Source organism: Atractosteus spatula, chromosome 10 (assembly GCF_055471065.1).
Source record: "Atractosteus spatula isolate fAtrSpa1 chromosome 10, fAtrSpa1.hap1, whole genome shotgun sequence".
Lineage (NCBI taxonomy): Eukaryota > Metazoa > Chordata > Actinopteri > Semionotiformes > Lepisosteidae > Atractosteus > Atractosteus spatula.
In genome coordinates this window covers 1,507,423-1,649,816 of record NC_142715.1, presented here as the reverse complement: position 1 = coordinate 1,649,816, position 142,394 = coordinate 1,507,423, and the positions used below count along the sequence as shown (strand labels likewise).

Here is a 142,394-nt window from a genome sequence, read left to right as displayed (position 1 = left end):
GAGTTAAAGAGTTTAAGAGTCTGCTCCTTTCTTCCTGGTATAGAAATAACATGTTCCATGTTTACAACCACCACTATAAATTATTTGTTCAGCTCTAACTCCTGTCTGCGTTGACAAGGCATCTCAAAATGACATATTAAATAAGAACACGATCCTTCCGGTTACCATTCCTGTGGTTGGAGCGTTGTTTCGCCCTTTTTCGTTCTTCTACAATATTTACAGACAGGGCTTTATCACTGGAGTTGTACAGAAGAAGTGTGCATCGGTCCATGAAAATCATCAGTACTGCTGTTGTTCTATGCGTAGTTTAACCGAGAGCACTTAAAAGATGCAAAAAGCTTTCAAAGAAAACAGAATTGAAAGACAGTAGAGTAAGGAGGTAAAAAAGCACTCCCCCGTCGAGGAATTAACCACCGTCGCCCGTGTGACTGGATATAAAAATAACTGATTCGTTTTTGCCCAGTCTCTGGAAGCTTCAATGCGATTATTTTTCCTTCCTTATTTCTTCATTCCCATGAATTTACTCTGTAGTAGAGGAAACACGAAAGTGGGAAATTGCAGGCATTCTCCATTAGCACACACCACTGGGGATGTAGCTCAGTGGTAGAGTGCATGCTTCGCATGTATGAGGTCCTGGGTTCAATCCCTGGCATCTCCACGTGCTTTATATTATTGTGCTCACATTGCAATCTTCTGTTGAGTGAGAACTCTTTGTTGGTGTTCATAGAGAGCCAGGTTTACACAATTAAGTTCAGTCACACACGAAGTGCTACAGTGTTGCTCTGCTGTTTTAGATGTACCTCCAAAGCATTTAGTTCTGTTAACTACAACAAATTATTTGAACTAATTTAACGTCATATTCAGGAAATCCAGAGAACGTCTCCACACTTGTCGTGGCTGTTGAAGAAATCACCTGTTAAATCTCACCCGGGATTTCTTGAGAAATCATTCAGCGAGCGAGTCCTCCCCTGGACTCCGCACTAAACTGAAAGCTGCGCGAATTCCTCACTGCGTGTCCTGTACTGTTACAGGTGCTCTCGTGTAGATGTGGAGCACAGCCATAAGGACACTTTGAACTTTTTCCATATGTGAAGGAAAAGGCAAAAGAGCATGAATAGTATTAATCGTATAAAATATCCATGGTACAACTCGAGAAAGTACTGAAGGACTAAACAACGACTTTTGATGATTACAAGAGATTCAAGAAACACAACCGTCCGCACACGGGCTTGGATCCTGAACGCTTTAATTAAGACAAAGCGAAGGATACGAACTGTAAACTCTCTTCACGTCTTACAGTTTGTGAAATAAAACAATTTCTAACTTTCTTAATAATTTCTTACTGCTGATAGACGATTTATTGCATTTTAACAAAATCACAATTACAAACATTTTGGGTTAAACTGTTATTCACACACTCTAACGAAGATAAACGTTAGTGTCTTCCGGTGTGTGAGCCCATTTCTAATAATAAAAAATATATAAATTGTTATATAAATTGAATTGTTCTACTTTTTATACTTACATAGTCTTATTAATATTTCAGCTAAATATTTTCTTCTGTAGTAATACTAGTCTCGATTTACAATTTTTGGACATGGTGCATCTTAAATAATTTTGTTATTAGTTTCGGTTTCGGAAAATCACGCCCAGAAGCTACCTAAACTGCTAATGTTCACAAGATGTGTAATGCAATAGCAGCCTTCTGGGTGGAAAACAAAAAGTATTTCTTGGTATGAATCCTAGCTCATTTATAGGCGGCATTCTAGGACTTCTCGCTTCAGAAATCCTGTCAATGCATCGTACGTTTCTACTCCATCAATATCAGCAGTGTTATCACTACCAAACGCTAAGAATAGATCCTGGCAATACTTCATGAGATCTTCGTTGGAAAATTGTTAATTTTATTTTTAAAAAATATTTTCAATACCATCCAAAAAGTCAAGTTTCAATTGCATGCAACTGATGAGATCTCTCTTCGATGGAAGTTATAAGTACATCCAAAACACGTTTCTTGTGGATCCAGAAGAGGATCATTATGAGGCTCAAAACATGCCTGTCTCTTCTTTTTTTGAGGACGAATTGATTATTGAGGTGTAATCATTGGTTCAAAACCCAAATCATCTGGTATCGCTGTTGTTTCTTTGACAGTTTCTTCAAATCCTTCAATTGATCTTCGATATCGAGGGATAATATCATACAAGTTGTGGTTTTCTTTTAATCACCAATTTTATTAAAATTTCACCTTCTTTTACAGATGTCTTGCATGTATCACAAGATATAACAGTCCCCTTGCATCCTCAGGTAAAATGTTTTAAGAAGTACAACAAAAGTACAATATACTGAACAGCATTTATGCTTACATGTATATTAAAATGAAGGTACATATACCAAGATATTAAAATACAATTGTACAGATTTGTGAAGTTTTCCACCAAATCTGCAGTGTAATTTTGAAGTATTATAGCTGAGAATGCAAGGTGAGTATGAAGATCAAATTCAATGAGTGAAAATGATTGGCCGATGTTGGTCATTATTGATCATTCCAGGTGATATTGACTTAGGTACTCAAATGTTTACTTGTTGTAGCTTGAAATGTGCAAAACACTCACATTTCTTTCAAATATGAAGATGTTTTACTGTATCTAGTGCTCTGTACTGGTCAATCTGGGTGCTATAAAATACCTATGGTTTGAGGTGCAGTATAAAGTGAATATTGGGGTGTCTCTAGTGCTGTGGGATGCTGCGTTTTAAATTGAGCAGCTCCTGAAGGCAGGACAAGGAGTCTTAGATAGATAGATGCAATTTCTTCTCATGGGATCAATAAAGTATCTATCTTAACCTTTTGATTTGAAGGGAATGTAAATAACAGCCAGGTTGTCTCTTTGGTTGTGTTGTATCTGGCTCTGTCGACAGTGCCTTTTGTTCCTTGTGTGGATTAAATCATACTTATGAATTGATCACAAACATTTAGGCATTCTCTCCTTCTGGGGTTGATTTTATCATTGTATGTAGCCAAAGGTTCCTTATATATTTAATTAAAAGTCTTTAATTGTACAAAATTAAGAAATTACAAATGAATGACAAAATGGTTTTAAAAAGTTTATTTTTAAAAAGGAAACGTTAAGAAAATGTCTATACATTTCTGCACATCAGAAATGTTACATTCAGAATTCTATATCAATTAATAGTTTTATTTCAGAAACATATCATATTGTACAAGAAAAAAGACTGAATGGAATAGGGAACTTTAAGGTCTCCCTGTTTTAAAACACAAACTGCAGGTCCTGTAGACAAAGTCAATGAGGACAGTGACTCACTGGTCAGAGCTCTCAGGTGACAGACAGTGTCAGTGTGGAAGCAGTGGAGTGAAGTGGACTCAGGTCACAGACAGTCTCAGTGCTCAGAACTGTTGTAAGACTGTGTGACTCTGTTGGTGAAGCTCTTCTGTGTCTAGACCTGCTGGAGGAGGTTCTCCCAGACAGCTCTGTCAGTCTCACAGCGCCCATCCTCTCCCTGAGAGTCATCCCCAACATCATCGTAGTCAGTCCTGTCAGGGGCAGGGGCTCCTTCTTCAGAGGGCAGTGTGGGCAGGACCCTGTCCACTCCAGGGCCAGGCTGGAGGACACCTGACAGAGAGACAGACTCATGATTTGTCAAATGAGCCAGTTATTGAAATAATATTGTTACATATTAGGATTATGAAAATTGTGAATATCAAAAATGACTGAGTAGATAAATTAAAAAATAAATTAATCATAACCCCCAACTTTTAAAGATTTTGCCAAGAATATACCCAAGCATTTGGTATAGTTAAAGGCACATAAGAGATTTGTTCTTTGGAACAGCTTTATTGAAAAAAAGTAATAGTTGAGACAATTAGTTAAATATTTGTTAACAACACTACACACAACATAAACATACAACACGCAATTACAAATTTGCTAACAAGGTGTTTTAGACACCTACATCCTAAACACCCAGAAAATCCTCAAACTGCTACCAAGTATTCAGCTTTTACAGAACACCTACATAAAAGAAAGAGATAAACCAAACCTTCTAAACCAAAGACATTACAACCTACAGTTAAATCTCTTTCTTTGTGAACCCAATTGCTACAAAATGAATGGGAACCTATCTCGCTGTTCTAAAGATGCTCCCACTAGCCAGGAGAGGCACTTTTTAACTAAGGGATTATATAAAAAAAAAAAAAAAGTTTCTAAAAACAACAGAAAGGCAAGCTCTCTTTATGAGGTTCAAAGACTAAACTCCAGTCTGGTCTTTCCAGTTGATCTGGACAAGTAGTAGAAGCAAGAAGTAGCTCTCGCCTTCTATCATACCTGGACAGTTGATTGACAATCATTTACCCAGAACTTTATGGTTGCTTTGATCTCTGAATCTCACACCTCAGCATCTCAGCAAACATCTCCTTGCTTTGCAGCCACTAGCCATGTACTGTAATTGGAATTGGAATTGATGACATTACCCGGGTGTACCTAGATTTTTTAAAACACTTACATAGTCACAATAGTGTAGTGAATGGGGATTTTAATTTTCTGTAACAATAAGAAATTATAGCAGTATATTTTGAGAGTACTTGTAGACTTTTAGAAACTAATCAAACATAATAATCTATAGTCTCACACATGTATTCTAACCAGACAATATACAATTTATTGATATAATCATAATTTGCATAACAAACAATAAGCATAATAGAACATACTGTATCTGAGAAGTACTCTGCTTTGATATCAATGGCTATTAGTGGACTAACAGTTATAGTATACAGAATAGATGTAACAATATTGTACTCAATAGCGTTTAATAGGTTTTTTTAATTAAATTGTATCTTTTTGGAAGAATTGATGATTCAGTGTAGAATTCACTTATACTTATGAAGTATCAATGCTCTAAAACCACAGTGAGGAAGACCTAGTAATTTCTGAGCCTAGTAATTCTCTCTGCAGTCAGAGAACAGAATTCCTGGTCTTGGGGAATCTAAAGCTTTGTTCTGCCCAGACCTCATTCACTCATCATTAATCAGCTGCTGATCAATTTAAATCAATTTAAATCTGATTGGCTAGGTGTGTCAGTAGGTGGGTTTCAGTGACACTGTGATCTTTGTGATCTAACTTTGTACAATTCAGGTCACTCAGTCTTTATTGGCTGTTATTGATCCTTGTAGGACATGATAGAGTGAAGCTACCGCTACTGCAAAATGCCTGATTCCCCCCTGTCTTGGATGACAGTGCAACAGAGATGGATTACTGGAGGTTTTCTTTCCCATCCCTGAACTACCTAACGCACACTGAGCCCCCTGGCTGTAGCCCCTTTTACCTGAAGTGGGGTCTTCCTCACTGCTGAACACATCACTGTACCCAGAGGGTGTCTCATCAGAGAGGAGTCTCCCTGTGAACAGAAGAGCAGGTCAGTAATGGCTCTGTCTTTCTGACACAGACTGGCCTGTCAGAGACCTTTTCTCTTCTAGGTAGTGTTTATTTGCAGATATGAAATTAGGTTGAGACTAATTTCTAATGACAAAGGCTACTGTGGGCTGGTACAGGGGGTACTCCTTAGTCTTATTTATAATAACTCACCTGACACAGTGTCTGGACTCTGGGGCACAGTGATGGCATCATCATAGTACTCAGGGGCCTCTTCTTTCACAGAGGACATCAGCTTTCCTAAAGCACACAGAGCACAGCTTCACTGTCACACATCAGCACACTGAGTTATCTAGAGCACAGGACTGCTGGAGCTCCTCAGAACACACTGATTAACTGAACATCACACAGGATCTAAAACTCCAGGCTCTAAGTACAGGAGATCAGGTGGAACCTGATTTCCAGTCCTATTCACAACTGTAATAAATGTAAAACAATTCCTAGATTTTCAAATAAGATGTTGAAGGAAAACAGGGCAGAGAAAGTTTGGCTGTATTTGGACAGAGAGGGTGATGATGTGAACCCTTTGAGATACCGAAGAGGAGCCGGACACTGGCAGCAGTGACCCAGACTGAGTGTGCAGGGCTGAGATCACAGAGAGAGAGTCAGATTCATGTAACTGGTACAGAATAGTACAGACTCTGTATTCAGAGGCTGAGATCCAAGAAAGAGTAGAGAGATTCAGACTCTGTGGGATTGGTGCAGAGTTTCCCCATGTGATTGGACTGAAATAACCCACCTGACAAGGCATCTGGACTCTGAGGTACAGTTACAGCATCATCATAGTACTCTGGGATCTCTTCTTTCAGAGAGGTTATCGAGTCTCCTGAACCACACAGAGAGACAGAGAATTTACACTTCAGGACTCAGACTTACTTTGACCATAGAGCTGCAAAGTAATTGGAAAGTGTGATTTTAAATGTTTTGTGGTGTATAGTTAAGCCAAAACTCTAGGGTCGCTGATTAATCTGATCTGAAAGGCCGTTTTTACAGCATGCTGTTCCGCAGTCTCCTTTTCTATCAAAACCAATGAGAGCACCCCAGTATTGACCAGGTCTAGTTTTGCTCGGCATCTATGATTTGCTGAGATAAGGCTAGTGTGAGGCAACACTGAAGAAACACGTGTGGTTATATTTATATAATTCAGGATTTTCTACATAAGTTCTCTAAATGTCAGCCTGGTTTGAGGTGAGAGTGAGTACTGGACTGAAGACCTCCTCACTCCCACACTGAGCCCCCTGACTCCATCTCCCCTCACCTGGTACTGGGTCTCCCTCACTGTCCTCCACATCATCGTATCCAGAGGGCAGCTCGTCAGAGAGGAATCTCCCTGTGAACAGGAGGACAGATCAATATTACCTGCAGTCAGACAGCAGACTCATTGTCTTCAACTGGCTGTGGAAGAAGCCAGGGTGTGAACAGTATCTCAGAGTTTGTGTGTATAAGGCAGATCAGGAACTGTGAACTGTGGTGTCAGTTACTTTGACACCAGTTGAGAAAAAAAATTCCTACAGTCAGTCAGCACTGTCTCTTACTGGGAGAGAAGCCAGGTTGTCAACAGAAACACAGAGTTTATGATGCTTTTCTTCACTTACTTTGACAGCAGTTGAGAAATAAAACTCTACAGATTTTAAAACCAGTATGGTGAGATTTTCTACAAGTGTTAAGTCCTCAGATCTTCCTCAGAAGATGGAGACTAATCACTCCTGAAGACTCTCTCCACTCACCTCTCCTGGGGGCGCTGTAGGTTCCCTCTCTGGCCAGTTTGTACTCTATTTCCTCGTAAACGGCATCATGATAGGGGGCAAGTGCTCCTTTAGATAGGGCTGTGTGAGGAAAAGGTAATTATATAAATATCAACTCCATGTGAGTGACAGAAATGACCACTAGAGGTCACTATGTGGATGGAGAGTTCCCTCCCTACCTTTCCTCAGATTCCTGTTCTGGATCAGCTGCCCCACTAACAGGGCCAGCACCACGAAGAGCAGAGCCCCCAGAAGCAGGAGGACCAGGGGCGAGGCAGACAGGCCTCCCAGTGGCTGTGTCTGGGTTGTTGTCCTGGTTCTGCCTGAGAGAGGGGGAGACAATGGATGAACAGGGATCAGGAGAGGTGCTCTTGGGCTCATATACACTTCGACACATGTCCTGTTCTCCTCCTGTTCCGATATGTGGCTATCATGGCTTCAGGGTGAACCCAAGATCAATGAAGAATAGTTAAGGATTCCCAATCTAACCCATCAGGACTGTCACTAAATCAGTGAGGAAAGAGAGGACACTAGCACAAGATCTACACTGGAAATCTGAAAACACTGATCTTCACTCTGAGAGGAGAGGAGACACTACAACAACACTGGGAATCTGAAGAGACACTGATCTTCACACTTAAGGAGGAGAGGAGACACTACAGCTACACTGGGAATCTGAAGAGACAGAAAGACAGGAGTTATCAATGACAAGGAAGATTTCTGTTCACCTGTAGCTGTTGCTGGACTGGCTGTTGTCTCTGACAAACCTGTAAAAGAGATAGGAGAACTGTCATTATTTTGCCTTTGGTTTTACAGCAGGTTGAATCCACAGTGGTCTTAAAAAGAAAATCTTTATATTTGTTCCTTGAGGTCAAATCTAGGATTGCTGGATGAATGGTGTCTTGTTCGGAATTAAAGCCTAGTGTTGTTCACATAACTTTTGTCTGTTCTAAATATGGCAAAACACTAATTTACAGAGCATTACTCTTCCCTCTGTACCTGAGCAGGTGATGTTAGCCACTTCTCGGTCTGTGCAGTCATTCTGACCCCAGGGGGGGAGGGACACTGCCACAGGGTGGAGTCGTGTTTGCGACAGGAGACAAAGTCCAGCCATCTGGGATCAGGGCTCAGCCTGGAGTTTGTCTCTCTGACGGTGCCCTTGTCTCCACAGCCCAGCTGTTTACAGACCACTGCAGCTGTGATGTCTGTCATGCTGTTGGCACAGATGCTGCCCCAGGTGCCATTGTAGTAAACCTCTGCCTGTCCTGAACAGCCTGCAGACAGTCTCAGGAGAGTGTGATCTGTCAAGACAGCAGGGAAAGTCAAAGGAAACAAACCCTGACAAGACAGCCCAACGTTTCAATCTGAACTGGTAAGAAACAACCAGCAAACAATGTGAACAGCAACCAGTCTCATTTCCTGTACTAATCCAGTTATAACTGACTCACGTAATGAAACAAGGACAGCTGTACAATAACACAGCTGACATGAAGGTGACAGGAGTGTGTGGTTCTGTTCATTCAGAACCTGGACAGTGCATCACACAGAGCTTTAAAATCCCATTACATGATCAGGTTCTGACCCAAAATGTAATTCTGATCAGCATGGCTATTCAGCAGCAGCACAACTAAGAGACTGAGGCATGAAAGTAGAATGCGTGGCTCATGGTGAGCAGTGCAGCACTGTGAGTGGAGAAAACGAGGCTCAGGGTGACATTTAACACCAAGTGGTTCATCAGGATCCGACCAGAAGCCATTCTTGGAACAAATCAAAATGAAACATTTGAGGCAGAAAATCATGAAAGATCATGGCCAAGACAAATACACCCAAACAGACAACAGGTCTTATTGATGTGAGAAGTTTAAAGTTTGGACCCTAGATTTTACTGGAGGACTGAGATTAATATATACCCATTAAAGTGGAGGGGAATTTATCTTGAGTTTCTTTCTCTCTTTATTTATTTTTGCTGGGATGTGAATATGTGCATTCACAACTGTATCATAAATATAAATATTTATTTTAAAATTAATTCTGCATCCAGCTCAGTCTTTTCCTCAACAAGATGTATTTAAGCACTCCAGATGCAAACCATATCCACAACGTGGAATTTAAGAATATGGATTATTTTACTTAACTAACTTACTGAACACAAGATTCTCACATCCTCACAAGTCAAACATATTTAGGCACTCTAGATGCAAGCCACATCCACAATGTGGGATTAAATTATCTGAATCATTGTAATTTTAATTATCTCCCCTACCTGAACACAGGATTCTCACATCCTCCTTGCGTCCACAGTCGTGCTGTCCCCACCATGCTGAGGGACACTCCCCCAGGGACGACTCATTCCCCAGACAGCCCACCTCGTCCAGCCAGATGGGTCCAGTTCCCTGGCTGAAGGAGGCTGGCACTGGGGCACTGAGGGCTCCGGGTGCCGATAGGAACACCAACACAGCCAACCGACATCCTCAAAAACAACAAGCTCCTATGTCTACTGTGCCAGGTCCAGGTCATATACTGTAAGTTCCAGCTAACAAATCATGTTTTAAATTAAGTCTGGTGTGTGGGGTGTGTGCTTGGGACCCTGCCTAGAACCTGCCGATTGCATGCTGCCCCACTCGACACTCCTCAGGAGATCACCCACTCTCCACAGGAGATCACAGTCTATAACAGAGATCACCCAATCACAATATGTATAATTTATGACTCTATAACGATTCTTTCCATGAGTGAAAACAGTGTGACAATCTTACCTGTACAAGTCAGACCCACAGCTCTGTTCTGGGAGCAACTCTGCTCTGGCCTGGCTGCAGTGGGGCAGTGCTGTAGCTTGGACTCTTGTCCTCTACACTGGAACTGCTCTGACCCGATTGGACCCTGGCCCTGTCCGAAATGAGCCCCTCTGTGTATCACTGAAGGAGCCCCACAGTCCAGGTCACGACAGACAACCTCTGCATCCTGCCAGTCAAAGTCAGAGTCGCACACTGAGGTCCAGGTGTTCTTGAGATTCACCTCCACTCTCCCGGAGCAGAGACTGTGTCTGTTCACCAGCCTCAGGAAACCTGCAATACAGGATTACAGGCTGTCAGTCTGAGCAGGTAATCTCTCATAGTGCAGCTCATTGCTCACTGTCACTGAACCTGGTGTCTGTGAAAATTAAACTTACTACCCTATGAAAATAAATTAACTTCATGTGGAAAAACAGATATCATAGATTATCAATTTAAATCTTGACTTCCTATTGTTTCATTCATAAATATATTTACACCTATAATTAGGCATAGAAAATTACATTTTAGAAATACATACACTATTACAATCAATTGTACAATAATACAGAGTGCTTTCAATAAGAATATAGATAATAGGATAGATATAGATAAGAAAGTAGATAATAGGACATAAATAAAAATTAAATGAAAGAGAGGAGAGTCGGAAGAAAATCTGAAAGGTCAACGTCAAAAAGTTTAACCATAAAATATATTTGGGGCTCTGTGCTCTAGCATTTGCCTCTAAAGAAGGTGTTCAGTGCATTATTATCTGTACACTGGGGCAAATACAAGATACAAAAATCAGATACAAAAATCAGAGACACTAAATTTATCAGTTTGTGGAATATTACAAATCAAACTATCAGCATCATTCCAGCTGTTCCACATGTTCATAGCAATAACCACAGTGCTGAAGATGCCACCTGTGGAACACAATCGGCTGTGGAATAAGTAAAAATAGAAACTGATCACAAATCCATCCATCCATTTTCTAACTGCTTCTTCCAATTCATGGTTCCCAGTGTATCTAGGGCTGTAGAATTAATAAATACAGAAGGAAAAACTGATCCTTATCACCAAATTCACAGAAGCAGAACGACATGTCGTAGACTCAAAGAAAAGATTCCCTATAGCCTGGCGCTGCTGAAACAGGACTGTCTGACCTGAACACTGACACACACTCTGGACAGGACCAGCACTGTCACAGCCTGGCATTACTAGAGCAGGACTGTCTGACCTGGGCACTGACAGACACTCTGGACACATCCAGGGTTGTGCTTCTCCACATGAAAGCAGATCTCAGAGAATGACACACTCTCATGGAGTTCAGCACTAATTACACACACTCTACCACCAAGGATCAGCCCCTTGGACAGCTGGTAGTGCAGCTGAACTCCACGACAGCACTGAGCTCCAACATACCCTTAAAACACACCTGAGACTGACCAGATCCACTGACACTGACACCAACATACCATTTAAACACACCTGAGACTGACCAGATCCACTGACACTAACACCAACATACCATTAAAACACACCTGAGACTGACCAGATCCACTGACGCTGACACCAACATACCATTTAAACACACCTGAGACTGACCAGATCCACTGACACTGGCACCAACATACCATTAAAACACACCTGAGACTGACCAGATCCACTGACACTGACACCAACATACCATTAAAACACACCTGAGAGTGACCAGATCCACTGACACTGGCACCAACATACCATTAAAACACACCTGAGACTGACCAGATCCACTGACACTGACACCAAAATACCATTAAAACACACCTGAGACTGATCAGATCCACTGACACTGACACCAACATACCATTAAAACACACCTGAAACTGACCAGATCCACTGACACTGGCACCAACATACCATTAAAACACACCTGAGACTGACCAGATCCACTGACACTGACACTAACATACCATTAAAACACACCTGAGACTGACCAGATCCACTGACACTGACACCAACATACCATTAAAACACACCTGAGACTGACCAGATCCACTGACACTGGCACCAACATACCATTAAAACACACCTGAGACTGACCAGATCCACTGACACTGACACCAACATACCATTAAAACACACCTGAGAGTGACCAGATCCACTGACACTGGCACCAACATACCATTAAAACACACCTGAGACTGACCAGATCCACTGACAATGACACCAACATACCATTAAAATGAAAATGAAAAGGCATTTCACCCAACAGCACAGTGGAACCACAGTAGATTGTCACTTCACCAGTGCTAAAACAGTAAAGACGCAGTGAAGTACAGATGCAGCCATTCAAAATGCGCGGGCGATACCGCATTATTTTCCGGTATGCTGTACGCAGTCTACCGCAAGTTACCGGTAAATACCGCAAGTTACCGGTAAATACCGCTAGCAAAATAATAGTATCCGGAATTTCCGCAAGGTGGAGCTAATAAAGCTCAACCTCTCATGTTTGAGCTGTAGCCATCAAAGTCTTTAACGAAGATATTAATAATAGTATTAATAATAAATGACCTTGGACAAGCTGTAAACTCAAAGTATTGCCCTGGTCCACATTCTTTTTTTCATTGACCGTCTTTGTAAAAGTAACACCACAGCATTTCGCAATCACGCATTTTTTTCCAATCATGCAAAGTACAGTAATTTTTGAGAATCGATTCACCATGCCTTACACATGCTCATAAAAGAGATTGATTTAGGAACATAAACATATTGCCGTATGCAAACTGTACTGTATACAGTATGTATATGTATATTTAATGTCTTAACTGTGCCCGTTTAAGTATTGACTATTCATATCTAATTTTACCACTGAAGGGAAATCTTAGTAGCTGAGCATAAAAAGAATAGGAGCATACTCCTATTATGTGAAGGCCATAAACGATATTAATTTTGGAACATAAACATACAGTATATGGCTGGTCTCGGTACTTTAAAGAAAACATACACGAAACATGGTTTCATTATGACCAGAATCTGTCTTGAGATATTTTTAACTTGATTTACAGTATTTGAGAGGTATGTCTTAACACCGATACTACAGTGCTTAAGTACTGCTCACGTATATGTTTCTAGGTTTATATTATGCATTTCATACGGTCAAATTACTTTTGAGCAACTAATAAGAAGCGCGAAACGGTATGCGTTTTAGTTTCGTTTCGTGCTGGGACTGTGCTGTTAGTTTCCTGACTCCCATGTCACATGGTCTGTGATTGAAACCTGTAATACCGGTTTAATTCGTCACAGCCAGCACTCCGGTTGTAAAGTAGAAGCAGGCGAGATTTCCAGCGAAAAACACCTCCCCCTTCTTCAGGTGTGAGGGTCTTCTGCTCAGAACGAAACGCTAAAATGTAATGTAGGCTCTGAATGGGTTCAGTTGTGATTTGGGCTTGATTAAGGTCGCTGCCTTTCATCTAAAACCCTACTTGAATCCTTCTAAACTAAAAATCAGTGTTTGTGAGTTCTAAATAAAGAGGTATCCAGGTAACAGTGAAACGGGCGGACAGTCTGGGGAGATCGCCCGTTTTCCATGTAAATAGTTCTCTGGTTCCACACCCCTTGGTGTTTCTCTCGCTCTCTCTCCGGTCACCTGATCATTAGCTCGAAAGATTTGAGTGCTTTGTGTATATTCTAATGGTAGTGGGGGCAGGGTGTGTGGGAACAGGTTTGGTTGAAATTGCATTGGAGATCTATGTTCTTCACACCTGAAACATTTTCTCTGAAAGCATTTTCTTCGCAGTTTAACCGATCTTGTTACAGCATGTTACAGTTTACTATTATTAACCATATTCATTTTAAGTGCTTAATGTAAAATCTTGTAAAAATATATTTTCATTGTTCAAATATACATTAAGTCTGACTATCATATAATAAGTTAAATACAAAACTAAAGAAAAAATAGGGTTAAATATAATTCAAAATATTTTGCTAACAATGTTAACTGTTTATGAATAATAAAATGTATTAGCTAAGGAGTAGGATGGCACAGTTGTTAGTATGTTTTTTGTTTTGTTTCTTTTTCATAAATACAACAGTAGTACCTGATGTCTCAGTGGCTTTCAAAATTAAATTATGCATGCAAACCTGTGAACTAGAAAGATAACTAAGATATCCATCCATTTATAATGGTGGCAAAGTGGTTAGCATTGCTATCTTGCAGCACTGGGGTCCTAGGTTCAATTCCTGCCATCCTGTGTGTGTGGGGTTTACGTGTTCTCTCTGGGTTACATGGTTTTTCTCCATATGTGTGATATGACTCCCTCTCGCACTCCAAAACATACTGGTAAGTTAATTGGTTTATGGGAAAACTGGCCCTGGTGTGTGTGTGTTTGTGTCTGTCTGTCCTGTGATGGACTGGCGCTATGTCCAGGGTGTATTCTGCCTTGTGTCCGTTGCTTACTGGGATAGGCTCCAAATCCTCTGTACTGGATAAAGAGATTAGAAATGGAAGTAAAGGCACTGTGTGGATGGAACTATACACAGTGTTAGAAACCCACTATGAAATGGCAGCATCTCACTGAGAATAAAATATTTTATACTGCTGGCTTAAGGAAACAGCCTTTCCACCTCTCTTGCACATCAGTATCCATACCTAGTTATTTAAACAACTTGCCTCTAATTATAAACATCTTAATATGCTGGCTCTGTGGATCCGCATCAGCTATGTTTGCCCATTCCTTCAATTCATGTGCATCCAACACACAGTTCAATGCCAGCAACTACACATAATCTAAAATACAATCCTTATTTCAGTATCTATGTAAACATATAGTCTGTTAACTTCATCATCTTCATCAAAAGTATGCCTAACCCCATTAGGAAGTGTTCTTGTTATAAGTGTATTCCTCAGCTTTCCCCAAACTATCTTCTTCTTGCCAACATCTCTAGTCTTTTATCCTGCAATAACTCAGCCAACACTTAAATCTCCAAAAGCTGCTTGTGTTAATTTCTTTAAATCACAAATATCATGTGTAAATACTGGCCATGTAATACTCTGCATTGTGGAATAATAGTTTATTTTAAAGGGAACTAGAGAAACTAAGAACTAGAGAAATCTAGTTTTTTTCTAGAATTAATAAATGCACATCCTGTTCACTGGGGAAATTAAATCCACACTGAGCAATCTTCAATATGTTCAGAATATGACAGCAAGAATCCTATCAGGGATGCATTACACCTGTTTTCAAGTCCTTGCACTGGTTGCCTATCAGATTTCGAGTCAACTTCAAAATCCTTATCCTCCTTATATACTGTCCTACAACTGTTATTATTGATCTCCGAATTATTGTACTTGACATGACTTCATTCAGCCTTTCCTGAACGTCTATGACAGGCAGAGAGAGTGCTGTTTCTGGTGCGATCTTTTACAGCTGACATTTCACTGTTTTAAACGAACAAGAAATTAGATTGCTCATAAATCACTTATTCTACATAAACACAGCGTAATTGCCCTCCGAAAATTTTCTTTTTCTTGTTCATTTTAGAGACCTTGATCGAAACTGATTTTAGATGTCAGAAAGGATTTATTTTCTCTGTATTTCCTACATTGCTTTGTCGAGATTTTAACTTTATATCTAACTTTATATCTAGGCTCAGATTTCAACTATAAATCGTACAGTAATTAATAGCAGTAAATACTGATGTTTATACATAAAAAAGTCATGCCTTGGAGTATAGACCCCCAAAGGAATGCCATAGACTCAAACTGCAAAATAAACACATACAGAAAGAAAGTATTTGTATTGTAATTGCAAATCCTGGTACTGTATGAGTGATTGGTATGACTTTCCTCATTACAAATCTCTTATTAGAATTTAAATTTCTCTGTAACTCCAGGTCAGAACAGAGAAAATGTAACTGCCTTAAGGAGTTTACGATTATGAAAAATAGAAGGATAAGCATGATACGTATGTCTTCTGTCATTTTCTAAGTCATGTTACTGAGCACCAAATCTTATTGAGAATATGAATCCATTTAAGGTTTATACCGTTAAAGTAACGGTTTATTCCATGCTGAAAATGTTTGTACCAGACTTTTTTGAGGCCTGTTTAATTGTGTCTGAAGTCTGATGTTGTAAATTTTATTGTTAAAAAGATCCATGAAAATGTCACTACTAAAGTTAGCTGGTACTGTTGGTACTGTAAGTGGCAAGTAGAGCTCATATTTTAGATTTTGTGTAGTTGCTAGCGTTGAACTGTGTGTTGGATGCACATGAATTGAAGGAATGGGCAAACATAGCTGATGCGGATCCACAGAGCCAGCATATTAAGATGTTTATAATTAGAGGCAATTTGTTTAAATAACTAGGTATGGATACTGATGTGCAAGAGAGGTGGAAAGGCTGTTTCCTTAAGCCAGCCCTATAAAATGTTTTATTCTCAGTGAGATGCTGCCATTTCATTGTGGGTTTCTAACACTGTGTATAGTTCCATCCACACAGTGCCTTTACTTCCATCCATTTCTAATCTCTTTATCCAGTACAGAGGATTTGGAGCCTATCCCAGTAAGCGACGGACACAAGGCAGAATACACCCTGGACATAGCGCCAGTCCATCACAGGACAGACAGGCACAAACACACACACACCAAGGCCAGTTTAAATTTAACCTCAGAACCTTTCTTTTCAGAAGACTTAGTGTCTGTATCTGCTTCATTTTCTAATTTTGGTAGCACCTCTAACTGCTTGTCTTTCTTATATGCATTTACTTTGTAATCTGTGGTCCTTTTATCTGTTTTTACATCTAGTGTATTGCTTTGAGATGCCACCTTTAATGGTGATATATCAAATAAAGTTTTTTATTATTGTTATAGGGAAACATGATCAGATTGTCCCTGGTTCAGAAAAAAAGATCTAAAGTATACTAGTTTGTCACTCTTCTAATTCCCTTTGCTAAATGACTTTTCATACTAATCTGATCAATCTAACTGCCAGTTTTCTGTGCTTTCTCTATCCTGCTAGATTTGCAATTATTCTGAAAATTTTCATCTTGAAATAACTCATTTCTAAATACCTTTTTCACTGTTAACATCTTGCAGCAACTCTGCGACAAAATATACACTCTGACAGTTCATCCTGCTACCAACATTAAATAGAACAAATCTTAAGATTTCTATATTTATGTCTTTATTTAGTGGTTTCATTAGCGACAAAGGCTAAACTTTCTTGGAAAAATGTCTTTTATGTGTTGTGGAAAAAACTGACTTGCTTTAACAAAATAGTTAGAAATTATGGAACGCTCTGTTAAAAGCAAGGGAGTTTTTATGTCCGTTGCAGTTCTTTTGCAACATGAATATAATTATATCGTTATTAATTTCTTGAGATACGCGATTCCATATTATATTCCCTTTTAATCAAATTCTAAAAGTATGCTTGTTGACTCCGGTATCGTGTTAGTTAAAGACTTCGATGCTTAAAATGTTTAGGGAGAAATGGAATACTGGTGTGTATTTTTTTCTTTAAAGTACCAAGACCAGCCATATACTGTATGTTTATGTTCCAAAATTAATATCGTTTATGGCCTTCACAAGCGTTGCAGTATGCTCCTATTCTTTTTATGCTCAGGCACTAAGTAAAAGGAGATGCTTCATATTGCTTGACTAATTTTAAAAACTAAGTTAGAAATGCAGACGCTCCCTCGGTGCGCTGCTCTGGTGCGCCGGCTCTTACACAGTGCCTATCTGCCGTAAGCGTTACAATATACATACCCAACACTGCTTGTACCCATCTGTCATGCAAATAAAACACCTTGAATTGAATTGAATTGAGGGGAGAAGGGGGGGATACTAAAGCCAATACTGGCTCAATGGGCTTTGACGTGCTAATGCGTTGGTTTAACAGTCCGGGTGTGGCAGGCTTCCAATGTCAACTCGACTCGATTGGAAGACAATGAACGTATTTTAGCCCTAAATGAATTAATAGCAAACATGGTTTACATAAAATACATTTTTCCAAGAAAGTTTATAATAATACGATCTATAGTTGAAATCTGAGCCTACTTTAAAAATAAAGGAAAAGCATTTTCAGAGAGCAATCACGCTGTGTTTATGTAGAAAAAGCGATTAGGTTTATGAGCAATCTAATTACCTAATCGCTTAAAACGCTATATAAAATAAAGTTTATTTAGAGATGAATGATCAATGTGGTAGTTTAAATAATGTGAGTCAGGAAACTAACACAGCGCCACCGGATTTAATAACGCAATAAAAACACTATAAAATAATGTGACACAGTACAGCACAGTACAATAATACTGACCATGACTTTAGAAGCATAAATTACCTTACACTCAATTTAAACACAAGCTGTCTTTCTGTATGAACCTCTAAGCTGGTTCATACAGAAAATGTAGAAATGCATTAGCCTGATTATGATTAAAAACACATAATTAAACACGCGTTTGCGATTTAAATCAGAACACGATTTAAATCAATATAAATGTTTATATTGTAACGCATACTGTCCAGCCGCCATTTCTCTATAAAAATTTACTGTTGCACACACACACACAATAGAAGCAGGAACCGCTGTCAGAAGGGAAGATATGTTCAAAATATCGCAAATATCGATCATGTTGCGATATTTTGAAATATAAAAGTCAACTGATTGTCCATAATATCGCTTACCTATTTTTTCGAAGAAATGTTTGTTAAAATAAGAGTTCAGCACCAGCTGGATTCGAACACACAACCTGCCAGTTGGTAGTCACGCACCTAGACCAGTAGGCTACAAGAGAGCTCGCATGAGCTGGCAGGCGAAACAGCCCTACACAGCCCTGCCGCAGTACACGGATATAATCATACCGTTATTAAATTCTTTAGATACGCGATTCCATATTATATTCCCTTTTAATCAAATTCTAAAAGTATGCTTGTTGACTCCGGTATCACGTTAGTTAAAGACCGGTGTGTATTTTTTTCTTTAAAGTACCAAGACCAGCTATATACTGTATGTTTACGTTCCAAAATTAATATCGTTTATGGCCTTCACACGCGTTACAGTATGCTCCTATTCTTTTTATGCTCAGCTACTAAGATTTCCCTTCAGTGGTAAAATTCAATATCTACAACGGGCACAGTAAAGACGTTTACAGTAAGTCTTTCTACGACAGACCAATGGACCACGAGTGCCCCTGTCGGTCAACCAATCACGCACCGCGGTATCCCGTGTCATCATACCTGCGGTATCTGTACCGCGGTGTCTGTACCGCGCAGTTTGAATGGCTGCATCTGTATATGGTTAGAGGTCTGTTATACGGATAACTTTAGAGGTCTATTATACGTATATGGGTAGAGGTCTATTATACATCAAAGATAGGTTTTACAGGTGTAGAAACTAGTAAATCAAGCCAATGATTTGGTTTAGAAATTTATTCTGAAAATACACATTCACACCTGAAAAATATGTATTTCAAATTATACATTGTATACAATCAATCAACAATCAACATACGGGCAATAATCATAAAAAACACAACTAGCTACAAATTCTGGTAACATGGCAATATACAGTATAGTAATGACAAACACAAACTAATTACATTAACACACTAACTCAAAACCACATTGATTCAAATATAAATTTTAAAATGTACAACTTCTATATTTCCAAGAAAAAAAATATTACAATGGAAGTTAAGACGATTTTTGTCCACTATTTGCAAACCCTGTCTAATTGTCCTAACAGTTAGAACCAGAAACCTATTATTTTCAGTGTCCAGATCTCCTGGCCCCCTGCCTTGCATATGCATTCTTCAAGTAACACATTGCGTGCTCCTTTATTTCTTTTTCTGTTGATGTAGGGTGGGACTTCAGCACTGCAGCTAGGAGAAAATTATATATTACTTCCCAAATAAATGATGATTAATATCTTCTTTAGTATAATCTAAAAAGTGAACGGTTTACTAAGCTCAAAGCTGAAATAAATGTATAAAATTTGGCTTGCATCATAGCAGTTGAGCAATAAAGTCTGTCCTAATTAAAGAGTACCCAAAGTTTGAAAGTACAACATAGAATAGGAATAATTAGAGAAACGGCAAAACGATGTTGTGTCATCTTCCCCATTCACACTATTTTTATGTGCCATTTTTTGCTTATTCACGTACTATTTTAATCAAAATAATATTAAGAAAGATCTATATGTATTCAGATAGTATTATTATTATTCATACTTACTCTTCAAAAGAGGATTGCTCAGATATTTGCGGATAAATACTAGCAATGGATTGTGGTATATAACCGGAAAATATGCTGGGTTAGATATTTTCTCAACATATGCGTTTATTAATGTTGTCGATATTATGGTTGAAGTTTAACATTGATGATACATCGCGGCTATGTTCCCCCTGCTATGTGCTGATGTGCAATTTTAACGCATGCAGTTAGTAAGGATCGGTCACTGTTGTATGGTATAATATATAATGACATTATGGAATAGGATGGGGACAGGCCTGGCATCACGGGGGAGGGAGGAGTGTCGCCCCTTCAGTTTTGGGCAAAAAGATTTACCTAACTTAATTTGCGCCCTAAAAAAATAGTTGTACTTTGTCAATGGTCAGACAACACTAAATGACACTAACTGTCACTCGGACTGTTTGATGTGCAGGAGGGCTCTCCATCCAGGAATGGCACATATCAGTGTCGTTAGTGAGTGTTAACATTACGATCCTGTTTGCTCAGGTGGACCGATTCCTTGCAGTAGTTTATCATCATACTTAAAATCGTTATATAACTAGGACTAGTTATAGCAGTCTGTGCTTTCTGTAGGTTTTACAACAATTTTTTCTTAACGATTCAGAACCTCCATCGATGTAGCTGCAAAAATGAACGCTTGTGGTACTTTTCGCTCCAGGCAATACAAACCACGAGAGTGCCGAAAAATGTGAAACTGAACTTCATCGCAAATACCAGATTGCTAGTCGTTATCTTCTATCATGAAGCACTAATCAATGACATAGCTGCGAGATTTCATTTGGGTAGCTGCACCGTACAGCTCCGTTTCAACCGAAATATCACCCCCCCTCAGAATTTCAGACACCCCCCTACAGATTTTTCCCCGGGCACTGCGCACTGATGGGGGACGGGGTGTCCAGGAAATGGTATCAACTTTTCTCAAGAAAATAAAAATAGAAACTCTATAGGCACTCAAACATTTTACTGTTTTTTTTAGGCATGTGCACAGTGTACGAAGTAAATTCTTTTTGCAGTAATTAATTTATTTATTATATTTGTTACCATATTTATTATACACGTATAAATAAAATAATTACTGCGAAAAGAATTTACTTCGTACACTGTGCAGAGTGCCGTATACTCCGAGTTGCGGCACACACGATACATACAGTAAAAAGCCTCAGGCACTGTATTAGATGTATTTTCGACGTTATATATGCATTTATTCATGTCGTCGATTTTACGGTTGCAATTTGACTTTGATTATACGTCGCGGCAACGTATATATACGTATAGCTGTGTGAATATACGTATATTCGACGAATCACTGCCCACTGGGCAGTATCTGGCCGAGGGCGAGAAGAGCACGAGGTTCTTCTTCGGCCTGGAGCAGGAGAGGCAGCGCAGCTCCTTCATCAAGGAGCTGGTGGGATAGGACGGTGTGCAGCTCTCTGCCCCTGAGGCTGTTAGGAATGAGGTGTTTTATTTGATAGCGCCTTGTTCTGGTCCGAAGCGGTGGATGAGCAGCAGACCCGGGCTATGCTGGCCGGGGTGAGTACGCGCCTGTCACAGAGCGATCGTGAGCTCTGTGACAGTGCGCTGAGCTTGGAGGAAGTGCTTGAGGCACTTCGGGGCTCGTCTCCTAACAAGAGCCCCGGGTGGGATGGGCTCTCCGCCGAGCTCTACAGACACTTTCAGCAGTCCCTGGGGCCCCTCCTTCTGGAGGTGTTCCAGGAGATTGCCAGGACCGGCGCTCTGACCCCATCTATGAGAAGGGGGGTGATCTCTCTTGTCTACAAAAAGCAGGGGGATCCCTCCCTTTTGAAAAACTTTCGCCCGATCAGCCTGTTGAACTCGGACTATAAGATCCTAACTCGTGTTCTCTCCCTCAGGCTCGGGAAGGTTCTGCCCAGGATCCTGTCGCCTTCGCAGACCTACTGTGTCAAGTGGAGAAACATCGCGGACACGGTGTGCTCCATCCCAGATGTCGTGGACTTTATGCGGGAGCAGCCGAGGGGCGTCCTGAAACTGGACCAGGAGAAGGCCTTCGACAGGGTGGAGCATTCCTTCCTGTTTGAGGTCTTGAAGAGCTTCGGCTTCGGCGAGGCCTTCATCTCCTGGGTGAGGCTCGTGTACAAGGGGATCGTGAGCTGTGTCAAGGTGAACGGTTCCCTCACGAGCTTCTTTCCAGTGACCAGGTCAGTGCAGCAGGGCTGCCCTCTGTCGGCTCTGCTCTACTCCTTAGTGGCTGAGCCCCTGGGTCTGGCGATCCGCAGTAAGGAGGGGGTGTGCGGCGTCGCCTTGCCTGGGGGCACCGCCACCTCGTTGATCTACCAATATGCTGACGACACCACACTGATGTTGGCAGAGGTGGCGGAGATGTCGGCCATTTTGGAGGTGGTGCAGGCCTACTGCGCTGCCTCAGGCACCAAGGTAAACTTGGAGAAGTCTGATGTCATGCCGGTGGGGAGGGCAGACCCGGTCACGGGTCACCTGGAGGTCCTTGGCGTCTACATTAGCACTGATGAGCAGGCCACTGGGCTTCTCCTGTGGAAGGAGAAGCTCATTAAGATGAGGGCCAGGCTAAATCGGTGGAGACACAGGTCCCTGACCCTAAAGGGAAGGGTCCTGCTCGTTAACACACTGTGCCTGTCCCTCTTGTGGTACCCACTGATGCCTCTTCCTGAACGGGTAGAGAACGAGATTAGGCAACTGGTGGTGGGATTCGTGTAGGAGGGGAAGCCTCCGTGGGCCGCTCATGACACCCTCATTGGGGAAATCTCCAGGGGTGCACCACCAGCATGTTCTACAGGCTGATAGTGGCGAAACGGTTCAGAGCGCCGGTCTCAGAGGTGTTCTGGGGTAAGATCTTCTGCCACCTCGAGCCGGCATGGATCTGGGCATGTCTGAGGCTGCCTTTCCTGCCCCAGAGATGCGAGCAGCTGGACTTCTTCATCCATCACAACTGCGTTTTCACCAAGATTGTGCTGCAGCGCTTCCATGCTGGGGAGGACTCCCTCTGCCCGGTGTGCGGGCAGTTGACGGAGGGGCTGCTGCACCTCTTTGTCAGTTGTGATGGATTGAAGGATTTGAGGGCGTACTTGAAGGATCTGCTGGATGGCCTGTTTTGCTCTGTTCGAGGAACTGTTCTTGACGGGGTGCCCTGGAAAGAGCTGTTCCTTTTTGGATACCGCGGGTCTGAGGGGGGGGTTAACGCCATTTTAGTGAACCTCCTCCTCAGCCTAGCGAGGGCAGCTGTCTGGGAGAGGAGGAACCTGGTGATGTACAATGGCTTGAAGCTAGACCTTGTCAGGCTGTACATCGCCAGGGTGAAGGACTGCTTCTCTCTCAGCCTGGCCTACTGCAGGGCTGTGAGGCAGATAGCCAACTTTCGCAGGATCTTTTTAAAAAATAACATCTTTGTGGACCTGCGGGAGGAAGGCCTGTATTTCCGGCTCTGAGGGTGGGGGTGCTTAATGTCTCTGGATAGATAGAGAAGTCTTTGTGGTTCAGTGTTGTTATATGTATTTTGTTTAGTTGTTTTAGTGCCTTAATTTTCTTTTTTCTTCATCAACCTTGTTTTGTATATAGATATGTTTGATTGTTGTTGTATTTGTCTTTTAATTATAGTCCTCATTGGAAGGAAGCAAGAGTGAAAGGCTGAAGTGAAATAGAGCGGGGACGAAGGCAGTGAAGAGAGAGAACGTGGGAAGAAGAGAAAAACGCAAGAGAAAAAAAGCAGCGTCGTAAAAGAGGTGACGGAGCTGTCCTCTCTATAAGAAGGGTGCCAGTGAGCCCTGCTCTTGCTTACGGCCACACCCCCTCGAGCACGCCTGATCTTGTCTGATCTCAGAAGCTAAGCAGGGACGGGCCTGGTTAGTACAGATGCAGCCATTCAAAATGCATGGGTGATACTGCATTATTTTCCGGTACGCTGTACGCAGTCTACTGCGAGTTACCGGTAAACACCGCTAGCAAAATAATAGTATCCGGAATTTCCGCAAGGTGGAGCTAATAAAGCTCAACCTCTCATGTTTGAGCTGTAGCCATCAAAGTCTTTAACGAAGATATTACTAATAGTATTAATAATAAATGACCTTGGACAAGCTGTAAACTCAAAGTATTGCCCTGGTCCACATTCTTTTTTTCATTGACCGTCTTTGTAAAAGTAACACCACAGCATTTCGCAATCACGCATTTTTTTCCAATCATGCAAAGTACAGTAATTTTTGAGAATCGATTCACCATGCCTTACACATGCTCATAAAAGAGATTGATTTAGGAACATAAACATATTACCGTATGCAAACTGTACTGTATACAGTATGTATATGTATATTTAATGTCTTAACTGTGCCCGTTTAAGTATTGAATATTTATATGGAATTTTACCACTGAAGGGAAATCTTAGTGCCTGAGCATAAAAAGAATAGGAGCATACTGCAACGCGTGTGAAGGCCATAAACGATATTAATTTTGGAACATAAACATACAGTATATGGCTGGTCTCGGTACTTTAAAGAAAACATACACGAAACATGGTTTCATTATGACCAGAATCGGTCTTGAGATATTTTTAACTTGATTTACAGTATTTGAGAGGTATGTCTTGACACCGATACTACGTAAATACTGCTCACGTATATGTTTCTAGGTTTATATTATGCATTTCATACGGTCAAATTACTTTTGAGCAACTGATAAGAAGCGCGAAACGGTATGCCCAGGGCGTTCTAGTTTGTGTTTTGTTTTAATGCAGTGCAGTGGATTGATTAGAGATATCAAGTACATACAAGTCATTTTTTAAATGTTGTAGTTCGTCTTGTAAAAATGTTACGAGTACATCATCTGTCAACAATTACACAGGTTCTGTTTCCATATTGCGGATTTTGGTTACGTAATATTATTTTCTAATTTCACGTTGTGAATATATGATTTGGGCAAACAGAGCCGCAAAGAAGTACATTATGGGTTGTTGTTTTTTTTTTGCAGTTTTATCTAGAACAAGCGATGCTTAAACCTTTGTCTGATTCTTGTGAAACTATCCACACGACAGTTACCTACAGTAGGAGTTGACTTCAGTGATGTCACTGATGGGATGTTTCTAAAAATCCATCCTCTGTAAAACGTCTTCTCTAGTTGTCCTGCATATGTATTCGCTAATGAAGCTGTGTGTTCTGAGCCTGGTTCTCTACATTTCTGTATGAACCAGCTTAGAGGGCTAAAGACAGCCTGTGTTTAAATTGAGTGTAAGGTAATTTATGCTTCTAAAGTCATGGTCAACATTTATTATTGTACTGTGCTGTAAACTTGTTCTGTGCCTAATTACATTATTTTATAGCTTTATCAAATCTGTACATTGTCTGTTGATAATGTTTCTGTAGTGCTTTTTCAGCCCTCAGCATGTGACTACACTGGTGGTGCTGTGGGTTAGTTTCCTAACTCCTATGTCACACGGTCTGTGATTGAATCCCATGGAACTATGACTTTATTTTTTAACAAACATTTCTTTGAAAAAATGAAACGTTTCCCTTGGTCAGAGATTAAATAAAACCTCACTCGCACCAAACAAATTTATATTTCTAAATATCACAACATGATCAAATTTAAGTCTTTTTAATAACAATGAATAGTCACCTATGCGTTACAAAATAAACATTTATATTGATTTGAATCGCGTTTTGATTTAAATCGTAAACGCGTGTTTAAATATATGTGTTTAAAGGCGATATACTGTATAAAAGCGCTGATTCTTATGGAATGTGTTCCACCGGGGATTCAAAAAATTTATTTTTTTTAATTGCGTATCTAAGGGAAATTGCAGTATAACTTTGTTCATGCACAAACAGTGGCATGTTACGTTATAATTTGGGTGTCTCCTCTTGCCAGAAAGCTCTAAATTGTATTTTGAGTGCGGTTTTTGACTTTTTCTAAATTGCAACCCATAAATAAAGCTGATACAGTTTAGACTTACTGTATTCTAAACTGTATTACAACAGCACATTGGACAATGCAACGTAAATTGCAAAAATGCACTTGGAATCTGTCCAAGCCCTACTACGAAAATTATTTAAACTGCGACACTTATCATTCATCTTTAAATAAACTTTATTTTATATAGCGTTTTAAGCGAATAGGTAATTAGATTGCTCATAAACCTAATCGCTTTTTCTACATAAACACAGCGTGATTGCTCTCTGAAAATGCTTTTCCTTTATATTTAGGCTCAGATTTCAACTATAGATCGCATTATTATAAACTTTCTTGGAAAAATGTCTTTTATGTAGACCATGTTTGCTATTAATTCATTTAGGGCTAAAATACGTTCATTGTCTTCCAATCGAGTCAAGTTGACATTGGAAGCTTGCCACGCCCGGACTGTTACACCAACGCATTAGCATGTTAAAGCGATTTCATTGAGGAGCCTAGCTACTAGTTAACACTGTACTTCCTACTTTGAAAATACCTGTGAAACCGGTTTAATTCGTCACAGCCAGCACTCCGGCAGAGAGGGGGGTTGTACTCGTTAATGTCCGATGACATACAAGTGGAAAGATTACAGATTTTAATCGTCTTTTTTCTGAACCAGGGAAAATCTGATCATGTTTCTCTATAACAATAATAAAAAACTTTATTTTACATTATTTTACATATCCCGCTTACACATCGCACGACTTTAATAAATCTATTCTTTATTAATACTAAATATATAATACTAAAGATACTACAGCAAAAAGGTCACTTGATTTTTGGAATAATTCCAAATAGCACAATGATCCACTGGCATCCCTGAAGTCTGTTTAGTCCATAATCTTCCAAATACAATCACTAAGCAATTATAAGAATTATACCATCCTATTTCTTTGTGATGTCCTGTAAGAACTAAACCTATTTTTATAAGGCTTTTACTCAGAAGATTTCCAAACACACAAAGCATTTGTGAAGTACTATAGTATTTCTTAAGGTTACTGGTACAACATCAATCATTAAAGCTTAACAATAAAGTTTAGATTGCTGACTATGGACTAACTACATTAACAAACTGCAATGCAACAGTAGACATTTTACAAGTAAGAATATCTGTTTGAATTCTTGCATTTGTAGCCAATTTAATGCGAGAGATTTTAAGTTTTAACAGAAGAAAACTACGAATATGAAAACAGCCATAGCAACAAAAAATACTGTGCAAATATCAAAAGGCTACTTCAGTAATGAAATAATGATCACAGTAGAAACCAGACACTGTTTACACCATATTGTTAAGAAAGACTCAAGACAGAAATGTTCATGTACAGCTGGAAAAAACAACTTCTAAAACAACAGTGAAGGCTGCAACATTACGCCCATGCTTTTCCACACTTGTAAGGATAACCTTAAAACTTAGGCTGTTGAGTCCAATCAATTAAAGCAGGAGTTCTGCAGGTTGTACAGGCTTAAAAGGTAGATCGGTAGTTTATCTGCAATATAGTCCAGTACTTTAGGTGTTTCTTGGTTTAATTTTCCTGCTTATTAATGCTTACTTTCCTACATTTCCAATGCAGTTCATTATCATTATACACAAAAGCCAAACCATAAACTTTGAAGCTAGCAGACTTCAAGAAAACACCTGTTGGTGTTAAATGGTGAGGTTTTATTATAATCTAAGGTATGAAAACAAACTAGCTACATTTTTAACACACTTTATAATACACCACCTTTTTGTTGTATCCCAAGTGATTTGAAGCATTTCTGTTTCAATTGAACTTCTAGAGTTATTTCTCCAATGTTTAGGAGGATATCGCCATAATAAGGGCATGCTTGTCATATGCTAAAAGAATAGCTTATAACAGGAAAGGCAAAGTCGGTTTTTTTTAAAAAGCTCCTTTAAAGCCTGTGCTCCAGAAGGTCCATTTATGTTGAGCTGTGAAAGTGTTTTACAGTAAAAACCTTGTGTAAATGGTTCCTAGAACCAATATTTGTGTGCTCGGTGCAGTCGGATGTTGATATTTGTTCCCCGTTTTTGAAAAAGTCCCACTATATGCTGTTCCTTTTATTTACAATAAGAATCTAGGAACCTCTAGGAGACATCAACTGCAAAGTGACATGACTGAGAGCCTCTTGAGTCCTGCAGATACAGGGTACCTCATCATTTTAATTAAATCAAATGTGTACTGTATGTGTAAAACTGAAGCTGACCTAACAACCATCCCCTTTTCTGCAGAGCGTGTTTAATTGTACTGTTTCAGCACATCAGTTTTTTTTTTTTAATTTTTAAATAAAGCCTTTAGACAATTAGGAGGTACTGGTATTCACAAGGTAGAAGGTGGTGTTTTCAGAGGCCTAAAGGGAAACTGTTATACCTAATGATTAAATACTTGATGAGACATTTTTTTACTGCATTGTTTATGTATGATCTGTGTATCTCAGCTGAAAAGCTGAGATAAAATAAGATGTATGCATCTAAATAACTGGACCTCAAATAGCAGACCTTATGAGCAATACTGTGTGTATTTATTTAAAATATTTATAGCTCCTCTGGAAAGTTGTTGGGGGAAAAAAACCTCACTCGCACCAAACAAATTTATATTTCTAAATATCACAACATGTTCGAATTTAAGTCATTTTAATAACAATGAATAGTCACCTAGGCGTAACAATATAAACATTTATATTGATTTAAATCGCGTTTAAATCGCCTTTATTTAAAACCCATAAACAAAGCTGATACTATTTAGACTTTTAATTATTTAAAACTGTATTACAGCAGCACAATGCACAATGCAACGTAAATCACTTTCTTTGTCTTCTGTGTAATAATGTTCACCTCTCTGTCCAGCAAATTAACAATAGTAATAATAATGAACTTTATTGTATATGGCGCCTTTAAAGGTGGCTCCTCAAAGCGCTTTACAGGTTAAAAACAATAACAACAATACTGTTAGGCTGGGCAAACGATTTTTTTTTTAAGAAATACAAAATGAGATATAATTATGTGTTCCGGCTTAGACATTAAGCATAACACGTGGGCGGCGTAGAGGTCGGCTCTGGGTTTCCCATCTACTGTATACACTGCAAGTACAACCCCCCTCTCTGCAGGAGTGCTGGCTGTGACGAATTAAACTGGTTTCACAGCGAAAGACACCTCCCCCCCCTCAAAAACCCAGTAAGTACAGTGCTAGTTAAGAAAGGCTAGGCTCCTCAATGAAATCGCTTTAACATGCTAATACGTTGGTGTAACAGTCCGGGCGTGGCAAGCTTCTAATTTCAACCCGACCACAGCGAAAGGAACCCTTCTTTCATTTGAAGACAATGAACATATTTTAGCCCTGAATGAATTAATAACAAACATGGTTTACATAAAAGACATTTTTCCAAGAAAGTTTAGCCTTTGTCACTAGTGAAACAAAGGTCACTAGCCTTTGTCACTAATGAAACCACTAAATAAAGACATAAATATAAAAATCTTAAGATTTTTAAAATACATGACTTTACTAAAATTTATTTGAAAATAAAAACTATTACAAACGCCAGGGGAGAGAGAGAACAGGGGAGGGATGTTGGTTTTGCTTAAGGGGCAGGGCTATGGAAATGAGGTCTGTTTGGGAATGTGGAGTTACATGTTCTGGCTGTTTGTGAATTATCGTTGTTGAGTATGGAGTGTTGAGGTATTGATTTTGTGTAATGCTTTATGTTGATTATTGAGGTGGATTTTGTTTATGATAAAGAGGATAAACTGGGATGGGAGGAGGGTTTGGTTTTGCATAAGGGGCGGGATTATGATAATTGGAGGAATTTGCGAGAGTATAATGGTTTGATATATTTGATTTTGTATTGTGGTTGTTATCTATGTTTTTGGTTGGTATTATGTTTATATGGTTGTTTTTGTTGGTTGGTTGTTATTATGGTTATTAATAATACGATCTATAGTTGAAATCTGAGCCTAAATAAAAAGAAAATGCAAGTGATTAGGTTTATGAGCAATCTAATTACTTATTCGTTTAAAACGCTATATAAAATAAAGTTTATTATTAATTTGCTGGACAGAGCGGTGAACATTATTATGCATAAGACAAAGATAACGATCCTGATCAGTTAAGAAATCTGTGTACGCTGTAAGTTTTTTACTTCTTAAACTTTTAAAATACACGTTTCGAATAGAAAGAAATCCTCTTCCTGGTACAGTCGCATGAAGAGAGAGGCGAAACAGCCCTACACAGCCCTGTCGCAGTACACGAATATAATCATATCGTTATTAAATTCTTTAGATACGCGATTCCATATTATATTAGCAGAAAAGCTTAAAACTACCACTTTTTCACACGCTATTTCACATGTTAGTTAAATACTTCGATGCTTAAAATGTTTAGGGAGAAATGGAATACCAGTGTGTATTTTTCCTTTAAAGTACCGATTCCTGGAATCTGTCTGGCTGACACCCTTCTGAAGTGGTTCCATAAGATCTGGTATACGGAAAAGAAAGCGTTGATAAAAAAGCCTGGATTCCCACTTCTCAGAGAGTGAGTGATCAGAAAAAGGAACAGCTGTTACACCCAGGTTTTACGCTCTCTCTCTGTTGAATGAATGAAAGCATTTTATTAAAAACACGTTTGCGTTTGTTTGGGTATTTACCTTGTAATCTGTGGTTTACATCTACTGTATTGTTTTGAGATGCCACTTTTAAAGGTGATATGTAAAATAAAGTTTTTTATTATTGTTATAGAGAAACATGATCAGATTTTCCCTGGTTCAGAAAAAAAGACGATTAAAATCTGTAATCTTTGCACTTGTACAGTATGTCATCGGAAAATACAATCAGTTTCTGCTTTGTGTAAGGATGGTGTCAAAAAGTAATCTAAGTGGTGAGAAAGCTGTGCTCCTCAAAGCGCTTTACAGGATAAAAACAATAACAACAATAGTGGCTGGGCAAACGATTTTTTTTTATAGAAATACAAAATGAGATACTGTATAATGATGTGCATGAACAAAGTTATACTGCTATTTTCCTTAGATACGCAATTAAAAAAAATAAATTTTTTGAATCCCCAGCCGAACACAAGAATCAGCGCTTTTATATATCGCCTTTAAACACATATATTTAAACACGCGTTTACGATTTAAATCAAAACGCGATTCAAATCAATATAAATGTTTATTTTGTAACGCATAGGTGACTATTCATTGTTATTAAAAAGACTTAAATCCGATCATGCTGTGATATTTAGAAATATAAATTTGTTTGGTGCGAGTGAGGTTTTATTTAATCTCTGACCAAGGGAAACGTTTCATTTTTTCAAAGAAATGTTTGTTAAAAAAAAACTTTTAGTTCCACTGGGATTTGATCACAGACCATGTGACATGGGAATCAGGAACCTAACCCACAGCGCCACCGGCGCAACCACATGCAGAGTGCTGAAAAAGCACTACAGCGTGTACTATTCTTGTGTTGCGGTACATGAATATAATTATATCGTTATTAATTTAGTTAGATACGCGATTCCATATTATATTCCCTTTTAATCAAATTCTAAAAGTATGCTTGTTGACTCCGGTATCTCTTTAGTTAAAGACTTCGATGCTTAAAATGTTTAGGGAGAAATGGAATACTGGTGTGTATTTTTTCTTTAAAGTACCAAGACCAGCCATATACTGTATGTTTATGTTCCAAAATTAATATCGTTTATGGCCTTCACACGCGTTACAGTATGCTCCTATTCTTTTTATGCTCAGCTACTAAGATTTCCCTTCAGTGGTAAAATTCAATATCTACAACGGGCACAGCAAAGACGTTTACTGTAAGTCTTTCTACGACAGACCAACGGACCACGAGTGCCCCTGTTGGTCAACCAATCACGTACCATGACCGCGCATCATCTTGCGTCATAATGCACGACGCCGTAGCCAATTACCTCTGGTACATGTCTGTAACGTGCACTTTGAATGGCTGCATCTGTACTTGGATGGGAGACCGCCTGGGAATACCAGGTGCTGTAAGCTTTTAAGTGCAGGAGGCGCCCTATCCCCGCTCGCTCGCTCATTCCCCTGTTCACACATGTAGTGCGGCTTTTCCGTCTGTTTATTTGTCAGCTTTGGCGAGACATGGGTGCTTGTGTATTAGCGTGAGCGTTTTTTATTCTGATCATGAACAGTTTTACAAGTTCGCAAAGGATCGAGGAAAGGTTTATCACCAGCTGAAAAGAGACACAGCGCTTCGGCTGTGGAGACTTGTTCGGCTGGCGTTCTGGGAGTCGCGTTTTTCAGAATTGTATTGAGATCGTTTTCCACAGAGCTCAGATGTCAAAGCACAGCAGCAGCTCTCCACAGCGATCCTCTATAGCGCCCTTTCTCCCGCAGCTCCGTCCTCATTGGAAGGAAGCAAGAGTGAAAGGCTGAAGTGAAATAGAGCGGGGACGAAGGCAGTGAAGAGAGAGAACGTGGGAAGAAGAGAAAAACGCAAGGGAAAAAAAGCAGCGTCGTAAAAGAGGTGACAGAGCTGTCCTCTCTATAAGAAAGGTGCCATTGAGCCCTGCTCTCGCTTACGGCCACACCCCCTTGAGCAGGCCCTCTGACGTCACAGGGGGCGTGGTCAGTGTGAGAGCAGGAAGAAGGAGAGGAATAGAGGATTTGTTTGTCTCAAGTAAGACTTTGTTTTTTGTGAATTTTTGTGGTTTTTGAGTGTTTTTGGTTGATTTTTGAAGCCCTCCCCTTCAGCCTAGTGCTGTTTGAGGAGGGGAGAGACTTTTGTTTTTTTGTTGTTGCTTTTGTGTTGCTTTCTGAGTCCTGTTTGTGTTTTAATGGAAGGAAAAAACATGGAGGCAGAGAATGTTATTGTAGTGGAGGAGGAGAGTGGTGTAGGAAAGAGAAGGATGAGGAATTCAGACCGACCCCCCCGGCGGGTTTTTGCAAGGGCGCATACTGTTGTGGTGAATGTGAGCGGCGTGGAGAAACCATCTGCGGGTGCTATTATCGCAGCGGTGCAGAGTTTGAACTGACTCTGGACTCAAAAGAACATGCGGACGCGGTGGCTGTGGGGCTGGATGTGCAGGGCACACCCTGCTACTGCCGCTGGCTGGAGCGGAAGGAGGTAGTGGTTTCCTTCCTCCACCTCCCGGCATATATCTCAGACGAGACTATCAAGGAGAAGCTGAGTAGCTGGGGGGTGAGAGTGATTTCAGACATCAGGATGCGCCACTACCCTGGGACCACCATTGCTGATGGCACGAGGTTTGTTCGGATTCGCTTTCCCGAGCATGTAGCCTCGTTGCCATACAGCACCCGCTTCGCCACGGCAGAGGGGGAGCAGTACTTCAGGGTCCTCCACGACCAGCAACAAAGGGTGTGTCATGTCTGCCTGGACTCGGGGCACATCGCCAAGGACTGCCCTGAGTTCCTCTGCTATGAGTGCAGACAGCCCGGCCACCGTGCCAGGAACTGTACCGCTGCCAAGTGCCCGGACTGCCTCCATGCGCTCATGAGCTGCAACTGCGAGCCGGAGCCGGAAGATCCAGCCACCGCAGGAGCAGCTCCTCGCAACACTGAGGGGGTTGAAGATGGACTACAAGTGGCCGCTGCAGCTGAGCATGGAGAGTTGCCAGCAGCGGCACCCCAGGACCCCAGTGAGCCAGCAATGCCCCAGCCGGTGATGGGGGAGAGGCAGAGGGAGGCCCCTCCAATCCTGGGTACAGCGCAGCAGAAAGGAGCTGGGGACCAGCCAGCATCTCCACCAGCAGGGGCGCCCCGTTGCCCTAACAAACCTGCTGTGTCCCACTCTGTGCCGCAAGAGAAGCGGAGGAAGGTTGCTCCACAACAGGCGGCTGTGCAGCGTGGTGCAGCTGAGATCCTACGGGCACCACCGCCACCAGAGGCGGCCCCTCAGCTTACCAGTGGGCTTATGACACCCTAGCCTGTGCAGGTAGAGAGGCAGAGGGAGGAGGCAATGGCACCAGCACCACCACCACCATCACCATCACCGTCAGCGGTTCCCCAGCTTACCGGTGAGCCAGCAGGGCCCTCTTCTGGGTCCGGGGATGAGAAGCCTGCTGGGGTCAATAAGGCGCTGCTGTGAGGCGTGTGACCAAGCGGCAGCGGCAAAGGTGACAAGACCCTGGCGACGTGGACACAGGCCCAGACAAACAGACGCCCGAGGACCCAGAGGAGCCTGAGGGGAAGCGCCTGGTTGCCCTGCAGCGGCCACAAGACACCGCCCTGCCTGGTGAGGGAGCCTCTTCAATACTCGGGCAGGCACCGTTGGCAGAGACTGAGAAAGGGGAGATGGATATGGTCGTGGGTAGGTAGGGGAAGTGGTGGAAGAAGGAATGGAGGATGGGTGTCTGGAGATGGATGGGGCAGGGACAGAGGAGGGGGAATTACAGGGCATGAAGATGGAGGGGGAAGGGGAGGTGGTGGAGATGGATGGGGTGGAGAGGGAGGACAGGAAGGAGGGGGAGGGGAGTGGGCGAGCTGGGGTATAACTGCCTGGGCCCTCGAAGGCTGGGATCCAGTGGCACCACGTCAGGCCTCAGCCCAACCTCAAGCCCAGTTCAAGAGTTGTCCGCAGACCCATCCCTGATGTCTCTGCGGTGGCGGAGACAGGGGCTGGGGAGGAAGCAGCGAGTGTTGGCAATGAGAATGTGGCAGAAAGGGTGGGGGAACTGTCGTGTGGGCCGGAGAATTAACTTCACTCTTTCCCGGCCATATGCGTGATTGCATCTTTCGCCTCTTTAAATGCCAACGGGCTGAGGGACGGAGCGAAGCTAGGGGCAGTGTTAGCTCTGCTGGGGCGGACGGATGTTGTCTGCCTCCAGGAGACCTTCTGGGATGAGGAGTGTGTCCGGAAGGTGCGAGCACAGTGGGACGGGGAGCTGTTTTACAGCAACGCCTCCGGCCTGTGCAGGAGGGGGGGTGGCCGTGCTGGTGAGGAGGGGAGTGTTCGAGAGCGTCAGGCTCCTGCACCGCGACTCGGACGGCCGGCTCCTGCAGGTCTGTCTCGGGTTTCCGGGACAGTCAGTGCTGCTCAGCAACATCTACGCCCCCAGTGGGGAAGCGGAGCGGCTCGCCTTCTTCACGCAGCTGGAGGCGAGCTGATTTCAGCAGCCAGGGCTGGTCGTCGGAGATTTTAACTGTGCACTGAGTGCGCTCGATGTTGCGGTTGGGATGACCTTTAAGAGCAGTGCTGCTCGTAGCTTCCTGGAGCGCAGTGCGGAAGCTCACGGATTCGTGCATGCGTGGCGTCAGGCTTATGGTGCGCGGAGGGACTTTTCTCGGCGGCAGGTCGTTGAAGGTGTCTTGAGACAGAGCCGGATTGACCTGTTGCTGGGGCACATGAGTCTCTTCCCGTGCCTGAGCCGGATGCGCTATGTGTTCATGACCCTGAGCGACCATGCTGTGCTTCACTTCTCTGTAGCAGGGGCACAGGAGGACCGGGGCCCCGGCCTCTGGTGCTTTAATAACGCGCTCCTGGGGGAGGCTTCATTCTGTCAGGGCATAGAAGACCTAATCCGGCAGCAGCTGCAGTGTCGCCTGTATAGGTCAGAAAAGCTGGTCAGGTGGGATAATCTCAAGTACGGCATCAAAGAGTTCAGTATCTCGTATGGCCTGTCCCGGAGGCGGGAGAAGGCCAGGCGGGAGAGAGAGCTTCGGGCTCGGATCGCCTCAGAGCTCGGGCTCCTGGCAGATCACGGCGGGGGCTGCGAGCTCTTGCTGGAGCTGAGGGGTGAGCTGCAAGCCCTGGAGGAGGAGAAGTGGAGAGGAGCCAGGGTGCGCAGCAGAGCCCAGTATCTTGCAGAGGGCGATAAGAGCACGAGGTTCTTCTTCGGCCTGGAGCAGGAGAGGCAGCGCAGCTCCTTCATCGAGGAGCTGGTGGGAGAGGACGGTGTGCGGCTCTCTGCCCCCGAGGCCGTTAGGAATGAGGTGTTTTCTTTTTATAGCGCCTTGTTTCGGTCCGAAGGGGTGGATGAGCAGCAGACCCGGGCCATGCTGGCCAGGGTGAGTACGCGCCTGTCACAGAGCGATCGTGAGCTCTGTGACAGTGCGCTGAGCTTGGAGGAAGTGCTTGAGGCACTTCGGGGCTCGTCTCCTAACACGAGCCCTGGGTGGGACGGGCTCTCCTCCAAGCTCTACAGACACTTTCAGCAGTCCCTGGGGCCCCTCCTTCTGGAGGTGTTCCAGGAGATTGCCAGGACCGGCGCTCTGACCCCATCTATGAGAAGGGGGGTGATCTCTCTTGTCTACAAAAAGCAGGGGGATCCCTCCCTTTTGAAAAACTTTCGCCCGATCAGCCTGTTGAACTTGGACTATAAGATCCTAACTCGTGTTCTCTCCCTCAGGCTCGGGAAGGTTCTGCCCTGTCAAGGGGAGAGACATCGCGGACACGGTGTGCTCCATCAGAGATGTTGTGGACCTTATGCGGGAGCAGCCGAGGGGTGGATACGTCCTGAAACTGGACCAGGAGAAGGCCTTCGACAGGGTGGAGCATTCCTTCCTGTTTGAGGTCTTGAAGAGCTTCGGCTTCAGTGAGGCCTTCATCTCCTGGGTGAGGCTCGTGTACAAGGGGAGCTGTGTCAAGGTGAACGGTTCCCTCACGAGCTTCTTTCCAGTGACCTTGCCTGGAGGCACCGCCACCTCGTTGATCTACCAATATGCTGACGACACCAGACTGACGTTGGCAGAGGTGGCGGAGATCTAGGCCATTTTAGAGGTGGTGCAGGCCTACTGCGCTGCCTCAGGCACCAAGGTAAACTTGGAGAAGTCTGAGGTCATGCCGGTGGGGAGGGCAGACCTTGCCCCGCTCCTCGGCTACCCTTTCAGGGTGGAGACGGGTCACCTGAAGGTCCTTGGCGTCTACATTAGCGCTGATGAGCAGGCCACTGGGCTTCTCCTGTGGAAGGAGAAGCTCATTAAGATGAGGGCCAATTAAATCGGTGGAGACACAGGTCCCTGACCCTAAAGGGAAGGGTCCTGCTCGTTAACACACTGTGCCTGTCCCTCTTGTGGTACCCACTGTCTGTGATGCCTCTTCCTGAACGGGTAGAGAACGAGATTAGGCAACTGGTGGTGGGATTCGTGTGGGAGGGGAAGCCTCCGCGGGTCACTCATGACACCCTCATTGGGGAAATCTCCAGGGGTGGGCTGAAGCTGTGTGATGTAGGCCTGAAGCTGAAAAGCTTTAGGCTGAAAGTAGTGAAGAAGTTCCTCGACCTGGATAATGTCAGCCTTTGGAAGATTGGTATGGCAAGCTACCTCGAGACTTGCGGGGGCTTGGGGCAGGAGACCCTCCTGGTGAGGCTGACTCCAGGGTTGATAAAACATCTGCCCTCCTTTTACAGGGAGGTCCTGCTGGCGAGGGGGTAGTTCATGTCCCAGCATGTCTCCTACACGCCGGAGACCCGGGCCCAGCTTCTGGAACAGCCTCTGTTCCTCAACCCCCTGCTGGTGTCTCGATGGAACAGGCAGCTCTACAAGGCTGGCATATCCAAGGTCAAGGATCTTCTTTATGAAGTAAAGGACGGATTTCTGCCCACTGTCATGGAAATATAACTATCAAGGAAGCCACAAGAGAGAGTTCTCACCTGAGTAAGGTCTTTATTTCAGTATTGCAATATTGGGAGCCCTGCTGCCACTTCGCAAAGTGCAATCAGAGACTCAATTTGTTACAAGCAGTACAGGGTTTTTATAAGACGTTGCGCTGTAAAAAAGCTCAGCGCTTTGTCCCTTCTAAAACTTCCCCTTTCCCTAAGACAAAACAGATTACATCATAGAGCGAGAGAAGAAGCACTAGATTTGTTATTCAAAGCTAATCAGTTACTTTCGGTTAATTCTAACGACCCAGACAGCATATATTGTTTTGGTACATTGTCTTCTAAAGTAACCTAAACAGTGTACTTTGTTGACGCACTGTTTTCTAAAATTCTGCATGTACTGTAGCACAGCAATTACATCCTTGAAATATATTATCTAAAAGCACCAATATATTTTTTGCAAAGCTCTCTACATTTTATGAATCAATTTACTTATTAGATTTCCACTTCAATTCCCTCCTTTTTATTCTTGAAAATGATTAAAAGTTAGATTCTTCATATGGACTCCCAGGAGGCTCCCATACTTCGGATTCTTGCGTTCTTACCAGAACATACTGATGCGCAAACATATTCATTACCATATTTCAAAGCATTGGAATAATATATTTTGTACAGCAACACAAAAACAGAAAGACAAGTATCACAGCTACTATAATCGGTGTTAGTAACTTAAAGAAAAACATTACCCCTAGCCCAAACAGTGATTCTAACCAGGAGAGAAATGGGTGAGGCTGTAGAATGAGGCATTAAAGCACATACATAACAAGATGCATTAAATTTCTTTAACTTTACAGTATGATTTATAAATTTGTACCACAAATTACTCATATCCCCCTCATTATCAGTTTCATTCAGCCAGTTTGTATACAAAGAGGCTTCGCGTTTAGATTCTTCCTCTTTCTGGGTGGTGACAGGCTTCCACATAAAAAGGAAAAAGGCTGTGCACATCAGTCCCAAGCAGGTGATCCCCATCTGTCCTTGTGGAGACATCACTCCTGCTCTTTGCTCAGTTCGTTTGTGACCTTTTTACAGTGGGAAGCATGAATTCAGGGCACCTGGCACGGCCCCCTCCACCTGAGCGAACACCACCTCTTTTTCCTGTCTTTCACCAGAATCCAGTCTCCTTATTCACGCATTAGTTCTTACAGCACAGGTAAATCCCTGTGGGCTGGAGCCCAGCATTGTTCTTAGGGTTTTTTTTACAAGATTGGTCAACAGCTGGGTAATAACTCTGGGAAAAATCTACACATTGTTCCACTGCCTCAGCTGTGCCGATTTGCAGAACAATTCTAGCTGAAGTTGTAAAATTTCTCTTTGGTCCGTTCCTGCAAAACATCTTATTATGAACAAACAAACCATAATAATAATTAGCATCTAGGGGAATCACTCCCAAGGGTAACCCCCCTTAAAACTATATTGTTCTACCCATCAGGTTCTGCCACTAGATAAGAGAACCTTTCCCATGAAATCATTTTTTGACCTTCATGATCCCTTCAGGGCGTACAATTAGCACAGAAGCAGCAGCTTTAGTCCACATGTTTTTCAAGCAGGATATTAACAGTATGATCATAACGAATAATACCAGACACACAAATATGTATTGAACCAGAGACCCTCTCCAGGTTCCTAGCACAGACTGTAGCCATGCACCAATGCCCCAATTATCTGTATTATAATTATGATATATATTTTTCTTCATCATAGATGTGCTTTGCTAAGTCATTCATTTGCTAATAATTGTCTAGAATACAAGTACTGTTTAGTCTTTGCTCACCTAAACAGCTGTCTATCACCCTAATAGAGAATGGCCTAAAACTGTGATTATAGCGAGGAGCATACAGTTATTTCCATTCTAATACATCTGAGTTACACTCAGACTAAAAGCAGGGCTATTTACCCATGCCAATAAACCTAAATAATCACCTCTATCAAAGGGGATTATTCCCATGAGCATCTTTTATAGCAATACAATCCCAACATGAGCTCTGATTATTATTTGTGGCTGACTGATAAAGTATTGATTCCATATCCACATTTATCAAAGTAAAACTCCTTACACTTAACAGGTACACTGTCGCCCCCCCTCAGGAAGCTCAACAAACACAGAAACAGTGACAATATAATAATTAATGTTCACTCAGTCTCTGGTGCAGTGGTTCGGTGTCAGCGCAATGCGTAGATCCAGCGATCTCATCCTGTCACTCAGATGGCAGAGTCGGTAGTCAATTGCACTTGATATGGTCCTTCCCAGCAGGGTTGCAACATCTGGCAGGGTATATCTTCCTCACCCACACTCACTCGCCATGTGTCAGGTCGTGTCTTCCCTCTACTGGAGGTCTCCAAGCGTCCAGCACCTGTTCACCAGCCCCGTGCACCACTTCAATTAACAACCTACAATACTACAATAGAGAATTATCAAATTCAACAATCCATTAGCCAAATTTATCCCTCCAGGAAGTTTAGTTGATTGGCTTGTGATGATATCAAACAGGCTCTATTACACAGTTCTGTTTGATCCAGCCCGCATCCCATGGCGTTCCTTCAGTCTGATGTCTAGTCGATCTTTTAGACTTCTGTTCCTTCATTCCACTGTTCCAGCAGACTGAGGGTGATCTCAGTCCATCTCACCCCGAATAATGCAGCCACAGCCTGTCCCTTGATCATGATACAAGCGGTAGGGCAGTGCCCACCGAGGGCTTATCTCCATCATCAAGTGTTTGGTAGACACAGAGGCAGTGACAGCAACCCACTGGGAAAACAGATTATAAGAGCCAAGGCTTCCCTTTACAATTGTAAATTGTAAACATTTGCTACTGCATGAAAGGTTTCTCAGGAGCAGGCCTTTTGAGCTGTAGCACCTGCACCTGAACTGTAGTTGAGTTCCTTTGATAAGCATCACATTGAGATACCACATAAGTGGCTACTGCTTCAAACACGGTCTCCACCCAGGTTTGGGTAACCGGCACACCATTTGACTCACACACAGGTGTCCGACAGAGTGCATTTGTCGAGCTACAAAGGGCATTAGGCTGTGAGGGCATGCAGAGCGTCCAGTGTGCTGGCAGCACCACACTCTTTTCTAACCATGTCCTTTTCTCTGCTTTAGAGGCCTCAGCCTGAATATCCTGTAGCTGTCCCCTTTTCACCAACAGAGGTTTCACAGGGGTCTCAGACTCCTGTTCTACAAGTACTGCTCACCTGACAGCTACATCTGCAAAGTTGTTCCCTCGAGTTACTGGAAACATTTCTTTATTATATGATTTACACTTTACCACAGCTACTTCAGTCAGCAGCTGCAAAGCTTCTAACAGTTCAGAGACAAACCCAGCATTCTTAACTGGAGTCCCTGCAATGTTGGGGAAATCCCTATTCCTTCACTGCCATCCAAAATTGTGGCATACACCAAATGTATATATACAGTCTATATAAATTGCTACAATTTTCCATTTAGCATATTTACAAGTTTCAATTAAATCTTTTCATTCGGTCTGCTAGTTCTACACCAGATTATTCACAGTTTATACAGCCAGGCAGGTAGCCTGCACAACACATAAACACGGCCCCTTGGCCACCGCATCAAGGGGTCCTGAATAATAATAACCCACCAGACGATGCCTATCTCCATGCTCCTGCACCAGCACAACGGCTCACAACCCATTTCTTTCACTTACATACAGATTACATACAGATGATCCGTCTGAGGGAATCCAGTCCAGGGCCAGTGTCTGCAAGAAAGCTTGTTTCAAAACATCAAAAACGGTTTCTGCTGCAGGGGTCAAGGCAATTTTGTCTTTAGACTGCACTACCCCCCTTAAACCAATATGTCACTAGACAAGCTCGTTCTGACAAGGCATTCATCCTGGCTTTATCATGTAGTTGGTTTTATACTCCTTTTTTTCCTCTCAAGATCCAATACTTGGAGTAGCCTGGCCTTATGGATTCCCTCATTAGGTAAAACAATCACAATATCACATAACTCTATTGAGTTAGTTTACATAAATGCTATTTCATGCAGTAATTCCTTATAAAATGCTGCAGTCTGGGCCTAAAATAGGTCTGGGGTGTCCCCCACCCACATCAGTAGTTGAAACTGTACATCTTTTCCCAAGCAGACTGTGACAGCTTATATTTGCTTTAAACACAACCCTTGCACCCCTTCTCCTGTAGCCTCCTGTTACCCGTTAGAAAACATTATATCACATCTTTATGCTGTTTTAGTCTAAAAACAGGACAGCTGTGCTCCTGTGTCCCCCAGTTACTGCACACTGTAAGATTATTTCACTTTTATTTAAATCCTGAGATAAATTTAGGAAGGCTACAGAGGGGTTTACTAGATTAAAACTGTTAGTTCACACACGGCTCTCGTTTCAGCTTCTGACATGTTCTTTAATTGTGAAATCAAGCCTCTTTCTTACAATTTCTCCAAAAAAACACCTTTTTTTTAGTAACTGCACACCAGCTTATTAGTAGTTTTGTCTTTGGGGTTTTATATCTCGGTATAACATTAAAGTCGCACAATAATTTCGACAAACTGGCGGCTCCCTTTTCTCCTCCTTGGGAATCTTTTTACCTCCCATTTGCAGCGCTCGCACTTCTGCATGCATGCTTCGCGAGTTATTAAATCAAATCTGTCTCCGCTGTCCGTAATATCAGGAAAGCATAGTTGTACATTCTTGGCAACATCAGGTTTTAACCCACTCAAGTAAATTTGTTTTATTACTGTGGAAGTATCTTCATTCACTTCCTTTTCATTGGCTAACCCCGAGTATACTATCCATAAAGCTATAAACCTTTCTGTAAAATCTGAAACATCCTCACTTCCTTCTGCTGACATGCTGTTACTTTTCTCTAATCAGTTTTCGGTGGGTAATGCTCTTTCAAAAATCTCCACACTAATTCCCACCCTTCTCCCAGATTCTCTCTCAAGGCGTTCTATTTCTTCTTTTGCTTTTTCTTTTTCTACATATACAACTTCGTTTCGTTCAGCCATTGCTTTTAGCTTTTCCATCAGGGATTTTTGCGTCTCATCTATGATATTCTGTTGAATTCTCAAATATTCCTCTAACTATTGTTTATTTTTATCCAAATGTTCATACACTTTTCTACATTCCTGTTCAGCCTAAATTCCGTCTGACAGTCAATATTTCTTTTAAGTTTCACTTTGGATTAATCAAACTTTTTTTTTTCTTCACACCAAACCATTTTCACGTCTCCCATGCACCCCACGGAATCCCCCAGTCGAGACAAACTGACGAACTATCACAATTCGGGAACACGGACCAGGTTCCAAATCCTGGCTTTAAACACACAGTTGAATCGAGTTACCATTTTCGGCTCTTCTGCGAATACAGTTCTAGTTACTACCTTCAGCCGTACTGCAGTCGTGTACCAGAATGCAACACCTGGATTTTTTCGCACGGGCAGGGCGAGACGCTATTCCTTCAGCAATCCCTCTTTTTCTACCCCACCTTCACAAAACAGGCATCTAAAAACACATACACCATTAACTCATTTTTCTGTTGTACTCGCTTCAGCTTCAGGAAAACCCTGAACCCACCACAGCAACATGGAGAGGACAAGGAACTTTTTAGAAAAGAGGAGTCCTTACCTCTTTTTAGAAGCGGCCGCCTAACTTTTCCTCTCCATGTCCGTGTGGTTTAATTTAGATGGATACTTCTTCATCATTTGGGTCACGTATCCGCCAATCTGCCTCCTCCTTTTTAGAGGACGTTGTAAACCTTTAGGAACAATATGATCTAGCAACAAGGTTATGTCACTGTAATTAGGCTTAAGACAATCAAGAACAAGGCTTGCCTTTCTTCTAAATTCTTTACGATCATCAGGCAATTTAGGAAAATACTTAACTAATGCAAATAATTCACTAGGAGACCAATGTCAATGTACATATGCTGGAGTTCCTTCTGGACCTGGAAAAGTGCACATTGGCATTTCACGAACAAGTGAAAAGGCTTTGGCTCCGGACCGCTTTCTAATTTCAGTGGAGACTTTTTCTTTTTAGTACGCATGGCCATGACTTTAGCTGCAGCTTGCTGTTCTTTAGTTTCAAGACTAGTCTTTTTTGAAGCTTCCCATTATTTCTGTGATTCCTCTTTCCATTACATAAGTTTTCCAATTCAATTTCTTTCCTTTCTTCTCTTTCTCTTCTAAGTTTCCCCTTCTTCAGGAAACTTGTTTTTTCTAATTCAACTTTCCTCTGTTCATTCTGATTCACTTACAAAGATCCTTCATAGTTATGGGCCCCTAATTATCATATATAAATTATGTGCAAGTTCCCTTACACCTATTACCCTAGCTTTACAGTTCATGAACATAAAAAATGTTTCTACTCTAACCCAGGCTATAATTTTTTCTCTGAATTTGTCGTACATGTACTTTTGCTGGACTGCTCGGTCCCATTTTCGTCTTTGAATTTTAATTTCCCAATTTTACCGATTGGTGCCTTACTTAGAACCTTATCACATTAACTACTCCACAGAGCAAAAACCACACGTCTGTGTTAAGATAAGTTCTTTATATGAGTCCCAGACTCATCAAACCCGCGTGAGAACACCCCTGTGGCTCGCTTCTCAAACTATTCATTTTAAAGGATCACTTACTGACGTCAGACAGCTGCCAATTCTCCAGACGCGTCTCTGGAAGGATAAACAGTTTATCCTCCGAGGTTCGTCCAATTTTGCTAAAATTGTCTGGGTCCGGATGGAGTTTCAGCAGCCGTTCGCGTTCAGGTTTGTGATCCCGGACGAGCCCCCAAATTGTCATGGAAATATAACTATCAAGGAAGCCACAAGAGAGAGTTCTCACCTGAGTAAGGTCTTCATTTCAGTATTGCAATATTGGGAGCCCTGCTGCCACTTCGCAAAGTGCAATCAGAGACTCAATTTGTTACAAGCAGTACAGGGTTTTTATAAGACGTTGCGCTGTAAAAAAGCTCAGCGCTTTGTCCCTTCTAAAACTTCCCCTTTCCCTAAGACAAAACAGATTACATCATAGAGCGAGAGAAGAAGCACTAGATTTGTTATTCAAAGCTAATCAGTTACTTTCGGTTAATTCTAACGACCCAGACAGCATATATTGTTTTGGTACATTGTCTTCTAAAGTAACCTAAACAGTGTACTTTGTTGACGCACTGTTTTCTAAAATTCTGCACGTACTGTAGCACAGCAATTACATCCTTGAAATATATTATCTAAAAGCACCAATATATTTTTTGCAAAGCTCTCTACATTTTAAGAATCAATTTACTTATTAGATTTCCACTTCACCACCCAGGCTATTGTCGACGCTGTGCGAGAGGTCGACGATGAGCTGCCTGTCAGTAAGATCCATCAGGATTACGAGCAGCTCAAACTCGGTCTCCCGGACAGTTGGCTGGAGAAGCTCCATCTACAAGACGGGGCAGCAGACCCGGCCTGGCCTGAGCTGAGGGTGAAGTGGGGGGACCGTGGGGTGGACCTCCTGGGGCGCACCACCAGCATGTTCTACAGGCTGATGGTGGCGAAATGCTTCAGAGTGCCGGTCTCAGAGGTGTTCTGGGGTAAGATCTTCCCCCAGCTCGAGCCAGGGCGTACTTGACGGATCTGCTGGATGGCCTGTTTCGCTCTGTTCGAGGAGCTGTTCTTGACGGGGTGCCCTGGAAAGAGCTGTTCCTCTTTGGGTACCGCAGGTCTGAGGGGGAGGGTTAACGCCATTTTAGTGAACCTCCTCCTCAGCCTAACGAGGACAGCTGTCTGGGAGAGGAGGAACCTCATGATGTACAATGGCCTGAAGCCAGACCTTGTCAGGCTGTACATTGCCAGGGTGAAGGATTGCTTCTCTCTCAGCCTGGCCTACTGCAGGGCTGAAAGGCGGATGGCCGACTTTCGCAGGATCTTCTTAAAAAATAACATCTTTGTGGACCTGCGGGAGGAAGGCCTGTACTTCCGGCTCTGAGATGGGGGTGTCTTTGAACAAAAGACACACACAGCTCCACCCTTTTCCACCCCTGAATAGCATTGGCGAGTTGAATAGCATTCAATTCACATCGAATATCATTGGGCCCTGAATAGCATTGGCGAAGCTCAGCACTGGGCCACTGGGCACAATTTCCCACCGTTTCCATAGTGTAGTGGTTATCACGTTAGCCTCACACGTGGAATGTCCCCAGTTCGAAACAGAGCAGCTTTTTTTGTTGCCACGCACACTGTTTGGGGATTCGCCTAGCGCTGTGATCGAACAGACCCACTCACCTCTTAGTGTGGCGGGATCTGCACAGTGCATGTTGCAGTGCTTTCTGCTTTCACTTCAATGTGCTTCCTGATGTCGAGTTGTGTGCTGTGCAGAGGCTCTGAAAGCGAGAGCAATGAAAAGGTGCACAGCGCTGTGAAAGAAAACACAGAGAAGTGAAAGGCAGTCCTTTCTCTAAGACCGGGGTAAAGTTAGCTTGAAGTTCGAAAACGATTTTGGCACACCTGCAGTGCTTTCGCGAAATCTCTTAGAGTTACAAAAACACTTGCTTTGTGTATAAAATGCATTGTGAATGCTTTCTCAGCCTTTTTTTTTTTACCACGCTCGAATATTGTTTTGTCCATATCTTCACAATGGAAGCACAGAACGTCTTCAAACCAAATGCATTTTAAAGACCACAACTTGTGGAAATTTCCACAGTCTCTACATCAAACTTTCAGTGAGCTAATTTCGTTTTTTAAACCTCCGGTTTTTCATCGATACGTAATTACGCACTAACTGGATCCCGGAGGACCGCTGTGTGCACATGTTCACAATGCGAGAAATACTGTTCAATACGGCTTCATGCGAAAAACCCGTATATGACCTTAGGAAGCAGAACAGTGCAGTCTCCAATTACCCAGACTGTAAGATGACAAGATGAGTTGATGGAAAGAGCACAAAAGTTCAGCTCGTACAATAGGCAACGAAGGTCCCAGCGTCATCATCGCACTTGAAAGGACTGCCTTGCAGACCAAGGGCAGTGGGCGGTGCCCGGTAAGAGGGGCAGAGGCGGTAAGACATGATGCCGAGAAGCATAAAGCGAGGGGGATTAGCTCAAATGGTAGAGCGCTCGCTTAGCATGCGAGAGGTAGTGGGATCGATGCCCGTATCCTCTAGGTCTGAGTTTGGAGCTCCAGGAGCCTGGTGCTCTCCTTTAGCCTCTGCGACTTCTGACAGGTGCTCCTCCGTTGCGGAGAGAACGTCCTTCAGTTGTCAAGCGTTGAAGGGCCACACCTCCTTCCCAACCTCAGTCTGCACTGAGTGCGTCTCCGGCATTTTCTCGTCCAATTTGTCAGCTTAGCAAGTGAAAAGTATATCCGAGTGAAAACAGTGCTGATAATACTCTCACGAATTGTTAGAAGATGTGCTTTTGATCATCGATTGCTTAACAATCACATTCGTTCGACTTGAGCCATCAAGCTCGTAGTTTTCCTTCAAATCTTGAAAGCTCTCAGTGAGAACATCATAGGCTGCAGGACACCCCGTAACTTGAGTACTTCAACAGAAAGAAGAGCAGACAGCTCCACAAATATGCGAGGCGCAGAGAGCGCAAGGCGAGCCGCACACGTTTCGGTGGCTGAGAGAGGGCAGTTTTAGCTTCTGCATTTCCCAAGTAAGGACGCATGACAACAAGCAATCGCGGTGCTCATCTACAACATAGTGGTGATGAGTTTTCAATACGTGTTCTTTTGAACGAGCAATGAGGTTGCCGCCATGGACAGCTGACTGCACGCTCTCATTGTGCCACGTGATGAGTATTCACCAGGCTCTTTCAGTCAGTAGTCACATTCCATCGTTTGCCATAAGCAGACGCTGGGAAGTGATGTGGATATCAGTTCCCAGTCTTGTGGACGAGGAGGAAGAGAGCACACAAGGGCTCATCCGGGAGTTGAACCCAGGACCTTTCACACCCTAAGCGAGAATCATACCACTAGACCAACGAGCCGCAGCAGCACTTTCCATTTCATTCTGTCAGCGAGCTTGAGGACGGGAGGAGAGGCGACATTCGCTCGTCCAGTTAGACCTTCATCAATAAGTCAAGAAAGCCGCAATTACAAGACTGCCTTGCAGACGATGGGCAGTGAACTGCGCCCGGTAAGAGGGGAACAAGCGGCACTAGGTGACGCCGAGGCATAAGCCCCAGCGAGGGGGCTTAGCTTGTATGGTACAGCGCTTGCTTTGCACGCGAGAGGTAGCGGGATTGATTCCCGCATCCTCCAGGTGTGTGCTTAGAGCAGTGGTTCTCAAACTGTGGTACACGTACCAGCAGTGGTACGTGGCGTGCTTCCAGGTGGTACGCCAAATGACCCTGGAACTGTATTGTGTGCACTGAAAAAATCGGGACGGGTTTTCATATTTTGGATTTTTATACGTGTCGAATACGCAGCCTACACACTACGATACAGTGCGCGCTAATACTTCAGTGGACATTGTAGTTTCATTTCATGTCAGAAGTCCGAGTGACGTTTTTAATGGCTGAGTGAGGGCACGATGCTGAAGCAGAGTGGCCACTTCAGCCAGAGAGACTTGTGCTAGGTGAGATCTGAAAGACGGACTCGCAACAGAAACAGACCAAAAATGTATCGGTGAGATCAAAAGGCAAATGCAACATTCAGCAGAGGGCGTCTAAAGATTAGGGAACGGGCGACTGAAATCCATGTGAGGCAAACTTTCCGGTGTGTGTACTGCAGCTGAGCTTGTTGGCATAATTGGTAGTGCGTCAGTCTTGCCACCTGAAGGGCCTTAGTTTGATCCTCACACGGGGCAGGGCTGCTTCCTCTCTTGCTCTTTTCAAACACTTGCAGCAACTGTTCGCTCATAACCACGTCTGGAATGCGTGACCTTTACACGGGCGAGAAGCAACACCGCATCCCTTTTCTAAAGAACATTCACATTCAGAAATAAGTCAAGAAATTTGCCATTACTTTCGCTCGCACTGCTGTCAGCCTGCCCATGTTGCCAAAGAAAGATTCACTCTGCGTCAACATGACAGAACAGCGATCACTTGAAAACAATGTTCCACACTCCGTGAGCAAGAACTTCAGTGTTTGCAGTCACCCAATATGCTGATAGTCAAAGGAGCGCAAAACACGAAGCGTCAAAAGACAAGATGAGTTGATGGAAAGAGCGTTGAATTGATGAGCACAAAAGTTCAGCTCGTATCCTCTAGGTCTGAGTTTGGAGCTCCAGGAGCCTGGTGCTCTCCTTTAGCCTCTGCGACTTCTGACAGGTGCTCCTCCGTTGCGGAGAGAACGTCCTTCAGTTGTCAAGCGTTGAAGGGCCACACCTCCTTCCCAACCTCAGTCTGCACTGAGTGCGTCTCCGGCATTTTCTCGTCCAATTTGTCAGCTTAGCAAGTGAAAAGTATATCCGAGTGAAAACAGAGCTGATAATACTCTCACGAATTGTTAGAAGACGTGCTTTTGATCATCGATTGCTTAACATTCACATTCGTTCGACTTGAGCCATCAAGCTCGTAGTTTTCCTTCAAATCTTGAAAGCTGTCAGTGAGCACATCATAGTCTGCAGGACGCACCGTAACTTGAGTACTTCAACAGAAAGAAGAGCAGACAGCTCCACAAATATGTGAGGCACAGAGAGCGCAAGGCGTGGAAAGAGCGTTGAATTGATGAGCACAAAAGTTCAACTCGTACAATAGGTAACGAAGACTAAGACTTGCAGACTAAAGGCAGTGGGAGGTTGCTGTTTTGAGACGGAGGCATTGGGACGGTTGGCCGAGATCTATTCTTCTTAAGGAATTCTTCATCGTGAAAGATCGGTCCACAGGTCATCTAAAGAACTTACAAATTTTTTGGACTCAGGGAATCACGAGCTACCGGAAGGGAGTGAAGTGCTGAAACACATGACATGCCCTCTTGATCTCACATGCACAATTCTGCTGCAACATGCACAGCTACCATCCACACCAGGCAGTGGGGATTCAGCAGAATTTTCTACGCCACCTGCAAATACATATCCAGCTGCACACATATACATGGCCCCTCTGTCCTTTTCAGGATCTCAAAAAAAAGCATAGCGTGGTTTTCCTGCAACCTGATTGACCGCATCTCCCTCAGAATGTGCCCCGCTGCATTCATTGCTGAAGCAGGATGGAGGCTAACAGACATGCCAGAACAGTTAGGCTCAGCGATCTTTCCAAAATATTGTGGTTGTAGTGGAAGAAATATGGTTTAAATTGTACCTTGGTATTTCAAACTCTCTCTAGAATGTTATCTATTTCTATTTTATTTTGACAGGAACTGTTAAAAGGCTAATGACACTAGATGAAGAGAGAAGAAAGAAAACACAACGTTTCAGCCGTGAAGCCCTCACACCTGAAGAAGGCTCCACGGCTGAAATGTTGTGTTTTCTTTCTTCTCTTTTAAGCATGGAATAGACCTATTACTTGTTCCTTTGCTGCCTACACATGCTGACGCAGCTCCCCACTTGAACTGCTAATGATACTAGATGCCTGGTAGTTTGTGGTACTTGGTTATTGTCTTATGTTTGCTCAAACTGCATATGTGTGATTGCATATTTTTGTGTATTTTCATATGTCAATATTTAATTCACTGACATTCCTGTATGCTTGTAAAGAAGGCAGATTGGATTTGACACCTGCTCATATATGTTAATCTTTGTTGTGCTGGAAAAACTGATAAAAAGTGAATGAAAAAAGATCTCTCCAACATTTCCCTTCTCTTGGCCATGGTTACACTACCCTTTCTTTCTGTCTTTTGTCCTTCTACAAAGATTCCAGGGCTCTTTATTCACCATAATATCAGAAGCCAAAAATAACCATCTAATGTGTAAACAGCATTTGTAATGTTGGTAGCTGGAAGAGGTTAAGTATGTTTGCAAGACCTAGTTGATTACACCAGACTTACTTTGTTGTTGTCAGTTTTTTTTTCTCTTTTAAAGGCTGTGCTGGACTGTACCACTATCATAGAAGATTTTTTTCAGGACACATCGCAGTTCCATAGTTGAAGTTATCAATAGTAGAATTCCATAGGACATTATTTATCAACATCTAACACTACCCAGTGTGAGACTCTGCCAGTAAACCTCAGAGCATTGAGTTCTCCACTGGTGAAGATGGCTTTCTGAAGTCATGAAATCCACTGCTGGGATGCCTGAGAGACAGTGATTGAATCCTGGCTGGAATTAGGCTCTCTCTTAGTGTTGATCTGTGGGAATTATGTGGTAAAAAGGGAAAACTCCTTTACTTTAGTCACTTTGAAAGTTCAAATGTACAGATCTTCAGAAACCCCAGTCTGAAGGATGAAGCAGGTTCTGCTCAAGGAATTGCCTACGTTTTGCTCCATTCACTCCAAGCAGATAGTCCAACATTTGCCTTCTCTTGGCCATGATTACACTGCCCTTTCTTTCATCTTTGTCCTTCTACAAAGATTCCAGGACTCTTAATCCACCATAATATCAGAAGCCAAAATTAACCTTCTAACATGTACAAATCATTTGCAATGAAAGGAGGTGGAAGGGTTTAAGAATGTTTGTAAGACCTGGTTGATTACCACACATAAACATACTTTGTTGTCAGTTTTTTTTCTCTTTGAAAGGCTATAGGAGGGGCGTGATGGACTGTACCACTATCATAGAAGATGTTTTTCTTCTAAGGACACTTCTGTAGCGGCAAGGTTTATTTAAAATACAGGAATTAAGTTTGCTGCTCCCTTGCCAGTCCCTCTCTCCCTCAGCTCAGTGCAGCTGGATACAGAGAGGCCATTCCATCTGGTTCACATTTAAGGTGTTTTTCTAGCTGACAAAGTTTCCTGATAAGGAACAGCTCCCAAGGCTGAGATTCACCAGCCACCCTAATAAATGGTCATCTCTGGCGCCTTACTGTCTGGGAGATTCCATGGGAGAGTCTCATCCCAAGGTTTACAACCCTAAGGTCAGAGGTCATTGTTACTCATCCTCCACCTCAATCAGCCAATCAGGAACTGGTAGGGCAGGGTAACCCCATGTGGGTCTCGAATGCCCACGGAACTTTAAGCCACTGAACTACCGTAGTTCCTCCAGATAAAACAGGCAGCACAATGCCTAGTTAGTGTTGGCTTTAACTAGCAAAGTTTGTGCACAGGAGAAAAGATGACTGTGGGTCCCAGCAAGTCAGGAAGAGGACCAGTTCGTTCCTGAAGAAGCGCTAGTTCTGAATAGTGATTCAGCTGTCCACAGTTCCGACCTGTTCACGAGGCTTGCTGCTGGTGCTAACCTCGGGTGGATCCTCTGGTTACTCTATGGCAACCTCCGCTCTAGACTCTTAGAACAAAGGAAAGTTCTGGCACTCGGACACACTGGCTGTTCCGTGGTTGTCCGGGCTGAGTCTCAGGATGGTCAGGAGGCGCGCTGCGAGAATGTCCTGCCTTTGGGAGCCTTCTGCTCCTGGGCCGTCCTGCCCTGGAATTCTCCTTTGAATTCCCTTTAGAAAAGTCCACAGAATTCAGAATTCTCCTGAATCTCTCAGGCTCTCTGTGTTGCCTGTTTTTACCTGGAGGAACTTCAGCTCGTTCATTGGCTGAAAGTTCCATGGGCATCAGAGTCCCACGTGGGTTACTCGGCCCTACCAGTCCCTGATTGGTTGATCAAGGTGAGATATGAGACACTTACTCCTGACACTTAGGAATGCAGTCCAGATGTCCATCTGGCACTCCCTTGACAGATAGGCGACAATGGATGACCATTGATCATGATAGCCAGGCTTAGCTAAGTGCATCCCCCTTTGGGAGCTGTCCCTTATCAAAAGAAAACATCTTTAAATCAGCCTGCATGAATAGTTTCTCTGTGGCTGCACCACAGAGATGAACAGAGAGATGGGGCCTCATTTGGGAAAGCCCACAACACTTAATTCTGTCTTATTAACAAGCATTGCTGCTACACCCCCTTGAGCACGCCTGCTCTTGTCTGATCTCAGAATCTAAGCAGAGACAGGCCTAGTTAGTACTTGGAAGGAAGACCGCCTGGGAATACTAGGTGCTGTAAGCTTCAAGTGCAGGAGGCGCCCTATCCCCACTCGCTCGCTCATTCCCCTGTTCACACGTGCAGTGCGGCTTTTCCGTCTGTTTATTTGTCAGCTTTGGCGAGACACGGGTGCTTGTGTATTAGCGTGAGCGTTTTTTATTCTGATCATGAACAGTTTTACAAGTCCGCAAAGGATCGAGGAAAGGTTTATCGCTAGCTGAAAAGAGACACAGCGCTTCGGCTGTGGAGACTTGTTTGGCTGGCGTTCAAGGAGTCGCGTTTTTCAGAATTGTATTGAGATCGTTTTCCACAGAGCTCAGATGTCAAAGCACAGCAGCAGCCCTCCACAGCGATCCTCTATAGCGCCCTTTCTCCCACAGCTCCGTCCTCATTGGAAGGAAGCAAGAGTGAAAGGCTGAAGTGAAATAGAGCGGGGACGATGGCAGTGAAGAGAGAGAACGTGGGAAGAAGAGAAAAACGCAAGGGAAAAAAAGCAGCGTCGTAAAAGAGGTGACGGAGCTGTCGTCTCTATAACAAGGGTGCCAGTGAGCCCTGCTCTCACTTACGGCCACACCCCCTTGAGCACGCCTGATCTCGTCTGATCTTAGAAGCTAAGCAGGGATGGGCCTGGTTAGTACTTGGATGGGAGACCGCCTGGGAATACCAGGTGCTGTAAGCCTTTAATTGCAGGAGGCACCCTATCTCCACTCACTCGCTCATTCTCCTGTTCACACGTGCAGTGCGGCTTTTTGGCTTTTTATTTGTCAGCTTTGGTGAGACACAGGTGCTTGTGTATTAGCATGAGCGTTTTTTATTCTTATCATGAACCTTATATACTGTATCTCTACATCCCATAACCTTTAACGGCAGGTGCCTGGGTGTTGACATGTTGTGATGTAATATTTATTTTAAAAGTAAACATTTTAGTAAAGTCTGTTATATTGTTAAAATCTATAAGCGTTATAAATATCAATTTTTGCTCGTGCTTATAAGTTATCGCTGCTAAATGTGTCTTATTCAATTATTTTAACACTTTTATGACCTATCCACTAAAATATAAAGACCCGCCCTACAATGCTCTTCTCAAAAGATAAAATAAGTTTTACATTTTTTGATTCAATGTAATTTCTTTTCTAGAGAAACACACATCATTTGAGGCTTGGGTTGCATGTTAATATTTTTAAGGTTTAAAGACTTTACGTTCACAGTACATGGAAAATCATTTCAAACTTTTGAAAAGTTGTTGAGAATTTGTCATTGAAATAAGCTTACATATTTTAATTCAACGTGATTACTTTTCACTCTCAATAAAACACGTGTGATTTTGGGGCGGGGGGATATGGTGGGGCATTCTAAAACATCACAACCATTTGAAAAATGTCTTGAGCTATGTAGGTATGGCTACAAATTTGGAGTTTATGCTTAAATTAGCCGACTTGCTGGTTTTGAAGTGTGACACCTGAGCTGTCAGGCCCCGATATTGACTGCTGCGAAGATGGCTTCTTTGAGTAGTGAATCATCGGATTCCTCTGCTATGCAAACTGAAGAAGTAGGTTGCTAAAATATTTTTTCTGATAGTGGAATTGTCGTTTCAATCTGGGTTTAGCGTATTTCGTTTTCAACACTTTGTCTTCTTTTTAGCAAAAGCTGACTCAGCACTCAGTGGTGTGTGACAGTGGCTGTCATGTGAACTCTGACGGTATTCAGGTGTTGGGGGTCCGTCAACGACTGATGAAGAGTTGCTACAAATGGTAAATATTAAACCACAGCAAGTTCGAAGCAAATGAAAAACTCTAACACAAAAGAGGCATTATAATTGTAAATATTTTAGGTAAAAAGCATGCCTATTTATTTTGTTAAGCCTTCCTTTTCTTTTTTCCTTTAATAGAATAACGAAGAGGTCGACGCATCAATCTTCAAACTACCATCAAGCTTGAATGTTTCGTGTCTGTTCATGTGTGCTCGCCAAAATGTGATTAATGATGATGTTCAACCTAGTTTAGCTAACGATGGCTCTAATGAGCCCGATGCTATGGATCAGATTGTAAAGTCGGTGGTATGTTGCACCTTCAACCATTGTTTAAAGGGGGTTGTGGTTGATGAATGCGCGGCCTGTTTGATTAATCATCCAGGTCAACGGGGTTACACATGCCTAGTTGTCGGGTGCGCGGATGGGTACTGTGGTGTCTCTGGGGGAAAGTTTATGTAAATGAAAGTAGTACTCACACCACACTTTTCTTTCCTGAGTTTCGTGGCGTTTCTTCCTCCAACTATCTTCCAAATACAGTCCGTAATCCGTTCCGTTAATCCTGATCCGATCCGAGTTCCAAAAGTCCGTAATAAAGCCAATCCGCGATGTATCCTTATCCAGTGTCCGTAATCCAAAAACCATAAACCTTTTCTCCTTTCAGTAGTCCGTTATTCCTTAGCCCGATCTTTAACATACACCTCTTTCCTCTCTTTTCCTCCAAACCGCATTCACCTTATCGGCTTCCACCCTGTTCACTGCCTCCGGGGCACTTATATTTCGGTTCCTGATGCGGCTCAGCTGTGTCTCATTGTTTCTCAGGGTAGACCCTTTCCATTTACCGGTCATCTGATTCTTTTTGGCAGCCATTTTGCTAAGGTCCATATCTAGTATTTTAAGTAGGTCATTCCGAAAATACCTGTTATGAATGACCCTTCCCCTGGTCATGTTGCAGTACAAAGATATGTTGTTTGCTGCATTAGAAATGTATAAGTGTCTCAGTTTAGCCCAAATTTTATTGGCTGTTCTGTCCATCGCCAGTGGCCTGGGTGCCTATACTTTTACAGATGATACTGAGCGTTGTATAAAGCACTTGCTGAGAAAAATAATTGACGACCGCTCGCCATATGAGTATGTACGCTCCTTACTTGTAAAGGTAGATGGAAAAATACTACATGTGACTTCTGGTGCGTTGCAAAACTTATTTTATACTTATTTATACAGAAAAGAAAAAAGATCTATGTAAAACCAGGGCTGTGAAATACTCGCAATGTGAATAGAGCTTTCACTCTGTTTTACAGACACAGGTGTGCCATCGTGAGAAGAATGAAAAATTTCGAATGTATACGTACATACTTACGAACTTTCATACGAGCTCTTGCTCTTGAATATTTTTTTGAATTCGCTAAATCACACGAAACACCAGCATCACTCATCGTAAGCATCTGACCAATTACATTCCTGAATTTTAAACGCATTTAGTATTTATTTTTAACTTGTTTTATTTATTTTTGTAAACAAAATACACACCTGTTTTAAGTATTCTTGCCATTTTTAGCATATTGTAAGTGGATATTTTTCAAACATTTTGTTTTTAAATCATATGAAACACAATCAACCCATTGTAACTTCCCATTGATAATTCCTGAGCTTTGTAGCTGTGTATTATTTCTTTTTACCTTGTTTTAATATTTTTTTTTATTATTTTTGCATTTTACAGAGCTTTTTAATATATTGTGAGCATTTTAGTGTTATTTTAAAATAGGACTATCAATGCTCCTGACTTTTAAACCTGTATTTCTTCTGACATTAATCTCTCCACCTACAGATGAGGAGGGAGGTATTTGATTTTAAACTGGTTGATTTGGGGGGGGGGCGGGAAATGTACATTCATTTCCTTGTGTGTATCACCAGTGGGAAACTTGGCATTTTTGGATGAATACAAGTAGCCTCGCCATTCCATGCGTGACGTGAGTAAAGTGTAATTCCTGTCTTTATAGTGTGCTTGTTAGAGACTTAGCTGGCACCCAGAGCACTTTAAATCCCGGAGTCAGCAGCCCAAGACAAGAGAGCTTCCTTCGTCTATGTTTTTTTGCGTGAAGGGGGGAAACCATGCGTGTGCTGCAAACGATCTTAGTATCGAAGTGCCGTCCCACATAACCGATCCGAACAATCTGCTTTACAGAGGAGCACTGCCGGAGCTTATCGTTGGCAAACTGAAGACCAGGCCGACCTCTTCTGTGACTCTTAAACTCTAAATCTTAAGGTTGTGATTTCAAGCTCCACACTTGCGGGAAATTCCATAGGTTATGATCAAATTTTCTTGTATGCTAATCAAAAGAAATATTAAGAAACTTTTCCCAAAACAAGTTTCACAGTGACTTTGTAGGTGACATTTTCCTGATGAGAATAAGGTTTCGTATGCGATCAATAACAGCACCAGAATAAAATACCGGAAAGAAATGACCTGTCACTAAGAGAATTCATTAAATGACGCCGAGACATAATCAGAAAATCGACATCAAGAAAATGTTAATCACTTTACATATTCTTTAGCATTTTTATATATACACATTCTTATAGACGTTCAAGGTGTTCTAGTTGCTGTACTCTTCGTAGATAATCTAAACGAAATTACAGTACAGTACAGGACACGCAGTGTGGAGCTCACACAACGAATACTCTTGAACACAAAAAAAGTAAAGGCACACGGCACATCACGTCTGAGTTTAGTGACAACTACCTCAGAGATTGTAAGCTGGGTAGTTTCAAATCACTTTTTTATTAAAGGTTCAAGCAAACCTGAATAACTTTGCAAGAGACATTTCAGAATCCTAGTCAAATCCAGTACGATTGCTGTATTGATTGTACTGATTGCGGATGCTGTAAAAATAAAATGACATCAAGGGTGCTGTACGCAGAGGTCTGAAGCGTGCTCCACAGAAGAACCTTATCCAGAGGTGTTAAAGAAGTCGAGATCTTGCCATGAGAGGGGATGTGTTGCACCCTGGAAGAGGGAAATGATAAAATAATCAGTCACTCAACTCGTTTCCTCATCAGTGGCTTTTAGTGTGATTCTATATAGGATAAACAATTTACAGTAATACAATATAACAAAGAATATAAGCTGAAAGTTACACAAATGCTTCTTAATATTTTTCTAATTATACATTAAGAAAATATTCTGCATTATGTCTTATTCAGTCTTCTCCTTAGTATATTCTACATTTCAGTAAAACACAATCTAAATCGGCGATATCACAAGACCACGTTAGTATTTCTTTAAAAACATAATGTTCACTAGCAATATAAATGTGGAGCACTTTGGTTATTATAAAAAACACCAATAAATAAAGAAAACCAGGAACAGTGAAATAATCTAAGGCTATTACCGAACATTAACTAAATTGCTAATCACTAAAACATTCACATTTCATTTAATATACCAAATACATGGCATTTATGCTAACCATGAGGATTGGCGCTACCAACTTTGTTCTAATAACTCGATATAATTTAACAAATACACTCAAATCTGACCGGAAAATACTTTTGTCATAATAAATCATTGACAAGTTTTCTGCAAATCACAATCGTGTTTTATACACTTTTTACCTGAAGAGGGAAATGATTTATAGTTACTCAACTCTTTCTTTCCTCATCAGTGGCTTTGATTAGTGTGAATGAGGAAAGGCAATGGGAGCTCCCTCTCACTGTGTTTCACAGACATAAGTAGTAAATTATCGATTAAAACTGTAGACTCTACGGGTAGATAACAGATAAAAAGATTGAACAAAATAACATTCCAGTGAAAACTATACGAAATGACAGCGTCCATTTTACTTTTACATGTATCTATTTTAACAGCTGTGTAACTTTTAATAAACACAGTATCACGTATTCCATTCAGTTTTTTTCCAACAAGCAATGTTTGTTACTTCCAATCAGATTGCAATCAATTTTTTTTTTGCTTATCGTACTTTTGAGCACACGTTATCTGCTATTGTGTGCTGTATTATTCTTTCTTGCCTCACCAGGGTTATAAGGTGGAAGGCAGAAGGTTATTCTTTACATTTATTCTCCAGTTCTTTCTTCTATCACCCATCCAGGCTTATACTTCTGTCCTCTCCACACCTCACATTCTTCTCCGTCATCACCACCTCTCGCAGCCCATCACTACCTGTTTTTTTTACCCTTTTTGCTTGTCGCACAACCCTTCTTTTAACTTTTTTTAAAAGTTTGTCTTCTTTTCTTGACTTAGCATTGCTAAACAACATTCGTATTAATTCCCTTCCCATATTCTCATAACTTAATAACAATACTATTGCCATTCATTTAGCAGCAGCTGCAACTCACAACTGCCAACCCACTGAAGCTCAGCAGGTGTTAGCCTGGTCAGTACCTGGATGGGAGACCTCCTGGGAAAAACTAAGGATGCTGCTGGAAGAGGTGTTTGTGGGGCCTGCAGGGGGTGCTCACCCTGAGGTCCATGTGGGTCCTAATGCCCCAGTATAGTGACGGGGACACTATACTGTAAACAGGCGCCGTCCTTCAGAGGAGATGTAAAACCGAGGTCCTGAATCTCTGTGGTCATTCAAAATCCCAGGGCGTTTCTCGAAAAAGAGTAGGGGTGTAACCCTGGCGTCCTGGCCAAATTTCCCATTAGCCCTTACCAATCATGGCCTCCTAATAATCCCCATCTCTGCACTGGCTTCATTACTCTGCTCTCCTCCACACTGAGGGCTGATGTGTGGTGAGCGTTCTGGTGCACTATGGCTGCCGTTGCATCATCCAGGTGGGGCTGCACATTGGTAGCGGTGGAGGAGAGTCCCCATTACCTGTAAAGCGCTTTGAGTGGAGTGTCCAGAAAAGCACTATCAAAGTGTAAGCAATTATTATTATTATGATGTTTTATTTCAATCTTAATACACAACTTTTGTTTCCATGTTCCCTTTACCTTTAGCCCTTATAATACTCCTCCTTAAGTGGTCTAGAACCGACCCTGTTTTATCTGGACTAGATACCATATCCAGATCTATCAGTGCTCCCAGTGGAGCTGCCAGCACACTTACAAGTACCCTTGTGAGGCAGTCAGTGAATATGAGTCTGGTGTTAGCATACAGGGCCAACTCCTCGCTTAACACTCAGCTCAGTAGTCACTGGTGATTAAACTGCTAGCACAACTGGTCTATACTCATATTATTAATAATATTATTAACCTTAGCTTCCTTAGGGGTGCCTGTCTGGACTCAGAGGGAATCTTGCTGGCACAAAACCATCGCTCAGCTCACCTTGTTCTGTTTAGGGACTTTCCCTCGCCCCAGGGGGAAAGCGCCCTGGTTTAGAGACCTGCCCCGAGCTCAGTGGAACCACCTCTTGTCTTGGTTTCGAAACCAAGCTCAGAGGAATCGTGTCTTGTCTCGGTTTAGGGATTTTGCCCTGAATCTCACAGAGACGTGTCCTTACTCTTTTCCCTATAAATGATTCTTTATATTCTCTGTATGTTTCCTGTCCTTCCTTTTCGGCAACCTAATTGGGTGGTAACATCAAAAATATACTCACCCTGTGTGCCGTCTGGGAATTACCGGAGACCTGGAGAATCCTGTCGACTATGCCAACTGTTGTGGGAAATTCTTCATCAGAGGAGCAGGACACAGTCTTGTGCAGATTCAGTTTTATTGAGCTCAAACTGCCCCACAGAACAGACAAACTGCAATGGTTTCCCAGATCTTATATAAACAGTCAGAAGAAAGTTTGTTCCACAATCTGAGTGCTTGTCCTGCTCTTTGACATGTAATTACTCCTTGTCCTACTCTGCCTTGCTCTAGGTTCTGTCCTTTGATATGCAGCAGACATTAGTCTGGTTTATCCTGTTTGTGGGTGTTGTTCCCTTCTTTTATTATGTAGCATTAAGCCACTGGGGCTGCTAAAGCAAGTCAGCTTTATGGCATCTTAGTTTAACTTTTGTTTGATGCTAAATTAACAGACCCCATCAATACCTCTCACAATGTGCTTAAGTGGTGATACTGTGATGCTGGATAAGTGAGATATATACAGTGGTGTGAAAAGGTGTTTGCCCCCTTCCTGATTTCTTATTTTTTTGCATGTTTGTCACACTGAAATGTTTCAGATCATCAAACAAATTGAAATATTAGACAATGATAATACAAGTAAACACAAAATGTAGTTTTTAAATGAAGGTTTTTATTATTAAGGGGAAAAAAAAATCCAAACCTACATGGCCCTGTGTGAAAAAGTGATTGCCCCCTAAACCTAATAACTGGTTGGGCCACCCTTAGCAGCAACAACTGCAATCAAGTGTTTGTGATAACTGGCAATGAGTCTTTTACAGCGCTGTGGAGGAATTTTGGCCCACTCATCTTTGCAGAATTGTTGTAATTCAGCCACATTGGAGGGTTTTCGAGCCTTAACCACTTTTTTAAGGTCATGCCACAACATCTCAATCAGATTCAGGTCAGGACTTTGACTAGGCCACTCCAAAGTCTTCATTTTTTTTTCTTAAGCCATTCAGAGGTGGACTTGCTGGTGTGTTTTGGATCATTGTCCTGCTGCAGAACCCAAGTGCGCTTCAGCTTGAAGTCACGAACAGATGGCCGGACATTCTCCTTCAGGATTTTTTGGTAGACAGCAGAATTCATGGTTCCATTTACCACAGCAAGTCTTCCAGGTCCTGAAGCAGCAAAACAGCCCCAGACCATCACACTACCACCACCATATTTTACTGATGGTATGATGTTCCTTTTCTGAAATGCTGTGTTACTTTTACGCCAGATGTTTAGGGACACACACCTTCCAAAAAGTTCAACTTTTGTCTCGTCAGTCCACAGAGTATTTTCCCAAAAGTCTTGGGGATCATCAAGATGTTTTCTGGCAAAACTGAGACGAGCCTTTATATTCTTTTTGCTCAGCAGTGGTTTTCATCTTGGAACTCTGCCATGCAGGCCGTTTTTGCCCAGTCTCTTTCTTATGGTGGAGTCATGAACACTGACCTTAACTGAGGCAAGTGAAGCCTGCAGTTCTTTGGATATTGTTGTGGGTTTTTTTGTGACCTCTTGGATGAGTCGTCGCTGTGCTCTTGGGGTAATTTTAGTCGGCCGGCCACTCCTGGGAAGGTTCACCACTGTTCCATGTTTTCACCATTTGTGGATAATGGCTCTCACTGTGGTTTGCTGGAGTCCCAAAGCTTTAGAAATGGCTTTATAACCTTTTCCAGACTGATAAATCTCAATTACTCTGTTTCTCATTTGTTCCTGAATTTCAGAATTATAAATACTTAATTTCATTTTAACATTATAGAGTATTGCTTCTATAGGAGTGGAAAAAAACCCATTTAAATATTATTTAATTTTACTTTGCAAAACAGCAGAATGAGAAATAAACAATGGGGCATGAATACTTTCTGAAGGCACTGTATATATTTCTTGTCCTGTCTTGTTTAAAAAAAATAGCTGCACTGAAATTAAAATTAAAATATGGAATTATTACTAATGGTGCCAAAATAGATTATCATATTAAAAGAGATTCATACAATATCTTATTCTTTATTATTTACCCTTTATTGCATAAATATTTATTGTATTTGATATATATCCTCTCTGGGGATAAATACACTTTAGATTGTGCAACAAAGACTTTGAGCTCTTTTTGTAGACTTTAATCAGATGTGACTTTTATTTCCTTAAGAGTGACAGTTAAGGACCCTAATCTGTTTTATACACATTCTTTGCTTAACATGGTAAGTTAAAAGCTGTTACACAATTACAAGTCTATCCAATGAGAACAGTATTAATTGTAAGCCAGCAGCCATATCAACCTGCAACTCACAACTGGCAACCCAATGAAGCTCAGCAGGTGTGAGCCTGGTCAGTACCTGAATGGAAGACCTCCTGGGAAAAACTAAGGTTGCTGCTGGAAGAGGTGTTAGTGGGGCCAGCAGGGGGTGCTCACCCTGCAGTCTATGTGGGTCCTAATGCCCCAGTATAGTGACGGGGACACTATACTGTAAACAGGTGCCATCCTTCGGATGAGACGTAAAACTGAGGTCCTGACTCTCTGTGGTCATTAAAAATCCCAGGGTGTTTCTCGAAAAGAGTAGGGGTGTAACCCCGGCGTCCTGGCCAAATTTCCCATTGGCCCTTACCAATCATGGCCTCCTAATAATCCCCCTCTATGAATTGGCTACATTACTCTGCTCTCCTCCCCACTGATATCTGATGTGTGGGGAGCGTTCTGGTACACTATGGCTGTCGTTGCATCATCCAGGTGGATGCTGGATAGTGGTGGTGGAGGGGAGTCCCCATTACCTGTAAAGCGCTTTGAGTGGATTGTCCAGAAAAGCGCTATATAAGTGTAAGCAATTATTATTATTATTATTATTATTATTAAATTAAACAGGACTATACTTAACATTCCAAGACTATAAGGAATTCAATGCAATTAAGAAATTAATTCAATGTAGACCTAATTCATTTTAAAATTGAATAAAACTAAAAACTTTATACGTTATACACATAAATTAAACTCCATGACAAAACTATTTCAGTTTTAGTTAACTGTAAATAAGAGTATAGTCATAATTTAATTGACCAGACGAACTCAAAAGTGTCTGACTACAAAGTGACTAATAGACATCACTAATAGACATTTTGGGAACAATTAAAGGTTTGTTTCATGCTGAAAAGAGAAGAAAATAAATGTTTCGGCTGTGGAGCCTTCTTCGGATGTCACATGCTGACGCATCTACCTACTTGCACTAAAAGACATTTTAGTTGACTTGACTGGTGACTGACCTGGTGACTAGATTGGGGTTTTTAAGTCACCTGACTGGAAAAATCTCTTCCCACACTAACTGCAGCTGAATGGTCTCTCTCCTGTGTTAATGCACTGGTGCCTTTTTAAGACAAGCGATTGACTAAAACTCTTCCTACACTGACTGCAGCTGAACGGTCTCTCTCCTGTGTGAATGTGCTGGTGGGTTATTAAGTTACTTGACCGACTAAAACTCTTCCCACACTGACTACAGCTGTATGGTCTCTCTCCTGTGTGGATGCGCTGGTGCATTTTTAGGTGATGTGATTTAATAAAACTCTTCCCACACTGACTGCAGCTGAATGGTCTCTCTCCTGTGTGAATAAGCAGGTGTGATTTTAAGTGTCTTATCCGGATAAAACTCTTCCTACACTGACTGCAGCTGAACGGTCTCTCTCCTGTGTGGATGCGCTGGAGCATTTTTAAGTCATGTGATTTAATAAAACTCTTCCCACACTGACTGCAGCTGAACGGTCTCTCTCCAGTGTGAATGCGCTGGTGGATTTTTAAGTCATATGACTGAATAAAACTCTTCCCACACTGTCTGCAGCTGAATGGTCTCTCTCCTGTGTGGATACGCTGGTGCATTTTTAAGTTATGTGATTTAACAAAACTCTTCCCACACTGACTGCAGCTGAACGGTCTCTCTCCTGTGTGAATGCGCTGGTGGATTTTTAAGTCATATGACTGAATAAAACTCTTCCCACACTGACTGCAGCTGAAAGGTCTCTCTCCTGTGTGAATGCGCTGGTGGATTTTTAAGTCATATGACTTACTAAAACTCTTCTCACACTGACTGCAGCTGAAAGGTCTCTCTCCTGTGTGAAGGCGCTGGTGGATTTTTAAGTCATATGACTTAATAAAACTCTTCCCACACTGACTGCAGCTGAAAGGTCTCTCTCCTGTGTGAAGGCACTGGTAGGGTTTTGAAATTCTAGACTCACAGAAACGCTGCTCCTCCCTGTGCCATAATTGCAGTTTGTCCACTCCATCTGAGCAAGGCCTTGAGTGACTCTTCCTCATTCTCTGATCATGCTGGGGTCTCTTATTCTGCAAATGCTCCATGGAATGGTCTTGCTCTGTGTGCTGAAACTGAGATTTGTTTTCTCCACCGTGTCCTTCAGTGTGCTGTTCAGCAGTGTGAAACATCTGGGGCTCCTTCTCCAGCTCTTTGAGACTAAAACTGTCAAGTTCATTCAGTTCTTCCTCTCTTTGCCCAAGAACATACTCTCCAGCTCATTAAAACTTTCAACAATGTTCTCAGTAATCAGATTATTAAACCTGGGTGTAAAGTGATCAGATACCAAGGGATCATATGATTGTTTTAGACTCTGCAATGACAGTCTCTCCACTTGAACAGAACAAGGCCTAATTATCATCATGCGCTGTAAGAGCTGCTGTTGCTCCTCCCTGTACTGACTCTTCTCTGTGTGCTGTGAATCAGTACTGTTCTCTTCACCAGGGACATCAGTCTGCTGCTCTGCAGCGTCAATCAACTTGGGCTCCATGTCCTGCTCTGTAAGATTTAAAACATCCAGTTCTTCACTGTGCTCTTGTACAGAGACACAGCCCAGTTCATTACAACCTTGTGTAATATTGTTTGTGTCCAGATTATTTCTCTTTTCTGTAAAATCATCACATACTAAGAGCCCAGGTGTCTCACTCTCAGGTTCTGTGTTCATCATGGGCACAGAGTACAGATCCTCGACAATCCGTCTGCTCACTGTGTGCTGCTCCCTGAGTGTCTCTTTCCCTTCTGCGGCAGTGAGCTCTGTCTCCTGCATTAGACTGGACCCCCACTCCTCCTCACTGTGTTGCTGTTCAAGAGGAGCCCTTTCCCCAGCATCAGAGAGAGCACTGGCTTCTGAGCCTGTAAACACAGGACAAAAAGACAAGACCTTTATAATAATAATAATAATAACAATAATAATAATAATAAACTTTATTTTATATAGCACCTTTAAAGGTAGTTTCTCAAAGCTCTTTACAGAAGGCCAACAACAAAAAATATATATATTAATATAAGCACGATGAGAAAACACAGTTAGACGAGACAGTAGATGGTGGTACTAAGTCAGTAGGAGCAGAGGGGTAAAGAACAGTTAAATAAAGGCTCTTCTGAAGAAGAAGGTTTTGAGTCTGGATTTGAAGGAGTTTAGAGAAGGTGACTCTCTGATATCCTTGGGGAGAGAGTTCCAGAGCTTGTGCAAAACAGGAGAAGGCCATGTCACCCAAAGAGTGTAGACAGACTGGGGGACAAATATTTGAACACAATTAGAAGAGCGAAGGTTGTGAGGTGGGGAGTAGAGCGATAACTCAGACAGGTACTGAGGTGTCAAGCCATGGAGAGCCTTATAAGTGAGCAGGAGGATTGTTAAGTCGACATGAAACTTGACAGGAAGCCAGTGCAAGGACTCCAGGATAGGAGTAATCTGAACACTTGCACTAGACCTGGTCAGGATTCCGGCTGCCGAATTTTGGACATACTGGTGTTCGTTCAATGTGGATTTAGAAACCCCAGAGAGTAGAGCATTACAGTAGTCGATTCAAGATTAGACAACACTTTTCAGCCACAGTTAGTGATAACATAGAGCGTAGTCAGGCAATATTTCTGAAGTGAATGAAAGATGTTTTGACAACATGCCGCACATGTGGGTTGAACGTCATATATCATCTCCAAGTTTTTCCAATATAGACTGAAGCTCAAGTATAAGACAATCTACAGATAGAGTTACAGCATTGGTTTTACAAAGTTGATGGGTGGTGCCAATAAGCATGACTTCAGTCTTGTCACAGTTAAGATGAAGGACATTTTGAGTCATCCAATATTTTATATTGGAGATGCAACTAAATAGAATAGAGACAGCCCCATCAGCGTCAGGTTTGGTATGGATGTATATTTGAGTATCATCAGCATAGTAGTGTAGTGTCAAACAAATGACAAAGTTCAGGTGTCTGTGAAGCAGAAGTCCTTTTATTCATATGTCCGGCTTGCGACCACCAGACTTAAAAATTAAGTAGCTGAAGATGGTCCTTTATACCTTAAAACACAAAAAGTTACTATGACATATTCTAAACAAATGATGAAAAACCAACACCTGCCAATTAATTATATCTAAGTTGCAGACTAGACAACAGTTAGTTCTTTACATATTCTGGGCGTACAGCCTGCTTACCAAATGCATGCCCTAATCTTACTGACCAAGGACAGGCAGCATCTTTATATACATTTGAGCACAAAGCCTACGTCAAGCCACTAGACTGCATAGTTTGCAAAAAACATACAAAAACATGAAAATGATATTATTATCCCACTTCCTGGGCATCTCTCTTATCTCTTCATTCTTCAGTAGTGATAGCTGAGGCCATGTGATCTAAAAAGCTTTACACTACACACACGCGTACTAGTACACTGACGATCAATTTGGGTTGTTTAAACATAGCGGAATAAGTGGGTATAAGGGGATGTTCTGATTTAGCTTTGGGAGAAACCTAACTACCATGTAAAAAGTAAGTCTACTGTAATAATATCACAATCACATTACATTTACATTAACACTGTACTGAGAGAGAGAGGGGTAAATACAGACACTGATTGGACATAACAGCACATTAACACTGCACTGAGAGAGAGGTTAATAGATACATACTGACTGGACACTGCAGCATATTAGCACTGCACTGAAAGGGGTTAATACAGACATGCTGACTGGACACTACAGTACATTAACACTGCACTGAGAGAGAGGGGTGAATACAGACAGACTGCCTGGACACTACAGTACATTAACACTACACTGAGACAGAGGCATTTATACAGACACGGACAAACTTGAAATGACAGTACATTAACAATGCTCAGAGAGAGGGGGGTAAATACAGACAGACTGACTGGACACTACTGGACATTAACACTGCACTGAGAGAGAGAGGGGTTCATACAGGCACACTGAGTGGACACTACAGTACATTAACACTGCACTCAGAAAGGGGTTAATACAGACTGACTGGACACTACAGGACATTAACACTGCAATCAGAGAAAGGGGTTAATACAGACACGCTAACTGACTGGACACTACAGTACATCAACACTGCACTAAGAGAGAGGGGCGAATAAAGACAGACTGACTGGACACTACAGTGCATTAACACTGCACTGAGAGAGACAGGTGGGTTAACAGACAAACTGACTGAACACTACAGTACATTAACACTACACTAAGACAGAGGGGTAAATACAGACACTGATTGGGCATAACAGTACATTAAAACTGCACTAAGAGAGAGGTGTTAATAGCGACATGCTGACTGAACACTACAGGACATAAAGACTGCAATGAGAGAGAGGGGTGACAGACTGCCTGTACACTCCAGTACATTAACTGCACTGAGAGAGAGAGGGGTTGATTCACACACACTGACTGCACACTACAGTACATTAACACTACACTGAGACAGAGAGGGGTTAATACAGACACACTGACTGCACAGTACAGTACATAAACAATGCACTTAGAGAGAGAGGGGTTAATACAGACACACTGACTGACTGGACACTACAATGCATTAACATTGTACTGAGAGAGAGGGGTTAATACAGACACACTGACTGGACACTCCAGTAAATGAACACTGCACAGAGAGAGGGGTTAATACAGACACACTGGATTAATATTCCAGAGGAGTTAATACAGACACAGACCCTGGACAGTAATACTTAAACCAATTAAAATATTTTTTATATACACAATCATTAGTATACATATAAAATCTAGACCAATACAACGTAAATACAATACTTATAAATGTTGTTTCCTAATGACGTTTGATTACAAATTGATTCAGTGGAACAATGTTTGAATGTGAACGAGGTTTTTTCAGCACCGTAACCGGACAAAACAGTTCAGTTTCCAGTAAAGAATCCCGTTGGTACATCACACAAGTCTTTTCCACTTCACTCTGCATCGCTCCACTATATTCTCACCAGGGAGGAAAGTTTTTTTTTTTTATTTGATGACAGTTTGATTGTTAGAACGCGTACTGATAATGAGAATGTTTACTGCTGTAAGATGTTTTCTTTAAAATAAAGTTTGTTATTTAAAAAAATCTCACCAGTGAGAAAGTTATAGACACTGGTTTTAAACACACACACACTGACTTCATACAAGTCACCACACTGACCTGACAACTGTTTCATGTCAACAATATCTATACGTTTTCTTTCCTAAGACGTTGTATTATTCGCTGATTCAGTGAAACAATTGTTTAACCTGAACGAGGTGTTTATAACCGTAACCGGACAAAACAGTTCAGTTTCCAGTAAAGAATCTCGTTGCTACATCACACAAGTCTTTCCCACTTAACTCTGCATCTCTCCACTATATTCGCACCAGTGAGGAAGTTAAAGACACTGTTTTTGAACTAACACACACCTTGACTATATACAAGTCACCACACTGACCTGGCAGCTCCAGTTTCGTGTCCATTTCTTTTTTTATTCCTGCAGTGACTTCACAGGGAAGCGTGTGTCCAACACGATCTGTCTGTCCCTGATCTCCTCCTGCTCCCGACTCCTTCTCCCACAGCTGCAATCTCCACTTCAGGCTCTCGTTTTCCTTCTTCAGCTCCGCCATTTCACTCTCGACACTGTCCTCCACACACTGTGTGATTTTAAACACGGCCCGTCTCACCAGGATCTGGGAGACGCTGCGGAGTTTGTCTTGAAACTCCTTTTCAGAGTCAGACATCCTGTTTCGAAAAACTTCAGACACTTCATACACGATCGATTTGAGCAAAACTTGCATGAAAGAGTCAAGCTGGGTTTGCAGATTTAACAAGCACTCCGCCATCCTTCTTCAGAGCCGATCAGAAACAAAGGCTGATTTCCGAAGTTTAAACAGAACAACTATTTTATTCTTCACAGATCCTGTTGTCGGGGCTGTGATCTGTTCAAGCATAAACACAGTTGACGAGACGTTGAGTATTCATAACCTGAAGTTATTTAAAAAACAACAACAACAACTTTATTCTTTATCTGAAGAAAATGACTGAATCACCAACACGTGGGTGAAATACATGCAGGGTCGCGCAGTATGATGACGTCTTTCGTTAGCGCGGCCGCGGCTTCAAAACAATTGAGAAGCGGAGCTGAGAAAGAGGAGTTTCTGCAGCCGGATATAATCTTCACTGCACCTCCTAACGCCACCTAGTCAAGAGGAGTGAATCATCTGTGACATTCGCCGTTCATAACGGAACAGATTCATTTTTTTGCCCTTCCACAACCCTCCTCCCCAACGAAAACGTCTCAAGTGGATTTTTGTTCTACATCTCCATATGCAGGTTTTTGGATAAAAAAAAATGCTGTCATTTTCTTGCCAGCTGGCAGAATTTCTTCTGCACCGATAAACAAGATTTCTATTTCATATTTCACAAGTGTTTGAATTTCTCGAAAAACAAGTGGTTCCAAGAAAGGAAATAAATACTTGCATTTAACAAAATCAAGCCCTATGTGATTGTCCTTAATGATACTGTAACGCCCTCGCCTGGTGGTGAGGAGGAAGCGCCCCTAGGCGCTCGTAGTACCGCTGGGCATGCTGGGAGTGGTAGCCGGGGAGAGTCTGAGGGTCAGCACGATGACCAGCGGCTGACCCTACCTGTGTAAATAATGTCCTAGTAGTTCGAGTGCCCTGTGTAGTCTTGTAAAAGTATAGTGTGTTGTTAGGTAATTACCACCCTAAAGATGTGTACGTGTTCTGTCAGTCTCCTCATGTGCGTGTATATCGTGTGGTTGTAAACGAATAAAGCTAACGCTTGTTTGTTAATCGCGTCTCCACTCGTTCTTGCTCTGAAAAGAACCTGCAAACGCTACATTGGTGTTAGAAGCGGGCAGAATAGACAACTCGTGAGAGACAATACCCGATTCTATTAAGCGCCGGCTGACGCTGGAAGAAACAGAACCCATCGGCAACGCACATAGGGAGCCTGAGCAACTCCTGGGTGCGACAGGTGGCCACAGCCCGTACCAGGGCTATTCAATAGTGGTTCCGCCAGTAGAATTGGGGCGACTGGCTGCTACTCCTGGTCAGCGGGCACCCCAGATAGAGGATACTCTCCCTGCTGGAGCCGATCAGCGATTCCCACACCCATCGGCGCAGGTGCGACCAGGTCGCTACAATGGGGAAGCGCCGTGGGAAATCTACGAGGCGCAGTTCCAGCTCGCGGCCCGGACGAATGGCTGGAGCTGGGCGGAGATGGTCGGCCACCTGGCGGCGGCGCGGGAAGGAGCGGCATGCCAGGCGCTCCTGGGCGTCCCGGAGGAGGACAGAGGCGAATACACGGCGCTGGTGGCGGCTCTCCAGCTGCGCTTCGGTGTGGAGGAACCTCGCACTCCTCGATCGGCGTCGGGAAACGGGAATGGGGCGACTCAGCGTGGGGAAGGCCGCCCCTCGAACACCTCAACCCCCGCCCCGGAGAGCACTGTTAAGACCGGCGCCCCTCACGCCACCGTGGGGCGAGTCGGCTGTAGCCGGGGCCTGTACCTCCACTGCAAAATTGAGGACCAACCCTGCCTGGCCCTACTCGACACCGGTTCATCGGTAATCTACTCCGGCCGGGCGTCCTCCCCGACACCGAGGGCACCAACCCCCCAGGATGGGAGGCCTCCAGCCTGCGGCTAAGGACCGTGACGGGACAGCTCGCTGCAGTCCGGGGGAAACAGGTGCTTGCCTTCCGTCTAGGTGCAGCGACGGTGCACCACCCCTGCTACCTCGCACCCATCCAGGAGGACTGCATTCTGGGGCTGGACCTACTGCAGCGAGTGGGGGCCAGTTTGGACTTGAGCCGGCAGGAGTTGGTGTGGCAGGGGGAGCGACTTCACCTGGTGGAGGCCGAGGGATGCGGGCTTGCCGGAGCCTGGGGAAAAAGAGGCAGTGGCAGTGGCGGCGGCGGCGGCAGTCACCAGGGCAGACCAGGCCTGCGAGCCGGGGAGCGAGCGTGCCGGTTCCTGCCCCCGAGTCAGCCGGGGGGCCAGACAAGGCGGCGGTGGCGGGGGCCGAGCGTTGCATGGAAGCGAGGCGCGCCATTGAGGATCTCTACCAGCGGAGCTGCGAGGGCCTCGATCAGGACCAGCAGCAGCGGCTCCAGGAGCTACTCGCCCAGAACGAGGATCTCTTTGCGGCGAGAGATGAGGACTGCACCCGCACTGCCCTGGTCCAACACGAGATCAACACCGGCGACGCTCGGCCCATCCGCATCCCACCGGGACGCATGATTCACGCCAAGCGGACCGCCGCCGAGGAAAAGATCCGGGAGATGGCCGCAGCGGGGGTGATTGAGCCCTCCGCGAGCCCGTGGTCGGCGCCAGCTGTACTGGTAAAAAAAAAAGACGGCTCGTGGAGGTTCTGCGTCAACTACCGCAAGCTGAACGAGGTCACCCGGAAAGATTCCTACCCCCTGCCGAGGATAGATGACGCCCTAGACTACATCACCGGGTCGACCTGGTTCAGCTCCCTGGACCTCCGCTGCGGCTATTGGCAGGTACTGCTTGCTCCCGATGCTCGCCCGAAGAAGGCCTTTTCTATCGGCCAGGGCCTCTGGCACTTTACTGTCATGCCTTTTGGCCTGTGCAATGCCCCGGCGACGTTCGAGAGGCTGATGGAGAGGGTGCTGGCATCGGTCCCGCGGAACCAGTGTGTGCTGTATCTGGACGATCTGCTGGTTCATGCCCGGGGTTTCGACCAGGCCTTGACGAACCTCCAGGCGGTGCTGGCCTGCATCCGCCGTGCTGGCCTGAGGGTCAACCCCCTCAAGTGCGAGCTCCTGCGGCGGGAGGTGACCTTCCTGGGACATGTTGTTGGACCGCGAGGGGTGGCTACGGACCCAGGTAAGGTCGCCGCAGTGAGGGACTGGCCGACTCCACGCACCGTCGCGGAGCTCCGCAGCTTTCTGGAGTTGGCCTCGTACTACCGGAGGTTCGTCCGGGACTTTGCCAGCATCGCTGCCCCGCTGCACCGCCTCACCGACAAGGGCCGCCGTTTCGACTGGGACTCGGGCTGTGAGACTGCCTTCAGCCGGTTGCGGTTAAACTCGCTGTCAGACAGAGTACGGAACATGCGACAAGTCCGTCCACACTTTCCTTTATCGAGGGGGGTGTTCTATCGACATGTACCGCAATGAAAATAATTTTACTATTTTTCACATGTAATTGCATGTCACATTAAAATGTGTAATACAAGCATTTCTTTGCTTCCCAGTAAAGAAATACTGATCAGCTTTTGACATGATCTGATAATAATTGTCTGATTTTTCGGAGATTGGTTTTGCTTCGCAGCACTGAGAACCTATGGAAGCCCGTTTCCGCCAGGGAGTAAAAAAAACGCGCTATGGTATCTCAGAATTGCGACTTAAAAACTCAGAATTCTGACTTTATATCTCACATTTGCGACTTCGAAATAGCCCATATTTCATTGTCTGTCCTTTTGTTATTGTAACGGATTCGGGTTCTAGGGCTTGTGCCTTCGCCGCTCCCACCCTAGTTCACTGCATTGGCTCGAACCCAGGCATTGCCAGCTGTCGGAATTCTGAGATACCATAGCGCGGAAACGGGCTTCCATACATTTCAATTAGTCTGATCAGTGTAGGACTAATTGAAAGTAAATGTAGAATTATTACTTTGTCTGTCTCTTGTTTGTATATAAATGAATGTCTCTGACAACTTAATGTTAGTTTTTAATTTAGTTTTAGTTTTACGATGTAGGTCATGCGTTGACATATGCACGAGCATACGAAATGTCTCACTCCTGATTCAGCTCATGCTCCATAGGAGAGAAGCGATTCCTCCTGCTTCTCATACAATCATTTTTATTCTTAATCATAATTTTCTTTAGTTATGATCAATATTGAACTTTTTCTAAATAAAACGACAATAATCAAACATGCAGGCAGACTTTTAAAAAGTATTAGGAGTTGACAGGGTGCACCTTAGGAATAGTCGTTAGAAAATGTGAGAAAAGGAAAGTTACGTAAGCTCTCACACACAGCATTAGAGATTGGCATCTGATTGTAAAAAAAAACTACCCGTCTCCCCAGCATTTAACGGTGCTGTTGTTTTTATTTTATATATTTATATATTGTTAGCATTTTAATGAATTGTTAAAAGATTGATATACAAATCGCTAAATACGAAATGTAAAAAACCCAACTGTAAGCAATTGACCATTCATATTCCTGAATTTTAAATCCCTATGTTTATCTGTGTCCAAGTGCCTGGTGCAGCTATTTTGAAAGCAGAGTCTATGATTTATTGCGGAACTGCATTGTTGCCACCAAGGAAAAAAATCCAGAATTCTCCTAATTAAGAAATACAAAATTATCTCCTAATTGCGAGATAGCAACGATATCATGTGTGTGTATGAACAACCTGTTACATTTGCAATGGCAGTACCTACAGACTATCGAAAGGTTTGCTGGCACTGTGGGTTTAGTGTTCCTGACAATGTGCACGCTGAGAAATGCATACAGACTGACTTTCTTCTCGGAATGAAAAGGTTACCGTTTGTACCTCATGTAAACACAGTTTTAACCATTATCACACTCATATATATGAATTAAGAATGAATGTGACCTGGAATCCATTGTACCACTTCAAACTGAAAGTCGGATATTTAGTCTCAAAACTGCATAACTCAAGATTTTTTTTTTCCTTGATGGCAGCATTGGCATCTGTAATTTAGATTCAACCACTGAAGAGGTTGGTTTTGTGTTTTTAGCTATTAAACATAACTGGTAAGTTTAAGTCAGTTCTTGTTACTCTTCTCACTCGAAAGAGCTGTATTAATACCGGCGCACCTGTCTCCACAGGAAAGTTATTGCTGTCCCCAAACCAATGTACTGCAGCTTGTGGCCACGTGTTCCTGCTGTCAGCCTGTGATACCATGTTCATCCACCGCTAGAAATATTACTGCTCCAGTACAAGAGTAGAAGAGGAAACAAATGCAAACACCGTTTAGAAAAAACACACAGGTCTCAGGCCTTAACCATGACAAGGATGGGATTTGAACCTAGACGAGCAGAGCACAATGGATTAGCAATCCAGAAAGTGACTCCTGTTTACTTTTCTTTTCGCTTGCTCGATTTGTAGTACGCTCCTCAATCCTTACAACCAATAAACAAAACGGCTTAATGTGCCACAGCATTCTGCTGCAGGTACGGGTTGCACCGTGTATTAGGCGAACCCGAATGAAATATTTCAAATATGTGAAGAATTTCATGAAACCTGAAAAAAGAAGATCACAGCCAATGTCAACAGTTCAGAGCCTGTAGGTAGCTTCAACAGAACAAAACGATCTGAAGCCGCAATTCTTTCATAGAGTGTATTGTGTCACTCTAACCATGCTGTTGTTATAACTGCTACATCTGCTGCCGTTGCTTTAAACTCTACTCAGCGGGCAAGTAAAGTTGTACAAGGAATAGCCTACTTTGAGCCGTCCAAATTCCATTATGTGAATTTAAGCTTTTTTGTATTAATAACAGCATTAGTAATACAATGCGTGCTCAGAAACGTTACTTATTAGCTTATGAAGCAACAGTGTTTCGACAATTTGCGGTCTTCAAAAAGTAAACGCTGAAGTTTTTATACTTCCTTGTGAGCAGATCACCTTTGATTTAGAAAAGGAAAACTTACTCCCCTGTTGCTTTCATTGCAATATCTGAATCGAGACCCAAGCGCTAAGAAAGCTGAATAACGCAAAAGTCATAAACCCGATTTTAATTTAGATACACATTTTCTAATGCAGCCTTCATTACAAGACAGTCTATTTCTCGAAAGCGTGTAATGTGAAAAAGAGAAAAACGAAAATATATGGATGACAATATTTAAAAGATGAAGATTTTACTTTTGAGAAAACCGCTGGTTTTAGAACTTTGCTGTGCTTCCTGCATCATTATCAGTGTTATAAACTGAGTGTGGAGGTAGCGATCACTTTGTAGAGCAGTTCATAGGCCGGAGCTGTTCAGACTACTCTTCTTATTTCTCAAATGCTTCCATCATTTTTTTCACGCTAGGACGCGAGTGTGTACATGTGCTTGGTTTTCGTTTCACTGATTCTCATTGAAGATTTGGGAATTAACGACGAAAGAATCAGTTGCCTCGGAAAGCAGAAGGTTTGGTTCACAACGATCTTGAAGACACGCCCATGTAGAGCACAGTGTGATATTTGTACTATAAAAGACCAAGTGCTCAAAGTGACGTCTGCGTTTACCGTTGAAACTTGCTTCAAAGTAAATCAAGACGTATGTCTCTCTCGCTGTGTGTGCTCTTATCTGTCCATCTCTCTCTCCTCTTCTCTCACTCTGGCAGTCTGTGCAGAGTATCTGAAGGGGATGTAACACCACTTGGCAAAGAAGAAAAATTCTCAGAGGCAGAATAAAAAATCATTATTCTCTTCTCAGTCAGATTCACAGCTCAGACTCACACTCAGACAGAAGCTCAATGCTGTACTGCTTTCTATCCTCACAATCCAGAACCAGAAGATATTCAGACAATCAGTACTGCTACATGAACAATATCAGACAGAACAGCCTGGACTCAAGTCACATTTCCCCCTTTTCCCCTTTCTCCCAGCCCTCTTAGAGACATAAAAGAGCTCCTGATTCTCCTCTCTGTGAACTGGGCTCAGGGGTCACTGATCTGGCAGCTGTGGGCTCTGTTCCAGGGCAGAAGCAAGAAACTTCAATAAACCCTTTCCAGGACTTCCAGCCCTTCAGTATTACTTTCTTTAATGTATATCAGCCTCCAAACATGTTTTTTAAGTGTTTTATAACACAAGTGAGTGTAGAATTATTTTTGTATTTATGTAATAAACACCAGTATTGACACTCTGATCAGTATATTGATTATTAGTAGCCAAAGACCGATGGTTATGACTACAATAGTGACCAGTTGACCAGTCTGTAGCTCTGAGCAGTGGGACTCAGATCACACAGAAGAAGATCTGTCTGTGTGTGATTCCACACCAGCCCTGGGATTCAGCTGCTCTCACAAGTGTCTCACAGTCTTATAAATGTACAATTAGATGAAGTCTTGTTACAGTTATAAAGTGAAATCATCAGACTACCTATAGAAGTGAGAGCTTGGTGGAAATAAAACCAGTATACACCTCCAGGATCAGGAGTCTGATCCTCCTGGCTCTTTTACTGTGAAGATTTGTGTAAAACCCTTAAAAGCGCTTATTTCAGGGACTTGTGCTCGTTCTCTACTGCTCCACACGGGTACGCTTTGTAACGCATTAATCTGTGAAGTAAACTATTTTTTTTCTGTTTAATGATTTTCATTCCTTGGTTTGTCGCTCTCCTTCTCCAACTGTTATAAATCGCCTCTCTTCACAGCCCGGTTTAGTTTTTTGGAGATGTTATATTTGTATGAAAACCAGGAGTCTCCTCCAGCAGAGATGCACTATTTTTTAAAACTTTTTTTTATTAAACGTATAGAATTTACAAATTTAACTACAACCAGAAGATTAAGAAACATGTACAAGAGAAAAAAACACAACAGAAAAAAAACATATAACCACCAGAGGTAATGAAGTAAATTATGTGATCAAATTGTATTTTTACATATATCATGTTTTCCTTGCTTTATTATTTCTCAGTTATTTATAGAATTTAAATAGTGTTTCAACATGCATGCGTTTCCTGTATAAAATAAAAATCAGCACTCACTTTTTTACAAAACAAAAAAAAAACGCTTTTCTTTTTGCAACATTTCGAGTACCTCTGGCATTCATGAAAAAGACACACAAAAGCAGCAGAGACGCGCTCTGTCTGTCAGAAAAAGCGCTGTGACGTCACAGACACCAGCCAGAGCACCGGGATCAGAGAGAGAAAGAGCGCGGGAGGCGCACGGAGCTCACGGAGAAGAGTTATTGATCACTTATCTGTCGACAACCAATTATTTCAACTGAAGAACCGTAGAAAAATCGATTAACTTCACCGATTGGTGAGTACTGATTCTTTTCTTGACCCTGTTTAAGTATCTAGAAAACAGTTAATAAAGACTGTATCGACCAATTACCATAGTGCGTTTAGGGTTAATAATATTCAATCCGAAATTAAACAATGATTATTCATATTATTATTTAGGTAACTGTATCCTAGAGCTAGAAAATGATATTTCAAGTTCATAAATGTATGTAAGTAACAGTTTAAATGCATTTTTCCAGTGTTTATAAATCATAAGAATGGTAACCACGGCGACAGGCGCCTCGTCACTGCACGCGTCTAAGTGTCTCGCATTTGTCACAGAGAGCGGTGTGACGTCACGAGCAGCAACTAATACTAATATCAGTGTCTTCATGTTAATATTAGTGAGATTACAGCTGGTAGTTTTAATGCTAGTGTTCATGTGAGTATTAATGACAGTGGCACTACTGATTGTTTTAGTTTTAATGTTCATATTCATGTTAATATTAATTATAATTATAGTGTTACTGTTGTAGTATTAGTAGTATTTATATTTGTGTTATAGTGTATCTGTAGGTAAGTGAGTTTGTGGTATCTGTGCGTGTGTGGGTGCGTTTCTGGAAGTGTGTGGTGTCTGTGTGTGTGGGCTGTGTGTCTGTGAGTGTGTAGGTATGTGTCTGTGAGCTTGTTGTGTCTGTTAGTGTGTGAGCGTGTGGGGTCTCTGAGTGTTTGGTGTCTATAAGTGTGTGTCTATGTGTATGCATAGTGTCTATTTGTTTCTGTGAATGCATGCCTGAGAATGTGTGTGTATGGTTTGTGTCCGTGAGTGTGTGGTGTCTGTCAGTGTGTAGTTTTATATTTGTAAGTGTATGTGTGGGCATGTCTGTCAGTGTGTGTAGTGTCTATGTGAGTATTAATGATGATAGCATTACTGATAGTTTTAGTTTTAATGCTAGTATTTATGTAATATTAGTGATACTTATAGTGTTAGTGTCAGAGTATTAACACTCATCATCATCATGTTAGTTTTCATGAGAGTATTACTATTATTATAAGTATTATTAGTCTAGTAGTAGTTTTTGTCAGTTGGTCAGTGTGTGGTATGCATGTAGCTGTGCACAGTGGAGTTATAATGAGGTTGTGTGTTCAGACCTTCCCTGGAGCATTAAGTCTTTTGAACGTTTTCGTGGTTTTGGCTGTGGATACATCTCCACATGGGTGAAAGGGACAGTAAAATAGTAAGGTAAATAAAAGATACTGAAATATACAGTATGTGCTCACTGTAATGTAGGAAGTGGTGGTCAACAAGCAAAACAGCTTTGTGGATAATGTGAAGTGACATTGTTTTGTGTCAATTAGCCCACGAATTGTGCTTCATGTGCCTTAAGCTGTGCAATTTGTATGGTTGTTGAATGAGATTGGTTTCTTCACAAGCCCGGTCAATTGCCAGAGGAGAGCTTGCACACACACCTTCATGAAGACTCTCTTTAAGATGATTACACCTTTCATTGTCAAGTCGCCTCCTTTGCATACAATAGTAGCACCAACACTAAGAGAAAGGATGAGAAATGGCATTTATCAAATGATTGCAGTGTTTGTTTGACTGAGGATCCTTGTGTGCTGAACTGGCCTCTGGAGAAGTGTAGTGCAGTAAAGGAGAAGATTTGTGTCACTCAAGGCTGTAACGGAACAGAACAATACAATTACAATACTTTTATGAGAGTAAATAATACTGGTGCATCACAGTTCTTATAATGGTGAAAACAGGAGCAACTTCTCTACAGTTTTGACTGAAGTATTTAAATGGCAAGAAATAATATCACTATGCAATTAATTAATGCAATTGAGCTCCTCTAAATGTTCTAGTCTGATGAAACAATGTATAGAATTAGGTGACAATATCAGAATTCATTCAAATACACAAGATTAATTTTCAGCAGCAAAAATACGCTCGAAAATATTTTACAAGAAAGAAACCTTACATTCACCTAAATCAACATTCACCCTCTACGTTAGCAGAGAACAGTAGGACAGTTAGTTAGTGTCACTGGACACTCTGTCACAGAGGCTGATCTCTTCAGACTTCAATGAGTCTTCCAACTTGTCATAGCTGTTGAAGAAGCACCTGTTGAATCTCAACCAAGATTTCCTGAGAAATCGTTCAGCGAGCGATTCCTCCCTCTGGACTCTGCACTGAGCTGAAAGCTGCGCAAATTCCTTAGTGTATGTCCTGTACTGTTACATGCGCTCTTGTGTAGATTATCTACTTGGAGAAATGTGACAAGAACACATCGAACTTTTTCCATATGTGAAGGAAAATGCTAAAGAGCCTGAAAACTTTGAACATTTAAGTTTGCGTGCTTTATATACTGTATATTCTTTACTTGGGGTGGAGCAGTGGCTCTGTGGCTAAGGATCTGCGCCTGTGGTTGGAAGGTTGCTCATTCAAATCCCTTTGCCAGCAGAGGAATCCTACTCCACTGGGCTCCTGAGCAAGGCCCTTAACCCCAACTGCTCCAGGGCACCATACAATGGCAGATCCTGTGCTCTGACCCCAGGCTCTCTCCTTATCTGTGTGTCTCATGGAGAGCAAGCTGGGGTATGCAAAAAGATCATTCCTAATGCAATAAATTGTAAAGGGTTAATAAAGTGATGTTATTATTATTATTCCTTACAGCAGAGCAAACAAATTGTTACAAAAAACACCAGCTAATGTCCACCAGCGGAATTAACATTAATATACTATAAAGTGCTGTTACTTGGGAGTGTTAATCTACAGATAAATTAAACAAATGGCATTTATAGCTCTAAAGAGGTTGACATAGACGTCTGTAACAGATCTTTTCAGTTCATTGCTGTTCCTCTGACTTGGTGAGCCTTTGGAATTTTAAAAGCGTTTTGCTTGCCTCTCATGTGGTCTGTGTACCAGTCCATTAAGAGCTGCACTATCACTGTGTCGTGTGTGGTCCTACAGAACTACACAGCTATCTACTGGAGTCGTCTTCTGTCCATTGCAGTTGAGAACAGATTTAATACGGAGCTGCGCAGAAATTTCTGCGGCAAATATCGCTGCAGAACTAGCCCGTGCACAACAACGAAGAGAAAAAGAAATACCACAGGGTCGCCCATAAGAGGGAAAAATAGAAATCAATTGTTCAAACAATTACAACACTCGTCCTCTTACAGTGGTCTCCTGTTATTTTTCTTGCCATAAGAACAGTGGGATTGTTCAACTGTATTGTTCCCCAAATGGTTGAATAATAATAATAATGATAATAATAGTGGTGGTAGCTGATCGTTCTTGTCCGTGGCCGAGTGACCTGTGTGAATACAGTATGTTGATTTATTCTCCTCAAGGCATCGCTTTAGCAATTCAAAGAGCGTGGGTTTTAACCCATTCAGTGCTTATTTCAACTAACGCCATGTTCCTTTTTCTAGGTCTTCAAATAGTTTACAATGTAGAGGTATCTTTAGTAATAAGAAAAAACCTGCACCTCGGAGATCCATCTCACAAAAGCAGACTTCTTAAAGTGAACTTATGAGCTGTAGAACCTGAAGGAGTTCTCTCTCCTGGATATTAAACATGCAGATAATGAAATCAGTGATTTATGATTTCTGCAACCTTCCAATAAATACATCTAAGACATGTAACAAGCCCATTGTGCAGCTCCAGTGGCACAGTTGGTCAGTGCATTGTACTTATATAGCAGTACATGGTGAAGTCATGCTGAGGTTGTGAGTTCAAGCCTGTGGCAGTTTTGCCTGTGATTTCAGCTGCAGAAACTTTCTGTTGGATTTAGGTTGGTTCTTCTGTTACTTTTTCCGCTCGATGGAGCTTTATTAATGCAGGCACACCTGCTTCCTCGGCATTTTATTTTATCGCTGCTCACAAACCAACATACTGCAGACACCTCTGATACTGTCACTGCTTGTGGGCCACGTGTTCCTGCTGTCAGCCTGCTATACCATGCTCATGCGTGTCTAGAAACATTACTGCTCTAGTACAAGAGCGAAAGACTAAACGAAATCGCACCCACTTTGAAAAAATCACGTTTGACAAACCATAGGATGACAAGAATGGGATTCTTTGGTTGTTTGAGTACATAAATCAAAGACACTGCGTTCAGCATATTCACATCAGGCACTCGGACAGAGATAAACCCAGAGAAAATCTTCTCACATTTTAATCTGTAACTGCAGGATTCAACAAATTGTTAATTATCTCAACTTCACTTACAATTTTTAAACAATTTACAAAGCCCACAGTGGATGACATTTGGTTCCGGCACACATCAGTTGCTTGGAATATCATTGTAATATTTAATTTGCTTTCCCGTCACACCACTTTTATTAATAATGAAGTTTATCAATACACGTTTGTTTAAAACATGTCATTTATTATTGATACAGTTTCATTCTGTCTTTATTAGGAGCTGTATCACAGCTAATGCATGTAAAGCCTTAAGTATGTGATAGTGAGAGTTCAGTTATCCCAGGGAGTGAAGAGAACTGAAATTTAGTAAATACATATTTTAATAGAGTGTAAATCTTCAAAGTGTTCTGTCACTTCAAAAGCAAATTACAGGAGCAGAGATTGAACCAACATAGACATTTGCTTAGTGGGCTTAAGTCCAACACCTTAACCACTCAGCCATCCCGAAAAACAGTTTCAGTTTTGTGTTACACAGTTCATTAAATATATTTGTTCATTGAATATATTAATTTAATATATTTGTTATATTTTTGAATGGAATGGGACTGTACACTGGTGGTTCCCAGGGGAAAACAGGGTTATTGAGCCATTGGGTATTCTGAGAATAAATTGGGTGGGTGAATGTAACCGTGTGGTAAAGTAAAACAGTCTTCTTAGATGAAGCGCTACAGATGCAGCCCCTGAAAGTGTATAAGACTTACATTTATAGTACTGCTGACACAAATGGAGCCTCTACATCAGACCGAAATAGCGATGTGTTCGCTTAGTTGTGCGTAGGATCTCCTCATGAATCTGTCTCATTCATCAGTGGAAATAGAAGCCGTCACTGTAAACTCGGACGTGATGTTCCGCAGATGTACAGTGTGCCTTTCCTCTTGTTGTATTCAAGAGTACTCACTGTGTGAGCTCCTCACTGCGTTTCCTTTTCTTTTCCTGTGATTATCTACGTGGAGTGTGGTGACAAAATAGTCTTGAACATTTTCGGTTTGTGAAAGGAAACACTAAAGAAAATACAAGTGATTAACTTTTAAAATATCGACAGTACAGCTACAGATGCAGCCATTCAAAGTGCGCGGCACAGACACCGCGGTACAGATACCGCAGGTATGATGACACGGCATACCGCGGTGCGTGATTGGTTGACCGACAGGGGCACTCGTGGTCCGTTGGTCTGTCGTAGAAAGACTTACTGTAAACGTCTTTACTGTGCCCGTTGTAGATATTGAATTTTACCACTGAAGGGAAATCTTAGTAGCTGAGCATAAAAAGAATAGGAGCATACTGTAACGCGTGTGAAAGCCATAAACGATATTAATTTTGGAACGTAAACATACAGTATATAGCTGGTCTTGGTACTTTAAAGAAAAAAATACACACCGTTATTCCATTTCTCCCTAAACATTGTAAGCTTCGAAGTCTTTAACTAACGTGATACCGGAGTCAACAAGCATACTTTTAGAATTTGATTAAAAGGGAATATAATATGGAATCGCGTATCTAAAGAATTTAATAACGGTATGATTATATCCGTGTACTGCGGCAGGGCTGTGTAGGGCTGTTTCGCCTGCCTGATCATGCGAGCATGTAGCCTACTGGTCTAGGTGCGTGACTACCCACTGGTAGGTTGTGCGTTTGAATCCAGCTGGTGCCAAACTTTTATTTTAACAAACATTTCTTCGAAAAAATAGGTAAGCGATATTATGGACAATCAGTTGACTTTTATATTTCAAAATATCGCAACATGATCGATATTTGCGATATTTTGAACATATCTTCCCTTCTGACAGCGGTTCCCGCTTCTATTGTGTGTGTGTGTGCAACAGTAAATTTTTATAGAGAAATGGAGGCTGGACAGTATGCGTTACAATATAAACATTTATATTGATTTAAATCGTGTTCTGATTTAAATCGCAAACGCGTGTTTAATTATGTGTTTTTAATCATAATCAGGCTAATGCATTTCTACAGTTTCTGTATGAACCAGCTTAGAGGTTCATACAGAAAGACAGCTTGTGTTTAAATCGAGTGTAAGGTAATTTATGCTTCTAAAGTCATGGTCAGTATTATTGTACTGTGCTGTACTGTGTCACATTATTTTATAGTGTTTTTATTGCGTTATTAAATCCGGTGGCGCTGTGTTAGTTTCCTGACTCACATTATTTAAACTACCACATTGATCATTCATCTCTAAATAAACTTTATTTTATATAGCGTTTTAAGCGATTAGGTAATTAGATTGCTCATAAACCTAATCGCTTTTTCTACATAAACACATTTCAACTATAGATCGTATTATTATAAACTTTCTTGGAAAAATGTATTTTATGTAAACCATGTTTGCTATTAATTCATTTAGGGCTAAAATATGTTCATTGTCTTCCAATCGAGTCGAGTTGACATTGGAAGCCTGCCACACCCGGACTGTTAAACCAACGCATTAGCACGTCAAAGCCCATTGAGCCAGTATTGGCTTTAGTATCCCCCCCTTCTCCCCTCAATTCAATTCAATTCAAGGTGTTTTATTTGCATGACAGATGGGTACAAGCAGTGTTGGGTATGTATATTGTAACGCTTACGGCAGACAGGCACTGTGTAAGAGCCGGCGCACCAGAGCAGCGCACCGAGGGAGCGTCTGCATTTCTAACTTAGTTTTTAAAATTAGTCAAGCAATATGAAGCATCTCCTTTTACTTAGTGCCTGAGCATAAAAAGAATAGGAGCATACTGCAACGCGTGTGAAGGCCATAAACGATATTAATTTTGGAACATAAACATACAGTATATGGCTGGTCTTGGTACTTTAAAGAAAAAAATACACACCAGTATTCCATTTCTCCCTAAACATTTTAAGCATCGAAGTCTTTAACTAACACGATACCGGAGTCAACAAGCATACTTTTAGAATTTGATTAAAAGGGAATATAATATGGAATCGCGTATCTCAAGAAATTAATAACGATATAATTATATTCATGTTGCAAAAGAACTGCAACGGACATAAAAACTCCCTTGCTTTTAACAGAGCGTTCCATAATTTCTAACTACGAAAATGCCAGGTGAAAGGATTTGTAAACATATTTTGTTAAAGCAAGTCAGTTTTTTCCACAACACATAAAAGACATTTTTCCAAGAAAGTTTAGCCTTTGTCACTAATGAAACCACTAAATAAAGACATAAATATAGAAATCTTAAGATTTGTTCTATTTAATGTTGGTAGCAGGATGAACTGTCAGAGTGTATATTTTGTCGCAGAGTTGCTGCAAGATGTTAACAGTGAAAAAGGTATTTAGAAATGAGTTATTTCAAGATGAAAATTTTCAGAATAATTGCAAATCTAGCAGGATAGAGAAAGCACAGAAAACTGGCAGTTAGATTGATCAGATTAGTATGAAAAGTCATTTAGCAAAGGGAATTAGAAGAGTGACAAACTAGTATACTTTAGATCTTTTTTTCTGAACCAGGGACAATCTGATCATGTTTCCCTATAACAATAATAAAAAACTTTATTTGATATATCACCATTAAAGGTGGCATCTCAAAGCAATACAGTAGATGTAAAAACAGATAAAAGGACCACAGATTACAAAGTAAATGCATATAAGAAAGACAAGCAGTTAGAGGTGCTACCAAAATTAGAAAATGAAGCAGATACAGACACTAAGTCTTCTGAAAAGAAAGGTTCTGAGGTTAGATTTAAACTGGCCCTGGTGTGTGTGTGTTTGTGTCTGTCTGTCCTGTGATGGACTGGCGCTATGTCCAGGGTGTATTCTGCCTTGTGTCCGTCGCTTACTGGGATAGGCTCCAAATCCTCTGTACTGGATAAAGAGATTAGAAATGGAAGTAAAGGCACTGTGTGGATGGAACTATACACAGTGTTAGAAACCCACTATGAAATGGCAGCATCTCACTGAGAATAAAATATTTTATTATTTTATTAAAATATTTTATATCTTAAGGAAACAGCCTTTCCACCTCTCTTGCACATCAGTATCCATACCTAGTTATTTAAACAAATTGCCTCTAATTATAAACATCTTAATATGCTGGCTCTGTGGATCCGCATCAGCTATGTTTGCCCATTCCTTCAATTCATGTGCATCCAACACAGTTCAATGCCAGCAACTACACATAATCTAAAATACAATCCTTATTTCAGTATCTATGTAAACATATAGTCTGTTAACTTCATCATCTTCATCAAAAGTATGCCTAACCCCATTAGGAAGTGTTCTTGTTATAAGTGTATTCCTCAGCTTTCCCCAAACTATCTTCTTCTTGCCAACATCTCTAGTCTTTTATCCTGCAATAACTCAGCCAACACTTAAATCTCCAAAAGCTGCTTGTGTTAATTTCTTTAAATCACAAATATCATGTGTAAATACTGGCCATGTAATACTCTGCATTGTGGAATAATAGTTTATTTTAAAGGGAACTAGAGAAACTAAGAACTAGAGAAATCTAGTTTTTTTCTAGAATTAATAAATGCACATCCTGTTCACTGAGGAAATTAAATCCACACTGAGCAATCTTCAATATGTTCAGAATATGACAGCAAGAATCCTATCAGGGATGCATTACACCTGTTTTCAAGTCCTTGCACTGGTTACCTATCAGATTTCGAGTCAACTTCAAAATCCTTATCCTCCTTATATACTGTCCTACAACTGTTATTATTGATCTCCGAATTATTGTACTTGACATGACTTCATTCAGCCTTTCCTGAACGTCTATGACAGGCAGAGAGAGTGCTGTTTCTGGTGCGATCTTTTACAGCTGACATTTCACTGTTTTAAACGAACAAGAAATTAGATTGCTCATAAATCACTTATTCTATATAAACACAGCGTAATTGCCCTCCGAAAATCTTCTTTTTCTTGTTCGTTTTAGAGACCTTGATCGAAACTGATTTTAGATGTCAGAAAGGATTTATTTTCTCTGTATTTCCTACATTGCTTTGTCGAGATTTTAACTTTATATCTAACTTTATATCTAGGCTCAGATTTCAACTATAAATCGTACAGTAATTAATAGCAGTAAATACTGATGTTTATACATAAAAAAGTCATGCCTTGGAGTATAGACCCCCAAAGGAATGCCATAGACTCAAACTGCAAAATAAACACATACAGAAAGAAAGTATTTGTATTGTAATTGCAAATCCTGGTACTGTATGAGTGATTGGTATGACTTTCCTCATTACAAATCTCTTATTAGAATTTAAATTTCTCTGTAACTCCAGGTCAGAACAGAGAAAATGTAACTGCCTTAAGGAGTTTACGATTATGAAAAATAGAAGGATAAGCATGATACGTATGTCTTCTGTCATTTTCTAAGTCATGTTACTGAGCACCAAATCGTATTGAGAATATGAATCCATTTAAGGTTTATTCCATGCTGAAAATGTTTGTACCAGACTTTTTTGAGGCCTGTTTAATTGTGTCTGAAGTCTGATGTTGTAAATTTTATTGTTAAAAAGATCCATGAAAATGTCACTACTAAAGTTAGCTGGTACTGTTGGTACTGTAAGTGGCAAGTAGAGCTCATATTTTAGATTTTAAGGAAGCAACGGACACAAGGCAGAATACACCCTGGACATAGCGCCAGTCCATCACAGGACAGACAGACACAAACACACACACACCAGGGCCAGTTTTCCCATAAACCAATTAACTTACCAGTATGTTTTGGAGTGCGAGAGGGAGTCATATCACTCATATGGAGAAAAACCATGTAACCCAGAGAGAACATGTAAACCCCACACACAGGATGGCAGGAATTGAACCTAGGACCCCAGTGCTGCAAGATAGCAATGCTAACCACTTTGCCACCATTATAAATGGATGGATATCTTAGTTATCTTTCTAGTTCACAGGTTTGCATGCATAATTTAATTTTGAAAGCCACTGAGACATCAGGTACTACTGTTGTATTTATGAAAAAGAAACAAAACAAAAAACATACTAACAACTGTGCCATCCTACTCCTTAGCTAATACATTTTATTATTCATAAACAGTTAACATTGTTAGCAAAATATTTTGAATTATATTTAACCCTATTTTTTCTTTAGTTTTGTATTTAACTTATTATATGATAGTCAGACTTAATGTATATTTGAACAATGAAAATATATTTTTACAAGATTTTACATTAAGCACTTAAAATTAATATGGTTAATAATAGTAAACTGTAACATGCTGTAACAAGATCGGTTAAACTGCGAAGAAAATGCTTTCAGAGAAAATGTTTCAGGTGTGAAGAACATAGATCTCCAATGCAATTTCAACCAAACCTGTTCCCACACACCCTGCCCCCACTACCATTAGAATATACACAAAGCACTCAAATCTTTCGAGCTAATGATCAGGTGACCCGAGAGAGAGTGAGAGAAACACCAAGGGGTGCGGAACCAGGGAACTATTTACATGGAAAACGGGCGATCTCCCCAGACTGTCCGCCCGTTTCACTGTTGCCTGGATACCTCTTTATTTAGAACTCACAAACACTGATTTTTAGTTTAGAAGGATTCAAGTAGGGTTTTAGATGAAAGGCAGCGACCTTAATCAAGCCCAAATCACAATTGAACCCATTCAGAGCCTACATTACATTTTAGCGTTTCATTCTGAGCAGAAGACCCTCACACCTGAAGAAGGGGGAGGTGTTTTTCGCTGGAAATCTCGCCTGCTTCTACTTTACAACCGGAGTGCTGGCTGTGACGAATTAAACCGGTTTTACAAGTTTCAATCACAGACCATGTGACATGGGAGTCAGGAAACTCCACCGGATTTGATAACGCTATAAAAACGCTATAAAATAATGTGACTTGGCACAGAACAAGTTTACAGCACAGTTCAATAATAAATGCTGACCATGACTTTAGAAGCATAAATTGCCTTACACTCAATTTAAACACAAGCTGTCTTTAGCCCTCTAAGCTGGTTCATACAGAAATGTAGAGATCCAGGCTCAGAACACACAGCTTCATTAGTGAATACATATGCAGGACAACTAGAGAAGACGTTTTACAGAGGATGGATTTTTAGAAACATCCCATCAGTGACATCACTGAAGTCAACTCCTAGGTACTGTAACGTGTGGATAGTTTCACAAGAATCAGACAAAGGTTTAAGCATCGCTTGTTCTAGATAAAACTGCATAAAAAAAACAACAACCCATAATGTACTTCTTTGCGGCTCTGTTTGCCCAAATCATATATTCACAACGTGAAATCTAGAAAATAATATTACGTAACCAAAATCCGCAATATGGAAACAGAACCTGTGTAATTGTTGATAGATGATGTACTTGTAACATTTTTTCAAAACGAACTACAACATTTAAAAAATGACTTGTATGTACTTGATATCTCTAATCAATCCACGGGTCCCAGCACGAAACGAAACTAAAACGCATACCGTTTCGCGCTTCTTATTAGTTGCTCAAAAGTAATTTGACCTTATGAAATGCATAATATAAACCTAGAAACATATACGTGAGCAGTACTTAAGCACTGTAGTATCGGTGTTAAGACATACCTCTCAAATACTGTAAATCAAGTTAAAAATATCTCAAGACAGATTCTGGTCATAATGAAACCATGTTTCGTGTATGTTTTCTTTAAAGTACCGAGACCAGCCATATACTGTATGTTTATGTTCCAAAATTAATATCGTTTATGGCCTTCACACGCGTTGCAGTATGCTCCTATTCTTTTTATGCTCAGCTACTAAGATTTCCCTTCAGTGGTAAAATTAGATATGAATAGTCAATACTTAAACGGGCACAGTTAAGACATTAAATATACATATACATACTGTATACAGTACAGTTTGCATACGGTAATATGTTTATGTTCCTAAATCAATCTCTTTTATGAGCATGTGAAAGGCATGGTGAATCACTGTACTTTGCATGATTGGAAACAAATGCGTGATTGCGAAATGCTGTGGTGTTACTTTTACAAAGATGGTCAATGAAAAAAAGAATGTTGACCAGGGCAATACTTTGAGTTTACACTTACAGCTTGTCCAAGGTCATTCATTATTAATACTATTAGTAATATCTTCGTTGAAGACTTTGATGGCCACAGCTCAAACATGAGAGGTTGAGCTTTATTAGCTCCACCTTGCGGAAATTCCGGATACTATTATTTTGCTTGTCGTATTATAGGAGAATTTACGGTAACTCGCGGTATTTACCGGTAGCTTGCGGTAGACTGCGTACAGCGTACCGCAAAATAATGCGGTATCGCCCGCGCATTTTGAATGGCTGCATCTGTAGAAGAGTGGAAGATAAAATACGATTTAAAATTAAATTCACAATACACTTAAGGAAAACACAAACGCCCAAACAGGGACTTGAACCCTGGACCCTCAGATTAAAAGTCTGATGCTCTACTGACTGAGCTATCCGGGCTCTGGATGGTGAATGACACTGTCGTGATCCTCGCAAGTCACATGTCTCTTCTTGTGCCAAAGCGCAGTCATACAGTACCTGAACCGTCTGGAATGTCTACTGACAGACTTTATCCAGAAGCGACGGCACCAGTCCCAGTAGAATGAGTGAGAAATACAGCATGACATGGGGAGGTAAGGGGCTCCCACAATTCATCTTTCCTCACATTACTGATTTTTTCAATAGCATTTTGACCTTTTTTCACATTTAGATTTTTTCGCATTTAATAAGATCTTTTAATCAACAACATTAAGAACGAAAACAAATGGAACATTTTTTGGAACAACAATTAAAAAAACTTTCAATGCCTTGGTTCTATAAGTGTGCACACTTTTTTGTTAAAAATTAAAAAACATTTTGTTAAAATTCAATAAATAGTCTATCAGCAGCAAGAAATTATTCTGAAAGTAAGATTTTTTTATATCATAAACTGTAAGACACAAAGAGAGTTTACAGGTCGTATCCTTCGCTTTGTCTTTTAAATTAAGCGTTCGGGATTCAAACCTGTGTTTGGACTGTTGTGTTTCTTGAATTTCTTGTAATCATCAAATGTCGTTGTTTGGTCCATCAGTTTTTTTCTCGGTTGTACAATGGAATTCGCGCAGTTTTCAGCTCAGTGTGGAGTCCAGAGGGAGGACTCGCTCACTGAATGATCTCTCAAGAAATCCCGGGTGAGATTCAAAAGGTGTCTTCTTCGACAGCCACGACACGTCTGAAGACCTCTGGATTTCCTGAATATGACATAAAATTAGTTCAAATCATTTGGTAGTTAACAGAACTAAATGCTTTTAGAGGTACATTTAAAACAGCAGAGCAACACTGTAGCACTTCGAGTGTGCCTGAGTTTAATTGTGTGAACTTGGCTCTCTATGAACATGAGCAAAGAGTTCACATTCAACAGAAGATTGCAATGTAAGCACAGAAATATAAAGCACCTGGAGATGCTGGGACCTCATACATGCGAAGCATGCGCTCTACCACTGAGGTATATCCCCAACAGACTTATTAACGGAACTGAGATGTGCTGATGCTCTCTGAACACAATCCACCACTAACGAAGGATGCTTGCAGTTTCCCACTTTTGTGTTTCCTCTACTACAGAGTAAATTCATAGGAATGAAGAAATAAGGAAGGAAAAATAACCGCATCGAAGCTTCCAGAGATTGGTTAAAATGAATCCGTTATTTTTATATCCAGTCACACGGGCGACGATGATTGATTTATCGACGGGGAGTGCTTTTTTACCTCCTCACTCGACTACCTTGATTAAACTACGCATAGAACAACAGCAGTACAGATGATTTTCATGGACCGACTTGTTTTGTACAACTCAAGTGATAAAGTCCTGTCTGCAAATATTGTAGAAGAACGAAAAAGGGCGAAACAACGCTCCAACCACAGGAATGGTAACAGGAAGGATCATGTTATTTAATATGTCCTTTGGAGATGCCTTGTCAACGCACACAGACGTTAGAGCTGGACAAATAATTGATAGTGGTGTTTGTAAACAATCATGAAACGTTATTTCTAAACCAGGAAGAAAGGAGCAGACTTAAACTTTAAGAGACAGAAACAACACCTTATCACAGCTAACATTAAATAAAATGACATCACAACAAAAGAGCGGAGCCTTGAGTGAATCAAATTAGTTTTCATTGGACATCTGTCTCTTCATAACTTTGTAGGTGAGAGGGAGGATTGCGGAAATGTGCCGGTGTTTCTCAGAAGTGCGTTGGTGGTATAGGTGCCTTCTAAATAATTGAGTCGGGTTTGAATCCCGGTAAGTGCATCCCAAATCTTTTCAAGAAAATCTGTGATCCGGTAACATATCTTTTGAAACCAGCATTCAAGATAGGATACGTGTTCTTAAATACCAAAAAACTCTATAAGGAAAAAGCAGATCTCTGTACACAAGACGGCAGTGCGATCTTAGAATTCCTGTGTTGTTGACGGATTCAGACTCCTTCTCAGAGGTCTTTGCTCGCCAAATAACTTTGCAGCTGAGGAAGAGCACCCTGGAAAATACCAAACACAACCAGCGAGCGTGTTGGTTGCTCTTGCTCTTAATGCAAGAGCTGTTTTTTTTAATCATTTTTAACCAAAAACAGCAGCACAGGTAGGTCGCATTTGTGATTATGTCACTTCTCTGCTTCAGCAAGGTCAATAAAAGACTCTGAAAGTAGTAAAGCAAAACTGAACTCAAAATCATATTAGGAATTCTGAGCGATATATCCATACAGGTAATCCAATAAGAATGTTGAAATATTTGAATATCATCTCTCTATATATTTCGCTGCTTTTTACCAGGAGTAAAACTATTGGATTGAAGGAATGCTAACCGCTGGGTTAAAATGTATAGTTGTTATTTGGAGAAATCTGTAAACTCGTGATCTTATATGTTTTAAAAGACAGCACAGGAAAAAACGACAGTGCTGATTATTTTCCGGAGACGGAGCACTGATGACCTATCCGAGCTGATTGATAAAGCCCACCCAGTGGACACTCTAGCAGAACGTCAAAGAACATTCACCTCTGTATCCAAAGAAACCACAGGAACAACATCAAGAAGCACAATCAATTTCCCTTTTAATTTTTTCCTGTAAGGTATGCTATGTGAATTCATGAAGTTAATCCTCTGATCTCTTTTGAGCACGAACAAAGTATTTCTGATGGAGCGCTATGTTCAAAGATAAGCTATTACCCCTGCCAACGATTCGGCGTGAAGAATTAAAAGTTTCACAGACAAAAGCAGCTCACCACCACAGCCAATATTAAATGTACTTGCCGGTACACTATCGTGTGCACTGCCTCAAAAGTGATCTTGGCAGATGTTGTTCCCTACATAAAGCTGAACGTGCCAAAGAGAATTTCTGTTGAGAAAACAAAATATTTTTTCTGCCTTGATGTTAAGCCTGTCTTTTAGAAAGTCTAAAAGAAAGAAAATCTCTAAACACCTCCTGCAGCCTAACAAAAAGCACTTTTACTGATCATATTGCAGGTCTTGAAACATTAACATTTAGCAGCGGTGGGATTCGAACCCACACCCCCAGAGAGACTGGAGCCTAAAATCCAGCGCCTTAGACCGCTCGGCCACGCTACCTTCCTCCATAGCCATCTTCCTCACATTGCTGGCTTGGAAAATGCCGGGGGCTTCAGCTCTTGTCGTCGGATCTAATGATATCATGACATGTGGAAGTGACTGCACCTTCATCTTCCGAGATGCTTTCAATAGCACAAATGCTACTTTCACCGGCACAAACAGCAATAACGAAAGAGGTGGGTTTCATCCTTTGTGCTGTTTGTAGGGGCGCAACTCTACGTTGATCTACTGACTTGAAGAGCAAAAATCAAAATCCTCTGCTATTACTGTTGCTTTTTTCATAGTTTCTTTAAATCCTTCATTTGAACATAGATTTTGAAGGATATTGATGATAATACCACATAAATTGTGGTTTTCTTGTGATCGCCAATTTTTTCAAATACCAGCCTTTTTTACAGTTCCTTGCGTGTTTCACAAGGTATAATAGCCCCCCTCGCATCCTCAGCTAACATATTTTAAAATTACAATAGATTATACAGCATGCATGTTTACATTTATATTAAAATTAAAGTAAATATACCAGAATACATACAGTGCTAACCCAATAATTCTTGTCAGGTTCTCCAACAAATCTGAGTTGTTATTTTAACATGTTTCAGCTGAGGGTGCAACAGGAGTATAAATGAATTTTCCCGCCAGCCGTTCAAAGACCAAATTCCATGTGAACATTATTTTCTCAGAAGTTGCCGGCATTGGACTTTGCCGGTGGTATTGAATTATGTCCACAACTGTTGTAGTAGTTCCTTCTTGAAGTTCGACACGTGCAAAGCACTCGTAATATCATAGGTGTTAAAGTTCGCTGAGTCTATTCGAGTCATGGTGTGTATCCCTGCCTATCATTGGGAGACGGGTAGCTTTTTTACACTCAGATTCCAATCTTCAATGCTTTGTGTGAGAGCTTACATAACTTTCATTTTCTCACATTTTCTGACGACTGTTCCAAAGGGGCACCCTGTCAATTCCGAATACTTTTCAAAAATCTGCCTGCATGTTTGATTATTGTCATTTCATTTCGAAAAAGTTCAATATTGATCATAACTAAAGAAAATAATGATCACGAACAAAAAAGGGATAAAGATGTGAGTCGATCTTGAATCACAGCTGGGTGACACGGGCTTCTGTTCTGATATGGTTGTACGAGAAACAGGAGGAATCGCCAATCTCCTATAGAACATGAGTTGAATCAGGAGTGAGACATTTCGTAAACTCTTGCATATGTCAACGCCTGACCTACATCGTAAAACTAAATTAAAAACTAACATTAAGTTGTCAGAGACATTCATTTATATACAAACAAGAGACAGACCAAGTAATAATTCTACATTAGTTCAGGTGGGTAAACCTGAACTAACTAACTAATAAACCTATTAATAATTCTACATTAACGTGTCCTACACTGATCAGACTAATTGACATGGTCTGATTCAGAGCCTGTGCAGTTCGTGCTAATTACAACAAGGACAGTTCTGATCCCTCATCACCGAACTGAGCACAAGTTCAGCTGTTCTCCGGTTTTGTTACGCATGGTTTTTCATTGCAATTGAGTTCAGAGCTGGAGCTGATCTCCAGACAGTACAGTGTTTTGGGTAAGTTGTCGAAATTCGCATGAGGCTGCAGACAACTTACCCAAAGTGTTTTCTATAGCTTTCAGGTGCAGTTCATTTATATAAAAGAATGTAAGTGGTATAAACTCAACAAGCCAGACGGCAGTCGAACCTATAATTTTCTGACGCGAGGCCTGACGCGTTATTCATTACGTCACTGACCCTGCTATTGTAGGGCTAAAAAAACACGTTTTCTACATTTTTGTCTGTTTAAAAATCACTCTAAAAAAAGACAAAGGGTTTGTGTGTCGCGCTAAAATTCCGCTTAATTTCGAACGCAAATAAAAACCGTTTTGTTCCAAGAAATCATACATTTGTCACATCCTTCATACTATACTTCTCTCTTGTATTAGTAAAGCATTTTGATTTAAACTGAACAATATATGAAAGGTTTCATCTATACACTTACACATAATAAGTATACGAATAAATACTCGGAAGAAGCCGCAGCTCAGGTATTAGAGAGATTTAAAATCAGATCGGAGGATTTAGAGTCCAGAGTGCAAACCAACAGCTGACACAGGTCTTTTATAGAACCGTTTTGATTTCCTCTACTTTGTCCCCGTGACGTCATTGTCCTGCTCGCAGCCGAGCCCGACACACGTCTGGTTTTTGTCGCTGGGCGCACACCCTGCGGTCCATGCGGGTCCTAATACCCCAGTACAATGACGGGGACACTAAACTGTAAACAGGTGCCGTCCTTCGGCTGAGACGTAAAACCGAGGTCCTGACTCTCTGTGATCATTCAGGAGAATGGTGGTGGTGGAGGGGAGTCCCCATTACCTGTAAAGCGCATTGAGTGGAGTATCCAGAACAGCGCTATATAAGTGTAAGCAATAATGATTATTATAATTATAATGTAAAATGCAATAAAAAAAATCAAACTTTGATTCAAAATAGATTAATGTAAAAACTGATAAAGCTAATGCTTTTTTCAGGGCTATATCTACTTTTTTTTTAAAAAAGCGAAGTCTGTCGCGATTGTGAGAGTTAGAGAATGTGTTCCAGCGGGTGCCTTCATATCATGAGCGTCAGTCTCGCCCGTAGCTGCGAGAAGGTTAAAAGCGCACAAGTGATCTGTAGACGATGTTCGGGGAAGAAATAATTCTGTTTTCAGCACAGGGAGTGAGAATGAGCTCAGCCCGGCTCCCAGCAGAATCCATTCTGGTTTGGTTACTGTTCGACTGTGCATCTGAGGCTCTTTGGATCGCAACGTAAAAAAAACAATTGCTCACATCGTGTGACTTCCACGACAGGAAGGAAAGATATCACTTTAAAAAATCAGAACTGAAGATTTGGATCCTGGGCCTCAACTTAAAAATAAACAGAGTTTAACGACAGGAAATTGATTCCAGTTGTCAGATCACGTATACGCATACCTTAGCTTTGCGCAACAACCTGAAACTTTCAGGTTCCATAAATAATATTATTGCTAAACATATGCCATTCTAATCTGCAAGCGACCAGAATATAGAATACAAATTTTTGTATAAAAATGCATTAAGTCCTGTTCTACACCTGCATGCTTTGGAAGCACTGGGCTACCTGTATCAAAATATCAGATTGTGTTTCTGCAACATTTCGTGCATAGTACGCCATTTTATCTAAAACAGTCACAACGAGGGCTTTACATGCAGTCTGGGGTATTTTCCCCTTTTATATTTTTGCCACTTTATATCAAACCTGTTATACTCCCAGAAGTGCACAGTAGCTTGTACTTAATAAAAATGTACAATTCACCGCTGGTATAAACAGATGTGTGCCGTGTTTGCCTTTGTAAGCATTTGTTTAAAAAATAAGTTCACAATACGATAAAAACACAGAAAGCACAAACTTTATAATACAACGATACAAAATCAATACCAAATCATTATGCCAATTAAGTAACTATCCTTTGAAAACAGAGAACACCTTTATATCTACAAAAAACTTGACATTTGTATGTATTTTTGAATTACAAAGCAGACAGTGTAGTCCCTTAATTCAAAGATCAGATCTTGGCCAAAACAAGACAATCAGACGTGGGCTGAATTCAGAACAGGAGCCTTTGCTTCGTCGATTATTGAGCTTTTGATCAATGTCTGAATAAAACAGATTCGCTTTTTTAACTCTTTGATTAAAGTACACGAAAAGCACCTTCCTTCGAGCTGAAATCAAACCAGCGACCTAAGGATTCCCTGCTGACTCCACTACAGTCCCCCGCTCTACCAACTGAGCTATCGAAGGGATGCTGCGATATTGCTCTCTGGCACATACTGCCCAATGAAGTAAAATGTGAAATGGGTGATTTAAATCCCACTTCGACATCAAGTTTCCAACTCGTTTCCTTAGTCTCATTTACCTTGAATTTAAGCCACGAACCAGGATTCTACTGTATAAACTTCCAGGGATATTACAAAATGTTTGATGGGGCATCAATCATTCCAGGCGGAAATTGATTCCTTTTTTTTCTTGAGGGATCATATTAAACATTTCATTAGTATCGAGAGGAGGATCACCAGTAGACACAAAACAAACAGTTTCTTTCTGTCTTTATTAGAAAGTAGCGTTTGTGCTACATTAATAATATTTTCGTGGAAATAAAGAAGTTGTAAATTTTAAAAATTTATATTTGAATCGAAATGTGGTTTTCATTACTATATATATTGCCATGTTACTAGAATTTGTAACTGAAGTTTACTAGTTGTGTTTTTTATGATGATTAGACATTTGAATACAATATTGTATATAATGTATAATTTGAACTACATATTGTTCAGGTGTGAATAGTTGTATATTTTAAGAATACATTTCTAAAACAAATCATTGGCTTTATTTACTAGTTTCTACACTTATAAAAATCTTTCTTTGATGTATAATAGACATCAAAGAAAGATGTCTATTATACATCAAAGATGAGCAGTGTGTGTCGTGTTCACAGCTGATAACTAGAAGATGTCTGGAAGAGGCAAAGGCGGAAAGGGACTCGGGAAAGGAGGCGCTAAGCATCACCATAAGGTTCTCCGCGACAACATCCAGGGAATCACCAAGCCCGCCATCCGCCGCCTGGCTTGCCGTGGGGGAGTGAAGCGGATCTCCGGGCTGAACTAAGAGGAGACCCGCGGGGTGCTGAAGGTGTTCCTGGAGAACGTCACCTGCACCGAGCACGCCAAGCACGCCAAGAGGAAGACCGTCACCGCCATGGCCATGGTGTATGCGCTGAAGCGCCAGGGCCGCACCCTGTATGGCTTCGGAGGCTAAACAGGAGCGGAGCTTCACTACCGGACCCCAACGTATAAACCCAAGTGACCCAGTAACTGCTCGAGTGTATGGAAGCACACAGCTTTATCAAGATTTCCAAGTGCAAGATCTTTTTATTCATAAAAGACCCTATTTATGTTGTATGAGAAATATTAACATTAATACAGAATCTTTTTTCACCAAATAAATGGGCTTCCTGACTTCAGAAAGCCTTCTATACAAATACTAAAAGAGCAAAAATTCAATTTGGTAAATGAAATGAAAACACATACCCAACCCAACCCGACTTTATTCTGCAAAAAAAACATCTCAAAAGGAACATCTCACACATATTAACACTCCATGTAATAAAAAAACAACGGCGGAACGGAGATTGATTGTCCGTTATCAATCTTTGCAAGTGGGGGCGGATTTCTGCAATTAAGAGAGTCCCTCCAAACCTACCACTTGCTATTGTCCTTTAATCCCTGTATAGGGCCCAAAGTCCTTTCCAGTGCTCCCTCGCCGTGGGGAAACCCCATTTGGCGACGTGGCGCTTCGTCCTCCTCCTGAGGTCCACCAGGATCCTCTCCTGCATCTCCCTCGCCCCCCACTTTATGTTGTGCCGGATGAGAGTGTTCCTCGCCTTCCACAGTCCTTGTTTTGTGAGGGACAGCAGCAGCCCCCGCAGGTCCTGTGTCCCCTTGTCCAGTCCGGTGGGTGCCAGCCCCCAGCAGAATGTACTGGTAACTGAGCACCGCACCCGTTCCCAGGAGTTGCATAATGTTGTCCATTCTGCCCCACACCGCCTTGGCGAAGGAGCAGCTCCAGAACACGTGTTCCTGAGTCTCCTCGACAAAACACGTGTCCCGGGGGCAATGCGGATTCCTGGAGATCGAGTGTCTGTAGAGGACCTTTCTGGTAGCCAGTCTCTTGTGTACAGCCATCCAGTTGAGGTCCTTCAGTTGGTTGTCAAGTTCTTTGGTCTGTGTCCTTTCCCAGACTTGTCTGGGAACCTGCAGCCTTTCGTCAGCGACCAAATGCCCCCTCACCTCTTTGTACAGGGCTCTGTGGTTGGTGCAGAGCTCTGGCTGTCTCGTGGCCTCGTACCTCCTGCTCCACTTGACAGCGTGGATGTAGAACTCCAGTCGCATCTCTGCCTTGGGCCCAGTGTTTGACCACTGGACCAAGTGCCTCATTGGGATGGAGAGCCACAGCCTGACAAAGTACTAGTACTTGTGGCCGATGGGCTCCCGCAGCGCCCAACAGAGCTTGCAGTAGACGATGCAGTCGAGTTTCAGGGGGAAATGTGGGACATCTCGACCCCCTTCCTCGACCGGCTGACACATCCGGTTTCTCGTGATGTACTCGTACTTGCTGCTGCTGCACCACTAACAGACAGGTGGTGCTCGGCGGGGACTTCAACGTCGACCAGGAGAAGGGGAGCGACGCTAGCTCGGCAGAGCTGGAGTCGCTACTCAAGCAGTTCTCCCTAGTAGACGGCTTCAGACGGTGCCGCCCGAACGACGCCGGACCGACCTGGAAAAACTCCCGGGGAGTGTGCAGCCGCCTGGACTACATCTTCCTGCACACGACCTGCTCCCTGGAGTCGGCGACGGTGTCCCCGGCGTGGTATTCCGACCACGAGCGCTTGACGGTGGTGGCTAACACCAGCCTGCCGGCATTCGGTCGTGGGTACTGGAAGCTGAACCGGGAGATACTGGAGGAAGACGACTTCAGGGCACTGTTCCGGAAAGACTACGCGAGCTGGGGAGACCTGAGAGACGGCTACAGCTCCGTGGTGGAATGGTGGGAGTCGGTGAAGGACAGGACCCGAACCCTGGCGCAGACGTACTGCAGACGGAAGGCGGCCAGGGAGAGGAAGGAAGCTGCACGACTCCAGAGGCAACTCGAGGAGGAGTACAGCTCGGCTAACGGGGGAGGAGCCTTCAATTCAGCCCGGGCACGGGACCTGAAGGAGAGGCTCCGCAGACTGCACACGGAGAAAGCCAAGGCTTTCCTCGTCAAAGCACAGAGGGAGCATTATGAAAATAATGAAACCTGTTCCTCCTATTTCTTCAACCAGGTCCGGGGAGCCCAGAAAAAGAGGGTGATCCACAGCCTGAGACGGGGAGATGGAGAGGAAGTGCTGGACGAGAGCGACAAAGTAGAGGCGGCCACCGCTTTCTACACGGAGCTCTTTTCAGAAAAGCAGACGGAGGTGGAGGCAGGCGATGCTTTTCTGGAGGGGCTGACGGTACGAGTACCGGAGGAGGTGAGGGAGGACTTGGAGGGTCCGATCACGGCCGAGGAGCTGAAGGCGGCGCTCTTGTCCATGGAGAATGGCAAGGTGCCGGGGCCGGACGGACTCCCCAAGGAATTCTACACCTGCTTCTGGGACACCCTGGCGGCAGATCTGGTGGAAGTGGCGCAGGAGATCTTCCGCCGGGGGAAACTCGGAGACACCATGAGGGAGGGCGTCATCTCCCTGCTCTTCAAGGGAGGAGACGCCGCTGACCTCAAAAACTGGAGGCCGATCACGATGCTCTGCGTGGACGTAAAGATCCTGTCCAAGCTCCTGACCGGCAGACTGAGAACCGCCCTCCCCCACATCATCCACAGCGACCAGACGTGTGGGGTGGAGGGGCGATCCGTCAGCTGGAACCTCCAGCTGACCAGAGACGCCATCGCCTGGGCCGAGGACCGGAACGTGCCCATGATGGTGGTCAGCCTGGACCAGGAGAAAGCCTTCGACAGAGTGAACCACAGCTATCTGTTCAGGGTGCTGGAACGCTTCGGTTTCGGAGAGAGTTTCAGCCGCTGGATTCAGATTCTGTACTCTGACGTGGGCAGCAGAGTGAACGTGAACGGAAACCTGGGGGATTTCATTCCCCAGGAATCCGGAGTACGACAGGGCTGCCCCCTTTCACCCCTTCTCTATGTTCTCTTCACAGAGCCCTTAGCAGAGGCGGTGAGATGGGACCCCGTCATCGACGGCCTGGAGATACCGGGAGGCGCGGGGGAAACCCTGAAGATCTCCCAGTACGCCGACGACACGACGCTGTTCCTGAGGTCGGACAGGGGGTTGAGGAGGGCCCTGCAGGTCATGGAGCAATACTCCAGAGCCTCGGGGTCGAAGCTCAACCGCCGAAAGAGCAAACTGAAGTTCTTCGGGCCCTGGAAGCACAGGACGACGGCGCCGGAGGGTCTCGAGCTCTGCACGGAGCCCCTCAGAATACTGGGGGTTTCCTTCCAGAGCCAGGACAACGAGACCAACAACTGGACTGAGAGGATCGCCAGGGTGAACGCGAAGCTGGGTCTGTGGAAAACGCGGTCGCTGTCCTACACAGGGAAAGTGATGGTGCTGAAAGCAGACGTCCTGCCGGCTTTGGTTTACCTGGCGGTGGTGTACCCGCTGCCGGCCAGACTCAGACGAGCGCTGCAAGGGATGATCTTCGGCTTCGTCTGGGGCGGCAGGTACGAGTACATCACGAGAAACCGGATGTGTCAGCCGGTCGAGGAAGGGGGTCGAGATGTCCCACATTTCCCCCTGAAACTCGACTGCATCTTTTACTGCAACCTCTGTCGGGCGCTGCGGGAGCCCATCGGCCACAAGTACCAGTACTTTGTCAGGCTGTGGCTCTCCATCCCGATGAGGCACTTGGTCCAGTGGTCAAACACTGGGCCCAAGGCAGAGAGGCGACCAAAGTTCTACACCCACGCTGTCAAGTGGAGCAGGAGGTACGAGGCCACGAGACAGCCAGAGCTCTGCACCAACCACAGAGCTCTGTACAAAGAGGTGAGGGGGCATCTGGTCGCCGACGAAAGGCTGCGAGTTCCCAGACAAGTTTGGGAAAGGACGCAGCCTAAAGAACTGGACAACGAACTGAAGGACCTCAACTGGATGGCCGTACACAAGAGACTGGCTACCAGAGAGGTCCTCTACAGACACTCGCTTACCAGGAATCCGCATTGCCCCCGGGACACGTGTTTCGTCGAGGAGACTCAGGAGCACGTGTTCTGGAGCTGCCCCTTCGCCAAGGCGGTGTGGGGCAGAATGGACAACACCATGCAACTCCTGGGGACGGGTGCGGTGCTCAGTTACCAGTACGTTCTGCTGGGGCTGGCACCTACCGGACTGGACAGGGGGACGCAGTTCCTGTTGTGGCTGCTGCTGTCCCTCACAAAGAAAGGCCTGTGGGACGCGAGGAACAATCTCATCCGGCACAACATCGAGTGGGGAGCGAGGGAGCTGGAGGAGAGGATCCTGGCGGACCTCAGGAGGAGGATGAAGCGCGACATTGCTAAATGGGGTTTCCCCACGGCAAAGGAGCGCTGGAAAGGCCTATGGACCCTGTACAGGGATTAATGGGTTACAGCAAGTGGTAGGGTTTGGAGGGACACTCATAATAGCGCAAATCAGCCCACCCTTGCATGGATTGATAACGGACAATCACCGCCGTTCCGCCGTTGTTTTTAACTTGTGAAGTGTTATTGTATGAGATGTTTTCCTTTTGAGATGTGTTTTTTCTGATTAAAGTATATTTTATAAGAAAAAAAAAATCAAGAGAGGTATAAAAGCTTTGAAGATAGGTGGGATAAAGGGCCTTCTGTTTGGTCAGGGGACAATAACAACAGAGCCTCTGGCGTGGCCATTCTTTTCAAAGGATGGGCTTTCAAATTGAAAAATATTCAGAGGGTCATAGATGGCAGGTTGCTGTGTGTGGATGTGGAATGGGGGACCGTTAACCTGCGGCTAATCAATGTGTATTGTCCTACTGACGTGGGAGGAAGGGTGGAGCTACTCAAGGCACTCTCTCCCCTATTGTTATGTAGCACAGACGTGATAGTGGGAGGGGATTTTAATTGTATCTTAGAGCACACAGACAGGCAGTCTAGCTCTCCGATAAAATTGGATTCCAGCTCACTGGCCCTGCAAAACTTAGTTCAAGACTTTAAACTCTCAGACACATATAGATGTATATATCCCACAACAGCAGGATATACATGGTCAGGGAGGAATAGCAGCTCCAGAATTGACTATTGCTTTGTCTCAGCGAGAGTGAAAGTTGTTGGGGTCACTCTTCAGCCTGTCTTCTTCTCAGATCATCAGGCTTTAGGGTGTAGAGTGGAACTCCAGGGCGGGACTGTCTTTGGCCCAAGCCTCTGGAAACTCAACACAAAGCTGCTAGAGAACGAGGGGGTAGTATCCCGCTACAAGGAGAAACTATCACAGTGGCTGTCCTTGCAGTGTCTGTACGGGTCAGTAGGAGAGTGGTGGGAGGAGGTGAAGGTGAGGACAAAGGCCTTTTTCATGGCTGAGGGAAGGAAGGCTGCTGCCAGACAGAGAGGAGTGCTAGCCAGGAAACAGAGGCAGCTGCAGCGTCTCTACACGATGCTGCACAGTGGCTTCGATGTGCTCAAGGATATCACCCTTTTAAAAAAGGACATCCGGAGCATAGCCGAAGAAAGTAGTCGAGGAGTGCTGTTAAGAAGCAGAGTGCAGTTCTTAGAAGAAAATGAGAAGTGTACTCGCTTCTTTTTCAGGAAAGTGGTAGGCTCCAAGTCTGTCATGGAAAGTGTAGTTGATGAGGAGGGACGAGAGAGAACAGAGCCGAGTGCTATCCTTTCCTGCACCGAGGCCTTCTACTCAAGACTGTACAGCTCTACAGAGGTAAAGGATGAAGAAATTCTTTTTTTCACCTCAAAGCTAGAAAACGTTTTGAGTGAAGAAGATAGGGAAGTACTTGAGAGTAGAAGAGCTGAGACAGGCTATGGAGAGCTTACAGAAGGGGAAAACTCCGGGTGCTGACGGGCTCCCTAAAGAATTTTATTGCACCTTTTGGGATCTGCTTCAGGATCCGCTACTGCTCCTATTCGAGGAAAGCTATAAGACAGAATTGCTGCCTGACTCCTTAAGAGAAGGCACTATCTCTCTCTTGTTTAAGAAAGGAGCAAAGAATGACATAAAGAACTGGAGACCCCTCAGCCTGTTAGGCGTGGACACTAAGATCCTGTCCAAAGCCCTTTTCCTGCGCCTACAAAATGTAGTGGCCTCACTGGTAGGGAAAGAACAGACTTGTGGGATAGCAGGACGCCTGATGAGCGACAACCTGGCCTTGTTGAGGGATGTCTGTCTGTACTCGGAGGATCGCTCCCTCCCTCTGTGCATTTTAGGTGTAGACCTAGAAAAGGCCTTTGACCGCCTAAACCGGCAGTACTTAACATCGGTACTTGAGCACATGAAGTTTGGCCCCATCATGAGAAAGTGGATTAACCTGCTGTACACAGGTAGCAACAGCAGAGTAATGGTTAATGGCAATAGATCACGCCCCTTTGAAGTCTGTTCAGGGGTGAGGCAGGGCTGCCCATTATCCCCCTTGTTATTCGTTTTGGCTATGGAGCCCTTAGCCTGTGCCTTGCGCCAGGATCAGGCCATTAATGGGATACAAGTGCCTGGAAGTGGGGGGGGAGAGGTAAATACATCTCTATAAATGGATGACGTCACCCTGCTCCTCTCTGACAATGTCTCAATTAGCAGAGCTCTGAAGTGCTGTGATCGTTTCTCTTTGGATTCCTCCGCAAAAATTAACAAATCTAAGAGTGAGATTTTTTATCAGAACTGGAGGGAGCCAAAAGAAGGGCATGATCTCAGGCTGCAAGAGAAGAGAATTAAGGTCCTGGGGTTGTATTTTGGAGAAGAGATGGGAACAGTAAATTGGCAGATCAAATTGCCAATCTTAAACAAAAAACTGATGCAATGGAAGGACCGAGACCTCACCATGACAGGGAAGGTGCTGGTCATAAAAGCCCAGCTCTTGCCTGTCTTGAATTTTCTGGCTTTTATCTTCCCAATCCCACACCGTGTTGCGGCGGTGCTGAGGAGATGGATGTTTCATTTTCTATGGGGTGGGAAGCAGGAAAGACTCAGAAGGGAAATAATGTACAGGCTGCTACTCTCAGGGAGGAAGTCTGTCCCAGATATTGCCATGAAGCTGCTGTGCATTTTCCTGGCCTTTGTGCTGAGAGGCTTTGCACCAGCACCTGAAGCGCGTACCTGGACTTTTTTTGCCAGGCTCTGGGTAGGTAGGGAGGTGTTCAGAGTGTGGGGTGTCAGACCCAAGCTGGATGTCCCACTATCTGACACATGCCCAGCAATTTATGGGACAGTTAAAAGTTTTCTATGATCTCACCCAATTGGCCATATTTCCCTCCGTGATGTCAGCGTCCAAAAACTGGAAGATTTCGTTGCACTGCAGAAGAATAGGCAGACCCCTGTGGGCATTTTAACATCAGCCCAAACAAGGAAGGTGTGGAAACACACATCCTTTAAGTTTCTGTGCAATATTCACAGAGATTTAGCCTGGAGTGTCGTCCACCAGTGCTTACCAGTCCGAACTTTCTTGTACCGTAGGGGCCTCACCCCCAGCCCTCGCTGCGTTAGGGTGGGCTGCGGCGAGGAGGAGACTGTGACCCATCTCCTGTGGTCCTGCTTTTTTGCTAAGGCCTTCTGGGCACAGTTTGAAGATTGGTTGCAAGCTCTCTCACTCCAATTTACCCTGACCGCTGCTTTCGTCATATACGGCATCTCTCCTGTCAAACTTCCTCCTGACGTGTTTGACAGGATCTGGGCCGTGGTGAACAGTGGGAAAGACTGGGAAAGACTCCACCCATGTGGAGAGTGAGGAACATGGGGCTGTTTAAAGGCATCGAGGTCCCAGTCAAGGCAGCAGGGAGCCTGGCCCTGTTCATCACCCGAGAGAACTATTACTTCAGAGATCTGTGGAGAGAAGGGAGGGAGGAAGCAGAAAATCTGTGGGAAATAGAGAGCATAGGTCAATATCTCAAGAAACTGTGAAAAACATTATCATGTTTAAGTAAAGTATGTGATTTGCACCAGAAAAAAAGAAAACTGTTGCTATGTAACTGGTACCGTGTCAATATGTAATGAGATGTGATCATATATACTGTTTTAAGTATGTATATTAATGTAAACCTTTCTAATTTGTGATGTCCTGAATTTTTTTATGAAAAGAAAATAAAGTTCTTAAAAAATCGGTTCACCCAGGGGGAGGCTCGGCCATTGCACTCCGGATGTGCTGACCCCTGCGAATTCCCCAAATGTGGGAATCTCGACTGCATAATTTCTGGTAGTGGGGGACTGCGTTCGCGCTCTCCCCTGATGTGCTTGGTCCAATATCGGATAAGGAAAAGTTACGACACCACGAGCTGCGATAGGATCCCAGTTCGAAAGGAGTCGATGCCACTGCTGGTTCCCGGTTTCTTTTAGTTAGAGGTCCGGAGAAGCATTACAAGCTGGTTCCACTACTCCTTCCGGACATTCATTCCCTTTTCAAAGTCAGTCGTTTTGCTGTAGTCTGCATTACTTAGGCTGATTATCGAGGTTAGCCTTTATTTGGTCATGGGGGCCTCGGTACTGTATGCTAATTCTCAAGACAGTTTCACCCGTTTTCTGATTGCTAGGTTCTGTACCAGTGCAGACATGTCAAACAGTGAATGGCTGTACCTCTATTGTATCCGTGCTCAATTTGGGTGGGCAAAACGAGAAAACGAGCGTGCCGTTTCCTACACATCTGCAGTCGCCAATGCGCATTCACAGCATGTCCCGGGACGCAATTCGGCCTCATTTGCATAACACCAGACCGGCAGATCGCTACGCAAGCTCGCGTCGTGCGCCTGCCACACACCGAACAAACACCGGAGCCTTTTCAGCAATTTCCAAAAAACGGGCCTGCTCGCCTGCCCACAAGGTTTGTCTCTTACCCGCTCTCCAGAGCCTGCTGCCTTCTGTGCTGTTCTCTCGGCACCGCTGCAGCGCACACAACTCCTGCAGCACGGGGAGAAAGTTTCCACGGTCCACCGCAGGGAAGGCTCGCTCCGTGCGCACACGTCCTTTCAATGCCAGTTCAACAAGTGCTCCGCATTAGCAGCGTCGGGGCTCCGGCGTGTCGCACCTCACCTCACCTCGCACAGCCCCCTCCTTGAATGTCTGGCGCTGGGCATGCCCCGCTCTCCTCCACCTTATCTTATCGCGTGTGACCACCGACAATGGCCACAATGCCGGGGAATGGCACCTGTAAAGTGTTAATTGGGGCACAGGAACAGCCCGTCTCGTCTCGGGGGCCGGCTTCAAAGACAATACAGCAAACACAGCGGGGCGGGGGAAGTAGACGACACGACACATGCAGGTACATTCAGCTCCGGCGGGAACGAGTCATTTGTCGGCCTTTTCAAGTGCTGGGAGCCGAGTAATCCTTCACTTGTATCGTTTCTCCCCGGTGACTAGATCTCACCCTGCGACTCTCGACGGACTCACCCACGGCAGCCCAGCAGGTGTGAGCCTAGCCGGCACCCGGATGGGAGATTCCCCCGGAAAAGCTCAGGTTGCTGCTGCTCCTGCAAGACGTGTGACTGGGACCAGTAGGGAGCGCTCACCCTGCGGTCTGTGTGGCTTTCTTATGCCCCAGCATCCTGATGGCGACACTCTGCTGCACAAACAGGCGCCGTCCTTCGGGGGAGGCGTAAAACCGAGGTCCCGACCCTCCTTGGCCATTAAGAAATCCCAGGGCGTCTCTCAAAATGAGACGCCGCGGGTGTCACTCTGGTGTTAGTGTTCCCCTTTACCAATCAGTCGGGGTCTCCTCCTAATCCCCGTCTCATATGTAACAATCAATGACGAGGCCCCCCTGTCCCGCGATATTGTACTTGTCTCCTGGCCGCTGGCTGGCGCCGTGAGATTTAGCACTCGCGCAAGAGATCGGGGGCAGAGCGCGAACGCGGTCTCCCGCCCCCCACAAAGTGTGCGCTCCAGGTTCCCTCTCAGGGCTCTGCAACACAGCGGAAAGGCAGCGAGAAGGAGCCTCTTGCTCTGACGCCGCAAGGCCACAAGAGGGCGGAGGCGCCGCGCGCCCGGCCGACGTGTTGGACTGGTGCGCTTTATGTGCTGAAATAAACACGCGACAGCCCAGAAATGTTTTGAGTGCTGTGCATTGGAGGTTTTTGTTTTGTGAAGACTTGCCTTGTGCTCCTCCGAGCAGTTTGTTTGTTCTCCTCCAGTGCGGGACAAGTCAACACAAGGGAGCACATTCGCCAACATCCAGGTACACAATGCGATTTGGAAAGAAGCTCCTTTCCAAAGAGCTGCACATGAACGATCCTTCAGTCCCGCTCGGGGGACGCGGAGCCCCAGCCACACACAGCTTCAAGTAGCGAGTCAGGCACCATAGCTTTCACTTGCGGCCACACCACCCTGAATGTTCCCGATCTTGTCTCATCTTGAAAGCTAAGCAGGGTTGGGCCTGGTTAGTACTTGGATGGGAGACTGCCTGGGAATACCAGGTTCTGCAAGCTTTTGCTCTCTCGGCCAGCAGGGGTCGCCGTTGGTACCGTAGGTTTTGGGAGGAAAACCTGGAGGATGGAAAGGTGATCTATCGCCTCACAAACGAGCCGGTGTGGCCCGTTCAGCTCCGGGCTCATCACCTGCGGCTCTCGGCTTGCGGGCGTGCCCAATCCGTGCTGCGGCGACGCGATGACTCGGAAAACAACCGGCCACACTGTACCGGAAACGACGCACTCTGGGAAGCCGCTATGCAAATCGAGTTCCCAAGATCCCCGGCGGCCGGACACATCCCGCCCGCCTGTGAAAAGAGCGGGAATCAGAAAGCCGGAGATCCAGGACTCACGGGACAGATGGCCACAACCGCAGTAACAAGAGCAATTGCGAGCGATTGTTTTCTCTCTTTGACCAGCCCAGCTGCGCCCCACCCGAAGGCAGGGAAGCACAAAAATTGCATGGAACTCATTCATGCTCCTCTCCACGGAAATCTTTAGTAAAAGGCAAAAGATTTGTACGAGATGAAGAGAAACCAGAGTGCGTGGCCGCCCAGCTGCAGGAGCCCAGGCCGCCTCCAAAGCCTCTGCCCTACCGGTCGTGGTTGGCAATGCACCTGGCCTCACAAACGAGCCGGTGTGGCCCGTTCAGCTCCGGGCTCATCGCCTGCGGCTCTCGGCTTGCGGGCGTGCCCAATCCGTGCTGCGGCGACGCGATGACTCGGAAAACAACCGGCCACGCTGTCCCGGAAACGACGCACTCTGGGAAGCCGTTATGCAAATCGAGTTCCCAAGATCCCCGGCGGCCGGACACATCCCGCCCGCCAGTGAAAAGAGCGGGAATCAGAAGGCCGGAGATCCAGGACTCACGGGACAGATGGCCACAACCGCAGTAACAAGAGCGATTGCGAGCGATTGTTTTCTCTCGTTGACCAGCCCAGCTGCGCCCCACCCGAAGGCAGGGAAGCACAAAAATTGCATGGAACTCATTCATGCTCCTCTCCACGGAAATGGCCACAAAATGTCCGGAAATGGACAGATGGCCACAACCGCAGTTACAAGAGCGATTGCGAGCGATTGTTTTCTCTCTTTGACCAGCCCAGCTGCGCCCCACCCGAAGGCAGGGAAGCACAAAAATTGCATGGAACTCATTCATGCTCCTCTCCACGGAAATCTTTAGTAAAAGGCGAAAGATTTGTACGAGATGAAGAGAAACCAGAGTGCGTTGCCGCCCGGCTGCAGGAGCCCAGGCCGCCTCCAAAGCCTCTGCCCTACCGGTCGTGGTTGGCAATGCACCTGGCCTCACAAACGAGCCGGTGTGGCCCGTTCAGCTCCGGGCTCATCGCCTGCGGCTCTCGGCTTGCGGGCGTGCCCAATCCGTGCTGCGGCGACGCGATGACTCGGAAAACAACCGGCCACACTGTACCGGAAACGACGCACTCTGGGAAGCCGCTATGCAAATCGAGTTCCCAAGATCCCCGGCGGCCGGACACATCCCGCCCGCCAGTGAAAAGAGCGGGAATCAGAAGGCCGGAGATCCAGGACTCACGGGACAGATGGCCACAACCGCAGTAACAAGAGCGATTGCGAGCGATTGTTTTCTCTCTTTGACCAGCCCAGCTGCGCCCCACCCGAAGGCAGGGAAGCACAAAAAATGGATGGAACTCATTCATGCTCCTCTCCACGGAAATCTTTAGTAAAAAGCGAAAGATTTGTACGAGATGAAGAGAAACCAGAGTGCGTTGCCGCCCGGCTGCAGGAGCCCAGGCCGCCTCCAAAGCCTCTGCCCTACCGGTCGTGGTTGGCAATGCACCTGGCCTCACAAACGAGCCGGTGTGGCCCGTTCAGCTCCGGGCTCATCGCCTGTGGCTCTCGGCTTGCGGGCGTGCCCAATCCGTGCTGCGGCGACGCGATGACTCGGAAAACAACCGGCCACACTGTACCGGAAACGACGCACTCTGGGAAGCCGCTATGCAAATCGAGTTCCCAAGATCCCCGGCGGCCGGACACATCCCGCCCGCCAGTGAAAAGAGCGGGAATCAGAAAGCCGGAGATCCAGGACTCACGGGACAGATGGCCACAACCGCAGTAACAAGAGCGATTGCGAGCGATTGTTTTCTCTCTTTGACCAGCCCAGCTGCGCCCCACCCGAAGGCAGGGAAGCACAAAAATTGCATGGAACTCATTCATGCTCCTCTCCACGGAAATGGCCACAAAATGTCCGGAAATGGACAGATGGCCACAACCGCAGTAACAAGAGCGATTGTTTTCTCTCTTTGACCAGCCCAGCTGCGCCCCACCCGAAGGCAGGGAAGCACAAAAATTGCATGGAACTCATTCATGCTCCTCTCCACGGAAATCTTTAGTAAAAGGCGAAAGATTTGTACGAGATGAAAAGAAACCAGAGTGCGTTGCCGCCCGGCTGCAGGAGCCCAGGCCGCCTCCAAAGCCTCTGCTCTACCGGTCGTGGTTGGCAGTGCACCTGGCCTCACAAACGAGCCGGTGTGGCCCGTTCAGCTCCGGGCTCATCGCCTGCGGCTCTCGGCTTGCGGGCGTGCCCAATCCGTGCTGCGGCGACGCGATGACTCGGAAAACAACCGGCCACACTGTACCGGAAACGACGCACTCTGGGAAGCCGCTATGCAAATCGAGTTCCCAAGATCCCCGGCGGCCGGACACATCCCGCCCGCCAGTGAAAAGAGCGGGAATCAGAAGGCCGGAGATCCAGGACTCACGGGACAGATGGCCACAACCGCAGTAACAAGAGCGATTGCTTTCTCTCTTTGACCAGCCCAGCTGCGCCCCACCCGAAGGCAGGGAAGCACAAAAATTGCATGGAACTCATTCATGCTCTTCTCCACGGAAATCTTTAGTAAAAGGCGAAAGATTTGTACGAGATGAAGAGAAACCAGAGTGCGTGGCCGCCAGGCTGCAGGAGCCCAGGCCGCCTCCAAAGCCTCTGCCCTACCGGTCATGGTTGGCAATGCACCTGGCCTCACAAACGAGCCGGTGTGGCCCGTTCAGCTCCGGGCTCATCGCCTGCGGCTCTCGGCTTGCGGGCGTGCCCAATCCGTGCTGCGGCGACGCGATGACTCGGAAAACAACCGGCCACACTGTACCGGAAACGCCGCACTCTGGGAAGCCGCTATGCAAATCGAGTTCCCAAGATCCCCGGCGGCCGGACACATCCCGCCCGCCAGTGAAAAGAGCGGGAATCAGAAGGCCGGAGATCCAGGACTCACGGGACAGATGGCCACAACCGCAGTAACAAGAGCGATTGCGAGCGATTGTTTTCTCTCTTTGACCAGCCCAGCTGCGCCCCACCCGAAGGCAGGGAAGCACAAAAATTGCATGGAACTCATTCATGCTCCTCTCCACGGAAATGGCCACAAAATGTCCGGAAATGGACAGATGGCCACAACCGCAGTAACAAGAGCGATTGCGAGCGATTGTTTTCTCTCTTTGACCAGCCCAGCTGCGCCCCACCCGAAGGCAGGGAAGCACAAAAATTGCATGGAACTCATTCATGCTCCTCTCCACGGAAATCTTTAATAAAAGGCGAAAGATTTGTACGAGATGAAGAGAAACCAGAGTGCGTGGCCGCCCAGCTGAAGGAGCCCAGGCCGCCTCCAAAGCCTCTGCCCTACCGGTCGTGGTTGGCAATGCACCTGGCCTCACAAACGAGCCGGTGTGGCCCGTTCAGCTCCGGGCTCATCGCCTGCGGCTCTCGGCTTGCGGGCGTGCCCCATCCGTGCTGCGGCGACGCGATGACTCGGAAAACAACCGGCCACACTGTACCGGAAACGACGCACTCTGGGAAGCCGCTATGCAAATCGAGTTCCCAAGATCTCCGGCGGCCGGACACATCCCGCCCGCCAGTGAAAAGAGCGGGAATCAGAAAGCCGGAGATCCAGGACTCACGGGACAGATGGCCACAACCGCAGTAACAAGAGCGATTGCGAGCGATTGTTTTTTCTCTTTGACCAGCCCAGCTGCGCCCCACCCGAAGGCAGGGAAGCACAAAAATAGCATGGAACTCATTCATGCTCCTCTCCACGGAAATCTTTAGTAAAAGGCGAAAGATTTGTACGAGATGAAGAGAAACCAGTGTGCGTGACCGCCCAGCGGCAGGAGCCCAGGCCGCCTCCAAAGCCGCAGTAACAAGAGCGATTGCGAGCGATTGTTTTCTCTCTTTGACCAGCCCAGCTGCGCCCCACCCGAAGGCAGGGAAGCACAAAAATTGCATGGAACTCATTCATGCTCCTCTCCACGGAAATCTTTAGTAAAAGGCGAAAGATTTGTACGAGATGAAAAGAAACCAGAGTGCGTGGCCGCCCAGCTGCAGGAGCCCAGGCCGCCTCCAAAGCCTCTGCCCTACCGGTCGTGGTTGGCAATGCACCTGGCCTCACAAACGAGCCGGTGTGGCCCGTTCAGCTCCGGGCTCATCGCCTGCGGCTCTCGGCTTGCGGGCGTGCCCAATCCGTGCTGCGGCGACGCGAAGACTCGGAAAACAACCGGCCACACTGTACCGGAAACGACGCACTCTGGGAAGCCGCTATGCAAATCGAGTTCCCAAGATCCCCGGCGGCCGGACATATCCCGCCCGCCAGTGAAAAGAGCGGGATTCAGAAAGCCGGAGATCCAGGACTCACGGGACAGATGGCCACAACCGCAGTAACAAGAGCGATTGCGAGCGATTGTTTTCTCTCTTTGACCAGCCCAGCTGCGCCCCACCAGAAGGCAGGGAAGCACAAAAATTGCATGGAACTCATTCATGCTCCTCTCCACGGAAATCTTTAGTAAAAGGCGAAAGATTTGTACGAGATGAAGAAAAACCAGAGTGCGTGGCCGCCCGGCTGCAGGAGCCCAGGCCGCCTCCAAAGCCTCTGCCCTACCGGTCGTGGTTGGCAATGCACCTGGCCTCACAAACGAGCCGGTGTGGCCCGTTCAGCTCCGGGCTCATCGCCTGCGGCTCTCGGCTTGCGGGCGTGCCCAATCCGTGCTGCGGCGACGCGATGACTCGGAAAACAACCGGCCACACTGTACCGGAAACGACGCACTCTGGGAAGCCGCTATGCAAATCGAGTTCCCAAGATCCCCGGCAGCCGGACATATCCCGCCCGCCAGTGAAAAGAGCGGGAATCAGAAAGCTGGAGATCCAGGACTCACGGGACAGATGGCCACAACCGCAGTAACAAGAGCGATTGCTTTCTCTCTTTGACCAGCCCAGCTGCGCCCCACCCGAAGGCAGGGAAGCACAAAAATTGCATGGAACTCATTCATGCTCCTCTCCACGGAAATCTTTAGTAAAAGGCGAAAGATTTGTACGAGATGAAGAGAAACCAGAGTGCGTGGCCGCCAGGCTGCAGGAGCCCAGGCCGCCTCCAAAGCCTCTGCCCTACCGGTCATGGTTGGCAATGCACCTGGCCTCACAAACGAGCCGGTGTGGCCCGTTCAGCTCCGGGCTCATCGCCTGCGGCTCTCGGCTTGCGGGCGTGCCCAATCCGTGCTGCGGCGACGCGATGACTCGGAAAACAACCGGCCACACTGTACCGGAAACGACGCACTCTGGGAAGCCGCTATGCAAATCGAGTTCCCAAGATCCCCGGCGGCCGGACACATCCCGCCCGCCAGTGAAAAGAGCGGGAATCAGAAGGCCGGAGATCCAGGACTCACGGGACAGATGGCCACAACCGCAGTAACAAGAGCGATTGCGAGCGATTGTTTTCTCTCTTTGACCAGCCCAGCTGCGCCCCACCCGAAGGCAGGGAAGCACAAAAATTGCATGGAACTCATTCATGCTCCTCTCCACGGAAATGGCCACAAAATGTCCGGAAATGGACAGATGGCCACAACCGCAGTAACAAGAGCGATTGCGAGCAATTGTTTTCTCTCTTTGACCAGCCCAGCTGCGCCCCACCCGAAGGCAGGGAAGCACAAAAATTGCATGGAACTCATTCATGCTCCTCTCCACGGAAATCTTTAGTAAAAGGCGAAAGATTTGTACGAGATGAAGAGAAACCAGAGTGCGTGGACGCCCGGCTGCAGGAGCCCAGGCCGCCTCCAAAGCCTCTGCCCTACCGGTCATGGTTGGCAATGCACCTGGCCTCACAAACGAGCCGGTGTGGCCCGTTCAGCTCCGGGCTCATCGCCTGCGGCTCTCGGCTTGCGGGCGTGCCCAATCCGTGCTGCGGCGACGCGATGACTCGGAAAACAACCGGCCACACTGTACCGGAAACGACGCACTCTGGGAAGCCGCTATGCAAATCGAGTTCCCAAGATCCCCGGCGGCCGGACACATCCCGCCCGCCAGTGAAAAGAGCGGGAATCAGAAGGCCGGAGATCCAGGACTCACGGGACAGATGGCCACAACCGCAGTAACAAGAGCGATTGCGAGCGATTGCTTTCTCTCTTTGACCAGCCCAGCTGCGCGCCAACCGAAGGCAGGGAAGCACAAAAATTGCATGGAACTCATTCATGCTCCTCTCCACGGAAATCTTTAGTAAAAGGCGAAAAATTTGTACGAGATGAAGAGAAACCAGAGTGCGTGGTCGCCCAGCTGCAGGAGCCCAGGCCGCCTCCAAAGCCTCTGCCCTACCGGTCGTGGTTGGCAATGCACCTGGCCTCACAAACAAGCCGGTGTGGCCCGTTCAGCTCCGGGCTCATCGCCCGCGGCTCTCGGCTTGCGGGCGTGCCCAATCCGTGCTGCGGCGACGCGATGACTCGGAAAACAACCGGCCACACTGTACTGGAAACGACGCACTCTGGGAAGCCGCTATGCAAATCGAGTTCCCAAGATCCCCGGCGGCCGGACACATCCCGCCCGCCAGTGAAAAGAGCGGGAATCAGAAGGCCGGAGATCCAGGACTCACGGGACAGATGGCCACAACCGCAGTAACAAGAGCGATTGCGAGCGATTGTTTTCTCTCGTTGACCAGCCCAGCGGCGCCCCACCCGAAGGCAGGGAAGCACAAAAATTGCATGGAACACATTCATGCTCCTCTCCACGGAAATGGCCACAAAATGTCCGGAAATGGACAGATGGCCACAACCGCAGTAACAAGAGCGATTGCGAGCGATTGCTTTCTCTCTTTGACCAGCCCAGCTGCGCCCCACCCGAAGGCAGGGAAGCACAAAAATTGCATGGAACTCATTCATGCTCCTCTCCACGGAAATCTTTAGTAAAAGGCGAAAGATTTGTACGAGATGAAGAGAAACCAGAGTGCGTTGCCGCCCGGCTGCAGGAGCCCAGGCCGACTCCAAAGCCTCTGCCCTACCGGTCGTGGTTGGCAATGCACCTGGCCTCACAAACGAGCCGGTGTGGCCCGTTCAGCTCCGGGCTCATCGCCTGCGGCTCTCGGCTTGCGGGCGTGCCCAATCCGTGCTGCGGTGACGCGATGACTCGGAAAACAACCGGCCACACTGTACCGGAAACGACGTACTCTGGAAAGCCGCTATGCAAATAGAGTTCCCAAGATCCCCGGCGGCCGGACATATCCCGCCCGCCAGTGAAAAGAGCGGGATTCAGAAAGCCGGAGATCCAGGACTCACGGGACAGATGGCCACAACCGCAGTAACAAGAGCGATTGCGAACGATTGTTTTCTCTCTTTGACCAGCCCAGCTGCGCCCCACCCGAAGGCAGGGAAGCACAAAAATTGCATGGAACTCATTCATGCTCCTCTCCACGGAAAGCTTTAGTAAAAGGCGAAAGATTTGTACGAGATGAAGAGAAACCAGAGTGCGTGGTCGCCCAGCGGCAGGAGCCCAGGCCGCCTCCAAAGCCTCTGCCCTACCGGTCGTGGTTGGCAATGCACCTGGCCTCACAAACGAGCCGGTGTGGCCCGTTCAGCTCCGGGCTCATCGCCTGCGGCTCTCGGCTTGCGGGCGTGCCCAATCCGTGCTGCGGCGACGCGATGACTCGGAAAACAACCGGCCACACTGTACCGGAAACGACGCACTCTGGGAAGCCGCTATGCAAATCGAGTTCCCAAGATCCCCGGCGGCCGGACACATCCCGCCCGCCAGTGAAAAGAGCGGGAATCAGAAGGCCGGAGATCCAGGACTCACGGGACAGATGGCCACAACCGCAGTAACAAGAGCGATTGCGAGCGATTGTTTTCTCTCTTTGACCAGCCCAGCTGCGCCCCACCCGAAGGCAGGGAAGCACAAAAATTGCATGGAACTCATTCATGCTCCTCTCCACGGAAATGGCCACAAAATGTCCGGAAATGGACAGATGGCCACAACCGCAGTAACAAGAGCGATTGCGAGCGATTGTTTTCTCTCTTTGACCAGCCCAGCTGCGCCCCACCCGAAGGCAGGGAAGCACAAAAATTGCATGGAACTCATTCATGCTCCTCTCCACGGAAATCTTTAGTAAAAGGCGAAAAATTTGTACGAGATGAAGAGAAACCAGAGTGCGTGGCCGCCCAGCTGCAGGAGCCCAGGCCGCCTCCAAAGCCTCTGCCCTACCGGTCGTGGTTGGCAGTGCACCTGGCCTCACAAACGAGCCGGTGTGGCCCGTTCAGCTCCGGGCTCATCGCCTGCGGCTCTCGGCTTGCGGGCGTGCCCAATCCGTGCTGCGGCGACGCGATGACTCGGAAAACAACCGGCCACGCTGTACCGGAAACGACGCACTCTGGGAAGCCGCTATGCAAATCGAGTTCCCAAGATCCCCGGCAGCTGGACACATCCCGCCCGCCAGTGAAAAGAGCGGGAATCAGAAGGCCGGAGATCCAGGACTCACGGGACAGATGGCCACAACCGCAGTAACAAGAGCGATTGCGAGCGATTGTTTTCTCTCTTTGACCAGCCCAGCTGCGCCCCACCCGAAGGCAGGGAAGCACAAAAATTGCATGGAACTCATTCATGCTCCTCTCCACGGAAATCTTTAGTAAAAGGCGAAAGATTTGTACGAGATGAAGAGAAACCAGAGTGCGTGGCCGCCCGGCGGCAGGAGCCCAGGCCGCCTCCAAAGCCTCTGCCCTACCGGTCGTGGTTGGCAATGCACCTGGCCTCACAAACGAGCCGGTGTGGCCCGTTCAGCTCCGGGCTCATCGCCCGCGGCTCTCGGCTTGCGGGCGTGCCCAATCCGTGCTGCGGCGACGCGATGACTCGGAAAACAACCGGCCACACTGTCCCGGAAACGACGCACTCTGGGAAGCCGTTATGCAAATAGAGTTCCCAAGATCCCCGGCGGCCGGACACATCCCGCCCGCCAGTGAAAAGAGCGGGAATCAGAAGGCCGGAGATCCAGGACTCACGGGACAGATGGCCACAACCGCAGTAACAAGAGCGATTGCGAGCGATTGTTTTCTCTCTTTGACCAGCCCAGCTGCGCCCCACCCGAAGGCAGGGAAGCACAAAAATTGCATGGAACTCATTCATGCTCCTCTCCACGGAAATGGCCACAAAATGTCCGGAAATGGACAGATGGCCACAACCGCAGTAACAAGAGCGATTGCGAGCGATTGTTTTCTCTCTTTGACCAGCCCAGCTGCGCCCCACCCGAAGGCAGGGAAGCACAAAAATTGCATGGAACTCATTCATGCTCCTCTCCACGGAAATCTTTAGTAAAAGGCGAAAAATTTGTACGAGATGAAGAGAAACCAGAGTGCGTGGCCGCCCAGCTGCAGGAGCCCAGGCCGCCTCCAAAGCCTCTGCCCTACCGGTCGTGGTTGGCAGTGCACCTGGCCTCACAAACGAGCCGGTGTGGCCCGTTCAGCTCCGGGCTCATCGCCTGCGGCTCTCGGCTTGCGGGCGTGCCCAATCCGTGCTGCGGCGACGCGATGACTCGGAAAACAACCGGCCACGCTGTACCGGAAACGACGCACTCTGGGAAGCCGCTATGCAAATCGAGTTCCCAAGATCCCCGGCAGCTGGACACATCCCGCCCACCAGTGAAAAGAGCGGGAATCAGAAGGCCGGAGATCCAGGACTCACGGGACAGATGGCCACAACCGCAGTAACAAGAGCGATTGCGAGCGATTGTTTTCTCTCTTTGACCAGCCCAGCTGCGCCCCACCCGAAGGCAGGGAAGCACAAAAATTGCATGGAACTCATTCATGCTCCTCTCCACGGAAATCTTTAGTAAAAGGCGAAAGATTTGTACGAGATGAAGAGAAACCAGAGTGCGTGGCCGCCCGGCGGCAGGAGCCCAGGCCGCCTCCAAAGCCTCTGCCCTACCGGTCGTGGTTGGCAATGCACCTGGCCTCACAAACGAGCCGGTGTGGCCCGTTCAGCTCCGGGCTCATCGCCCGCGGCTCTCGGCTTGCGGGCGTGCCCAATCCGTGCTGCGGCGACGCGATGACTCGGAAAACAACCGGCCACACTGTCCCGGAAACGACGCACTCTGGGAAGCCGTTATGCAAATAGAGTTCCCAAGATCCCCGGCGGCCGGACACATCCCGCCCGCCAGTGAAAAGAGCGGGAATCAGAAGGCCGGAGATCCAGGACTCACGGGACAGATGGCCACAACCGCAGTAACAAGAGCGATTGCGAGCGATTGTTTTCTCTCTTTGACCAGCCCAGCTGCGCCCCACCCGAAGGCAGGGAAGCACAAAAATTGCATGGAACTCATTCATGCTCCTCTCCACGGAAATCTTTAGTAAAAGGCGAAAGATTTGTACGAGATGAAGAGAAACCAGAGTGCGTGGCCGCCCAGCTGCAGGAGCCCAGGCCGCCTCCAAAGCCTCTGCCCTACCGTTCGTGGTTGGCAATGCACCTGGCCTCACAAACGAGCCGGTGTGGCCCGTTCAGCTCTGGGCTCATCGCCTGCGGCTCTCGGCTTGCGGGCGTGCCCAATCCGTGCTGCGGCGACGCGATGACTCGGAAAACAACCGGCCACACTGTACCGGAAACGACGCACTCTGGGAAGCCGCTATGCAAATCGAGTTCCCAAGATCCCCGGCGGCCGGACATATCCCGCCCACCAGTGAAAAGAGCGGGATTCAGAAAGCCGGAGATCCAGGACTCACGGGACAGATGGCCACAACCGCAGTAACAAGAGCGATTGCGAGTGATTGTTTTCTCTCTTTGACCAGCCCAGCTGCGCCCCACCCGAAGGCAGGGAAGCACAAAAATTGCATGGAACTCATTCATGCTCCTCTCCACGGAAATCTTTAGTAAAAGGCGAAAGATTTGTACGAGATGAAGAGAAACCAGAGTGCGTGCCCGCCCGGCTGCAGGAGCCCAGGCCGCCTCCAAAGCCTCTGCCCTACCGGTCGTGGTTGGCAATGCACCTGGCCTCACAAACGAGCCGGTGTGGCCCGTTCAGCTCCGGGCTCATCGCCTGCGGCTCTCGGCTTGCGGGCGTGCCCAATCCGTGCTGCGGCGACGCGATGACTCGGAAAACAACCGGCCACACTGTCCCGGAAACGACGCACTCTGGGAAGCCGTTATGCAAATAGAGTTCCCAAGATCCCCGGCGGCCGGACACATCCCGCCCACCAGTGAAAAGAGCGGGATTCAGAAAGCCGGAGATCCAGGACTCACGGGACAGATGGCCACAACCGCAGTAACAAGAGCGATTGCGAGTGATTGTTTTCTCTCTTTGACCAGCCCAGCTGCGCCCCACCCGAAGGCAGGGAAGCACAAAAATTGCATGGAACTCATTCATGCTCCTCTCCACGGAAATCTTTATTAAAAGGCGATTTTTAAGAACTTTATTTTCTTTTCACAAAAAAGTACAGGACATCACAATTTAGAAAGCTTTACATTAATATACATACTTAAAACAGTATATATGATCACATCTCATTACATTTTGACACGGTACCAGTTACATAGCAACAATTTCTTTTTTTCTGGTGCAAATCACATTCTTTACTTAAACATGATAATGTTTTTCACAGTTTCTTGAGATATTGACCTATGCTCTCTATTTCCCACAGATTTTCTGCTTCCTCCCTCCCTTTTCTCCACAGATCTCTGAGGTAATAGTTCTCTCGGGTGATGAACAGGGCCAGGCTACCTGCTGCCTTGACTGGGACCTCGATGCCTTTGAACAGCCCCATGTTCCTCACTCTCCACAGGGCGTCTTTCCCACTGTTCACCACGGCCCAGATCCTGTCAAACACGTCAGGAGGAAGTTTGACAGGAGAGATGCCGTATATGACGAAAGCAGCGGTCAGGGTAAATTGGGGCGAGAGAGCTTGCAACCAATCTTCAAACTGTGCCCAGAAGGCCTTAGCAAAAAAGCAGGACCACAGGAGATGGGTCACCGTCTCCTCCTCGCCGCAGCCCACCCTAACGCAGCGAGGGCTGGGGGTGAGGCCCCTACGGTACAAGAAAGTTCGTACCGGTAAGCACTGGTGGACGACACTCCAGGCTAAATCTCTGTGAATGTTGCAGAGAAACTTAGAGGATGTGTGTTTCCACACCTTCCTTGTTTGGGCTGATGTTAAAATGCCCACAGGGGTCTACCTATTGTTCTGGGGTGCAACGAAATCTTCCAGTTTTTGGACGCTGACATCTCGGAGGGGAATATGACCAATTGGGTGAGATCTTAGAAAACTTTTAACTGTCCCATAAATTGCAGGGCATGTGTCAGAGAGTGGGACATCCAGCTTGGGTCTGACACCCCACACTCTGAACACCTCCCTACCTATCCAGAGCCTGGAAAAATAAGTCCAGGTACGCGCTGCAGGTGCTGTTGCAAAGCCTCTCAGCACAGAGGCCAGGAAAATGCACAGCAGCTTCGTAGCAATATCTGGGACAGACTTCCCCCCTGAGGGTAGCGGCCTGTACATTATTTCCCTTCTGAGTCTTTCCTGCTTCCCACCCCATAGAAATTGAAACATCAATCTCCTCAGCACCGCCGCAACACGGTGTGGGATTGGGAAGGTAGAAGCCAGAAAATTCAAGACAGGCAAGAGCTCAGCTTTGATGACCAGCACCTTCCCTGTCATGATGAGGTCTCGGTCCTTCCATTGCATCAGTTTTTTGTTTAAGATTGGCAATTTGTTCTGCCAATTTACTGTTCCCATCTCTTCTCCAAAATACACCCCCAGGACCTTAATTCTCTTCTCTTGCAGCCTGAGATCATGTCCTTCTTTTGGCTCCCTCCAGTTCTGATAAAAAATCTCACTCTTAGATTTGTTAATTTTTGCAGAGGAAGCCAAAGAGAAACGATCACAGCACTGCAGAGCTCTGCTAATTGAGGCATTGTCAGAGAGGAGCAGGGTGACGTCATCCATGTATAGAGATGTCTTTACCTCTCCTCCCCCACTTCCAGGCACTGGTATCCCATTAATGGCCTGATCCTGGCGCAAGGCACAGGCTAAGGGCTCCATAGCCAAAACGAATAACAAGGGGGATAATGGGCAGCCCTGCCTCACCCCTGAACAGACTTCAAAGGGGCGTGATCTATTGCCATTAACCATTACTCTGCTGTTGCTACCTGTGTACAGCAGGTTAATCCACTTTCTCATGATGGGGCCAAACTTCATGTGCTCAAGTACCGATGTTAAGTACTGCCGGTTTAGGCGGTCAAAGGCCTTTTCTAGGTCTACACCTAAAATGCACAGAGGGAGGGAGCGATCCTCCGAGTACAGACAGACATCCCTCAACAAGGCCAGGTTGTCGCTCATCAGGCGTCCTGCTATCCCACAAGTCTGTTCTTTCCCTACCAGTGAGGCCACTACATTTTGTAGGCGCAGGAAAAGGGCTTTGGACAGGATCTTAGTGTCCACGCCTAACAGGCTGAGGGGTCTCCAGTTCTTAATGTCATTCTTTGCTCCTTTCTTAAACAAGAGAGAGATAGTGCCTTCTCTTAAGGAGTCAGGCAGCAATTCTGTCTTATAGCTTTCCTCGAATAGGAGCAGTAGCGGATCCTGAAGCAGATCCCAAAAGGTGCAATAAAATTCTTTAGGGAGCCCGTCAGCACCCGGAGTTTTCCCCTTCTGTAAGCTCTCCATAGCCTGTCTCAGCTCTTCTACTGTCAAATCCCTCTCAAGTACTTCCCTATCTTCTTCACTCAAAAAGTTTTCTAGCTTTGAGGTGAAAAAAAGAATTTCTTCATCCTTTACCTCTGTAGAGCTGTAAAGTCTTGAGTAGAAGGCCTCGGTGCAGGAGAGGATAGCACTCGGCTCTGTTCTCTCTCGTCCCTCCTCATCAACTACACTTTCCATGACAGACTTGGAGCCTACCACTTTCCTGAAAAAGAAGCGAGTACACTTCTCATTTTCTTCTAAGAACTGCACTCTGCTTCTTAACAGCACTCCTCGACTACTTTCTTCAGCTATGCTCCGGATGTCCTTTTTTAAAAGGGTGATATCCTCGAGCACATCGAAGCCACTGTGCAGCATCGTGTAGAGACGCTGCAGCTGCCTCTGTTTCCTGGCTAGCACTCCTCTCCGTCTGGCAGCAGCCTTCCTTCCCTCAGCCATGAAAAAGGCCTTTGTCCTCACCTTCACCTCCTCCCACCACTCTCCTACTGACCCGTACAGACACTGCAAGGACAGCCACTGTGATAGTTTCTCCTTGTAGCGGGATACTACCCCCTCGTTCTCTAGCAGCTTTGTGTTGAGTTTCCAGAGGCCTGGGCCAAAGACAGTCCCGCCCTGGAGTTCCACTCTACACCCTAAAGCCTGATGATCTGAGAAGAAGACAGGCTGAAGAGTGACCCCAACAACTTTCACTCTCGCTGAGACAAAGCAATAGTCAATTCTGGAGCTGCTATTCCTCCCTGACCATGTATATCCTGCTGTTGTGGGATATATACATCTATATGTGTCTGAGAGTTTAAAGTCTTGAACTAAGTTTTGCAGGGCCAGTGAGCTGGAATCCAATTTTATCGGAGAGCTAGACTGCCTGTCTGTGTGCTCTAAGATACAATTAAAATCCCCTCCCACTATCACGTCTGTGCTACATAACAATAGGGGAGAGAGTGCCTTGAGTAGCTCCACCCTTCCTCCCACGTCAGTAGGACAATACACATTGATTAGCCGCAGGTCAACGGTCCCCCATTCCACATCCACACACAGCAACCTACCATCTATGACCCTCTGAATACTTTTCAATTTGAAAGCCCATCCTTTGAAAAGAATGGCCACGCCAGAGGCTCTGTTGTTATTGTCCCCTGACCAAACAGAAGGCCCTTTATCCCACCTATCTTCAAAGCTTTTATACCTCTCTTGATAGGCTAAAGCACACTCCTGCAACATCAACACATCTCCCTCTCTCTGCTGGAGGTAATCAAAGACAGAGTGACATTTAACTCTGTCATTGATACCTCTGGTGTTAAGAGAAATTATGTTTAGAGCCATATTACATAAGAAAGTGGAACCAGTCTTTACAAAACACATTTCTCTTCTGTCTCACCTGTTACCTTCTTTTTCTTTTTCTTATTACCAATTTCCTGCCAGCCATCCTCTGAATGAGCCTTCATCAGGGTGGCAGCAGTAAAAGCGTTCACGGAGTCCATTTCAAGGAAGGGGGTAGAGGGAGGGGTGGAGGGGTTCCAGCTGTCCCCATCGCCATGCTCTCCTTCCTCCTCGCTCGGGGAGAAAACAGAGTCATTTTTCCTTTTCCTCACGTCCAGCTCCTGGGAGCACTGAGGGGAAAGGGGTGCAGCCGATGCACCAGTCTCCTCTTCCCCCTCACCCACCAGCTGCTGCAGATCCTCCGTGATGGACTGGATGGAGGAGAGGAGGGCATCTGTAGCACTTGCAGAGTCTGGGAAAAGCAGCTCCGCTGAATCCTGGGTATCCTCGCTGGACCCGCTCCACCGGGGGGCCCCACACTGGCCCTCGTTCTGAGGAGCAGGAGTGGGGGAGGGGTCCTCGCTGTTCTCGGGGGTTTTCAAACCCTCGTGCTTGTCTGGTGCAGTCTGCGGTTGTGGGGGTGTAGTGGATCTTTCTTCCACCGGCCCCGGAGCCACAGCAGGACTGATCCTGGCTGGAGGCTGAGAGTCTTTGTCCAACAAGGGTTCTTTGTTTGACTTGTTGTTTGCTTTGGCTTTTCGGGCCGGTTTGGCTGAAACAAGCACTGCCTCATCCTTTCTCATTTTGAGTTTATTGGCGTAGGCGTGAGGGCAGTTCTTAAAAACGTGTCCTTCCGAGCCACATAAATTGCACTTTGGCAGCATTGAACAGTCAGAGGCTAAATGTCCCTGTTTGCCACAGGTCTTGCAGCATTTCACAGTGCAGGACGATGCCAGGTGTCCCACAGCACCACAGCGCCGACACACCTTTGGTTGTCCCACATAAAAAACATAGCCATTGCAGGCGCCCAGCCGGATTGTAGAGGGCAGGTGCCTTAAGCCTCCATTTACATTGTCCGGTAGCAAGCGAACCTCAAATTTCCTTGCTCCTGTTTTTATACCGTCAACATCTCTAACCTCAGTTCCATGGTGGACGGTGCAGTACTGGTTAAGCCAGGTGTGAATGTCCTCCGTCTTTGCCAGTTCCGAGAACATAACAACATGCACGGTTTTCCTCTCTCTCTGTGTCAAAGGCTGCAAGTTGATCTTCTCAAGAGCAGGAACTTTCCCTCTTTTTGCCTCAAACACATCCACACATTGTTCAAACAGAGGATAGGTAGCAAATACAACCTCAAATGCTTTCTGACCTGGGAGAGCGAAGATGAAATCCAAGTGCCGAGGTTCAAAGCCAAGTTCCTTCTGCAACACTTTTCTGCTGAACTGCATACGATCCATGAAAAGGTCATCCAAAAGCTCAACACGCACAGCATTCTTGCGGGATCCAAAAGTTGCCATTTCGTAAACTGCAAAACAAACACTGCTTCCACAAAACAAGAAAACAATCCAACAACTCCACCTACAGGCTGATCAAGGTATCTCCCCTGCCAGGTAAGTATGAGCTGTACAAGCCCCTGCAAGCGGCCCGCACCCACAGCACAAAGCGCGCAGCCTAGGCCAGCTCCTCGCCCCGCACACCACCGCCTCCTGCTGGGCCCACTCTTTCGCACACTCACACGCCACACTAACACTCAAAAGGGTGGGCAAAACGAGAAAACGAGCGCGCCGTTTCCTACACATCTGCAGTCGCCAATGCGCATTCGCAGCATGTCCCGGGACGCAATTCGGCCACATTTGCATAACACCAGACCGGCAGATCGCTACGCAAGCTCGCGTCGTGCGCCTGCCACACACCGAAAAAAAACCGGAGCCTTTTCAGCAATTTCCAAAAAACGGGCCTGCTCGCCTGCCCACAAGGTTTGTCTCTTACCCGCTCTCCAGAGCCTGCTGCCTTCTGTGCTGTTCTCTCGGCACCGCTGCAGTGCACACAACTCCTGCAGCGTGGGGAGAAAGTTTCCACGCTCCGCCGCAGGGAAGGCTCGCTCCGTGCGCACATGTCCTTTCAATGCCAGTTCAACAAGTGCTCCGCATTAGCAGCGTCGGGGCTCCAGCGTGTCGCACCTCACCTCACCCCGCACAGCCCCCTCCTTGAATGTCTGGCGCTGGGCATGCCCCGCTCTCCTCCACCTTATCTTATCGCGTGTGACCACCGACAATGGCCACAATGCCGGGGAATGGCACCTGTAAAGTGTTAATTGGGGCACAGGAACAGCCCGTCTCGTCTCGGGGGCCGGCTTCAAAGACAATACAGCAAACACAGCGGGGCGGGGGAAGTAGACGACACGACACATGCAGGTACATTCAGCTCCGGCGGAACGAGTCATTTGTCAGCCTTTTCAAGTGCTGGGAGCCGAGTAATCCTTCGCTTGTATCGTTTCTCCCCGGTGACTAGATCTCACCCTGCGACTCTCGACTGGGCTCACCCACGGCAGCCCAGCAGGTGTGAGCCTAGCCGGCACCCGGATGGGAGATTCCCCCCGGAAAAGCTCAGGTTGCTGCTGCTCCTGCAAGACGTGTGACTGGGACCAGTAGGGAGCGCTCACCCTGCGGTCTGTGTGGCTTTCTTATGCCCCAGCATCCTGATGGCGACACTCTGCTGCACAAACAGGCGCCGTCCTTCGGGGGAGGCGTAAAACCGAGGTCCCGACCCTCCTTGGCCATTAAGAAATCCCAGGGCGTCTCTCAAAATGAGACGCCGCGGGTGTCACTCTGGTGTTAGTGTTCCCCTTTACCAATCAGTCGGGGTCTCCTCCTAATCCCCGTCTCATATGTAACAATCAATGACGAGGCCCCCCTGTCCCGCGATATTGTACTTGTCTCCTGGCTGCTGGCTGGCGCCGTGAGATTTAGCACTCGCGCAAGAGATCGGGGGCAGAGCGCGAACGCGGTCTCCCGCCCCCCACAAAGTGTGCGCTCCAGGTTCCCTCTCAGGGCTCTGCAACACAGCGGAAAGGCAGCGAGAAGGAGCCTCTTGCTCTGACGCCGCAAGGCCACAAGAGGGCGGAGGCGCCGCGCGCCCGGCCGACGTGTTGGACTGGTGCGCTTTATGTGCTGAAATAAACACGCGACAGCCCAGAAATGTTTTGAGTGCTGTGCATTGGAGGTTTTTGTCTTGTGAAGACTTGCCTTGTGCTCCTCCGAGCAGTTTGTTTGTTCTCCTCCAGTGCGGGACAAGTCAACACAAGGGAGCACATTCGCCAACATCCAGGTACACAATGCGATTTGGAAAGAAGCTCCTTTCCAAAGAGCTGCACACGAACGATCCTTCAGTCCCGCTCGGGGGGCGCGGAGCCCCAGCCACACACAGCTTCAAGTAGCGAGTCAGGCGCCATGGCTTTTGCTTGCGGCCACACCACCCTGAATGTTCCCAATCTCGTCTGATCTTGGAAGCTAAGCAGGGTTGGGCCTGGTTAGTACTTGGATGGGAGACTGCCTGGGAATACCAGGTGCTGCAAGCTTTTGCTCTCTCGGCCAGCAGGGGTCGCTGTTGGTACCGTAGGTTTTGGGAGGAAAACCTGGAGGATGGAAAGGTGATCTATAGCCTCATCTCTAGAGATGTTTTGTTGCTATGGCATGTGTGTGACCCTTATAAAAAAAAACCCATTTGTAAAACGAATATCGAAGCTGCCACTAAATCTGCAAATGAAGATGAGTCGATAAACCACTTGTTTTTCGTATAACTATACATATATTCATTTATTACTGATTTCATTCATTGAGCACGGATACAATAGAGGTACAGCCATTCACTGTTTGACATGTCTGCACTGGTACAGAACCTAGCAATCAGAAAACGGGTGAAACTGTCTTGAGAATTAGCATACAGTACTGAGGCTCCCATGACCAAATAAAGGCTAACCTCGATAATCAGCCTAAATAATGCAGACTACAGCAAAATGACTGACTTTGAAAAGGGAATGAATGTCCGGAAGGAGTAGCGTAACCAGCTTGAAATGCTTCTCCGGACCTCTAACTAAAAGAAACCGGGAACCAGCAGTGGCATCGACTCCTTTCGAACTGGGATCCTATCGCAGCTCGTGGTGTCATAACTCTTCCGTATCTGATATTGGACCAAGCACATCAGGGGAGAGCGCGAACGCAGTCCACCACTACCAGAAATTGTGCAGTCGAGATTCCCACATTTGGGGAATTCGCAGGGGTCAGCACAGCCGGAGTGCAATGGCCGAGCCTCGCTCTGGGTGAACCTCCTTCTTGATCAAGGTATCTCCCCTGCCAGGTAAGTATGAGCTGTACAAGCCCCTGCAAGCGGCCCGCACCCACAGCACAAAGCGCGCAGCCTAGGCCAGCTCCTCGCCCCGCACACCACCGCCTCCTGCTGGGCCCACTCTTTCGCACACTCACACGCCACACTAACACTCAAAAGGGTGGGCAAAACGAGAAAACGAGCGCGCCGTTTCCTACACATCTGCAGTCGCCAATGCGCATTTGCAGCATGTCCCGGGACGCAATTCGGCCTCATTCGCATAACACCAGACCGGCAGATCGTTACGCAAGCTCGCGTCGTGCGCCTGCCACACACCGAACAAACACCGGAGCCTTTTCAGCAATTTCCAAAAAACGGGCCTGCTCGCCTGCCCACAAGGTTTGTCTCTTACCCGCTCTCCAGAGCCTGCTGCCTTCTGTGCTGTTCTCTCGGCACCGCTGCAGCGCACACAACTCCTGCAGCGCGGGGAGAAAGTTTCCACGCTCCGCCGCAGGGAAGGCTCGCTCCGTGCGCACACGTCCTTTCAATGCCAGTTCAACAAGTGCTCCGCATTAGCAGCGTCGGGGCTCCGGCGTGTCGCACCTCACCTCACCTCGCACAGCTCCCTCTTTGAATGTCTGGCGCTGGGCATGCCCCGCTCTCCTCCACCTTATCTTATCGCGTGTGACCACCGACAATGGCCACAATGCCGGGGAATGGCACCTGTAAAGTGTTAATTGGGGCACAGGAACAGCCCGTCTCGTCTCGGGGGCCGGCTTCAAAGACAATACAGCAAACACAGCGGGGCGGGGGAAGTAGACAACACGACACATGCAGGTACATTCAGCTCCGGCGGGAACGAGTCATTTGTCGGCCTTTTCAAGTGCAGGTGTGAGCCTAGCCGGCACCCGGATGGGAGATTCCCCCCGGAAAAGCTCAGGTTGCTGCTGCTCCTGCAAGAGGTGTTACTGGGACCAGTACGGAGCACTCACCCTGCGGTCCATGTGGCTTTCTTATGCCCCAGCATCCTGATGGTGACACTCTACTGCGCAAACAGGCGCCGTCCTTCGGGGGAGGCAGAAAACTGAGGTCCCGACCCTCCTTGTGTCAGTGTCTCAGGGAGAGGATGTGCACTGTGAGACTGACAGGGCTGTCTGGGAGAAGCTCCTCCTACAGGTTTAGGCACAGAAGAGCTTCACCAACAGAGTCACACAGCGAATGTGATAACCGCTACACTACGGAAACATGCAGGGGCTGCTGCTGGTGTCTTGCTTGCGTTTTGGGCTGAGAAAGAGAACGATGGGAACTCGTGCCCAGTGGCCAAGCGCTGAGCTTCGCCAAAGCTATTCAGCTGCTTCCAGTATTTATGTTGGAGTGCGCTGATTGACCGCGCTCTCACACCAGAGCCCAGCATGCCTGTCGTGGACGGAGAAGGAAAGGCGGCCCCACATTCTACAGCCCTCTCCACACAATCGACAAAATCGGGCTACTGAACTGGAGAAAATCTCCACTCCAGAAAGTGCAAATATCATCTTAGAGAGTATAAATCCTATTGCCGAAGGTCAACACTGTCTACCAGAGTCACCCCTCCCACCTCCTGCAGGTTTCCGAGCTGCAGCGATGATCAGTTCGGCTCACACGCGAGAGGTCCTCGGTTGAAAACATGCGCCCCCTCTTCTCGTACGTTTTGCACATGATCGAATGGTTTAAATACGGCTCCTTCGTACACGGTGCTGATCTTTTGGAAAGCAGGAGGCAAAACTGACACGTTCTCATACAAGGAGCTGAAACCAGGCCACCTGGGTGAAGATCAGGTATCGTAACCGCTAGACCATATGGGAGCATACAGCCATGTTGTGCGTGCGTCATGTAAGCAAACTGTAATTGCTGCCTTCATGACCTGCTTGGTGGAGAAAACACACAAGAGAGTTGGCACTCAGAGTGTCGAAGGGTCGATGTATACTAGGGCTCAGTTGAAATGCAACGTCAGGACTTTTCCGACTTGTGTCACACGAAGAGAGTACATCCTTTCCCACCCCCCTGTTTCTGTCTCGGTAACTCGCTGTGATCGTATAGTGGCCAGTATTTTGTGTTGTGGCCGCAACAACCCCGGTTCGATTCCGGGTCCTGGCAGAATAGGAGGAGTACTGCCTGACTGGATGGTTGATGAATGACAGAGGCCACTCCGACCTCTTCTTGGTTTTCTTCAATGACTTACTAAGAATCTTCTTCACATTCGCCCATGCAGGGGAAGCCAGTTACACCAAAGCAAATGCAGGAAAGTGCATTTCAAGCAGAGACCAGGAGGGACTTGTTTACACCGAGAGTGGTCGGAGAATGGAACAATCCGCCCAGCCCTGTTGCTGGAGCCGATTCTTGATGAGACTTTCGGCTCACTAAGAGGCCCCCGCTGGATGCTAATCTTTCTTTTGTTCTCGCAGGTGCTGCGCTGCTTTTGAGCCGACAGAGCTCTTCCTGGTCTGTCGGCACAGCCCAATTGCAAATGATCGGCTCCGCGTACAGAAGTACGTGCGTTTGGTACAAGAGTGCATGAAGGCACCGGAAATACATTGGGAACAAATGACCGGTGGCTCAAGTCCTTTGTGAAGTACGGGAGCGTGCAAAAAGAGGCTGTTTTTTTCCACCTGGTCTCCCAACTGAGCTATTTCGGCGGTGCACACAGCCCACAGCCACCTGCTCCAGCCTTCCTGTGTTGCGGCATGAGCACACCAAGAGGAGCGGGAGAGTGTTGCAGGAACGTCACTCAGAAGGAAAGCCACCCAGCTGCGCCCTCTGAGCTCTGTCCAGCGCATCTTGCTCATGTGGACTCCTGCCTGCGACAGGCAGGAAACAATTAGCAAGAACAGAACAACACCCCACGGGTGTCTCATGACCACACCTTAGGTTGTGACACGTGCAGGTGTGAGGGGTTGCCAGGCCAGATTGGACCAGAACTTGGGCGGAGGGGGGGTGGGAAAGCAGACAAAGAGGTGACACTTCAAAGTCTGCACGATCACAGCTCTCCGACGCCCCAGGCTTCCGCTCAATAAGCTACTGGATACACCTGCCCCTCCTCACACAGACCGTGGAAAACCTCCGAGTGGCAGGGCACTCTCTTCCTCCCAGGAGCCCTTGGACACGACGCACAGACAGAGCGACGGGAGCCACCGCCTGCCACACGGCTCCAGGTAGGACTCCACTCCGCAGGAGCCGCAGAGCAGAGCAGAGCAGAGCAGAGCAGAGCGGAGCAGGGGAGATGGGGGCTGCTTAGACTCGAGCTGTTGTTGCTGCGGACGCTCTCTTTTCTTTTCTCGGGGTAAGAGTGAATGTTGAGTAGCCCTTAGAAATGAAGCAGAACACTTCAACGGTACTGGTGTGTGTGTGCGCGCGCCCTGGTGATTCTGGGAGACAGATCGAACCTGGGCTTAAAGAGAGGGGGCTTAGCCGTCTTACATTTGCTAGTTCTGCTTCTACCTCCTTAGAGGATCAGACTGCCTTTCACTGTGTCTTCTTTCACAGGATTGTGCACCTTTTCATTGCTCTCGCTTTCAGAGCCTCTGCACGGCACACGACTCGACATAAGGACACGCGTTGAAGTAAAAGCAGGAAGCACTCACAAGTACACTATAAATAACACTAATACAAATACCACTAATATTGCAACAGTAACACTATCACTAAGACTTACACTATCATCCTCTCTAACACTGACACAAAATACTACTACACTAATAATACTAATAATAACAGTAATGCTATCACTAAAACTAACATGACTACTAGTGTAAATAATCTAACCTTATCTCTGTAATTATCACTAATATTAACAGGAATACTAGCATTAAAACAATCAATAGCACTATCATCATTAATACTCACATGAAAACTATCATTAATATTAAAACTACCGATTGTACTCACACTAATTTTAACATGAAGACACTAATATTAGTATTAGTTGCTGTCCATGACGTCACACCGCTCTTTGTGACGAAGGCGAGACACCTAGCCGTGGCCAGTGACGTGGCGCCTGTTACTGTGGTTACCATACTGATGATTTGTAAACAGTGGGAAAATGCATTTAAACTGTTACCTACACAAATTTATCAACTTGGAACATAATTTTTAAGTTCTAGCATACAATTCCTAAACAATCATTTGAATAATAGTTCTTTCATTTCGGATTGAACATTGTTAACACTAAAAGGCACTATGGTAATTGATCGTCACAGGTTGTATTGACTGTTTTCTAGATATTAAAAACAGGGTCAAAACGGGAAAAGAATTAGTACTCACCAATCCGTGAAGTTAATCGATTATTCTATGGTTCTTCAGTTGAATTAATTAATTGTCGATAGATAAGTGATCAATAACTCTCCTCCGTGCGCTCCGCTCGCCTCCCGCAGTCTCGCTCTCTGATCCTGGTGCTCTAGTTGGTGTCCATGACGTCACAGCGCTCTTTCTGATGGAGCAGACATGTCTCTGCTGGAGGAGACTCCTGTCCGGAGCCCAGGGGGCTTTTCTTACAGATATAACATCTCCAATAATAAAGGCGATTCGTAACAGCTGGCAATGGAGAGCGACAAACCAAGGAATAAAATTCATTAAACCAAAAAAAATAGTTTACTTCACAGACTAAAATAATTGTATAGCATACTCCCGGAGAGCAGAAGAGAAAGGGCACAAGTCCCTGTAATGAGCTCTTTTAAGCATTTTAAACGAATCTCCACAGAATAGAAGCCAGGAGGATCAGACACCTGATCCTGAAGGTTGAAGAGTATCTTCTGGTTTTATTTCCACCCGAGCTCTCAGCTCCTCAGCTGGTTTGATGATTTAATTAACTGTATAACTGTTATCAGACTCTGTTTAACTGTATATTTATAAGACTCCCCATGAGAGATGTGTGGGAGACGCTGAATCCCAGGGCTGGTGTGGAATCACACACAGACAGGTCTTCTGTGTGATCTGAGTCCCACTGCTCAGAGCTAAAGCCAGGTCAACTGGTCACTATTGTAGACACAACCATTGGTCTGCTGCTGCTGAGAATCATAATACACTGTTAAGAGTGGCAATACTCACAACCAATTAATTCAACTGAAGAACCGTAGAATCATCGATTAACTTCACTGACTGGTGAGAACGAATTATTTTCCCATTTTGACCCTGTTTTTAATACCTAGAATACAATTCAACTGAAGAACTCAGATTGTCAGGATAAAGAGAAGGATGGAGATGAGCTTCTGTCTGTTCAGGAGGTAGGAGTTTTGGTAAAGTACTGAGGGATCCAATGCTCTGTGTGTGAGTCTGAGCTGTGAATCTGACTGAGAGGAGATACATTTTTTTATTCTGCCTGTGAGAAGTCTTTTCCTTTGCCGATCAATGTTACATCCCATTCAGATACTCTGCACAGACTGTCAGAGTGAGAGAAAAGGAGAGAGAGATGGACAGATAAGAGCAAACACAGCGAGAGAGACAGGAAGTGGGAGAGAGAGGAGAAGGAGCAGGAAGACAGTGCAGGTGTACAACCACACTGTGACCACAGGAGACAGGAGGCTTTTCTCAGCTGCTGAGGAGCTCAGGGCTCATGGCCACTCAGGCTCAGAGGCTCTGGCAGCAGTCAGGTCTGGGAGCTTCTCCTCATACTGACTCTGGAGCTCTAAGAGTCAGCCTCCATTCTGACAGGAATAGCCCCTCCTGTTCAGCCCTGAAAGACACACTGAGAGAGCTGTTAGAGCCCTGAGGCAGCTTTGTGGGTAGAAGACCTGTCACCCTGTAGAGCTCTGAACACTGGGCTCCCCTGTGTGCCTCACTGTACAGGAACAGAGCTCTGACTGGACTCCCCGTGTATCTCTGTACAGCACTAGAGCTCTGAGCACTGGGCTCCACTGTGTGTCTCACTGTACAGCAATAGAGCTCTGACTGGACTCCCTGTGTGTCTCTGTACAGCGCTAGAGATCTGAACACTGGGCTCCCCCATGTGTCTTTCTCTATACCTCATCACACTGCACTGCACAAACCACAAACTCACTGCACAATCTGACCTGCAGTTCCAGTAAAGCTCTGTCGAAACAGGCCCATTTTCTAAAGACAGGGGAGTGAAGAGATAGTGCAGTTTTACTGAAGATAATATGTCCCTCTCTAAAAATATGCTGTCATATCATTATATGACATTTTTTCATGCTAGCCCAGCAGGAATTGTGGCCTTAAATCACAGCTGTTCAGCTGTATTAACAGCCTATGCATGCTGACGCAGCTACCCACCTGAACTACTAGTGTAAATAGTCTAACAGTAAATCTATAATAAGCACTAATATTACATGAATACTAGCATTAAAACTATCAGTAGCGCTATCATCATTAATACTCACATGAACACTAGCATTAATATTAAAACTACCAGTGGTACTCTCACTAATATTAACAGGAATACACTAGCATTAGTATTAGTAGCTGTCCGTGACGTCACACCGCTCTTTGTGACGAAGGCGAGACGCCTCGCCGGGCACAGTGACGTGGTGCGTGTCGCCGTGGTTACCATACTGATGATTTGTAAACAAATGGAAAATGCATTTCAACTGTTACTTAAACAAATTTATCAACTTGGAATATAATTCTCTAGCTCTAGGATTAAATTCCTAAATAATAATTTGAATAACCATTCTTTAATTTCGGATTGAACATTATTAACACTAAACAGACTATGGTACTGTAATTGATCGATTCAGGCGGTATTGACCGTTTTCTAGATATTAAAAACAGGGTCAAGAACGGGAAAAGAATCAGTACTCACCAATCGGTGAAGTTAATCGTTAATTCTACGGTTCTTCAGTTGAATTAATTAATTGTCGATAGATAAGTGATCAATAACTCTCCTCCGTGCGCTCCACTCGCCTCCCGCGGTCTCGCTCTCTGATCCTGGTGCTCTGGCTGGTGTCCATGACATCACAGCGCTCTTTCTGACGGAGCAGACATGTCTCCGCTGGAGGAGACTCCTGTCCGGAGCCCGGGGGGCTTTTCTTACAAATATAACATCTCCAATAATAATGGCGATTCGTAACAGCTGAAAATGGAGAGCGACAAACCAAGGAATAAAATTCATTAAACCAAAAAAAAAGTTTACTTCACAGACTAAAATAATTCTATAGCATACTTCCGTAGAGCAGAAGAGAAAGGGCACAAGTCCCTGTAATGAGCTCTTTTAAGCATTTTAAACAAATCTCCACAGAATAGAAGCCAGGAGGATCAGACGCCTGATCCTGAAGGTTAAAGAGTATCTCCTGGTTTTATTTCCCACCGAGCTCTCAGCTCCTCAGCCGGTTTGATGATTTAATTAACTGTATAACTGTTTGTTTGTCTCACACGCAAGAAGTCTTCGGTTGGAAACAAGCTCCCCCTCTTCTCGCACGTTTTGCACGTTCGAGTGGTTTTAATGTGGCTCCTTCGTACACGGTGCTGATCTTTTGGAAAGCAGGAGGCAAAACTGACACGTGCCCATACCAGGAATCGAACCCGGGCCGCCTGGGGGAAAACCAGGAATCCTAACTGCGAGACCATAGGGGAGCACACAACCACACTGTTCCAGGCATCATGCAAGCGAACTACATAAATATGAGAAAACATGCAAGAGAGTTGTCAAAGGGTCGATGTATACTGGGGCTCAGTTGAAATGCAACGTCAGGACTTTTCTGAATTATGTCACACGAAGAGAGCACAGCCTTTTCCGCCCACCCACGTGTGTCTCGGTAACTCGCCATGATCGTATAGGGATCAGTACTTTGCGTTGTGGCCACAACAACCCCAGTTCGAATCCAGGTCACGGCAGAATTCCCGAGCTTACAGTCTGAGTAATTGGAGACTGCGCTATTCTGTTGCCTATGGTTATATACGGGTTTTTCACATGAAGCCGTATTGAACAGTATTTCTCGCATTGTGAACTTGTGTATACAGCGGTCCCCCGGGTTCCAGTTAGTGCGTAATTACGCGTCGATGAAAAACCGGCGGTTTAAAAAAAGATAATTAGCTCACTGATACTTTGATGTAGAGGATGTGGAAATATCCACATGTTGTGGTCTTTAAAATGCATTTGGTTTGAAGGCGTTCTGTGCTTCCGTTGCGAAGATATGGACAAAAGAATATTCGTGCTTGGTCAAAAAAATGTCATATAAACGAAAAAGTAAAGGCTGAGAAAGCATTCACAATGTATTTTATACACAAAGCAAGTATTCTCGCGATTCTAAGAGGTTTCGTGTAAACGCTACAGGCGTGCCAAAATCGTTTTCGAATTTCAAGCTAACTTTACCCCGGTAGGACGGCACCTGTTTACAGTTTAGTGTCCCCGTCATTGTACTGGGGTATTAGGACCTGCATGGACCGTAGGGTGTGCACCCAGCGACAGAAACCAGACGTGTGTCGGGCTCGGCTGCGAGCAGGACAATGACATCACGGGGACAAAGTAGAGGAAATCAAAACGGTCCTATAGAAGACCTGTGTCAGCTGTCGGTTTGCAGTCTGGACTCTAAATCCTCCGATCCGATTTTAAATCTCTCTAATACCTGAGCTGCAGCTTCTTCCGAGTACTTATTCGTATACTTATTATGTGTAAGTGTATAGATGAAACCTATACACCTATACACTTAGGTGTGTTCAGTTTAAATCAAAATGCTTTACTAATACAAGAGAGAAGTATAGTATGAAGGATGTGACAAATTTACGATTTCTTGGAACAAAACGGTTTTTATTTGCATTCGAAATGAAGCGGAATTTTAGCGTGACACACAAACCCTTTGTCTTTTTTAGAGTGATTTTTAAACAGACAAAAATATAGAAAACGTGTTTTTTTGGCCCTCCAATAGCAGGGTCAGTGGCGTAATGAATAACGCGTCAGGCCTTGCGTCAGAAGATTATAGGTTCGACTGCCGTCTGGCTCATTGCGTTTATACCACTTACATTCTTTTATATAAATGAACTGCACCTGAAATCTATAGAAAACACTTTGGGAAAAGTTGTCGAAATTCGCATGAGGCTGCAGACAACTTAACACTGTACTGTCTGGAGATCAGCTCCTGCTCTGAACTTAATTGCAATGAAAAACTATGCGTAACAAAGCTGGAGAACAGCTGAACTTGTGCTCAGTTCGGTGATGAGGGTTCAGAACTGGCGTTGTTGTAATAAGCACGAACTGCACAGGCTCTGAATCAGACCATTTCAATTAGTCTGATCAGTGTAGGACACTGTTAATGTAGAATTATTAATAGGTTTATTAGCTAGTTAGTTCAGGTTTACCCACCTGAACTAATGTAGAATTACTACTCGGTCTGTCTCTTGTTTGTATATAAATGAATGTCTCTGACAACTTAATGTTAGTTTTTAATTTAGTTTTACGATGTAGGTCTGGCGTTGACATATGCACAAGTATACGAAATGTCTCACTCCTGATTCAACTCATGTTCTATAGGAGATTGGCGATTCCTCCTGTTTCTCGTACAACCATATCAGAACAGAAGACCGTGTCACCCAGCTCTGATTCAAGATTGACTCGCATCTTTATCCCTTTTTTGTTCGTGATCATTATTTGAACTTTTTCGAAATGAAATGACAATAATCAAACATGCAGGCAGATTTTTTAAAAGTATTCGGAATTGACAGGGTGCCCCTTTGGAATAGTCGTCAGAAAAAGTGAGAAAAGGAAAGTTATGTAAGCTCTCACACAAAGCATTGAAGATTGGAATCTGAGTTTAAAAAAGCTACCCGTCTCCCAATGATAGGCAGGGATACACACCATGACACTAACTAGGAGCACTTGTCAGCTGTTAGGAAGCATTTCCTCTTAACACTACTATTGTTTCGGGTTTCGGCTTTTACAACAGAATAACAAAACAGCTTCAATTACGTCGATTAGACTCAGCGAAACTTTAACACCTATGATATTACGAGTGCTTTGCACGAGTCGAACTTCAAGAAGAAACTACTACAACAGTTGTGGACATACAGTAATTCAATACCACCAGCAAAGTCCAATGCTGGCAATGTCTGAGAAAATAATGTTCACTCATGGAATTTGGTCTTTGAATGGCTGGCGGGAAAATTCATTTATACTCCCGTTGCGCCCTCAGCTGAAACATGTTAAAATAACAAGGCAGATTTGTTGGAGAACCTCACAAGAATTATTGGGTTAGCACTGTATGTATTCTGGTATATTTACTTTAATTTTAATATAAATGTAAACATGCATGCTGTATAATATATTGTAATTTTAAAATATGTTAGCTGAGGATGCGAGGGGGGCAATTACACCTTGTGAAACAAGCAAGGAACTGTAAAAAAGGCTGGTATTTGAAAAAAATTGGCGATCACAGGAAAACCACAATTTATGTGGTATTATCATCAATATCCTTCAAAATTGACGTTCAAATGAAGGATTTGAAGAAACTATGAAAAAAGCAACAGTAATAGCAGAGGATTTTGATTTTTGCTCTTCAATTCAGTAGATCCCAGTGGAGTTGCGCCCCTACAAACAGCACAAAGGATGAATCCCACCTCTTTCGTTATTGCTACGTTTGTGCTGGTGAAAGTACCGTTTGTGCTATTGAAAGCAGCTTGGAGGATGAAGGTGCAGTCACTTCCACATGTCATGATACCATTAGATCCGATGACAAGAGCTGAAGCCCCCCCAGGCCAAGCCAACAACGTGAGGAAGATGGGCATGGTGGAAGGTAGTGTGGCTGAGCAGTCTAAGGCCCTGGATTTAGGCTCCAGTCTCTCTGGGGGCGTGGGTTCGAGTCCCACCACTGCCAAATGTTAGTGTTTTAAGACATGCAATACGATCAGTAAAAGCTCTTTTTGTTAGTCTGTTGAGAGGCTGCGTGACGTGTTTAGAGATAGACATTCTAAAAGATAGGCTGTCAGCTTAACATCAAGGAAGAAAAAATATTTAGTTTTCTCAAGAGAAATTCTCTTTGGCACTTTCAGCTTTATGTAGGGAACAACGTCTGCCGAGATCACTTTTGAGCCAGTGCACATGGTAGTGTGGCGGCAAGTACATTTAATATTGGTGGGTAGCTGCGTCAGCATGCGTAGGCTGCAAAGGAACAAGTAATAGGTTTATTCCATGCTGAAAAAAAGAAGAAAGAGAACACAACGTTTCAGCCATGGAGCCTTCTTCAGGTGTGAGAGAGACAGGGCAGTAGGCAAAGGTAAAGTAGCGGGAGAACAAAGGTGGGGAGGGAGGAGGAGTGAGAGGCGGGAGCAGGGGACAGAAAGAGAGGCCAATCAAGAGGTGTGAAGTCAGAATGGGTGCAGAGAGGTGTGAAATGAAACTTCCAATGAATGGAGAAAATTTAAAAGAACAGTAGTCTGTCGTTAAGGGAAGGGAGAATGTGAATGTGTGATCCTAGCTGCAGAATAATTTTGGTTTCGGTGGTCTTTCTGAGTTCGGAAAACCGTCTTTGAGAACACAGACGGAGAGATTAGAGTGGTCGTGGCCGTCAGAGGTGAAATGAGAAACAATGGGCTTGGAAAGATCTTTAATCTTCACAGCCCTGACGTGTTCTCTGAAGCGGCCTCCGAGTCTCCTTCCTGTTTCTCCAATGTAGATGGTGGGGCATTTACTGCAAGAGATACAGTAAATAAAGTTGTTGGAGGTACAATATGCCATCTGGGTGATCTGGAATTGTCCTGAGGGGCCTTGAATGCATGTGGTGGTGGCTGTGTACTTGCAGGTTTTATACAGCGAGCTCTGTTGCAAGGGAAAGTTCCTGGTGTGAATGGTTGTTGGGGACGGTCAAGGGAGCTGTGAACAAGGAGGTTACGCAGATTAGGTGGTCGGCGATATGAGATGATAGGGCGATCAGAAAAGAGGGCCCCAATGGAGGGATCATCCTGTAGGATGGAAAAGTTGTGGTTAATGGTCGTGGGGATAGGAAGTGTGTTAGGGTGGTAAGGAAGCACCAAAGGAATGCGGTTGTTACGGCGGGAGTTCCTGATTGGGTTGATGGTCCTGGGGGTGTTTTTGGCTCGGGCAAGGGCCCTGTCAATCACACTGCTGGGGTATCCTCTGTTGATGAAAAAGGAGTACATTTCGAGGGCTTGGTTCTCGAAGTCGATGTCGTCGCTGCATAATCGTCGTAGCCTAAGGAACTGTGAAAAAGGAAGAGAGTTTTTAGTGTGGTTGGGGTGAAATGAGCTGTACAGGAGGTAGCTGTGTGAATCCGTGGGTTTGTAATAAACTGAAGTGGACAGTCGGGGGTAGTTGATGGAGAAGTTGATGTCTAGAAACGGAAGAGTAGTGGAAGATATGTTAACCGTATATTTGAGGGACAGGTGGAAGTTGGTGAAATGGTGCAGGAAGAACTCAAGCTGATCGTTGGAGCATGTGGCGGCACCGACGCAGTCATCAATATATCGTTTGTAGAGGTCAGGGACATAGCCAGTGTGCAAATAAATATTTATAATAGAATGTATAATTTAACACAGCAAAAATATATTGTATTTTGCACTATAATCAGATATTTCAAATGAAGCCCTCTGGATTTGATTACCCTTCTCACTTTACAAGCCCGAGCAGCTGATGCACCATGTGTCTTCCCATAAAAAGTCTTTGACTCCATACTATGGCTGTTGCAGTGCAGGCTCATATATGAGTAGAACAGGTGAACCTTCCAATGAACGAGGGGTTCCTTTTCACACAAGACTGATAGGAAACAGTCAAAACTTGCCACACCCGGACTGTTAAATTGATCAACCATTTTTAATAGCTGTGGAAATGCACTCACACTGTAGGATACGCACTCGGTGCGCCACAGGCATCACATTCACATGTCAAACACTTGTTTTCAGTAGCAGGTGATTTGGGATCCCCCAGTCTTCGCTTTATCATCCACGCAGTATGCCTGTTCCAGAGACATTTTCATTGTTGATAACTATGGGGGAAGAGCATGTAGATTCCAAAACACTCTACGGCAGCAGATGTGAGCAATTACCTGCTAGAAAAACAAATGTGTTCCCAGAAGCATATACTGCACAATTACCACAATATTTGTAAACATTTCCGATACATAACCACGTTATGTGCTCTACATTGTTCTATTTTGTACCGTGTGAGGAGAATACACACTCTATTACTGTTGTTGCTGAGCTTCGAGTCTCCTACTTATTTCTTCTACTAGCTTGCATAGAAAGTCATCGCCCTGCTTGTTGTCTATCACTTAATAAAAAGGTCAACGTAGAAAACGTTATTTATTACTGTGTGTTTATTTTGGGGCTTAATATTTACATTTATAATTACACCCCAGGGTCAAGAAAACATTTTCATACTATTTTTTTAAATTAAAATTGGAAAGGCATGTTTAATTAAATGATTTTATTGATTCACAATCTGACAAAGCAAGACAGAACAAAAGCCTTCATGAAATCACATTCTCGAATGTATCCCCTTGCACTCAACAATCTAAGGAAGAACACGAAACCGCCTGTTATTAAAATTGTCACAGTTTTTTTATCGCTCTGAGGAGTTCTTGCTTCCCCCCCCCCAAATATAGTCTTTCAGGGAATGCCATTCCATTTCTATTGGATTTAAATCTGGGGATTCTGCTGGAGTTTTCACCCAGTTTATTTCCTCTGCTTTAAGTCTTCCCTTTGCTGCTGTGCGTTTCAGATCGTTGTCCTGACAGAAATGATGCCTGGATCCAAAGTGCTCCCTGATGTATGGGGCAGTAGATTGTTTGATCATGACTTCCTCGAAGAATTCCCGATCCATTATTCCTTTGAAATTAAGAAGTTGTCCTGGGCCTCTTCTAGATATTCCACCCCCAGCCATGGACCTTGAAAACTGTTCCAAAGCCACTGTTGTTTCATCAGTGAAAAGGGCATCATGAAATGCATCTCTCAGTTCAATCCATTGAAGAGCTTGCTTGAGCATTTCTTCAGTTTTTACCTTTATCTCCATCCCCAGCACTGGCTGGAGATGCTGTGTGTGTCCGAGCTCAGCGGTTATATAGGACAGGACTCGGCGTGCAGCAGGTGCGACTCATTGCTCTGTGCTGCCCGTGCGGAATACGCGTCTCCTCCCTCCACACACCACCACCTCACTAAACCGCCTTCATACTCCCCAGCGGCTATAACATCTCCATTTATTACATTTATTCTTCCCTCTTAACCCAGAAAACTCCCGGGACGTTTTTGTGAACCGGGAAAGCGTCTCTCTATTGGTGGTCACAAGTAGAAACAATGCACAAGCTGAAAGCAGGAAGTCAAAACACTCCTCCTCACTGTACGAGCACATCTGGGTCCAGAGTTCCGAAGACTCCTAAAAGTGAATTTCCAGATTCCTGAAAGGCATGTTAAAGTCCCCCATCCGTTCGTTTCAAATGCATAAATTGGATGAGTTCGGGTACTTTTCTGATGTATTTTAATAGTTTGGCACTGTAACGTGTTAAATATTTTACAAGCAAAATTTATCAACTTCACTTTCATGCGAGGTTTTGCGTGGATACAAAAACACCCCAGTGGGCAAAAGACGTATAATATACGTCTATTAAATGCATACCTTAGACGTCTAAATGTGGTCCACAATTCGTCTAGAATGAAATTCTAATATACGTCTATTGTTATACGTCAATTATACGTCTATGATTAGATGTTCATTATACGTAAATGTTTGGAGTTCTATTATACGGATAAATTTAGAAGACT

The 142,394-nt window shown here is 44.8% G+C and overlaps 2 protein-coding genes, 28 non-coding genes and 3 pseudogenes across 30 annotated transcripts in view; 7 read left to right on the top strand and 26 right to left on the bottom strand.

Moving 5' to 3' along the window:
- Positions 1-586: 586 nt before the first annotated feature.
- Positions 587-658, top strand: trnaa-cgc (transfer RNA alanine (anticodon CGC)). The gene has a single exon. It is a non-coding gene; the product is annotated as a tRNA-Ala (tRNA).
- Positions 659-47,604: 46,946 nt separating this feature from the next.
- trnap-agg (transfer RNA proline (anticodon AGG)) lies at positions 47,605-47,676 on the bottom strand. The gene has a single exon. It is a non-coding gene; the product is annotated as a tRNA-Pro (tRNA).
- Positions 47,677-53,269: 5,593 nt separating this feature from the next.
- LOC148824489 (5S ribosomal RNA) lies at positions 53,270-53,388 on the top strand (annotated as a pseudogene).
- A 9,885-nt stretch (positions 53,389-63,273) lies between these two features.
- LOC148824488 (uncharacterized) lies at positions 63,274-69,330 on the bottom strand. The gene is made up of 3 exons (XM_088926447.1): positions 68,750-69,330; positions 64,752-65,155; positions 63,274-64,452 (listed from the first exon to the last, which is right to left on the bottom strand). The coding sequence occupies exons 1-3, from the start codon at positions 69,135-69,137 to the stop codon at positions 63,322-63,324; spliced, it is 1,923 nt and encodes a 640-aa protein (XP_088782573.1). The 5' UTR covers positions 69,138-69,330; the 3' UTR covers positions 63,274-63,321.
- Positions 69,331-89,797: 20,467 nt separating this feature from the next.
- Positions 89,798-89,870, bottom strand: trnak-uuu (transfer RNA lysine (anticodon UUU)). Its single transcript has one exon. It is a non-coding gene; the product is annotated as a tRNA-Lys (tRNA).
- A 7,677-nt stretch (positions 89,871-97,547) lies between these two features.
- Positions 97,548-97,853, top strand: LOC148824486 (histone H4-like; annotated as a pseudogene).
- A 187-nt stretch (positions 97,854-98,040) lies between these two features.
- LOC148824485 (U7 small nuclear RNA) lies at positions 98,041-98,096 on the bottom strand. The gene has a single exon (XR_016093299.1). It is a non-coding gene; the product is annotated as a U7 small nuclear RNA (small nuclear RNA).
- Positions 98,097-105,850: 7,754 nt separating this feature from the next.
- Positions 105,851-106,014, top strand: LOC148824484 (U1 spliceosomal RNA). The gene has a single exon (XR_016092406.1). It is a non-coding gene; the product is annotated as a U1 spliceosomal RNA (small nuclear RNA).
- Positions 106,015-108,084: 2,070 nt separating this feature from the next.
- LOC148824483 (5S ribosomal RNA) lies at positions 108,085-108,203 on the top strand (annotated as a pseudogene).
- Positions 108,204-108,610: 407 nt separating this feature from the next.
- On the bottom strand, positions 108,611-108,727 carry LOC148824482 (U5 spliceosomal RNA). Its single transcript, XR_016093168.1, has one exon. It is a non-coding gene; the product is annotated as a U5 spliceosomal RNA (small nuclear RNA).
- Positions 108,728-109,289: 562 nt separating this feature from the next.
- On the bottom strand, positions 109,290-109,406 carry LOC148824481 (U5 spliceosomal RNA). Its single transcript, XR_016093144.1, has one exon. It is a non-coding gene; the product is annotated as a U5 spliceosomal RNA (small nuclear RNA).
- Positions 109,407-109,806: 400 nt separating this feature from the next.
- Positions 109,807-109,923, bottom strand: LOC148824480 (U5 spliceosomal RNA). The gene has a single exon (XR_016093226.1). It is a non-coding gene; the product is annotated as a U5 spliceosomal RNA (small nuclear RNA).
- A 552-nt stretch (positions 109,924-110,475) lies between these two features.
- On the bottom strand, positions 110,476-110,592 carry LOC148824479 (U5 spliceosomal RNA). The gene has a single exon (XR_016093193.1). It is a non-coding gene; the product is annotated as a U5 spliceosomal RNA (small nuclear RNA).
- Positions 110,593-110,982: 390 nt separating this feature from the next.
- On the bottom strand, positions 110,983-111,099 carry LOC148824478 (U5 spliceosomal RNA). The gene has a single exon (XR_016093220.1). It is a non-coding gene; the product is annotated as a U5 spliceosomal RNA (small nuclear RNA).
- A 562-nt stretch (positions 111,100-111,661) lies between these two features.
- Positions 111,662-111,778, bottom strand: LOC148824477 (U5 spliceosomal RNA). The gene has a single exon (XR_016093218.1). It is a non-coding gene; the product is annotated as a U5 spliceosomal RNA (small nuclear RNA).
- A 403-nt stretch (positions 111,779-112,181) lies between these two features.
- Positions 112,182-112,295, bottom strand: LOC148824476 (U5 spliceosomal RNA). Its single transcript, XR_016093224.1, has one exon. It is a non-coding gene; the product is annotated as a U5 spliceosomal RNA (small nuclear RNA).
- A 97-nt stretch (positions 112,296-112,392) lies between these two features.
- On the bottom strand, positions 112,393-112,509 carry LOC148824475 (U5 spliceosomal RNA). Its single transcript, XR_016093190.1, has one exon. It is a non-coding gene; the product is annotated as a U5 spliceosomal RNA (small nuclear RNA).
- A 400-nt stretch (positions 112,510-112,909) lies between these two features.
- On the bottom strand, positions 112,910-113,026 carry LOC148824474 (U5 spliceosomal RNA). Its single transcript, XR_016093196.1, has one exon. It is a non-coding gene; the product is annotated as a U5 spliceosomal RNA (small nuclear RNA).
- A 390-nt stretch (positions 113,027-113,416) lies between these two features.
- On the bottom strand, positions 113,417-113,533 carry LOC148824473 (U5 spliceosomal RNA). Its single transcript, XR_016093142.1, has one exon. It is a non-coding gene; the product is annotated as a U5 spliceosomal RNA (small nuclear RNA).
- A 562-nt stretch (positions 113,534-114,095) lies between these two features.
- On the bottom strand, positions 114,096-114,212 carry LOC148824472 (U5 spliceosomal RNA). The gene has a single exon (XR_016093141.1). It is a non-coding gene; the product is annotated as a U5 spliceosomal RNA (small nuclear RNA).
- Positions 114,213-114,612: 400 nt separating this feature from the next.
- LOC148824471 (U5 spliceosomal RNA) lies at positions 114,613-114,729 on the bottom strand. The gene has a single exon (XR_016093219.1). It is a non-coding gene; the product is annotated as a U5 spliceosomal RNA (small nuclear RNA).
- A 562-nt stretch (positions 114,730-115,291) lies between these two features.
- Positions 115,292-115,408, bottom strand: LOC148824470 (U5 spliceosomal RNA). The gene has a single exon (XR_016093140.1). It is a non-coding gene; the product is annotated as a U5 spliceosomal RNA (small nuclear RNA).
- Positions 115,409-115,808: 400 nt separating this feature from the next.
- On the bottom strand, positions 115,809-115,925 carry LOC148824469 (U5 spliceosomal RNA). The gene has a single exon (XR_016093231.1). It is a non-coding gene; the product is annotated as a U5 spliceosomal RNA (small nuclear RNA).
- A 562-nt stretch (positions 115,926-116,487) lies between these two features.
- LOC148824468 (U5 spliceosomal RNA) lies at positions 116,488-116,604 on the bottom strand. Its single transcript, XR_016093195.1, has one exon. It is a non-coding gene; the product is annotated as a U5 spliceosomal RNA (small nuclear RNA).
- Positions 116,605-117,004: 400 nt separating this feature from the next.
- On the bottom strand, positions 117,005-117,121 carry LOC148824467 (U5 spliceosomal RNA). Its single transcript, XR_016093139.1, has one exon. It is a non-coding gene; the product is annotated as a U5 spliceosomal RNA (small nuclear RNA).
- Positions 117,122-117,683: 562 nt separating this feature from the next.
- Positions 117,684-117,800, bottom strand: LOC148824466 (U5 spliceosomal RNA). Its single transcript, XR_016093194.1, has one exon. It is a non-coding gene; the product is annotated as a U5 spliceosomal RNA (small nuclear RNA).
- A 400-nt stretch (positions 117,801-118,200) lies between these two features.
- LOC148824465 (U5 spliceosomal RNA) lies at positions 118,201-118,317 on the bottom strand. Its single transcript, XR_016093138.1, has one exon. It is a non-coding gene; the product is annotated as a U5 spliceosomal RNA (small nuclear RNA).
- A 400-nt stretch (positions 118,318-118,717) lies between these two features.
- LOC148824464 (U5 spliceosomal RNA) lies at positions 118,718-118,834 on the bottom strand. Its single transcript, XR_016093136.1, has one exon. It is a non-coding gene; the product is annotated as a U5 spliceosomal RNA (small nuclear RNA).
- A 400-nt stretch (positions 118,835-119,234) lies between these two features.
- LOC148824463 (U5 spliceosomal RNA) lies at positions 119,235-119,351 on the bottom strand. Its single transcript, XR_016093135.1, has one exon. It is a non-coding gene; the product is annotated as a U5 spliceosomal RNA (small nuclear RNA).
- Positions 119,352-126,841: 7,490 nt separating this feature from the next.
- On the top strand, positions 126,842-126,960 carry LOC148824462 (5S ribosomal RNA). The gene has a single exon (XR_016093028.1). It is a non-coding gene; the product is annotated as a 5S ribosomal RNA (ribosomal RNA).
- Positions 126,961-127,583: 623 nt separating this feature from the next.
- Positions 127,584-127,747, bottom strand: LOC148824461 (U1 spliceosomal RNA). Its single transcript, XR_016093474.1, has one exon. It is a non-coding gene; the product is annotated as a U1 spliceosomal RNA (small nuclear RNA).
- Positions 127,748-138,417: 10,670 nt separating this feature from the next.
- Positions 138,418-138,499, top strand: trnal-uag (transfer RNA leucine (anticodon UAG)). Its single transcript has one exon. It is a non-coding gene; the product is annotated as a tRNA-Leu (tRNA).
- Positions 138,500-141,692: 3,193 nt separating this feature from the next.
- Positions 141,693-142,394, bottom strand: part of LOC148824459 (uncharacterized) — a 5,757-nt gene continuing 5,055 nt past the window's right edge. The window contains exon 2 of the mRNA XM_088926153.1: positions 141,693-141,735. Within this exon, the coding sequence (XP_088782279.1) occupies positions 141,693-141,735 (43 nt within the window). The remainder of the gene's footprint in view (positions 141,736-142,394) is intronic.

Coding starts and splice junctions, on each gene's coding strand:
- LOC148824488 (XM_088926447.1), bottom strand. CDS start 69,137: ATGGCGGAGTGCTTGTTAAATCTGCAAACCCAGCTTGACTCTTTCATG. Junction 65,156..68,749: donor CACGAAACTGGAGCTGCCAG/GTCAGTGTGGTG, acceptor CTGTGTTTACAG/GCTCAGAAGCCAGTGCTCTC. Junction 64,453..64,751: donor CTGCAGAGCAGCAGACTGAT/GTCCCTGGTGAA, acceptor AGTCTCAAAGAG/CTGGAGAAGGAGCCCCAGAT.